The sequence below is a fragment of the Schistocerca cancellata genome, chromosome 3 (assembly GCF_023864275.1).
Source record: "Schistocerca cancellata isolate TAMUIC-IGC-003103 chromosome 3, iqSchCanc2.1, whole genome shotgun sequence".
NCBI classification, from domain to species: Eukaryota; Metazoa; Arthropoda; class Insecta; order Orthoptera; family Acrididae; genus Schistocerca; species Schistocerca cancellata.
The window spans coordinates 843,838,888-843,983,066 of NC_064628.1; the positions used below are offsets into that span (position 1 = coordinate 843,838,888).

Consider the following 144,179-nt stretch of genomic DNA (forward strand, 5'->3'; position numbering starts at 1 on the left):
AAAATGAGTACAACAAAGAAAAATGTCTGTTTTAAAATATGCCAATATACCACACACTGCCACATATACATTAACACGGAGCAGTTGTGTAGCACTGATCTTGTTTGGTTCTGAGCCACTTGTGACATGCTGAAGTATCTTTTGCGATGAAACTGTCGTTGGCAACATTGCTGAAGCTGATAATATGTCATAATTGGAGAGAAATAAATCAGTTTATTTCTCAGTGCAGTTTTGTTTTAAAATCGAATTATTTAATATAGGAAACCAACCTCCAAATTGAATCCTCTCCCCCCCCCCCACCCCCCCACCCCCACAAGACGATGGAAACGGCTACGAAATGAATATTGTATTTGATGTGCATTTAACTCACACTTGGAGCGATAGTATTTTAGAAATAGGTGTATCAGATTTATGAACTGCACAAGACGGAAGTAATATTAAGGTTTACAGTCCTGTGGAGGCTGAAGTCATGAAGATGGTTGAGTCAATCAGGGGGCGAGGAGATACAAGGTCAATGCTAAAAATGGAAAAAAAATGTCTTAGAAATCCTTCATGAAACCTGTCGATGTAATTATTAGACTACAGAAGAAAGAAGATTTACAAATATTTTGTTTTTGAAATGTGGAAAAACAGTCATCCAACTTTTAATACATAATTTTCTTTATTAAGAATTAAATATTTTACAAATCTCTTCGTAATAGTCGAGCACATTAAAAGCCTTTAAGGAAAAAGAGTATTAGCATCATCCACTTTGAGAACCTGGTAGCGAGTGTATTTCACATATTACATTATGCAATTTCAAGCACGCTAACGAAGTTTCACAGGGTTTAGCGAGATCAGTTCCCCAGTCTGTTTCTTTGAGGAAAAAGCGGTCAGTATCAAGGAAAAAAATGACACTATATGCGCAAGACTGTCCAGGAGTGCTACCGCCACGGCACTGGCAGCCAGGTGCGAGTTTGTCAAGCCTTAGGCAGGGGAGCACTTGGTGGCACAAACCGGTACCTGTGCCTCGTGATCCAGAGGAAGTTGTCCCCTGCGAAGTAGTCCTCCACCTCGTTGAGAGTGCGGCCTTTCGTCTCCGGCATTATCAGGTACACGAGGAGGGTGCCGAGGAGGCTGAAGATGCCGAAGATGATGAAGACCCCGGCCATGCCGATGGTGTCTGTTAAGTAGGGGAAGACTTTGGTGGCGATAAAGAGGGCCGTGTTGAAGACGAAGAAAGTGTATCCGCCGGCGACGCCGCGCACGCGCGCGGGCAGCATCTCGCCGATGGCGATGACGGGCAGCATGAAGAAGCCGGCCGTGTTGGTGGCCACGTAGAGCAGCAGTAGCGACGCGATCACCAGCGGCTCGGACGCCGGCACAGGCTGCGAGGCGGGCCGGTGTTCCTTCAGCAGGCAGACGACGCCCAGCGCCAGGGCCGAGAGAGCCGACAGCACGCCCGACACCATGGCCATCCGCCGGCGCGTCCACCATATGAGCAGGCAGCAGCCCACCACGCAGAAGAGCATGCGCACCACCGCCACCACCACCGAGAACATCTCGCCCTTGATGTGACTGCCGGCCGAGCTCGCCGACTTCACCACGATGTCGACGCCGTAGAAGATAACGATGAAAGTGCCCGACACGATCTGCATGGAGGTCAGCAGGTTGACGACTAGGAACGGCTTGTACACTTGAGGCATGGCGAACACACTGCAGCATCCGCCCTTAGCCTGCGCCGCCTCCTGCTCGTCGTCCGACCGCGCCCGATCGATCAGCTCCCTCAGCTCGTGGGTCACCTGGAGCGACAGTACGTGATACTTGACCTAACGAGTCTTGTAGCAAGACCAGTAAACACATTCACTAGTTTTTTAATAGAAAATTAACTGTCTGATTTCGAAAAAAAGCATGTACTGTGTGGGACAATTGCTAAATCTTCCAGTCATCCTTTAAATTCCCAAAACCATAGAAATAGTAACCAGATTTACTGTCTTCGGAAACGAATATGATTCAATAGACACACAGACACTGTTTAACGTGCTCGAGGAATTTCAAGTATATGAGAAACTAAACAAAGAAAGTGAGTGCACAGAACGAGACTGACATTGAAAGGTAGATTTTTGGGAGAACTTTTCGTATCATTCGAGATCAAGTTAATGTTCAGACAGGGCATGTCCTATCCCCACTACTGTTCAAGGAACAAATGATCAGAAATGGAAAAAAATGAACCTAATCTTCAAACAATATTCAGCTAATCTAAAAGTCCACAGGTGTACTGCCTGTTCATAGTGTCCAACGGGCACAATATTTCGGCGGTCAGACATGTCACCATCGTCAGGTGCGCTGATTTATCATTATTATTTTGCTCTTTTCATTCCCACGCTGAGGGGGTGGGCGGGCTGTTTGAGAGCATGCATTTTACTCTATTTAGCCATGGGGTTTAAGTTTGTTCTGTTGGGACTCTGTTTATTTTGCTTGCAAGGGGGGATGGGGGGGGTACTCTCCAAATTGGGAATTTATTTACAGGAGATTGTTGGGGACAGTTCCGGTATTCACTTTAGCGGCCAAGGAAAACCTGCAAAACCCGGCCACAACTGCTTGTATTTGTGCTTCTCTTTTATTTTCCGCCTGGCCAGTGTTGGCGGCGAGCTAGAGCGGCAGCGCGCCTTCTATTGCGGTCCTCTTCTTGTCTTCTTTCTTTCTCTTCTGAATTTTTCTTCACGGGCTTCTGCCCCTTTCTTCTTATGAGTTCCCGACTTTGTAGGAAATTCATCTGGTAATCGTTTCGCTCGGCCACGTTCGGAACTGTTTGGTCCAGGATCTCGCTGCTCACCAAGTCGCCCAGGTGGTTAGCGAACTCCCTGGTTTGGACCTCTGCGTCCTTGCGCGCCGTGGGAGCTGCACTGGCGGCCACTGCAACTTGCATGGCTCGGCTCGTCGTTATCTTCTTCGCCCGTACCGTTTGGGTGGCCTGATCTCAGCCTGGGCGGGCTTCCTTCCCGGCAGGCCCATCATCATTTTGCTACTCGTAGAGCTGTACTGCCAGCGTGTCTGTATGTGGGCTGAGCTCTTTATATCCCCTCCCCCCCATGGACCGTTCCCTCCGCGGTGCGCGGCTGCATGTCGGCGGTCGCGACGATGCAGGAGTCGGCGTCTGTGACAGCGTCGGTGTAGTTGCTACGTCCGCCCATTCGGTCTCACTGCTGAGTGTCTTCTTAGTTATACTCAGTGCTGGTTCCCATGCCTTGCTAAGATTACAACCGCAGTCTCGGCTGATGAGCTCGTCCCTGGTGCAAATTTCGATGGCCTCTCTGACAACGCTGTCCCAGTATTTAGAAGTCTGGGCCAAGAACCTGGTACGCTCGTAATCCATCTCGTGTTTCTCGGACAAACAGTGCTCTGCGACCGCCGACTTGTTAGGATACTTCAGTCGGGTGTGTCTTCGATGTTCTCCGCAACGATCTTCGATGGTGTGCACTGTCTGTCTAGTATAAGTCTTACTACACTAACAGGGAATCTGGTATACGCCGGTCTTCCGCAAGCCGAGCCCATCTTTCACACTTTCCAATAACGCTCGGGTTTTATTTGGCGGGAAAGAGAGAATTTTAACTCTGAGTTTCTTTAATATGCCTCCGATTTTCCCCGACAGTGCACCAGTGTACGGAATTAATACAGTGATTACTTCTTCTTCCGGGACTTCTTCCGTCTCTAGACGTTGTACTGTAGTGGTGGGGTGGAGAGCGCGTCTAATCTGCCATTCAGAGTGCCCGTTCTTTCGGAATAGGGTTCTGAGGTGTTCCAGCTCCTGGGGCAGACATTCTGCGTGTGAGATGCTACGCGCCCTGTGTACCAGTGTTTTTAGAACCCCTCTTCTCTAAGGAGGGTGGTTACAGTTGTCTACATGCAAATACAGACGAATGTGTGTTTTCTTCTTGTACACACCGTGACCCAACGTGCCGTCAGCTCTTCTCTTGACCGCGACGTCCAGAAAAGGTAATCTTCCTTCTGCTTCTGTCTCCATCGTGAATTGGATGCTGGGATGCATGGAGTTCAGATGTGTAACGAAGTCCAGGAGCTTGTCCCTACCAGGGGGCCAGATGACAAACGTGTCATCCACATAACGGAAAAAAAGGTAGATTCCCACATGGATGACGCTAAGGCTTCCTCCTCGTCGTACTCCATACACATATTCGTGACCACGGGTGAGAGTGAGCTGCCCATTGAGACTCATTCCGTTTGCCCGGAATATTCTCCATTAAACGGAAAACACGTGGAGGTCAGGACCTGCTTGGTAAGGTCGGTGGCCTTCTCGTCAAATTTCTGCCCAATAAGCTCGACTGACACTCCTAGAGGATCCCTAGTGAATAACTAAACAACGTCAAAGCTCACCAGGATATCTGAGTCTTGCAGCCTGATATTGTCGTGAAGTTCTACAAAATCCACAGAATTACGGATATGATGAGGACATTTACCTACATAAGGGTTTAGTATTTCCGCCAGGTATTTTGGCAGTAAGTATGTAGGTGCCCTAATATTGCTCACAATCAGGCGTAACGGCAGTCCCTCTTTAGAGAGTCCATAAAGTTTTGGCGGTACAGGTCCTTGAGGTGACAATTTCTTGGCGACTCCCTCGCAAATCCGCGTCCTTGAGAAGAGCCCTTGTCTTGTTCTCCACCTTCTTTGTGAGGTCAGTTTTGCTTATTCAAGTAGTTATTCGACTTTACTTTCATTGAAAAAATCGTTGGATGTCGCCGCGCTGAGTGGCCGCGCGGTTTGAGGCGCCATGTCACGGACTGCGCGGCTCCTCCCGCCGGAGGTTCGAGTCCTCCGTCAGGCATGGGTGTGTGTGGTGTTCTTAGCATAAGTTAGTTTAAGTAGTGTGTAAGTTTAGGGACTAAGCAGTTTGGTCCCTTAGGAATTCTCACACATTTGAACATTTTTGTTTCATGTCCTGACGAATATCGTGCCAAATTCTTGTACAATTGGTGCGCTTGTTCTTCAAAATCCCGAAGTCGTTGGAGGGCCCTGCCCATAACACTGCAAACTTTCTCAGCTGGGGATAGATTCGGCGATCTTGCTGGCCAAGGCAGGGTTCGATAAGCACGAAAACAAGCAGTAGAAACTCTCGCAAAGTGCGGGTGGGCGTTATGTTGCTGAAATGTGAGCCCAGCACATCTTGCCATGAAGGGCGAGAAATCGAGGCGTAGAATATCGTCGCCGTACCGCTGTGTTTTAAGGGTGCCTAGGAATATAACCTTACGGGTCCTGCTATGAAGTGAAATGGCACTCCAGACCATCAATCCTGGTTATCAGGCTGTATGGCGGACGACAGCCATGTTGGTATTCTACCGCTCTCCAGGACGTATCCAGAGAAGTCTTTGCTGGTCATCAGTGTTCAGTTCGAAGTGGAACTTATCTCTGAAGACATTCTACTTGAGTCAATGAGATTCCAGGCCGAAGACGTATCTTGAGCTGCCCTGGACAGCAGTGCGATACCAGCCCGACTGTCGCCCGTTGTGTGGCCATTTCTTTTCATAGCAGCACCCCTTTGGTTCTCATCCGTGGCACCCTTACAGCACAGCCGCATATTCTACACCCGTTTTGTTGCCTTTCATGGCAAGCTATTCTGGGTTTATATTTCACCAAGATAATGCCCACTTGCACACGGCGAGAGCGTCTTGCCAAACCCTACTTCGGCCAGCAAGGTCACCAGATCTCTCCCACAACTGAATGTTTGGACCATCATGGGCAAGGTCCTTCAACCAGTTCGAGATTTTGAAGATCCAACGCCCCAGCTGGAAAGAACTTGGCACAATATCCGTCAGAAAGACATCCAACTACTGTATGCCAAACTGCTTGAAAAAGGGGTAGAGGTGAACCAAACCATTACTGACTTGCTCAATTTGTGAAGCTCTTTCTCTAGAGTAAATCATCCGATTTTTCTGAAACTGGAAGCATTTGTCCGCCTTTGCATGTACAGCGCATCAATCGATTTACGTCCCATTCGGATAATTCGTTCGTGATGTGTCGATTTCTTTTCTTGCAGTGTTTTATAAAAAAAGTATCTCTCACAAAGGGCTAAACTGCTACATTTTTAAGGAACTGCATTACCTAAAAATATACACTACTGGCCATTAAAATTGCTACACCACGAAGATGACGTGCTACAGACGCGAAATTTAAGCGACAGGAAGAAGATGCTGTGATATGCAAACGATTAGCTTTTCAGACCATTCACACAAGGTTGGCGCCGGTGGCGACACCTACAACGTGCTGACATGAGGAAAGTTTCCAACCGATTTCACATACACAAACAGCAGTTGACCGGCGTTGCCTAGTGAAACGTTGTTGTGATGCCTCGTGCAACGAGGAGAAATGCGTACCATCACGTTTCCGACTTTGCTAAAGGTCGGATTGTAGCCTATCACGATTACGGTTTATCGTATCGCGACATTGCTCCTCGCGTTGGTCGAGATCCAATGACTGTTAGCAGAAAATGGAGTCGGTGGGTTCAGGAGGGTAATACGGAACGCCATGCTGGATCCCAACGGCCTCGTATCACTAGCAGTCGAGACGACAGGCATCTTATCCGCACGGCTGTAACGGATCGTGCAGCCACGTCTTGTTCCCTGAGTCAACAGATGGGGGCGTTTGCAAGACAACACCATCTGCACGAACAGTTCGACGACGTTTGCAGCAGCACGGACTATCAGCTCGGAGACCATGGCTGCGGTTACCCTTGACGCTGCATCACAGACAGGAGCGCCTGCGATGGTGTACTCAATGACGAACCCGGGTGCACGAATGGCAAAACGTCTTTTTTTTGGGATGAATCCAGGTTCTGTTTACAGCATCATGATGGTCGCATCCGTGTTTGGCGACATCACGGTGAACGCACATTGGAAGCATGTACACTCCTGGAAATTGAAATAAGAACACCGTGAATTCATTGTCCCAGGAAGGGGAAACTTTATTGACACATTCCTGGGTTCAGATACATCACATGATCACACTGACAGAACCACAGGCACATAGACACAGGCAACAGAGCATGCACAATGTCGGCACTAGTACAGTGTATATCCACCTTTCGCAGCAATGCAGGCTGCTATTCTCCCATGGAGACGATCGTAGAGATGCTGGATGTAGTCCTGTGGAACGGCTTGCCATGCCATTTCCACCTGGCGCCTCAGTTGGACCAGCGTTCGTGCTGGACGTGCAGACCGCGTGAGACGACGCTTCATCCAGTCCCAAACATGCTCAATGGGGGACAGATCCGGAGATCTTGCTGGCCAGGGTAGTTGACTTACACCTTCTAGAGCACGTTGGGTGGCACGGGATACATGCGGACGTGCATTGTCCTGTTGGAACAGCAAGTACCCTTGCCGGTCTAGGAATGGTAGAACGATGGGTTCGATGACGGTTTGGATGTACCGTGCACTATTCAGTGTCCCCTCGACGATCACCAGTGGTGTACGGCCAGTGTAGGAGATCGCTCCCCACACCATGCTGCCGAGTGTTGGCCCTGTGTGCCTCGGTCGTATGCAGTCCTGATTATGGCGCTCACCTGCACGGCGCCAAACACGCATACGACCATAATTGGCACCAAGGCAGAAGCGACTCTCATCGCTGAAGACGACACGTCTCCATTCGTCCCTCCATTCACGCCTGTCGCGACACCACTGGAGGCGGGCTGCACGATGTTGGGGCGTGAGCGGAAGACGGCCTTACGGTGTGCGGGACCGTAGCCCAGCTTCATGGAGACGGTTGCGAATGGTCCTCGCCGATACCCCAGGAGCAACAGTGTCCCTAATTTGCTGGGAAGTGGCGGTGCGGTCCCCTACGGCACTGCGTAGGATCCTACGGTCTTGGCGTGCATCCGTGCGTCGCTGCGGTCCGGTCCCAGGTCGACGGGCACGTGCACCTTCCGCCGACCACTGGCGACAACATCGATGTACTGTGGAGACCTCACGCCCCACGTGTTGAGCAATTCGGCGGTACGTCCACCCGGCCTCCCGCATGCCCACTATACGCCCTCGCTCAAAGTCCGTCAACTGCACATACGGTTCACGTCCACGCTGTCGCGGCATGCTACCAGTGTTAAAGACTGCGATGGAGCTCCGTATGCCACGGCAAACTGGCTGACACTGACGGCGGCGGTGCACAAATGCTGCGGAGCTAGCGCCATTCGACGGCCAACACCGCGGTTCCTGGTGTGTCCGCTGTGCCGTGCGTGTGATCATTGCTTGTACAGCCCTCTCGCAGTGTCCGGAGCAAGTATGGTGGGTCTGACACACCGGTGTCAATGTGTTCTTTTTTCCATTTCCAGGAGTGTATTTGTCATCGCCATACTGGCGTGTCACCCGGCGTGATGGTATGGGGTGCTATTGGTTACACGTCTCGGTCACCTCTTGTTCGCATTGACGGCACTTTGAACAGTGAACGTTACATTTCAGATATGTTACGACCCGTGGCGCTACCCTTCATTCAATCCTTGCGAAAACTACATTTCAGCAGGATAATACACAACCGCATGTTGCAGGTCCTGTACGGGCCTTTCTGGATACAGAAAATGTTCGACTTTTGCCCTGGCCAGCACATTCTCCAGATATCTCACCAATTGAAAACGTCTGATCAATGGTGGCCGAGCAACTGGCTCGCCACAATACGCCAGTCACTACTCTTGATGAACTGTGGTATCGTGTTGAAGCTGCATGGGCAGCTGTACTTTTACACGCCTTCCAAGCTCTGACATTCCCAGGCGTATCAAGGCCGTTATTACGGCCAGAGGTGGTTTGGGGTACTGATTTCTCAGGATCTGTGCACCCAAATTGCGTGAAAATGTAATCACATGTCAGTTCTAGTATGATATATTTGTCCAATGAATACCCGTTTATCATCTGCATTTCTTCTTGGTGTAGCAATTTTAATGGCCAGTAGTGTACAAAGTAATTGGTGGCAGATCTGATACAAACAGCATCGAGAAACAAGAAAGAAAAATTACAAAGAAAATCTTTCGACAAAAGTCGAAAATGAAGTTAAGAAAGAAGGAAATTACCAGGTTAAAGGAAAAACGATCTCTGATAGAATTACATTCTTGTGATTACAAATTTACGGTCGTTTACAAAAATGGTTCAAATGTCTCTGAGCACTATGGGACTTAACTTCTGAGGTCATCTGTCCCCTAAAACTTAGAACTGCTTAAACCTAACTCACCTAATGACTTCACACACATCCATGCCCGAGGCAGCATTCGAACCTGCGACCGTAGTGGTCGCGAGGTTCCAGACTGTAGCGCCTAGAACCGCTCGGCCACCCCGGCCGGCAAGCTCGTTCACTCATGAAAAAAATACGTGCGCGCACATGTGCGTGTAGACAGAGTGCGAGAAGTGCCACACTGAGTTCAAGCTGAGTGATTGCTGCGTTCTGTCGCCCTTAGTATATGTGATGATCCATGGAATAGTAAGACGGGGAAAAGCCAAAACGGGAATTTTGTTACACATTGCGAAAAAGCGGCGACAACAACGCATCTGATGTTAGTGCAAGGATAGGAAATACAAGCAGTGAGTAGATGATGTCCTTACAAATAATTCTCAACATTTTGGGACAAAAAGGAAACTTAATGTGCTACTTCTCAGTTGGCCATCTATAACCCAAATGACTGGACACTTGTGAAAGAGCATGAAATGCTAGTGCAAAAGCCTCTAATATGTCAAATTCATGTAAGAGCAATTGACAGTAAGTTAAATGATCAGCGCTAATTCTGTTCCTGTAAATTCCACGAAAATGAAATCCAGATACAGCGTATTAGGCGTATAAGTGCGGATACTGTGATGATTGCTACCTTAATATGTAGTCACTTCAGGGTATTAATTGATTTTTCTGTGCAACTAACACTCTTCCCACAAATATGTCGATAATTTATTATCGGATGTTTTCTGCATGGTCATAACTGCACCACTAGGTGGACTACGCCTGTCAGTATAGTCTAATCGTTTTGTGTTCATGCATCCACACTTCAACAGCTGAACTGCTGTCCAGGGGAAATTAAGCACTGATGGCTCTCTTGCCACATGCTCTTGGGGGGTTAATCAATCTAAGGACATAGTAATCCTAATAGCTACAATTATAAGTCTGCAAATGAAGTAAATACTGCTGTAATGTTTTTAAGTACACTGTCTTCTGTCACCAATAAAAACGTCTGCACTTATGCCGCTAAAATCCTGTATATTCTCGGACGATCTCCTCCAAACGATTTATTTTCGAATACAAATAATATAAACAGAGGTTCCTAGAGGTTTGGGACGTTCATGACTGACTAAATGCCAGATATTTTCGATGGAAGACATTCCAGGCGAATGAGCAGGCTAAAGAAATAGTGGTTCACGCCATCTTAGAAGGAGCCTTGCATATGCCCCACCATTTCTGGCTGTCATTCTGGTGAAGTAGAGCGTGTGGAATTTCCCGGTGGAACAACTCTTTGGATTAGAAAACCTCCCCCATTCTCTTACATTTCCATCTAGACGTAAGAATGTAGACTTAAAGGTTAGAAATTGCTACGTTGATGACTTAGGATTTTCGGGAATCTTTTACACCGTTAACCTGGGCCAAAACGTGTATCGCAGATGTATCCTCACTGATTGTTATTTACATAAGCTCTCGAACCATCATAGTTGGAAAGAGGCCTCATGATCAATACCCTTGTTACATGTATGAGAGGAATATCTGAGACGTGGTACCTCTTACACAAAAGATAACGATCTTCTCTGAGGAACGGTGGACTTTTCACGAACAGTACTGAAAACGTCCTAGATCGCAACATCCGATGAATGAGATCTCGAAAAAGTCCCAGAAACGATCTTCTTGTCATACATACCCAAGACGTCGAACAGACTCGGTTTTATACTCCAAAAAGACACAATGACAGTATATCGACCAAGTAAGAAAACCAGTGAGAGAGACAGGTTGATCAAAGACGAACAGGACCCACACTCAGTATCAAAAGCTTCCTGGATATTATGTACTAGCAGCAAAGTGTACATCGGAATGACAAAACGATACGCTAAAACCAAGATACGGAAGACAAACAAAATTACAGAATGGTTGGTTGGTTTGTGGGATTAAAGGGACCAGACTGCTACGGTCATCGGTCCCTTTTTCCAAAACTTCAAACACCAAAACAGAATAAAAACGAGCAATGGAAAAGGCAACAGACGACACAGGACAAGAAAGACTTAGACAGAGACCAGATAGAGACAGAAAAGGAAAAGCCAACCACCGAGAAACACAATAAAAACTCAGTCTAAAATCATAGGCGAAAGGCCAGACTCAACACAAAAAATGACAAACACTTAAAGTGATAAAAGCCCCCTGCCCGAATAAAACGCAAAACTAAGCCGGCCATGGCAGTGTCATCTGTTAAAAGGGCAGAGAGCGTATCAGGCAGCGCAAATGTCTGCCTGAGCACAGCTAAAAGGAGACAGGCCAACAAAATGTGGACCACCGTCAAAGCCGCCCCGCAGCGACATAGAGGCGGGTCCTCACAGCGCAGTAAATATCTGTGCGTCAGCCGGGTGTGGCCAATGCGGAGCCGACAAAGGACAACTGAGTCCCTGCGAGTGGCTCGCATGGATGACCGCCACACAGTCGTCGTCTCCTTGATAGCACGGAGTTTATTGGGTGTGATCAAATCGCGCCATTCAGCGTCCCAAAGCGCGAAAACCTTTGCGGCATGAGACTGCTCGCAAATCAGTCTCAGGGAGGCCAATGTCCAGAGTTGGTTTACTGGTGGCCTGTTTGGCCAGGCGGTCAACATGTTCATTGCCCGGGATGCCGACATGATCAGGGGTCCACACAAAGACCACAGAGCGGCCGCAAAGGGCAAGGGTATGGAGGGTCTCATGGATAGCCATCACTAGACGAGAGCGAGGGAAACACTGGTCGATAGCTCGTAAACCGCTCAGGGAGTCGCTACAGATAACGAAGGACTCACCTGAGCAGGAGCGGATATACTCTAGGATTACAGAATGGTACCAAGAAGAAATCGGCTGTGCTGAACAGTCATTCAGTAATGTGGAACATTGTATAAGATTCGCCAAACTCAAGTTCTACCTGTGGTTAGTGAGTATCTTAGCTTTTATTCCGACAACCCATGAAAATCTACAAGAAACTTGTGCAAGAAAATGAATTGCTTCAGGGTACACAAGTTTTGGATTTTTGCCTTTCAGAGATCTATAATTACAAGTGGTACATCTGAAGACAGATCCATAATGATCCCGGATGACCCTCAAGGCCGCGCGGGGTAGCCGAACGGCCTACCTCCCTCGGGCATTGTTGTTTGTGTTGTTTAAGTTAGATCAAGTAGAGCGTAAGCTTAGGGACCGATGACCCTAGCAGTTTGGTCCCATAAGGCCTTGCCACAAATTTCCAAAAATGACCCTCAGGCAAACCACCATCTGTGCGCTCGACCTCAGTCCACTATGAGCAACAGAGGATAATCCTTTGACTGTGGCATCCACTCGAGCCGGGGAAACGGAACATCAGATAGCCATCGGTTCGTGAACTCTAAACAGACGCCTCCAGACAAGTTATCAAGAAGGGATCACCAAAATGTCTCAATAATTGTGCAACTCTTTTGACCAGGCAGCCTAGTGGGTGCAGAAGCGTCGACTCACCTGATGGCTGGTCTCCAACGTGGAGCCGCGGAACCAAGCGAGTGCCTTCTTGGCGTCGTCGAAGCGGCCCTGGCGCACCAGCCAGACGGGGCTTCTGGGGATGAAGCAGAATGCGACGACAGCGAGCAGCGGCAGCACGGGCCCCGTGCCCGCCACCACGTGCCAGTCCAGGCAGGCGCCCAGAGCGTAAACCAGCAGGATGCCCAGCGAGTAGCTCAGCATCGGCACGCCCGCCAACAGCCCACGGATATCTACGTCGGCCAGCTCGCCCAAAAACACCTGCCGTACACAGTAGCACAAGGTTTCCGTCTCTGCTCTGTGTAGCATTGTTGAGATATTCGGCACCCAAAGGTGTTAAAAAAGAAAATTGCTTTACACACACACACACACACACACACACACACCACACACACACTACGTTAGAAAATAATCTTCAGCTACAACAAACCATTCGATAGGGAATATACAGAGTGAGTCAGAAAGGACTTACAGAAATTTATTGAGATAACATAGGTTCGGTAGACGTGTCGTTTTGTAGCAAACGGCCTCAAGTTTGAATCACATAGTGGATCGGTACCCCATTCCGCCACCAGGAGCACCAGTGTGGTGTACGGCTAAAATGGCTATTTTCACTGGTGCGGAGTGTGTATGCTGTGTGTTTTGGTTTCATGAAACGAATTCTGCAACAACTGTCGGGCGTAAATTTCGCGCCGAATATACGAAAGAACCTCCAAGCAGGCCTAAAATTTACTCTTGACACAAGAAGTTGAGACGGGTTGTTCACCGAGATATTATAATTCGTCAGGTCGCCCATGCGTTCATGATTATGGCGAACAGGTTAGCGAGAGCTTTCCCCGCAGTCTACAAAAATCAGCGCGACGTGCGTCTTGCGAGACAAATTACATAAAAGACTGTTTGGCGGGTACTACATACACGTTTACACCTCAAACCATACGGATCCACAAAGGCACAACACGGCAGTAATGCAGATAAGGTTGGTCATGGGTATTCTACGTGAAAATGTTGCATCACACAGAGGACGATGAAACATTCCTGAACACAATAATCTTCAGCGACGAGTCAACATTTCATTTCAGTAGCATGCTGGACACCCACAACTGTAGAATGTGGCCAGTGAAAATCCACATGCAAACCTGGAATATGTTCGTGACAGCCCCAAAGTTAATGTGCTTCGTAACCCTAGCAAATTGAAACTGTACAGTCCTTTCTTCTTCGTGGAGAAATTTGTCACTGGTAAATTGTATCTGGATGTGCTTTAAAACTTTAATTCTACAGACCGGTGAAGATGATGGAGATGGCACGGTTTATTACCAGCAAGTTCGGGGTTTCCTCGATAATCGCTGTGAAAGGCCAATCGCATGGTCACATAGTTCCCCAGACTTGACACCAATGGATTTCTTTCTCTGTGGATTCATCGAAGATCATGTGTATGTTCCTCAACTATCAAAATGTTTAAACAACCTGAAAAATCTATTCAAAATTGATGTTGCACAGTTTACGCCTGAGCTGCTGTAACACGTGTGGGAAGAAACTGATTACCTGTGGGATGCTTGCCGCATCACAAATGGTAATCACATCGAACCAAAATAATACTTGACACTTCCGTGAAGCTTGATGTTGTCTGCTCAATATGACACACATACCGATAATGTAAGTTACCTCTACGATTTCTGTATCATACAAAAGTTGTAAAGTCCCTTTTGACTCACCCTGTAGTAATGCCCAGCTGCTCCTGTGAAGTGACATAACTAGTTCTGTTGGCTGTCACTCCCATTCTGGCATAGTTGTGCTCTTCAGTTCGAAGACTGGTTTGATGCAGCTCTCCACGCTACTCTATTCTGTGCAAGCCCCTTCGTCTCCGATCAATTACTGCAACCTACATACTTTTGAGCTTACTTACTTACTATATTAATCTCTTCGTGTCTCTTTACAATTTTTACCCCACACTTCCCTCCAAAAATAAACTGGTGATCTCTTGATATCTCAGAATGTGTCCTATTAACCGATCCCTTCTATGAGTCAAGCTACGATAAGTTTCTTTTTTCCACAATTCTAATTAATACCCCCTCATTCGTTACATAACCTACACATCTAGTCTTTGGAAGTCTCCTGTAGCACCAGATTTCAAAAGCTTTCCTCCTCTTCTTGTCTGAACTATTTAAAGCCCATGTCTCACTTCCGTATAAGACCGCACTGCCAATAAATAGCTCTACAAAAGATTTCCTAACATTTAAATCTATATTCCATCCTAATAAAGTTTTCTTCTTCAGAAATGCTTCTCTTCTTATTGCCATTCTACATTTTATTTCATACCTACTTCGGCCATTATCAGTTAATTGAATGCTTTTTTATTCCAGTCTCTGACCACAAATGAATTCTTTAGACGATGACCAGTTTCAGTCTGTAATGACCATCCTCAGATCTGAGGAGATCTAAAGAATTCATTTGTGATCATTCCGTAAACTGCTCTTCCAGGTCCTTTGCTGCCTCTGACAGAATTACAATGTCACTGACAAACCTCAGTTTTTATTTCTTCTCCTACTCCAAATTTTTCTTTGGCTTCCTTTACTACTTGTTCACTGCACACATTGAATAACATCGAGCACAGGCTGAAACACTGTGCCACTCTTCTCAACCACTGCTTCCCTTCCACGCCCCTCGACTCGCTTGACTGCCGTCTGGTTTCTGTCCAAGTTGTAAACAGCCTTTCGCTGCCTGCATTTTACCCCTGCCACCGTTAGAATTTGAAAGAGTATTCCAGTCAACGCTGTCAAAAGCTTTCGCTAGGTCTATAAAGGCTATGAACGTAGGCTTGTCTTTCCTTAACCTATGTTCTATGACAAGTCGTAGAGTGAGTATTTGTCTCGCGTGTTCCTACATTTCTTTGGAATCCAAACTGATCTTCCCCGAGGTCAGCTTCTATCAGTTTTCCATTCTTCTGTAAAATATTTGTGTTAGTGTTTTGCAACTATGACTTATTAAACTGATAGTTCGGTAATATTCACACGCGTTAACACCTGCTTTCTTTTGAATTTAAATAATTACATTATTCTTGGAGTCTTATGGCATTTCGCCTGCCTCATACGTATTGCATACTAGGTGGAATAGTTTTGTCATGTCTGGCTCTCCCATGGATATCAATAATTCTGAAGGAATGTCGTCTACTCCAGGGCCCTTGTTTCGACATAGGTGTTTCAGTCCTCTGTCAAGTTTTTCTCGAAGAAGCACGTGTCCTGTCACATCATCTGTTTCTACTATCCTTTCCACGATATTGCCTTCAAGTACATTGCCCTTGTATAGACCCTCTGTACACTCCTTCCACTTTTCCCCTCTCCCGATTTGCTTAGTGCTGGTTTTCTATCTGAGCTCTTATGTTCATACAGCTGCTTTTTTCTTTCAGACGTGTTTTTAGTTTTCCTGTAAGCAGTATGGTTCAAATGGCTCTGAGCACTATGCGACTCAACTTCTGAGGTCATCAGTCGCCTAGAACTTAGAACTAATTAAACCTAACTAACCTAAGGACATCACACACATCCATGCCCGAGGCAGGTTTCGAACCTGCGACCGTAGCGGTCACGCGGTTCCAGACTGAAGCGCCTTTAACCGCACGGCTGTAAGCAGTATCTCTCCAAGTTATACGTATTTGGTTCTATAGCCTTACATTTGTCCTCTAGCCATTCCTATTTAGCCATTTTGCATTTCCTCTCAGCCTTATTTTTTAGATGTTTATATTACCTTTCGATTGCTCCAATTGCTATTACAGAGCTGTTCGGATATTTTGTAAATGACATTTACTGTCTCTGAAGTTCACGACTCTTTGGTAAATGTGGATGAAAATAAATTTTAAAGTTTATGTTCAAGCAGAATGTCGCAAATTGATGCTGGTGCGAACAACCAAGTTTTTAACAGATGATATAGTCTGTTCTGACTGTAACAAATTTCTGCACCAGACTTACTGCACTTCTTGTAGTTACTATCTGTTGTTTCATGGGGAAGGCGCCTATCTTCAGCCTAGAGTTAATGGATGAACCTAAATGGTTAGTATGACACGAATTTGCAATGCTTGTGTTACTCTGATTTACAATGCAATGTTCCTTCGGGCAAGCGTGCATGCCCGAAGGAACAGGCAATGGGGCAGCTACAGCCGTTATCAAATTTATTAGCAGTTGCGAATATAGACAACCATCAGTAGTATAGTGGAATGACAATGAAAATTTGTGCCGGACCGGGTCTCGAACACGGATTTCCCGCTTATCGCTAGCGGTACCTTACCACTTGGCTATCCGAGCACGACTCACGGCCTCACCCAACCTTCCGTACGTCGTCAACCACGTGCCAACAATCTGTACTCGTATATCCATTACGTACGTTCCCGTACAGGGCAGACCTTTTACTTTAAAGTCGCTTGCCCGGTGTCGTTGGATAAATACGATATTGCAATGCCTGTGCTATTCCGAATTACGATGCAATGTTACTTCGGACATGCACCCGCTCGTAATAAGTGGGAAATCTGGGTTAGAGTCCCTGTCTGGCACAAAATTGTATTGTCGTAATTGTATTATACAGCTGATGATGTCCATATTTGCAACTGCGAATACATTTCATGTGTAAATGGTTAGTGATCCTGGCTAAGAGAATGGAGGAGGATTGAGGGATTGCCCATGATGACCGGTGTTTTCCAGCATCTGTTGCTGAGAAACTTCTAGTAGTCCTGCCAGGAAGCAGCACTTTACAGAAGCGTTATACACAGAAGTGACAAAATCATTGGGTAGCGAGATGCACGTATAAAGACGTTGGTAGACAAGGTAAAACTTGGCAGTGTGTTGGCTGAGCTGTCATTTGAGCTCAGGTGATTCATGTGAAAACGTTTCCGACGTGGTTATGGATACATGACTGGGCTAACAGACTTTGAACGCTGAATGGTAGTTGGAGCTAGACGCATGAGACATTCTGTTTAGGGAATCGTTAGGGAATTCAGAATTTCGAGATCCACAGTGTCAAGGATGTGGCGAGAACACCAAACTTCAGGCATTACCTCTCACCACTGTCGATGCGGCCTTCACTTAACGACCGAGAGCAGCGGCGTTTGAGTACAGTTTGCAGTGATGACAGACAAGCAACACTACATGACATAACGGCACAAATCAATGTGGGACGTACGACGACCTTATCCGTTAGGACAGAGCGGCGAAATATGACGTTAATTGGCAATGGTAGCAGACGATCGACGCAAGTGGTTTTGCTAACAGCACGACATCGCCTGCAGCGCCTCTTCTGAGCTTGTGACCGTATCGCTTGGACCCTACACAACTGGAAAACCGTGACGTGGTCAGATGAGCCCCGATTTCAGTTGGTAAGAGCTGATGGTAGGGTTCGAGAGTGGCGCAGACCCCACGAAGCCATAGACCCACACTGTCAACGAGGCACTTTGCAAGCTGGTGGTGGGTCGACAGTGGGGTGGAATGTGTTTACATGGAATGGAATGAATTCTCTGTTCCAATCGAACCAATCATTGACTAGAAATGATTATGTTCGGCAACTTGCAGACATTTGTAGCCATTCGTGGACTTTATGTTTCCAAACAACGATGGAATTTTTATGGATGACAATGCATGGCGCATTCTGCGTTACCATAGAGCGAATGATTTGGTCACCCAGATCGCCCAATATGAATTCCATCAAACATTTATGAGACATAATGGAGAGGTCAGTTCGTGCACTAAATTCTGCACCGGCAACACTTTCGCAACTATGGCTGGGCATAGTGGCAATATGGCTCAATATTTCTGCAGGGGTCTTCCAACGACTTGTTGAGTCCATGACATGTCGAGTTTCTGCCCTATGCCGGGCAAAAGAAGGTCCGACACGATATTATAAGATATACCATGACTCGTCACGTCAGTGTAAACAGGAGCAGGAGACTCTTAATCAACATGCCTACATTCTGCTGCTCATTGGGTGGAAATCCTAAATGTTAATAGAGCGGCTTGAATCTCGGGAAGTCGTGAAGACGGCTGGCAGTTCTCTTGGGCTGCAGAAGTCGTGTGTCGTCTGGTGCGCAGGTGGTGTTACCGTATTCTCAGACGTCGGGATAAGGTAATCCTTCGTGATGAACGGTGTTAGTGCAAGAAGTAAGGAGAATTGAGAGTCGCAAAGTGCATTACCGTGAGGACGTGGATTTCGAGCGGACACTCTACCGGTTTTCTAGGCGAGCGTTGCCACTAAGTTTAGAGGTGCTCGACAGGCAGCGACTTCATCGTAGACTGTGGGGCCTATAGTCGAAATGTCATAAGAACGTCCCTGACAGCTCTTAGCGCCGCTGCGAGCTTGCAGCTGTGAAGCGCTAACGGCTGCAGGCGAAAACAGTATCCGTCTGCAAAGCTGTGATAACACTAATGCGTTACCATAGAGACGTTTACAAAATCGAGTTACGTTATTGGCTGAGGTAGGCCCCCGAAGCTGCCATGTCCAACTCACTTCAACTGTCAGGGATCAACTTACGACGACTGAACTATAGAAGCTAGTTGGACTCTGTGTTGTGTAGTGAAGGAATCAGACTTGGCAAGGTTTTCTTTGAAGGCGACGAATTATACACGTTTTCGTACAAATCTGAATGTGGTGAGTTTGTGAGAGTTTCTCTCTTATTGACGCTGAACTGTATTACCGCTTTGTGGTCGTGCAAATTATCGGCGGGAAGCTGCTAAGAGCCAGATGGTAGCCGTGTACTGAATTTGTTGGCGGCGAACATGTTCGAGTCCAGTTTCGGATCTGGGAATCTTACATGAAAGTAGTTAGGTAGCTATAATACTTTCTAATGATTGAGTGTGGATTCTAAGAAGTATAATCCTGGCTCGCTTCGAGGCAGGCGATCCTTAGACTGGGCGGATAGTGCGGCGGTGCTGAGAATGCCAGTAAACGTTCCTGATTACATCTGTGAAACAGTGCGACGCATAATTTGTCTCGTTCACCAGACATCGCTAACGGACTGTGGATTCTGTTTGTAGCCACGAGTGTAATTTTGCGTGACGCCACGGAAGCTCTGAGGCAGCGATAAAACAAAACATTTCGAGACGACAACCACTGTTATGAGTGTTACTCATGCAAGTGTTTTACTTCGTACTTTGTCGAAGTCCAAATGGAATCCCTCGACCATTTTCATTTCAATGAGTGTTGGCCTACGGACTGCTTCGTCTAGAAGCAGCCTGAGAAGAGCTAAAAACGTTATCTGCCTTGCCATTTGTATAGTGTGACCAGTAGCAGACTTATCTTGCGTACTTGAGATATGCAAGACGCTGCTTTTTATTCCGACTTCTCTTCATTAAGAGCGACTGAAGAGCTCTGTTTGCTTAGAGGTCTTTAATCGAACTGCATATCGGTTCTGATAGTCCGCAACAAGGTGTGTTGTTTAGTGGGTAACTGTAGAACAGCTCATTAGCGCTGCTATGTAAAGCACTATAAATGTCGTTAACATTCAGAAGAAACTGGGTTTCAGTAAAAGGGTGATAGCTGATACAAAGAAAGAGAAATAAAACGTTGGGAGAACAGTTATCTGCAGTGTAGTAAGTTGTCAGTGCGTAACGACAACGAAACAGTGATAAAGGTCTAGTTAGCAAAAGAAAAAGGAGTACTGGCAGGTACACTGAGGTGAAAAAAGTCATAGAATACTTCCTAATATCGTGCCCGGGTAATACAGCAACTCAACGTGGCATGGATTCAAGTCGTGGGAAGCTCTTGGCAGAAATACTGGACCATGTTGCCTCTATAGCCTACCATAACTGCGAAAGTGTTGTCAGTGCAGGATTTTATGCATGAACTGACCTCTCCGTTCTGTCCCATAAATGTTCGATGGGATTCATGTCAGGGGATTAAGGAGCTAACTCATTCGCTCAAATTGTCCAGAATGTTCCTCAAACCAACTGCGAACAGCACGAGCATTGTCGTTCATAAAAAGTCCATCGTTGTTTGTGAACATAAAGTCCATGAATAAGAGCAAATGATCCCAAGGAGGCGAACGTAACAGTTTAAAATCAATGATCGGTTCAGTTGGACGAGAAGTTCAAATGGCTCTGAGCACTGTGGGACTTAACATCTGAGGTCATCAGTCCCCTAGAACAGAACTACTTAAACCTAACTAACCTAAGGACATCACATTTATCCATGCACGAGGCAGGATTCGAACCTGCGCCCGTAGCGGTCGCGCCGTTCCAGACTGAAGCGCCTAGAACCGCTCGACCACAGCGGCCAGCTGGACGACAGGACCTAGTCCATTCCGCATAAAAGCTGACACCATTATGGAGCCACCACCAGCTCGCACAGTGCCTTGTTGACAACTTGGATCCATGGCTTCATAGGAGCAGCGCCACACTAACCTTAACAGGGACTCATCTGACCACACCATTGTTTTCCAGTCGTCTAAAGTCCATCCGATACGGTCACGAGCCCAGGAGACGCGCTGCAGGCGATGTCGTGCTGTTAGCGAAGGCACGGCCAAATTGCGCCGCATTCTGGTAACGGATGCAGTTGTTTCACGCAATTCTGCTTATCTGTTAGTACTGACAACTCTACGGAAACGCCGCTGTTCTCGGTCGTTATGTGAAAGCCATCGGTCACAGCGTTGTCCGTGGCGAAAGGTAATGCCTGAAATGTGGTATTCTCGACACATTCCAGATCCTCTATTGAATTTGCTAACGATCATCGAAACAGATGTCGTGTGCGTCTAGCTTCAACTACCATAGCGCGTTCAAAGTCTTAATTCCTGTCTTGCGGCCATAACCACGTCGAAAACCGTTTCACCTGAGTACGAATGGTAGTTCCGCCAATGCACTGCCCTCCTGTACCTTGTGTACGCGATAGAACCGCCGTCTGTGTATATTCGTGTCGGCATTTCATAACTTGTCAGCTCAGTGTACTAGGCAACTGTAACAATTTCTGAACAGTGGCAGGAAGGAACAGACGGGAAGTATTGTTACCTGACAGGGCGAGGCGGAGATGCCGACGGCGATGCCACAGAGGATCCTTCCGACGATGACGACGGTGTAGCTCTGGGCGAAGGCGAGCAGCAGCCAGCCGACGAGGAAGGGCAGCGCGGTGAGCTGCAGCGTGGTGCGGCGGCCAACCTGCTCCGACAGGTAGGAGCTGCACAGCGACCCCAGCGGAGTCGCCGCCGAATGCATGCTCGCTGCGGCAGGCACACGGCACACACTCTAATACACCGCTTCCCAAATAAGAAGATAATCTCAGGGGAAAAAAGCTAACAGGTCTGATTATGGATCGACGAAAAAAAATCATTTTACCTGTCACTATACAGATTCTAATATTAGATACGTAACCAATAACTTTTTTAAAAAGAGTATTTTCCTGCGCAGTTTTATTTTATTTGAAATTAACACTATTCTATTTCTTTATTTGCTATTAGCTAGTTTCGCCCCCTTTGGCAATATCAAACTGCCTGGACGTAAGTACAATAATAAAACTTATGAATAGTATGAAGTTAAACCAGAAATTATACACTGAAGCGACAGAAATTACAGGTTATCTCTTAATATCGTGTCGGACCTCCTTATGCCCGGCGTAGTTCAGCAGCTGGACGTGTCATGGACTCAAGTCCCCTACAAACGTCATTTGAAGTCCCCTACAGAAATATTGAGCCATGTTGTCTCTATAGCCGACCGAAGTGGCCGAGCGGTTAAAGGCGCTACAGTCTGGAACCGCACGACCGCTACGGTCGCAGGTTCGAATCCTGCCTCGGGCATGGATGTGTGTGATGTCCTTAGGTTAGTTAGGTTTAAGTAGTTCTAAGTTCTAGGGGACTTATGACCACAGCAGTTGAGTCCCATAGTGCTCAGAGCCATTTGAACCTGTCTCTATAAAACAAACATCGTCCGAAAAAGCTTTGAAGGCCCAACTGCGCCGACCGGCCGCCGTATCGTCCTCCGCCCTTACGCATCACCGGATGCTGATGAGGGGGGCATGTGGTCAGCACACTGCTCTCCCAGCAGTTGTCAGTTTTCGTGACTGGTGCCGCTTCTTCTCAGTCAAGTAGCATCTCAATTGGCCTCACAAGGGCTGAGTGCCCCCCCCCCCACCTCCCCCACTTGCCAACAACAGTCGGTAGACCCAGACGGTGACCCATCCAAGTGCTAGCCAAGTCCGACGGCACTTAACTTCGATACCCTGACGGGAACCGTTTTTACCACTGCAGCAAGGCCGCTGGCCATGCTGCTTCTAAAGCCACCCATAACCCTAAGTGTTGTCGATGCAGGATGTTGTGTACCAACTTACCTCTCGATTATCTCCCATAAATGTTCAATGAAATTCATATCTGGCGATTTGGGTGACCAAATCATTCGCTCGGATTGTCCAGATTGTTCTTCAAACCAATCGTGAACATCTGTCACCTATAAAAATTCCATCGTTGTTTGAGAACATGACGTCCATGTACGGCTGCCGATTGTCTCCAAGTAGCCGAACATCCAGAGGACCCAGTCCATTCCACATAATCACGGACCATGCCATTGTGGGGCTACCACAAGCTTGCACAGTGCCTTGTTGACAACTTGGGTCCACAGCCCAGTGGGGTCTGCGCCACACACTAACGCTACCATCAGCTCTTATTGACTGAAATTGGGACTTATCTGACCAGGTCACGGTTTTCCAGTCGTCTAGGGTCCAATCGAGATGGCCACGAGCTCAGGAAAGGCGCTGCAGGCGATGCATGTTAGCAAAGACACTCGCGTCGGTCGTTTCCTGCCGTCGTACATTAACGCCAAATTTAGACGCACTGTTGTAATAGATACGTTAGTCGTAGGTCCCACATTTATTTGTGCGGTTATTTCACGCAATGTTGCTTGTCTGACAGCACTGACAACTCGAGGCAAACGCCGCTGCTCTTGGTAGTTAAGTGACGGCCGGCGGCCACTGCGTTGTCCCCAGCGAGATGTAATGACTGGAATTTGTTATTCTCGGCACACTGTTCAAATTATGGATCTCGGAATACTGAATTACCTAACAATTTGTGGAATGGAAAGTCCCATGTCTCCATCGGCAACTACCGTTCTGCGTTCCAAGCATGTTATTTCTAGTCTTGCGCCTACAGTTCCGTCGGAAACCTTTTTACGCTAATCACTTGAGTACAAATGACAGTTCCGCTGCCCTTTTATACCTTGTGTACGCGATGCTACAGACATATGTACAGTCGTGGACAAAACGAGCGAGACCCCTCGCCTTTTCGTTATGCTGATCCGCACAGCTTTAAAGTCTGCTACACAGCATAACAGGCAAGGCGACGAAGTGCTACCAACATACTATGCACAGACGTGAAATTGAAAAACTATCCGAACTTTGTCAGACTGTTTTCAATCATGTTTAAGACTATATTAATACTGATTAGTGTTAAACACAACACGTAAATATAAGATATAAATGAAAGAAGGAACGCTAATTAGTATGAACTGCACTAATAAAAATGAATTTCAGCTTATCGAGATAACATAACTGTTTTATTAAGTCAAATTACCCCAGATCGTTACGAATTAGCAAAATATTATGCGCATTCGGCCGCGAAACGGTCTGTGTCAACATTCAGACCAATCATACTGGATTACCGTTGCGTAAATTTTCCATACATAAACAGCCATATCTTTAGATTCCGTTCTCATAGAATCCCACTTTTTTACACCACCAATGGAGCGTATACTGCAGTAAGTGCGATACATTTCCGCTTATTATATCTACCCGTACTCGAGGTAAACGGGTTCTGAGGGTTGGGTAGACAGACAGAAGGTCAAGAAAGTGAGACTAGTAGGGCTCCATTTTTACCTATTTAGGTGACTAAATCGTAGCAACGAGGGCCGCATAAATAATTCCCCCTACTCTTCATTCGAAATGATCTAGTTGTAGCCGATACATATTAATCGTAGCTACGCTGTCGATCTAAATCACGTTTACAGGAAAGCAAATAAAATCCATTTGTCTATACATGTGGTAATTCACATCCTAGTATTAATGCCATCGCGTTTTAGAAGTGTGACCATTCCCATAGCTTAAGAAACACTTCGGCTAATGAACGTTTCCTGGCTGTGGCGAGTCTAATGGAGAATTCGAAACATTGTAGAATACGTTTGGAAGCTGTGTCACCGTTTATTTCCTGGGGTGGTGCAGAATTATTCTACTAAATTTACTCGCTAATAACAGTATTTGGTATTTCGATAAACATCCCGAATGATTGTCACATAAGCGGTGACATAAAGGTACAAAATTAATTTTTTGAGTCCAGAAAGCTCTATGCAACAGAAACTGAAGATCATTTTGCCATTTTCATTGCGAAATTGCCAGATTATTCATGTCTGGGGTAGTAATAGAGGGCTGTTTGCCTGGGCTGTCTGCTAGCGTAGTGAAAGGTGTTTGCTACTGCAAGGGATGTCTGGTTTGTTTTCGGTTCTAATCTCGATGGAGGCAGATAGACTATCAATAAAGCAATTTTAAGAATTTCTCGCGCTCCCAATACGTCTTTTTGCTACCTTTATTCTGTATCGGCGCCCTGTGGATGTCAATATGAAACTTTTGTAGAATTTCATACTTGTTACTGCCTACTTTTTGCGTTTCTGTCAATAATTGAATTGATTTTTAAATGAATTTCGTTAAGAATATTCACGCATTGTTAAATTTGCACACTTTCATGGTAGATCAGCAACGGTAATCCAGTATGAATGGTCTGAACATTGACACAGACCGTTTCGCGGCCATATGTGCATAATATTTTGCTAATTCGTATCGATCTGGGGTACTTTGTCTTATTAAAACAGTTATCTCGATAAGCTGAATTTATTTTTATTATTTCAGTTCATACTAATTAGTGTTTCTTCTTTCATTTGTATCTTATAATTACGTGTTGTATTTAACACACTAATCAGCATTAATATAGTCTTAGACATGATTGAAAACAGTCTGACAAAGTTCGGATGGTTTTTCAATTTCACGCCTGTGCATAGCATGTTGGTAGCACTTCGTCTCCTTGCCTATTATGCTGTGTAGCAGACTTTAAAGCTATGCGGATCAGCATAACGAAAAGGCGAGGGGTCTCGCTCGTTTTGTCCACGACTGTACATATGCATATCGGTGTCCCATGGTTTCTGTAATCTCCGTGTAAACACGTGACTCTGTTACTTACATCAACTCAGAAATTATGCTATGTTTACAGCTTGCTATAATCCACACAGCGCTGTGAAAAATACTTTGTTGCATTTCAATCTCTATGTCAATCTGGTAATGGCCATAGGCGATCCCAATTTTGAAAATTTTCGAAGGGATTTCCTTTCACCATACAACCAAAGGAAACATTTTTAAAACCATGATTGGAACTGGGGACAGGAACTTTTTTAAATTTATTTTTGTGACACTTCCTCATTACGCAGGGGGTGGGCGGCGGGTGGGGAGTGCATAACCTCTATGTCGATCAACACATAACACAATTCCCCCCCTCCCCCAAATAATCGTGACATATAAATATCATGCTATATTTCCGTCGAATGACATAGTAAATAACGATTGCAGACGTGAAGTTCATGTGCTAAAATGAAAACAGTGAACCCGTAGGCAGAGTGTGGCACTATAGCAACATATACCTGTTGTCTCTCCTAAGAGTCGTCAGGCTCATTTTCTCTGGTGTTTCATTGTGTAGCTCGAGTTAGTCCAGACAATCAGTTGTCGTCACGTCTTATGTGCTACGCCCAGCTTCAAGAGAAAGCGTCAGTTTATTTCCCATTACAAGTAAAATTATTTACAAATAGGAATTTTACGTGCCAATTCGATAGAGTGCTCCCCAATCTGGTCCAGGGCACAGCTGTCGCTGCTTCAGTACTGGCTATTCTTCGAGTTTTACTGTCCTTGTTAGTGATGATGATGATGTCCCATACTCCGAGGAGCGTTGGGGACGATGCGGGAGACCCGCACCGCCGACTAGGCAAGGTCCTAGCGGAGGTGGTTTGCCATTGCGTTCCTCTGACCGTAATGGGGATGAATTATGATGATGATGACGACACAACAACACCCAGTCATCTCGAGGCAGGGAAAATCCCTGACCCCGCCGTGAATCGAACCCGGGACACGGTGCGTGGATAAAACAAATATTGGACAAGACTAATATGGGACAGCTCTATCGAATGGGCACGTAAAATTCCGCTTTAAACACAATTTGTTTGTAACGGCAAACAAGCTGATGCTTTCCGTCGACACTGGGCATCGCATGAAAGACGTGAGAAGTACTATTTGCTTGGGCTGAATCTATCTACTCAGTGGAGAAACGGAACTGCAAATATCTGCTGAACCACCAGAGAAAATGCGCCTTCCACTCTTAGGAGACACACGTAGTATAACATTAAAATAAGTCAACATACCCTTGAACAGAAGACATAACATGTGGTTATCATTAAAATCAAATAGTATTCACGTCACTGAACTTTGCTTAGGTACACAATCGTATCGACAAACGTGTGTTAAAAAAGACTATACGAAAAGCACAAACGTGGTCAAATAGCTCCACGACAGTTTATCAGAGCATGCTGTAAGCATAACTATTTTTGATGTGAAGTAAATAACACAGAGTCATAAAGCAGTATATTTTTATACATATCTTAATTTTTACTGTTTCTCGCTTTACTTGTTAGTTGAATAGACTGAAAAAATAAAATACTTGAGGCTAAAAATTAAATCAGAAAGTTTAGTAACTAAGGAGTGGCAAAATTTACATATCACTATTATGTATGACGCGAGGGTGGCTCAGAGATGATAAATAGAGAATGATGCTGCATAGGTATGGAGGGAATATCTCTGAATTTTTTGCGAATCATTACGTAGATAAATCAGAAAGTTGCTAGTTACCGGTAAGACGGCAGTTTCCGTTAAAAGCACAGCTGTGTACGAAACTGGCCATCAGAATGCACCCGCGTCTGGCATCTTCCGTCGCAAGCGGTCTTTCAGAACAGCTGCAAAGGACACTGATACGTGGACCATAAAAGGAGGTCTATCAGTTGTTTCCTTTGGAAGCCGATGTTGTAAATGGCACTCAAAGCGGTCAACGACTCAGTTTTTGGATTGCCCTGAAGAGGTCAACGTGCACTTTTACGATAGGTATAATCAGCCTGCGTTGCATGGACCAAAATTTTAGGCACCATGTTGTAGCAGCGTTTGTGAGCGCCGAAGCCTCAGAAGGCTACTGGTTTTCAAAATCAAACCGTTTAAGTATCTTGCTGCTTGCTATCGGAACAACTCTGCTAGTAAATGTTACAATGATAGCTCGGAAGTACAACCGCAACCAAACTTGCGAGTCATCCATGATGCCGCTCAGGTAAGTCTGAATGTTTGTTGCTGTCATAGCGTCTTTTGATAGAATTTCTTCCTCTCCCTCTTTCTCCTCCTCTCCCTCCCTCTCCCCTCCCTCCCCCTCTTTCACTCCCCCCTTTCATTCCCTCGTGTATCGCAATAATTATTGTGCGTGACTTTTTCCTCTCGGCCGAGCAGTTACCGCTGATCGAAAAACCTGTAAAAGTTCAACAGTTTTATCGCACTTTGCCATTCATTTGAGTGCTATCATATTAATTGGTTAAGTGAGCTTTTTATAACTGCAATTGATGGTTTATTTGAATATGTGTTTCCTTGGATCAGCCGACGACTCAAATGTGGATTTGTGATATCCCCAGACGTTCTTGAAATAAGAAAGTGTTGATTGCAAATTTTTTATCTATTTATTTATTAGGAATAAATAAAACCATTTGCAACCATGACTGTCTTTTTTCAAAGCACCAGCATGGAATGGTACCAATTTCCCCCAGATGTTTTTTACTTTTGTTACTTGCCTCATCATAACCACAGCGATTTACAGAGGAGGCAATATTAATTATGTCAGCAAGTTCGAGAGGGAGTTGCTGCCTGGGTCACAGTCAGAACAGCAAGCTGTGAGATAGGCGCCAATCGTAGCAAGAGCGACAGGGGGATGTCTTTTACAATTCTGGAAACTTAGATTGTCAGATCGCAGCAGTCAGCCTCAACTGATGGCACTGTTTGAACACACTGTCAAAAAATCGGAAGACGAAATCTACAAACATGTGTGTGTGTGTGTGTGTGTGTGTGTGTGTGTGTGTGTGTGTGTGAGAGAGAGAGAGAGAGAGAAGGTGGAGGGGGGCCGCTAGGGGGAGATATGGAGGACGGGGCATGGATAGGGGAGCGACGGAGGGGAACGGAGGTAGGCAGGGGAGAAGTAGAAAGAGATGGGGCAGGAGAGGGGAGGGAGAAAGATTGCTGGTAACGTGGAAAAATAAAACCGAGAATAATAGCAAGACCTAACTGAATTCCAGGCCCTTTCTCAACACTGAAAAGAATGGTAGAGGTTGGTGGTTACCCTAAGCCAGTGTCTTCAAACTGCGGCAACCGAGCAGCATGCGATCGTAATCAAGTATTTGTGCCCCCCGCAGTTCTCATCCGTATTTTATAACAAGATGCAGGTAGCAACCAACAACCGAATCCAAAGACGTGAACGTCAAGAATTTTTCAGGTGTATGGTTTCCCTGTGCAGTAAGAAACAAAAATACTTTCCGACTGACAGTAATTTTTTAAGACATGATTGATTTCGGCGAGCGTTGGTCACCTAAGTAAAGATGGCTGCTTACTGCAGGGACAGACAGCGAAGATGCGCGACCACTGCGGGTTTGGAGGATGTCTTTTACCGTTTGTGTGCATCGGTGCATTTGTGCGCGCGTGCGCGGTATTCCACATCTCCTGCTAACACTAGACCGATTTCAACGTAACTTTGTACACATGTCCCTTACTGTCAGGCAACAATCGCTGTTAGGGTAGTACCTATCATACTTGAGGAGATAGGACGCCATGAACACTGAGATACATGACAAATTGCCGTATCATAAGTGACTTTTACATTTAGTACTTCTTTGTTAGTAACTCAATTCGCATCATATTTCGCAGACATTGTCCACGTTTGCCGCTGAATGTACTTGCACAAATGTATCATTGTGCCATACATAGTTAAAGAGATATGACATCATCGACACTGATATGCGTGAAAAAACGCCACATCATGAATGAAGCTTTAATACATTTATTTTTTATTACTAAGACAGTCCTACAGTTGACTCAAACTTAAGAAAATCCCTGACACCTAGCAGCGCTTTTGACAGCTTTCAACTGCTAAGCACAAGCGACTGTAGGTGAAAACAGTAGCCGTCTATAGAGATATGAGAAGGCGTTGCCATAGAGACGTTGACAAAATCCGTAGCAGACACAGGAAGCAGCTACGTCCAGAGTACAGAAACTGTCGGCGATTCTGTATTTATACAATTTTACATTACGCATAGTTCTTTGTTCGACTGTTTCTAATTTCAAATGAGTTTTCACGAATACATGGAAATGAAATTTCATCGATATTACACTACAAATGTAGTTCATTTTTGATTTCATTTGTAACAGAAAACTGGCAAAATCAATATCCGGGCAGTGCCGGATTTGTCAGTTAATGTTAAATTAATTTAAGGCTATTGTAATACTATGCAATGAGTAGAGAAATATGACATTCAAAACATTTGTTAAGCCGGCCGAAGTGGCCAAGCGGTTCTAGGCGCTACAGTCTGGAACTGCGCGACCGCTACGGTCGCAGGTTCGAATCCTGCCTCGGGCATGGATGTGTGTGATGTCCTTAGGTTAGTTAGGTTTAAGTAGTTCTAAGTTCTAGGGGACTGATGACCTGAGAAGTTAAGTCCCATAGTGCTCAGAGCCATTTGAACCATTTGAAAACATTTGTTATCGTGTCTCACTTTGCATAATGCATGTAAATGCAAAGTGTTCGGTAATTCCCGTTCCAGACTTTCAGGACATGTAAAGGACGTGACTATATAATATTCTGAATAGGAACATACGTCCGGAAACGTACCTGCTCTCGTTCTATGACGGTTTCAGTTCAGATGTTTTACTAATCCACTTCTGCTTAAGTAACTGAATTAGGCGTGACGCAGTAGAATTATTAGATAGCAGTTGGAAAGGAAACATAACTAAACATCCCTTTATCACCGAAGAACATTTGTTTGAATTAATACTTGAACATTACGAATTTACCTTATTCCAAAACAAAACAAAAAAAACCCAGTATATCGTACGTACAGAACTTATTGTTTTCGTGTTAATACAAAGAGATGTGCTTAAGTGATAAATGGATGTTTCGTCATTTTTCAGTTCGAAGTTTTACCCAGTAATTGCGCTGCGTCACGTCTAATTCAATTCCTCAAGCAGAAGTGGATAGGAAACATCTGAACTAAAAACAATGGTTCAAATGGTTCTGAGCACTATGGGACTTAACATCTGAGGTCATCAGTCCCCTAGAACTTAGAACTACTTAAAACTAACTAACCTGAGAACATTACACACATCCATGCCCGAGGCAGGATTCGAACCTGCGCGGTTCGAGACTGAAGCGCCTAGAACCGCTCGGCCATACAGACCGGCTCTGAACTAAAACCGTCGAATGTAAACGGTACGTTTCCGGACATGAGTTCCTATTCAAAATATTACGTACTCACTTCCCAGAACAAGTTCTAGAAGTTTGTAACGAGAATTTCCAAACATCCTGTACAAGTACAGTTACCGTTATTAATCAGCAGCTCACACACACAATTCAACAACGTTTCATTAAGCAATGTCAATCATAACTTTGGTGTCGCTGAGGATGGCGGATGTGTGGAAGAGAACAATCGATATAAAATACATCACGATCAGTGATTGGGGGCCAGAGAGCTACTGGGAGCTCATCACATACTAATTTCTTTAAGTTACCAATTAATAACACACAGAAGCGCCAAAGAAACTGGTACGGGCATGCGTATTCAAATACACAGGTATGGAAAACAGTCAGAATACTGCGCTGCGGTCTGCTACGCCTCTAAGACAAGTGTCTGGCGCACTTGTTAGGTCGGTTACCGCTGCTACAATGGCATGTTATCGAGATTTCAGTGAGTTTCAACGAGGTGTCAATATTCGGCGCACGAGCGATGGGACACAGCATCTCCGAGGTAGCGATGAAGTGGGTATTTTTCCATACGACCATTTCACGAGTGTACCGTGAATATCAGGAATCCGGTGAAACATCAAATCTCAGACATCGCTGCGGCGAAAAAGATCCAGCAAGAACGGGACCAACGACAACTGAAGAGAATCGTTTAACGTGACAGAAGTGCAACTCTTCCGCAAATTGCTGCATTTTCAATGCTGGGCCATCAACAGGTGTCAGCTTAAGAAACAGTCAACGAAACATCATCGATATGAGTTTTCGGAGACTAAAGCTCACTCGTGTACCATTGACGACTGCAAGATACAAAGCTTTACGCCTCGCCTGGGCCCGTCAACACTGACAGACTGTTGATGACTAGAAACATATTGCCTGGTCGGATGAGTCCAAATTGTATCGAGCGGATGGACGTGTACGGGTATGGAGACAACCTCATGGATCCTGCGTGACAGCAGGGGACTGCTCAAGCTGGTGGAGGCTCTGTACTTGTGTGGGGCGTCTGAAGTTGGAGTGATATGTGACCCCTGATACGTCTAGATAAGCCTGACAGGTGACACGCACGTAAGTATCCTGTCTGATCACCTGCATTCATTCATGTCCATTGTGCATCCCAATGGACTTGGGCAAGCCCAGCAGGACAATGCGACACCCCACACGCCCAGAATTGCTACAGGGTGGCTCCAGGAACACTTTTCTGAGTTTAAACACTTCCGCTGGCCACCGAATTCCCCAGACGTGAACATTATTGAGCATATGTGGGATGCCTTGCAACGTGCTGTTCAGAAGAGATCTCCACTCCCTCGTACTGTTACGGATTTATGGACAGTCCTGCAGGATTAAAGGTGTCAGTTCCCTCCAGCACTGCTTCAGACATTAGTCCATGCCACGTCGTGTTGCAGCACTTCTGCGTGTTAGCCGTGGCCCTACACGATACTAAGCTGGTGTACCAGCTTCTTTGGCTCTTCAGTGCAAAATCTGTACATATGTGGCTCGATGTGCCATCGTAAAGTGTGTTTGTTGGCCCTCGCAAATTGAAGTTTGGCGACGACTGCCCAAGTTCTGTCAATGCTAGACCGTTATACTGACGATGACGGCGGTAGTGCTGATTTTACAAGGACTCGCCAGTGACTCGCAGTCGCAGGAGAGCGGCGGACACTGACCTATCCAGGATTCCATGTCCTCGTTGGTGTGGATGGCGGAGTCGTTTTGGCGCAGCTGTGGCAGCATGACGGCAGAGAAGCCTATGGGGAAGCCGCAGCCGGCAGTGAGCAGGAAGCAGGCGGAGGCGGCCAGCAGCTGGTTCTGCGTCGCGGGGCTGGTCCAGCTGCGGCCGCGCTTCGCGCCCCCCTCACCCTCTTCGTCCGTGTCCTCGTCAGGGTGCGGCGCTGTGGGCTGCAGCCTTAGCGCGGCGTCGTCGTGGCCGACGCCAAGCTTCTCCGACGCCAGCAGCTGAGCGTGCGCGGCGGCTCCATTCTGCAGCGGTGGCGCGTCCAGTCTGGCAGGCAAACGGAACAGGTCACGCGTTATTAGTGGGTGCTGACATACGTACTGAACTCTTGCACTAACAAGCCTACTCCCCGGTCTCACAAGGGGAGTCCACGACGTTGGAATCACGGATATACTTCAAACTTTGTATATCCGTTGTAGGTAATCAAAACAACGTAATTTGTAAGTAACAGTTTGCACTACTCTGGCAATTTCAAGAAAATGGCAAAAGAAGTTTAACGCGTCTGTTAGGTGCCTCATGTATCTGTACGAAGGTGTCGGGCCTAAGAAGTCATTGTGCTCTAGTGGTTAGTGTCAGCACTATGCACGTGTGTCGCAAGGGATGGTTGACGAGGCTACAGTTCGAATCCCGTAAACACTTTTTAATCTATTTTTTTTCTACACTAGGCACTGTGGTGTGCGTACTGTAAGACCTTCAGTACACACACCATCAGATTATTTGACTTGTCGCTCTAACGAAGTAGGCGAGTGTCAGCAATATGCCTCGTGGTCTTATCGTGGTGTGTTTATCTTCTGCCATTAGGTCAGACGATAGAAATGCCACTTGCACGCTTAGAGTAGCAGATTGACAGTGACCAACTTTAAACAGAACTTGATTAATTTTCACATACATTTATTAAAATAATAACAAGCATAAAAATTACTGAACTTGGTTCTGGGTGCTATTTACAATTGACAATCTCAAGTTCCTTTGGTATTGGTGCGTTAATCTTATTCTCACATATCTCTGATACTTGACAAAAGTGTCTGTGCATTTATCTTCATGGCTATGTACAGGAATATTGTAATCTTATTGGGCGCAGACTGAAACTTGACTATAGACTGGTACAGACTAATGCCGACTGGTACAGACTGATGCAGACTGAGTAATCGGAGGTCTGTACACTCGTTATAATACCTCGCGCGTTCATGTATCACTGCGCGAGTGTGATCCGCGAGGAGAAAAGGTTCTACGTTAGCAGCAATCTCATTGGCTGCGTTACATATTAATACGTGGATCGGCGGAAGCAGAATTTGGTCCGTCTCTATGGCAGCGCCATCTCGTAGTGCGGAGATGGACGAGCGCTGCGCCTGCGCTGTTGTGCTTAGCGGAGCGCGCTCTAGTGGGAAAGTTGTGTACGCGCTGACTACGCGAAACTATGTACACAAAAGTCACACTATTTAATTTATATCACGTTTGAGAGATAATATAACAAAAAAAGCTTACTTGCATTATCATGAAATTGTAGTGAATTTCATATATTATTTGACTACTTACTATTTGTAATTAAATTTTCAAGAACGAGGGACAGTCATGGGAGGCCCAAGTGGAATCTCAATAATGACACGAATGACGTTCTTCACAATCAGTGATATAGTAAGTTACAATGTGCCACACCACAGGGGTAATGTAGAATTACTCGTCGATTGTGCTCTCGACATCACACGCTGTAGGATGGTATTTGTCACACAGATATGGAAAATATAAATTAAAACTTCTTGCAAATACTCGTTTTTTCATTATATTACCTCTCAAATGTCGCAAATAATATGACAAGTTATGAAAAAATGGATTAATAGTAAAATTCGAGTGGGAGTCGAGCCGTTGTGTCATACACGCTCGTCTTACGAAGCTGGAACGCTAATCACTTGACGACCATGAACTCTAACCACCGTAACCTATGCACAGGCACAAAAGCCACATAACAGACGCGTGAAACGTCTATTGCGATTTTCTCGGAACTGCTAGAGTAGTGCACCTCACTACTTGCACACTGCGTTGCTTTAATGGCCTACTAAAGATGTACAAAGTTTGAAGTAAATCTGTGATCCCAACGTCGTGGACTCCCCTTGTTAGTCGAATAGTACTTATTATTATCATTATTTGTTATTATATAGGGATATGCAACAAGCCATACTACAAACTGGATATGAATAATCTATGTGGGCCGTTCAGTTAGCTTTTTTTTCTGAAATCATGTTGGTTTTATTCAGGGTTCCAATACATCATAATATACCCCACCCTTTTGGCTACAAAACAGTGTTTTCCAACTTAATCTCCGTTCAGTGCGACAGCCTTACACCACCTTACTGGCAGGACCTGTATGTCCCCATAGCATCACTCTACGTCGCAATCAACGTCTTCCTGTATCGATAACCTCCCTATCACCCACGTACTGCTTTGTGCGGAGTACATCCTCCTTTGGGCCAAACAGATGGAAGTCGGAAGGTACGAGAACCCGGCTATAGGGTGGCTGAGGAAGAACAGTCCATTGAAGTTTCTTGACCTCCTGTCGGTCCACAGACTTGTCTGAGGCCTTGCGTTGTCATGGAGACGGAGAAGTTCGTTTGCATTTTTGTGGCGACGAACACGCTGAAGTCGATTCTTCAATTTCCAGAGGGTAGCACAATACACTTCCAAGTTGATCGTTGTACAATGACGAAGGACACCAAACAATAGCCCTTTCAGAGGTCCAGAAAAAAAAATGGCTCTGAGCACTATGGGACTTAACATCTGAGGTCATCAGTCCCCTAGAACTTCGAACTAGTTAAACATAACTAACCTGAGGACATCACACACTACCACGCCCGGGACAGGATTCGAACCTGCGACCGTAGCGGTCGCGCGGTTCCAGACTGAAGCGCCTAGAACCACTCGGTCGCAACGGCCGGCCTGAGTAAGAAGTTCCTGAACATTTACATCTGGGATGGACTATAGGAAATCCGGATAAGAAGAGCCATGAAGTATTTGAACTGTGATATTATCGAAGAAAGCTAAAGTATGAAATGAAGTGCTAAAATGAAAAGGTGAAAACGGCGCTGTGAATGAGCTTTACCACAAGAAGACAAGGGTGAGTGGCACATCTGCTATGACATTCAGCAATAGTTAACGTGACGCTGGAAGGAGAAATAGAAGGGAAAATATTATGCTGCTCTTGCAGCGGGCGTGTATGCTGATAAAACTACTGTATATGAAGTCCGTCTGTTAGGTAAACAATTGTTTTTTCCCCATACTAAAATGTGACAATGTTTTTCTTTCAGACTAAGTGTGTAATTCTTTTCGAATAAATAGTTATATTTAATCAAAAAGAAAATAATACATTATAAATGTATGTATATCTCAGATTCTTGTAGTCTATTTAAAAGACTAATTTTTTCGTTTACATGACTAAAAAAGATCTGTCGGTCTGTTGCTTCTCTTATTTTTTCTTGCTTTTAACTTCTGAGACAGAAGGTCCATTTCAGTGCTCATCACTAATAAGGAATGTTTCAATAGTCAGATGTACTGCGTCTCTGTTTCAATACCATAAGATGCTCACCAAATATTGAATGCTCATTTTATGACAGCTCGTCTCATGGAATTGTGACAAGAATTAGCCGGCTTGATCTCGATTTGCACATCCGCCATTGTGGCCATCTCATTGAGATATTCATTATTTATAGGCATATTTATTACTCAGATCCTGCGTGTTTTATCCAAACGAATTCCCACCTATTAATATGTTGCCTACGGAACCTCTCCGTCTGAAGCAAATCAGACGGCCACGAATGTCTTTCTTCAGGACTCCAAAAATATGGAAATCGCATGGGCAGAGATCGGGACTGTACGGAGGATATGTGAGGACTTCCTAGCGAAACTTATGCAGCGTACTCGAAACGACCTTGGAAACATGTGGGCCCACCCACGCCGCAGAAGTTTCGCTAGTAAGCCCTTACACAACTTCCATACATTCGCCCCATCTCATTTTCATTTGACTTGTTCTTATACTTTCCCAAAAGCAAATTACTCTTTAATATTATTTACTCATATAAATTAAGTTGAAAATTAAAGGATAAATTATTTACAGCGCAGGCTCTCGCACATAAAATGATACAGCTGGGAAAAAAATACCGGTACAAGATGAGCCAAACACAATCAAAGTTCAATAAGTGGTTTGCTTTCCCTATAGCATATTCTATCTGATGGATCCTGTTTAAGTTGTTCCTAATTAAAATGCGTAGGTACTCAGTTAAATTGACAATAATTCAACTTGCGTGATTTATCATGCAGTCTAAATTTAACGAATTGTTTTTGCTCTTCAAGTAGAGATTCTAACACTTTTTATTGTTCATAGTCAACCGCCGCTTTCCACAACATGCAGACGCCTTGTTTAAATTATTTTATAATTCGCTTTAAACTTCTGGTGACTTTACTAGACAGTAAACAGCGTCGTCTGTCATTGTGGTGTAGAATCCACTTAATGTTTTCAGCCTTGCAGAGATAAAAAGTGAAGGACGTGGTATTCAATCGGAGTACATGTGTCCGGCAATAAGAAGACCTACATGTGTGTTTTTTATTAGTTAATCTCTTGGGAACTCATTCCAATGATGTCTACTTTTCGTTAAAGAAACAGGAAATAAACTATGACGATTCCGTGAATTATGGCTATAACAATGACTGTTGCGCTAATTTAACTCAAGAGTAAAAAATACAGTACTTTTCTAGCACAAAGAAAACATATAGAGCAATAGCTTTCAGAGGCTCAATGAAGAAGGAAGATAAGGCTTAAGCTTAAGCAGTGTGCAAATTCGGTTTAGTTTCGTAAAATCTGAACATGAAGTGTGTAAATGGAAGAAAGGCTTATACAGAATACAATATACACGTCAAAACGAAACTCACAAAAGTTTGAAAGAAAAACTATTCGAAAGATTTACAGCTGCTCTTGAGAGTCAGTGCACTATTACCGAGGGATATCCATGAGAATGGGCGCTCTGAACTGCAAGTAAGCTTAACATTGGTGATTTCCAGGCTTTGACCTGGTTGTAGAGGAGATTCATTAATAGGTAATACCGTAGAGAAAATCGTAGCTGATAAGGCAAAGCTTCATGTTATCCCATAAAACCTGCGTATAAAGACGTCCCCCTGTCTTGGCTACGTCTGCTTATTCGGCAATTGGAGCGCTGGGCGCGAAGGGCTGTACTAACTGCTGCAAAAATGCGGCAAAAATGAGTAAAATTAAAAAAAACACTTGCAGTGCACCTTAGTAGCTGAAATCTTTGTAGTCCATTTCTTCCAGTGTATTCTACTTGCGTGAAAAATTTCAGTGTAGGTTTCGACCCGGCGGACCTTACCATTCTCTTGTGATACGATACACCATAGACACGCAATTTGATTAGATGTGTTACGTGTTAATAGATCGTTTTCTTCGTGGTATTTATAGTTTTGGAACAGAGTATATGTTGCGAATTTCCACTACAAATCCATTCAGATTAATTCCATTTTTCTTGAGTATTGGTGTGACCCGAGCAACTTTCCAGCCTTTAGCTATGGATTGCAACAAGTTCACGTGTCAGAATGTGGGCTTCTGTAATGTTGATAAATAACAGCCACACGTAATAGATAAAGTATATGAATAGCTTAGCGACGACAGCAGGAGCGTGCTGTCTGCTTTTCCTTACGCGGCCATTGTTTCGGAACGTCAGTAACCCAGAGAGCTAATGAGGAATACGGCGAGGAGAGGGAGCGGAGCGTTCTGGCAGGCGTCCAGAGGTGAACGACCGCCCTAAGTGGGGAGAGTGGCTGACACAGATCGCTCCTCCAGTGCCACAGTGGCCCAGGGCGGGAGCCGGCATAGCTTTTTTCCCTAATTCTCCTCCTCCTGCGTTATCTTCCCCCACTATTTTCTTCTTCCTCCACAAGCGTCGCCCTGATTTTGTAACTTCTCACTGAAAGACTGACAATCAGGAAACTACCGGCCATAGGGCAAGCTGTGACCTTGCTTGTGTCTACGTCAGAGAAAAAGAGAGAGAGGTATGCTCTGGTATTATCACAGGTCAACCGCTGTTCAAATAAATTAATACTTAAATTATTTAAAAGTTGCTGGGAGAATATGCGCTTTTATTTACGATGTTACGCTGGCAGTGTATGTGAAACTGTTTTACGTGACGGTGTTACTGTGGTCCTCAGGTCGAAGACCTATTTTCTGCAGCCTTTCATGCTAGTCTATCCTATACAAGCTTCTTCATCTCTGTACAGTTACTGCAACCTTCATACATTTGAACCTCGTTACTACACACTGAGGTGACAACAGTAATGGGATGGCGACACACACACACACACACACACACACACACACACACACACACACACAAACACACACAGCGGTAGTATAGCGTACAAAAGGTATAAAAGGACAGTGCATCGGAGGAGCTATCATTTGCACTCAGATGATCCACGAGTAAAGGTTTCCTATGTGATTATGGCAGCACGACGGCAATCAACAGACTTTGAACGCTATATGGTAACTGGAGCTAGACACAAGGGACATTCAATTTCGGAAATCGTTGGGGAATTCAGTATTCTGAGATCCACAGCGTCAAGAGTTTTCCGAGAATACCACATTTCCTGCATTCCTGCCTTCACTTAACGACCGAGAGCAGCTGTGAGTTGTCAGTGCTAACGGGCAAGCAACACTGTGTGAAATAAGCCCGCAAATCAGTGCGGGATATACGACGAACGTATCTATTAGCACAGTGCATCTAAATTTAGCGTTAATGGGCTACGGCAGCAGACGACCGATCCGAGTGCCTTTGCTAACTGCATGAAATTGCCTACAGCACTTCTCCTGGACTTGTGACCATATGGGTTGGATCCTAGACGACTGGAAAGCCGTCGCCTGGTCAGATGAGCCCCGATTTCAGTTGGTAACAACTGAGGGTAGGCTTCGAGTGTGGCGCAGACACCACGAAGCCATGGACTCAAGTTGTCAACAAGGCACTGTGCAAGCTTGTGGTGGCTCCATACTGGGGTGGGCTGTGTTTACATGGAATATGCTTGGTCCTCCGGTCCAGCTGAACCGATCATTGACCATTTGCAGTCATTCATGGACTTCATGTTCCCATATAATGAAAGAACTGGTTGGTTCAAATGGCTCTGAGCACTATGCGACTTAACATCTGTGGTCATCAGTCCCCTAAAAGTTAGAACTACTTAAACCTAACTAACCTAAGGACGTCATACACATCCATGCCCGAGGCAGGATTCGAACCTGCGACAATTCAGTACATGCTCATTAGCTTTTTTCTTGTACTTACGTATCTTCAGCATTCTTAAAAAGTTTAGAACTTATTCTCTCGTCTTAAATGTTTATAGTCCATATTCAACTTTTGTATATGGCTACAGTCCAGATAAACACCTTAAAAATGTACTTCCTAAACTTAAATATTTATTCCACTTTAACAAATTCTTTTTCAGAAATGGTATTTTTGCTATTGCTACTCGGCATTTTACTTTTCCATCGTCAATTTTTTGATATCCAAACAGCAATATTGCAAACAAGGGAAACTCCAGCATTGATCACATAATTTGAAACCATTTATTTTATTATTGCATACTAATTTCAATCATAGAGTGATCATATTCAGTGTAAGACTAAGTCCAGTGGACTCGTATAATCATGCACAAAATATAGCTTCAAATATAGGTTTTTATCGCGAAGAACATGCCAACTAGCAGGCGTTGTGTACGACTTCATATACAATAGTTATGAGAGGTAGGTTACAGAGTGGTGCGGCAATTATTGTAGGAAAGCTGGGCAGGAGCAGAAATTCTTAGCTAACACGTCAACAAACAGAAGACTGACTTAACTTTTATTTCTCCAAGCGAACGAAGACCTATTACCAATAATGCAGCAAGAAACAGAATCCAGCTATCACAATGTCAACCAGATAGGGCTTGATACATGTCCTCAGCAACACCCTTCATGAGATGTGCAACCTTATCTTCCTCCTCCATTCTAGGCTCCACTATTTTACACAGCTCCAAGAGGTCTTGAATGTAGGAAGCTGTTGTTTCTGCTGTGTCCTGCACTTTAGTTTACCTTCAGCCTTGCACTTCTGTCGTCGTGTCTCGCCGAAGTACTTGCGCAGTTCCGCCTGGAATAATTCCCAGCTTGTGAACTTCTCCTCATTGTTCTCATACCATTGCTTGGCAGTGCCCTCCAAGTACAAAAATACGTTAGCCAAACACACGGTGTCATCCCATTTGTTAAATTTGGCTATACGCTCATATACCTTCAGCCACTCGTTTGGATCTTGGCCATCGTCACCAGAGAACCCGGAAGGATGTCTCATGTGGTGGCACACAGTTGCTGTTATCGTAAGGTTCCCTTCTTCTGTCTCCGATAGATTGCGATCTGTTGAATATGTCTCGAACTCTGGTTTCTCGCCACGTAAACGGCGGCTTTGTCGTGGTCTGATGGGAGCCACTGTGTCGTCGATAATGTGCGGTATCACATGTTCCAATACCCAGCGCCTCCACCAGAGTAATGTCACGTAGAGGAAGGTGTAAGTAGATGAATGACGAACACTAACTTCACTTAACGAAGGTTTATTCAGCACATGTACATACAAGAGCGCGGAGCTAACTGCCTCCTGCCAGAACACATACAGTATATACAGGGTGTTACAAAAAGGTACGGCCAAACTTTCAGGACACATTCCTCACACACAAAGAAAGAAAATATGATATGTGGACATGTGTCCGGAAACGCTTACTTTCCATGTTGGACCTCATTTTATTACCTCTCTTCAAATCACATTAATCATGGAATGGAAACACACAGCAACAGAATGTACCAGCGTGACTTTGTTACAGGAAATGTTCAAAATGTCCTCCGTTAGCGAGGATACATGCATTCACCCTCCGTCGCATGGAATCCCTGATGCGCTGATGCAGCCCTGGAGAATGGCGTATTGTATCACAGCCGTCCACAATACGAGCACGAAGAGTCTCTACATTTGGTACCGGGGTTGCATAGACAAGAGCTTTCAAATGCCCCCATAAATGAAAGTCAAGAGGGTTGAGGTCAGGAGACCGTGGAGGCCATGGAATTGGTCCGCTTCTACCAATCCATCGGTCACCGAATCTGTTGTTGAGAAGTGTACGAACACTTCGACTGAAATGTGCAGGAGCTCCATCGTGCATGAACCACATGTTGTATCGTACTTGTAAAGGCACATGTTCTAGCAGCACATGTACAGTATCCCGTATGAAATCATTATAACGTGCTCCATTGAGCGTAGGTGGAAAAACATGGGGCCCAATCAAGACATCACCAACAATGCCTGCCCAAACGTTCACAGAAAATCTGTGTTGATGACGTGATTGCACAATTGCGTGCGGATTCTCGTCAGCCCACACATGTTGATTGTGCAAATTTACAATTTGATCACGTTTGAATGAAGCCTCATCCATAAAGAGAACATTTGCACTGAAATGAGGATTGGCACATTGTTGGATGAACCATTCGCAGAAGTGTACCCGTGGAGGCCAATCAGCTGCTGATAGTGCCTGCACACGTTGTACATGGTACGGAAACATGTTCTCCCGTAGCACACTCCATACAGTGACGTGGTCAACGTTACCTTGTACAGCAGCAACTTCTCTGACGCTGACATTAGGGTTATCGTCAACTGCACGAAGAATTGCCTCGTCCATTGCAGGTGTCCTCGTCGTTCTAGGTCTCCCCCGGTCGCGAGTCATAGGCTGGAATGTTCCGTGCTCCCTAAGACGCCGATCAATTGCTTCGAACGTCTTCCTGTCGGGACACCTTCGTTCTGGAAATCTGTCTCGATACAAACGTACCGCGCCACGGCTATTGCCCCGTGGTAATCCATACATCAAATGGGCGTCTGCCAACTCCGCATTTGTAAACATTGCACTGACTGCAAAACCACGTTCGTGATGAACACTAACCTGTTGATGCTACGTACTGATGTGCTTGATGCTAGTACTGTAGAGCAATGAGTCGCATGTCAACACAAGCAACGAAGTCAACATTACTTTCGTTCAATTGGGCCAACTGGCGGTGAATCGAGGAAGTACAGTACATACTGACGAAACTAAAATGAGCTCTAACATGGAAATTAAGCGTTTCCGGACACATGTCCACATAACATCTTTTCTTTATTTGTGTGTTAGGAAATGTTTCCTGAAAGTTTGGCCGTACCTTTTTGTAACAACCTGTATACAGCTACAGAACATTCCACTACAATGAGTCTTGACATTTGTGGACACTTCTAGGATGTTCTCGAACCGAATATAGGAATTAAAATTGTACAGTCCAGGAGAGTTTTGAACTCACGACCCTCCATGCAACAATTTAGTATCACAACGACTACACCACGGTGCTACTCAGCTTCTTCTGCGACACTATTACTGGCTCACGGTCAGCAACTGTCGTATAGTCACTGTGGGTAACCGAATATAGGAATTAAAATTGTACAGTCCAGGAGAGTTTTGAACTCACGACCCTCCATGCAACAATTTAGTATCACAACGACTACACCACGGTGCTACTCAGCTTCTTCTGCGACACTGTTACTGGCTCACGGTCAGCAACTGTCGTACAGTCACTGTGGGTAACGTTTTACCATCAGGGGATCTTTGTACTACTTACCACTTTTATTTCAAATGGATGCTGCTCTAGCTACTTGCATTATCTTGTACTAAAAGTAACAGTATTATTGCCTATGATTTCCAATTAGTTTTTCGGCTGTTTTTCCAGTTTCATACAAGCTCCTTTGCTAGTGATTATCCTTTAATTGCTTTGAATAAGAAGAGAGCTTCCGGTGACAGTGACTTAAGTTCAACAATGCCAGGTCGATACAAATAACTTTGAAACATAAAGTCAACCTGCAGTACTGAAGTAACACTGTTTTTAATGCTTAATAACACCTGATTTCTTCTGACACGATATAGATTTACGCAGAGCGTTATGTATAGGAAAAATTCTTTGCTTTGTAAGAGTGGTCTACAGTTATCCTGAATGATGGATTAACTTTGTACCAGCATTAAAACTGAAACTTCACGCTAATGGGGCATCATTAGTACACATCTACACTTTTCCAAGCATTCAGAACTATACACCCATGAGATGCTCATGTCATCACGTCGTAAGAAGTATAAAAATAAAAGAATGTAATCACTAAACTTCCACGGAATGTATGCATTGTTTCCATTTCATCGAAATTCCACAACAGCTGCATGTTTAGAAAATATAAAAATGTTCTGTTTCAAGGCTGAAAGAAGAGCCAACGTGGCTGTAATTGCTATACAATTTGCTTCCTTTTCAGGGGGACAATACAGGCAATTGTTCTAACAACTGGACAGGCAGGTCTGTGTTCCACTTTGTCAATACGTTAAATCATAAGAAGAACAGAGTAATACCTGTGAAAACAAGAGTGTAACATTGTCTCTGTTTCTCACAAATTCATTACCTGAAGCTTGACTTGGCTAGTTTTTTATGCGTATACTACGAATTGTGAGAACGAAACGCGTATGGTGGCTACTTATTGGACAGCACTATCAGGCGACCCACTCGATATGGTGCCTCGCAGCGGTGCGGTCGGATCCAAAGTCCGTCCATGATGTCCTCCACAGTCCACATGAGCGTCAGTGTTTGGGCAGTAAATACCAGCTGATACACATTGCGTAATACTGGCGAGTGGGCGGTAGCTTCGGGACGCGGCTGTGTAAACCTAACGCTAGACTAGCGAGGTCCAGAACTTACGTGGAGACTTCTCCTCTTTAGATTATTATAGGTAGAAGTAACAAAACAAACAAAGACAACCTCGGTTCAGAAACTTCTTGGCAGATTAAAACTGTGTGCCGGACCGAGACTCGAACTCGGGACCTTTGCCTTTCGCGGGCAAGTGCTCTACCAACTGAGCTATCCAAGCACGACTCACGTCCCGTCCTCACAGCTTTACTTCCGCCAGTACCTCGTCTCCTACCTTCCTTGGTAGAGCACTTGCCCGCGAAAGGCAAAGGTCCCGAGTTCGAGTCTCGGTCCGGCACACAGTTTTAATCTGCCAGGAAGTTTCACATCAGCGCACACTCCGCTGCAGAGTGAAAATCTCGTTCTGGATACTCGGTTCAGTGAAAGAGCGATCAAAATAAGCGAACTCTTGTTTCGGCTTCTCCGTAGATACTCGACCGATTCTGAGAAAACTAAGGTCAAAGTATTCGACGTATTTTATATGCCTTTTAGCGCGTAATCGTTATAACTAGCGCGGTGGCACGGTGGGTAGCTTCGCGGCTTCACACTTTTTGAGCACCTTTGATTTTTTTTCATTTATCTACCCACCTTCATACAAGATTACTAGACGAATGTTTTCCAATATTTGTTGAAATAACGTTGTCCTTAGTTGTCTATTAATTGTCTGTCTGATGATGTATTCGGTGAAATTTCGATAGTGTATCTTAATTCATAATCAATTGCAAGAGGCAGTTTCCGGAAAAATGGTCTGTTATCCGTGGTTTGTCGCGGAATTATTGTCAACGAGTGAAATCTTCAGTAATGTTAACGACGTTTCTTTCCCGAGTGAGATTAATACGAAGAAATGTCTCTGTGGCAAACATGCATTCGCGCAGTGCTCATAGTGTTCGGAATTTCTATGTTTCCAACGTTTCTACGATCGGTGTCATCCAAGGGAATGCACCAGATCTTCCTGAAGAATAAACATAAGATTAAAGTGTAAGAATTAATGTAAGAATTTTTATAAGAATGGAATAAAAGAGCTGGAAAGAACCTTAAAACACCATACACACGTCTGTTGTATAGTAAGTGTATGACAATTATTGTGAAACCCACTGGTAATTTTTCAATTAATATAACGCCCTTATATCCCCTAATTTGATGAGAAATGTGACATGGGTAGATAAATGGAAAAAAAGGAAACAGTCGGATTTCAATTACGAGGCGCGAAAGTATGAAGCAGGGATGCTAACCACTGTGCCACCGCTTCGCTTTAACTGATCGTGTGCTAAACGGCATATAAATAACAGCGGGCACTGTATCCATTGTTTTCTCAGAAACGATGGAGTATCTCCGGATGGTACGAGACATGTGTTCGATTATTTTGGCTCCTCTTCCACTGAGCGAAGTTTCTGGGAAATCGGGTGATGGCACTTGTTTTCTCCTCGTTTGACATTTATCCCACTATTTTGTACGGTAGCATATTTCGACCCTCTCTGGGATAGAATTGTGAACACACGCTTTACTTCTGCCAGTACCGACTGGGTGTTGTGTCATGTCCTTAGGTTAGTTAGGTTTAAGTAGTTCTAAGTTCTAGGGGACTGATAACCATAGATGTTAAGTCCCATAGTGGTCAGAGCCATTTGAACCATTTTTCTGCCAGTACCTCGTCTCCTACCTTCGAAACTTTACAGAAGCTCTCCTTTCTTTCAGGAGGGCTAGTCCTGCAAGGTTCGCAGGAAAGCTTCTGTAAAGTTTGGAAGGTAGGAGACGAGATATTGGCAGAGTAAAGCTTTGAGGGCGGGGCGTGAGTCGTGCTTGGGTAGCTTAAACGGTAGAGCACTTGCCCGCGAAAGGCAAAGGTCACGAGTTCGAGTCTCGGTCCGGGATACAGCTTGAATCTGCCAGGAAGTTTCATATCAGCGCACACTCCGCTGCAGAGTGAAAATCTCATTCTGGGCATGATATAATTTTCTCCCAATTAGTTCTTTCTAACGCTTCGACCTCTCCTTCGACACAGTAAACGCTGCCCCACCCCCTTCCCCCCACCCTCACCTTACGAAAACGGTTACGCCTATTTGAGAACACGAAGTGATGGCTAAACGATTAACTCTTATACAGAACAGTAATGTTTGTTATAAGGATAAATTTCCTGCGGAAAAATGCTCATAAAATGCACATAAAATGCGAATATGTTCATGTTTATTTAAAAGACTAAGTGAAAAGTGGAGTACCAGCTGCCTCATTCTACCTTCCACAGCACCTTTAAAATTGGCCGGCCGGAGTGCCCGTGCGGTTCTGGGCGCTACAGTCTGGAGCCGAGCGACCGCTACGGTCGCAGGTTCGAATCCTGCCTCGGGCATGAATGTGCGTGATGTCCTTAGGTTATTTAGGTTTAATTAGTTCTAAGTTCTAGGCGACTGATGACCTCATAAGTTAAGGCGCATAGTGCTCAGAGCCATTTGAACCTTTAAAATTATTCCCAAAAATTTTGGTATGTGAACATCTTTTTTTTAATATGCAACTCAAGTCAAACTACCACAGCCTCCAACTAACTCATACGACCTTGTCCATCGCTGAAAGTCGCTCATACCCACCCAGTCCCAGTTCCCCCTTTTCACCCATTCATTCAGTCCAACTCATTGTCATCTCTTGCGTCACAGCCACCGTCACCTTCGTTCTGTCCTACTACTACTACTACTACTACTACTACTGTCTCCTCTCAATGCCACTGTCTTCCTCTTGCTCTCTCTTACGGCTTATATCTCATTGCTTCCTTCCTTTCTACTGCTGCTGTCTCTTCTCACTGTCTATCTTTCTCTTCCTCATTATCAAAAAAATGGTTCAAATGGCTCTGAGCACTATGGGACTTAACATCTATGGTCATCAGTCCCCTAGAACTTAGAACTACTTAAACCTAACTAACCTAAGGACATCACACAACACCCAGTCATCACGAGGCAGAGAAAATCCCTGACCCCGCCGGGAATCGAACCCGGAAATCCTCATTATCATTGTCCTCTACTCTGTCTCTCATTATCACCGGCTCTCACCTCTTCCCCAGCACTATTTTGTCACTGTCCATTTTCACTATCATCGTATCCCTCGCTCTCACACACTAACATTGACTCCTTCGCTGTTTCTGTAAAACAACCACTGTCTACTATTTTACAGTATTTATTACTTTTCCATCTCTTTGCCACTGCCATTGGCTTCTCTCTCATCATAAAGAAGCGCAAATATGTTCACATACCAACATGTTTGTGAAAAATTTTAAAGGCATTGAGGAAGGTAGACTGAGTAACTGGTACTCCATTTTTCGATCAGAGTCTTTTAAATAAACAGGAACATACATTTTAGGTGCCCCGACGGGAGTATTTTCCACTGGTTTCCTTCTTTTCCCTGCTGCAGCAGGGCGTGTAGCTCGTGTGAAAAAAAATGTATTGGTGAGTAAAATTTTGTTGGCTTACTTATGTGAAATTGAAGTAACGCAAAACTAATTTTACACTTTAGACCGGATTTTGCGTGCAAAAAATTTTGCATGTGCTGCAGTACTACAACAAGCGTTTCCCAGATGATAACGGAGACGTTAGTAACCATCTGCCCTATACATGAGAAAGGATCACGCATGCAATGTAAGAACTACCGAGGCGTATCTCTGCTGAGCATCGTCTACAGAATCCTCTCTACAGCTATAACAACGAGAGTGAGTAGAAGAGCAGAAAGGATTCTAGGCGAGTACCAGGCAGGTCTCAGATCTGGGAGGTCTACAGCTAAGCATATCTTTACAGTATGTAAGATGCTGGAGAAGACCTTCTAATATAATGTACGATTAGAACAACTCTTTATGGATTTTTAACAGGCCTATGACAGAGTTAAAATATCAGCACTGTGGAAAACAGTGCAGACATTCAAATTTTCTGAGAAGTTAATTTTATTAACTAAGATGACCCTAGAAAACAGAAGAAGCTAGGTTAAAGTTCAGGGATGTCTGTCGAGGTAGTTTCCAACAAGACAGGGAGACTCATTATCCCCATACTATTCAACCTGCTATTAGGGAATGCAGTAAGATCAATAACCACAAACCAAGGAGGCAATATTTACGATAGACTTCTTCAAATTTTAGCCTATGCAGATGATGTGGTAATAAGTGCTAGAAGTAGGGAGGCAGGTACAACAGCTTTCAAAGAGTTTGAAGCCGCTGCCAAGAACCTTGGTTTAGAAATTAGTGGGACAAAATCTATGTACATGGTGACAGAGAGTTACAAGAAACATAGATGATCTCCAGTTAGAAGGGTACAGTTCGAAAGGTACAGCTTCGAGAGAGTAGACAGTTTTATACATCTTGGCTCAGTAATAACATCAGAAAACAAAGTGGGGCAGATATAGCAAACCGAATGAAGGCTGTCAACAGATCATATAGAGCACTATACTCCATGCTCAAAATTAAGAACCTAAGTGAAAAATTAAAGCTGACACTTTACAAAACAATATCAAACCAGTTCTCATGTATGAGAGTGAGGCATGTGTACTGACGGAGGCTTTGGAGAAGAAGCTAAATATCTGGGAAAGGAAAGTGCTGAGGAAGATTTTTGGTCCTGTAAAAGAAGGAGAGGTATGAAGAATTAGGACTAAAGAAGAAATAAGGTCTCTGTACAAAGAACCTGATTTGGTAACCTCAGTCAAAATGGGAAGGCTAAGATGGTTAGGACATGTCCAGAGGATGACAGAAGAAAGGCTCCCGAAGAAGCTGATGGTAGGACGTCCTGGTGGTAGAAGAAGGAGAGGACGACCACATGTGAGATGGCTGGAAGATGTGGAAGCCGGCCTGAGAGCAGTGGGAGTGAGGTGGCGGCGCAGGCGTGCTGAAGACCGAGACGACTGGAAGTCCGTGACTGAGGCGGCCAAGGTCCTCAGAGGACCGTAGTGCCATGGAGATCGATCGAACGGAGACACTTCACAGCGTATTTCTCCGTGCTACGACACTTTATAAACTACATGTTCACCTCAAACCAGATATTACGTGCGTATTTTACGTGTACAAGTAGTGTAATTTTTAACCTCTACATCTCAGAAACGAGGCAACGGCCTTGCCGCAGTGGATACACAGGTTTCCGTGAGATCACCTAAGTTAAGCGCTGTCGGGCTTGGTCGGCACTTGGATGGGTGACCATCCAGGCCGCCATCCGCTGTTGCTATTTTTCGGGGTGCACTCAGCCTCGTGATGCCAATTGAGGAGCTACTCGACCGAATAGTAGCGATTCGGTCAAGAATACCATCATAACGACCGGGAGAGCGGTGTGCCGACCCCGCGCCCCTCCTATCTGCATCCTCCATTGAGGATGACACGGCGGTCGGATGGTCCCGGTAGGCCACTCGTGGCCTGTAGACGGACTGCTTTATCTCAGAAACGAATAAAGATATGAAGAAAATTTCCAATATTGTTCGAAATCGTAAAAATTACAGCCATTTGCTGGGCATAGAAGTCTCTGAATCCGCGGCTGGGTTTTGGTATCCAAAAAACAAGTTTCTCGATAACGGATGAAGATTTTTGGAAACGGGGAGATGGCTCTTCTAGATAAATGCCTAAAGAATATACTGTTAGAATATTAGCATTTTGCAGCGGTTATTTATTATTTAGATTTCGCGTCATACCGGATTTTACGCATAGACATAGGGTAGCTTTGAACCTCCGTATCGCGGAAACGGGGAAATACATAAAGGAAATTTTTGAGATTGTTTGAGATCGGGATCTTAGAAATATATCGTGATAATTTCAGCCATTTGCTGTGCGTAGCCGTCTTGGAACCCTTGACTGGTAGCGGCAAAAATGTAATTAAAAAAAACCTTTTTTGTGTTTTCCGAGGAACCGCCCACGAACTAATGGCTTGTCCATAAGCCCCATCAAGCCCACCGCAGACCGCATCATATGCTAAAAGAACCACCCGACTTACTCCATATCCCTAAGCTGGAGAAAATGTGTAATATTCATAATTTGACTCTGTACTGTAGGATAGTGACACTAAGACGATCTTTCCGTTGAATATGCAAATTTCCCCTAGCCCAAGGGCTGCCCGATACATTTGACACTACCTTCCTATCACCAGTAGAAACCGAAGCATGAGCACCAGACAATCCCGTTTTCATGCACAGCTTTTTTGGAACATACTAGGTACTCAACGTCGCATTCTTACCGGTTATGCAGCTACTGCAGTTTTGAGTAATTTTGTCGGTACGTCTATATGAAATTAGTCATAACCACAACTGAATTACTACTGCCTGATGTTGGCCGAGTGTAAAGTGGAGGAGAAAACTTCGCTCGCCGTTTATCGCAGCCTCCGAAGGTAGCGGCATGAGATACGAATGTGGAATTTTCCACTTTTCGGTGCAGTGCAGACTCTTGGAACGAGGCCGCTTGGCTTGCGGTGAGGACACAGGGCCTCCCGCATGCTGAGGCAGCGCTTCATTAGTAGGGGCGTGGTCGTGGCTGCATCAGACTCGCAAATGAGAGACCTCCCCTCGGATGCAAATTAAACTCGAGAATTCCTGCGTGCGCGCCGAAATAAAGATGACGCTCCCTACCTCACCGTAATGGAATATTCAGAAACTATCAAGCTGCAAAATATATAATTTCGGTGGTGGCAGAGGCGGCAAGAAGTTTCGAAAGAAGTTGCAGGTTTTCAGATTCAAAGCCTATCAGTTTGACTACAAAGGCCGAAAGTCATGGCGTGCGACACTGTCCACGGAAACTGCAACACCTACAAAAATGACCTTAATTAATACTAACCTACTAAATGTTTAGAAGAGTATACTATAATTGCAGTCACGAACGATGGCGGTCGAGTTAAAGCTTGTTCTGCGCACCTACAGTTGCGCGTTCTTTGACACTCAATGAGCGTTCAGTAATGTTCTGGGTGCTCTGCCGTGAATGTTTTATGCAATGTGAGCATTACATGCGATCGTAGCGAGTTATTTATTGAATTTTTATTCCATTTGTTGCTAGCGGTCATGGCTGATGGTGGTGGTAAGTGACAAATTGTACACAAGAATTTGCGGGATCCCCTTTCATCAAGCGCAAAGCACACGTATGTGCGTACTGCAACTTTTTGAAACCGGCAATAATACAGTCCCCGACCTCGTCTCGACCTGTGCGAGTCGCCATCGTTCGTGGGTCGGGCTACAGTAACGAGTAATTAATGTTGTAGAGGCATGGTACAGGATGGAGCAGAGGAAACGCATGTTTTTGACTGTTGAAAAACTGAAACCTGGTTTTATTTTTAAAAACATTACATTCAGTAATAATACTTTTATTGCATTTCTGAAACCTGCATACCTTAATTAGATCCGGAAAATGTGTCTGAGGTGACGTCGTTTCGCCGGGCAAATTTGGAGTCTCTGAAAGTCATGCACAGCTCTCTCCAACATTTCATTCGGCACAACTTCAATTTCCTGGCGAATGGAAATCTTGGTGTCATCTATTGTGCGAGTCTTGTTCACGTAGACCCTTGATTTTAAGTAGCCCCACAAAAAGAAACTACTTCCATGGATGCTCTCGCCAACTGTGCTGTTGCACCATCGTGTTGGAACTAAATTTCTCATGTTCACTCGACGCCTTTAAAGTTCTGTATGAAGAGAGTTGTTTAACATTTCGACGTAGCGCGCTGATGTCATAGTAACTGCGATTTTTCCCTCTCCGAAAAGGTAAGGTCCAACAACCCCTATCTTGGAGATTCCGCACAACACTGTTACTTTTGAGCTGTGGAGAGGTTTCTGGTGTAGATCATGTGGGTTCTCCAACGAGCAGTACCGACAGTTCTGTACGTTAACTTAACCATCCTGATGACAATCGGCTTCATCACACTTTAATATTGTATCTTCTGTCAGAATAGCGTCCATTATGTCGCAAAATTCTCTGTGCTGCCCAAAATCCATTTCATTTAGTTGCTGGACAATCATAATTTTATACCAGTGATATTTGAGATCCTCATGTAAGATGCGATGAAGCGAATGATATGACATACGGCCTGTCGCTTAGTGGATCGTTTCGGACTAGCAAGAACTGCCGTTCTCACTATGTTTTTCGCAGTTCGAACTGATCGGAGAAGACCAGGCGGTTCCTTTTTCATCAGAGATCCAGTACTTCTAAAAGCTGTAACACATCGGAGTACAGTGTTTCGATATGGGACTTCATCTCTAAGTCCGGCATTAAGCTTTCGACAGAGAAGACGTTGAACCGCATCATTTCTAAAGAACTGTTCGACCGCGAACACACGGTGTTTCACGCCCCAACCCTCCCAATAGTGACAAACTGCGTTGTTTGAGCTGTCTGCCAATGTCGCTGAGTATTAGCGGTTTAAAAAACATGCGTTTCCTCTGCTCCTTGCAGGAACAACTACCAGATTGAGAGCTTAATTGAGGCATTTTTTAAAATCTGGCTCGACGGACGCACACGGCTTCGGCACTTGAGTTTGGCAGTTAGCGGCTCAGGAAGGTCACTCTGGAAGGTCACTCGTTCCGTGTGCTAGATTTTTCACATTGTCTGCTGCCTGTATAAGATGGAGTGGTTTCCTCTACTCCACCTAAAGAGAGGTGTGGGGGAGGGGGGGGGGATCCACAATGGAAGCTGAAGGCTATGGTTCGATGACGAGAACCTAGTTTAAGGGTTAGGGAATTTCTCAGGCAGCTAGCTATTTAGCTATTTTCCCAGCACGATCAATCTGGAAATAATGTTATGAAATGTCTTGCAGGAGGCAGCACATTATAGAGAGATATTATTAGTGAGAGAAGCGTGTAGCCATTGAGAATGCACGAGTGTGAGTCAAGAGCCATCCCCGCTGCTTAAGATCTGTTTGGTCGAACAGTCTAAAAGTTTAATACAATTTCGGGAGTTGCTTAGAGCTCGTAAAATCTATTGACGGCCGGCAATCCTCTTGGATGTAGGCGTAAATCATGTGGTGAAAGTGTTATGATTTGTAAAGTCGAAACAGTAATTTGTAGTGAGGAACAAATTTATCCTTGCAAAACAGAACGTTTATAAGAAATGTGGACTAGATGGCGTTCTGAGAAGTTTTTCCGGTTTATGTAGAGAAGTGCGCGCCTTACGCAGAATATTACGTAGTCGGACGACGTATTTAATGACGAGGAGATTTAACATAAGCTAATAAACTAAATTTGTTTCGTGGAAACTTACGGTGTTTTGATTTTGATGCGACTCTCGAATTGTTATGAACTATTGCCCCGGTTTGCCTTTGTGGAACAGACGAAGATTAGGGTTTAATTTTTTAAAAGGAAACGTCCCGGGCTTTGGGAAACCTGGATGGCTGGACGAGTTTTTTAACCGCTACCCACCTGAATTCGAGTTCAGTGACTTACAAGTGCGTCGTTTGACTCTGTTTGCCTTTGTGGAGATTTTCTGGAATTTGTAAGGAACTGCTGCGACGGCGGAACTTACCTTCGCAGTGACGTCCTCCATCGCCGTTCTCACGGTTAACGATATCCTTCACCACCTCGCGCTATTAAATACGTCACATGTCTTAAACATGCTATCTGGAGGCTCATTTCCCCTAAAAAGTTCGTACAATGCGTCTAACAGCTACGAAACTGTGCTTTCTACACCTAGAAAACATCAGGCCGCAAAAATAATTTTAAGGAAAGATAACCCACTTTCGATGAAGGACGTACTACGACTTTGATACGCCAAATCATGTGACGAGGAAAGTATAAGTCTTCTCCAAAAATGCCTACTGCTGCTTCCTTGGCTTACACGTCGCCCATCATACCTGCGTATTATACTGCTGGTCGACAACTTGTTTTTCGTGGTGCTCTAGCAATCACTGTTTATTCTCTGTAGATGTTCTTATACACCGAACAGAAAATGATCTGGTACAAATCCATGTTACTTTTGATTTCTTGACAACGTTTATAGGCTCTAACTGAGTTAACTGGGGGTCCACACCATTCTCCATTCTCAATCCTCGTAATCACATATCATAATATCTGTAATCATTATTTATATTTCGGTGGTGCATAAGTCCGTAGCGTTTACCAGTAAGTTTAATAAACACAACAGATACTCATAACGGAGACGTTTGGTCATCAGTCTGCCAACTCTGGCTACAGAAATCACTTGGTTTTGAGGCGAAGAACTCGTCGATCGATTTTCGGAACGCATTTTCATCCGAAAGGGAAGTTCCTTCAAGATTGTTTGACAGACGGCGTAAAAGGTGAAAATCTGAGGGCGCAAGATCAGGTGGATAAGGTGGGCGCGGAATAGCTTGCCAGCCCAACTTCTGTATATTGTTTAATGTCAGTCTAGCAGAATGTGGGCTGGCTTTATCGTGGAGTGGCATCGTTTCACGCAGTCTTCCTGGTCGTCGATGTTGGATTGCGCCTGCAAGACATCTCAGGTATTGGCAATAAATGTCATCAGTGATGGTTACACCCCAGGGAAGCAGTTCGAAGTACACCACAGAGTCGCTATTTCACCAGCTGCACAACATTATCTTGTGTGGATGCGAGCAGGTCTTTGTACGAGGAGTTACTGCTTTGTTTGGGTTCAGCCATTCCTTTCTTTTCCTTATATTAGCATAAGGACTCCATTTCTTGTCACCAACAACGATACTGGTTAAGAACAGTCGGTGTTGTTCACGATCAATTGATGGCGAGCTAGCAGAGATGCACATATTGCCACCTGCTGATTTGTGAGATACTGGCTTACAGCTTGTGGTAACCATACACCCGATTGTTGAACCTTCTCCACTGCATGCAAATGTTGCACGAGGGTGGAATGATCACAGTTCATCACATTTACCAGTCCCAAGTACAATGACGTGGATCATTGTGGATTAATGGGTTTAAACGATCTTCATCGAACCCCGAAGGTCTTTCTGAAAGTGGAGCGTCACTAATGTCAAAACTATCCGTCTTAAAACTAGAAAACCATTTTCTTGCCGTTCTCTGTCCAATAGCATTATCTCCATACATGACAAGTATTTCTGACTGCCTCCGCTGCGGTCAGCCCTCTACTGAACACAAACGAATATGTCTGAAATGTTCCTATTTCTCCACTCACTATTTCCAAATGACGATATGTAAACTCAAACAGCAACTGTGAACTACAAATAGAAAATCACAATCGATAAATAAACCCATAACACCCGGAATTCCAACATGCAAAACAAAAGTGCTACTAACTTATGCTCAAACCTAATATATTGTCAGATACCAAATTTATGGTACGAAGTTTGTTTATTTCAGTCAGATAGATCCTTATTGATATCACAGTTTTCATAATCGTTTGTGTGTACTTTAGAATCCTTCTTAAACCTGGGTCAGTGAAATATAGCCTCCTCTTTTTTAAACTATCAGTTTCGAAACGCCAAACAGCAGACTAAGTGGTCACGAAAAGCGTGTAGACAATCTGGAGCTCTGACATGCTCCAGTGAATATTTAGAGATAGGGCAACTGTACTCCGTGAAGGCTACATAATGCGATATGAAGTCTAGTATGTAGGTCGATACTGTGGTCTGCCAAGTTGAGATGGCCGATGTTGTGGGGAGTTACATCAGTGAACCTCGATGCGGCAGTTAATGGCGCCATCCCCACAGACTAAACACTGAGTCGGCGCCTGCTTACAGCGCCACGTGTCTATCAAAATGCAGTCCACTCATTAAGGGTACCCTTCTTTTGCTTACTAACTGCATCTAGCGTTCCTCGATGCTTAATTGCTGTCTGTTATAGCTGGTAGTACATATCCGATACCTCACGGTCGCTTTAAATAGTTGAGCCATAATAATTAAAGGAATGTGCTACATTTTCTATGTGGTGAAATACGGTAGTGTGTTCCTTTGTAATACTGGTTATATCACCGCGGTTATTTCACAATGTTTTATCCAGCGGTTGCGTTGAACACAGCATTTACAAATAGTACACCAACTGTTTTGCATAACGTCTACCAATCTTTCAAAGAAATCTTACGAATCTCTGATACTTTAGAACCAAGAATATTGCTCATAGGACGCAACATCTAAGTGATTTCCACGACCATATGGAATAAGCATCTAATACTCCTGTCTGCATAAGACTAGCCTGAAGACCGTTGGATAGGGCACCTCGAGGTCCTGTAAGTGACTTTCTGTTTCCTCTCTCCGTTTCAAACAGATCCAAGTCATTCGCACATAAAACTTACAAAGGATAATCCAATAGCTCTTTTCATTAATCATTGAGAGAGTTAGCAGCTAATGGAATAACATGAATACAAAACAACCAGTGATTTTAGTGTTACTAACCCACAACAACAAATCTTTCGAAAATGTGGAGTGTTCAGAATTTAACAGCCTTGAGAGAACACTATGCCATATGGAGGTAATATGTCCAGTAGTATCATTATTGTCCAGCAGTTTAAATACGGACATGAAGTCACATAATTTACTGTAGAGAAGTGTTTCTTCCGTCATACAATAAACGCGGAAGAGAAACTATGTGGATGTTACAGAAATAATAAAAGTAAACATTCCTCTACGTGAGGGTGACGAATACAGAGCAAAGTGCAAATAATTTCTGTATTAAATAGAATACAAGGATAAACCAGAAATCGGACATATTTAACTTTAAAGGGTGGGGGGAGGAGGAGGAGGAGGAGGAGGAGGAGGAGGAGGAGGAGGGTGTACTACCGCTCAACGGCGATGTTATCGGTGCTTGAACTTTAACACTGTTGGACAAGGAAGAGAGGAAGAATTGAGCAAGTTTACTTCAGAGAACTGTTCTCGCATTCGTTTGAACATACGGAAGGAAATCAAAGAAAATTTAAGATAGGGTGACTGGTTCGACTTTGGAACCTACTTCTTGCCACTGAGCATTCCAATGTCTTTACCGGAACTCCAGTTCGTTGAGGGAGGGAAGGAGGAAGGAAGGTTAAGTTCTAACACCCCATCGACGACGTGGTCGTTACAGACGAAAAATAAAATTTTATCAGGAAAGGATGGGGAAGGATATTAGGATATCATCTGCATCCTTTTGAAAACAAACAGTCTGGTATTCGCCTTGATCGATTTCAGAGAAGCCGCGGAGAACCTAAATCTGGAAATTTGGGCAGGGATTTGAACCGCTGTCGTAGCGAATGCGCCTCCAGTGTTTTAACCTCTGCTCCACCTCAATCTGTTGATTGCAGGGAGAGAAGAGGAAAGCTTGTTAGTACTGTTTAAGGCTGAAGAGAAACTAACCTGGTGCGAAAATTTAATCCAAACTTTAAAGCGCACCAAGATATGTTCTATTATTGGACATGTATGCTGACATGTGTACTTTACATCCGATGAAAGTAATAAGACAACTGCACAAGCGTTGTATTGCAAGTGGACTAACAAACCCAGATTACGCTTTTTGGATCTTTCAATGCAGTCTTCAACTGATAATGATTATGGTGTTGAGAACGAAATCTGACTATTGTTTCCGGTAAGTGGGGACATAGTATTTAACATCTTCGCCGTGACATACAAGAGCATACCTAGCAAGATAAAGGGAAGGGCAGCTGGCTATAAGCGTCCCCATCTCCCGAGTAAACAGCGATCTTCGCAATCCCAGTCACACAGACCGAAGTAACAGTTCAGTATGAGTTCGAAAAAACCATAACAGTTAACAGATATTGATCAATAGCAAATTTACCTAGGCCCATTTATCGTGAAATCTCAAAACTATTTCGCTGCTATTCTCTTCGGAATTGAAAATACCGGATTGTTCTGGGTTGTAAAAGCTTCCGGAGTTGATGGAGCCTTTACAGAAAAAGAACACAGAAAATATTTTTTTATCACTTGCAATTTTGTCGATGGAGTTAAGAGTGCACTCTACTGTAGGTAGTATTCGCACGAATCTGAACCTGCCTGACAGCAAATTAATATGTACGAATCTCCTACCTACTACACTTCCACTGCAGTTAATTTTAGGAAGTAGTAAGAAGTGGTAGCATTGGTACACTTTTGTGATAAACGGTTCTGAGTTTTATTTTGTAAGAACTTGGGCGTCAGTTCATCTGCTCATCTCACTTCCACGAAACTACTATGAGGTATCCTGCCCCCTCCACAGTACGCACGTTACTTAAGGAACAATCTTACGATGCTGTAAATCGAAGAGGAAGGACGTGCTTTTAATATTATCTAGCGACCATTCTTAACAGCTTAAAATTTATGGTGTCACTCACTCACTCGATCGCTCGCTCACTCACTCACTCACTCAAAATGTATTCGCAGTTGCGAATATGGACAACCGTCAGCTGTAGATTGTAATGACGACAATGAAAATTTATATCTGACCGGGAGTCGAACCCAGATTTTCATCTTATTTCGAGCTGTCGCTTTACCATTTGGCTAGCCTTGTGTCCACTGATGGCCAAATGGTAAGGTAACCGCTCGCGGTAAGACCCAAATTTCCATTATGTCGTCAACCATGTGCAAACAGTCTGTGCTCTTGCATCCATTATGTATGTTCCTGTACATTCGAGACATTTTACTAGAAAGTCGCTAGCCCGTTATCGGCGGATAAATACGATATTATAGTGCCAATTTTATTCCGAATTACGATGCAATGTTACCTCGGACATGCATGCATGCAATGTTTTACGAAATATTTCATTATGAGAGCATTTTTAAAGCTAAATCTATGAAAATTTGAATTTGTCTTCTCGGCTGGAGAGAAAAAAATGCATGTTTCATTGTTTTTAGAAATTCAACCCCAAGAGGTGAAATAGAGGATTAAAATTTTTTAGAAAATATTTCGTTATAACTTAATTTTTTTTAAAGTTAAACCTATGAAAATTAGTATTTCATGTCTCGGTTAGCACTAAAAAGTATGTGTTAGGGGATGAAAGTTTCTGTGGAAATATCACCACAAGAACGTAAAAGGCATGTTTAACAAAAACCTTGGACTCCAGCTACCATAATCGCCATTTGGCCAGAAGTATACTCTGAAAAGACCATGCGTCTCTGGGCTTAATTAGCGTGAAAAATTTAGAAGGTGTTGAAATTTGTGAACATAAAAATAAAATTAAAGAAAAAATCCGTGCAGATCATACAGTCTACGCGGCCGAAGCAGCGGGTGCAAAGCTAGAATACAATAAATGGTCGTGCTTCGTAAGCACCCCCTCTCGTGGATAACCACACTTTCTTGGTATTCCTCCTATTGACGAGAGTTTGACATCTGCCTTAGTATTCTTACAATTTATGAGAGTCTGGCATCAGCCATCTCCCACGGGTGGACCTGTGGAGTCCTTTTTGTATACACATCTGTACTCCGCAAGCCATCTTACGGTGTGTAGGGAGGGTAGTTTGTGCACCACCGTCCCTCCCCCGTTTGTCATGTTCAAGTCGCGATTGGATCTCTGGGAGAACGGTTGCTGGTGTGCTTCCGTGTGAAACAGAATTCCTGTGATTTTACCTACGTGGTATTTTCGGGTGAATTACGTAAGAGAAAGTAATATGCTGGTCGACCCTTCTCGGAACGTACGCTCTCGGAACTAACAGTAAACCACACCATGGTGGAGAACGTCTCTTGCAGCGCCTTCCATTTGAGTAAAGAACCTATAGCTAAAAGCCCTTTGTGTATTTTGCTGGACGGCTGGTGTGGCCGAGCGGTTCTAGGCGATTCAGTCTGGAACCACGCGACCGCTACGGTCGCAGGTTCGAATCCTGCCTTGGGCATGGATGTGTATGATGTACTTAGGTTAGTTAGGCTTAAGTAGTTCTAAGTTCTAGGGGACTGATGACCTCAGATGTTAAGTCCCGTAGTGCTCAGAGCCATTTTTGTATTTTGCTTTTTCTCTATCAATCCTATCTGGTACGGATCCAGACTGACATGTAATATTCAAGTATTGGTCGAACGAGGGTTTTGTAAGCTACCTCCGTTGTAGATGGACCGCATTTCCTAAGGATTTTCCCGATGAATCTCAGTCTGACGTCCGCCTTACCTGCGGTTTGTGTTAAGTGGTCATTCTACTTCAAATCACTCCGTATTCTGCAAATTTTGGCTTCTGTTCGCCCTTTTGATCGGTTCGCGGTCTATTAGTTTTTGTTAGTACTTTTCCACGACCTGCCTTAGCGTTTGTAGGGAACTGAGGATTTTCATAATAAAAGGGTATATCTGAAACACAGACTACAATTTCTTCTAGGCTATACGTCATGAGTAATAGCGGCAACTAATCAGTAAACAAGAGTTTGAAACCATGATTCTGTCGAATTCTCGAGCTTTTGCACGTTCCTTAATATAGTGACACCTGATCATACTACCTCCAAGACGGGTGTTGCCGCTGTAATTTATTCTCGCGACAGAAACAGTAGTCAGTTTACCACGATAAATTTCGTTTGTTAGGCATTTAATTTTTCGATTAACTTTCTTCTTTGTTTCATCTAAATGTAGAAATTTGAAGTAAATCGGCCAAGTACTTATATATATATATACGATGTATCTTAGAAGATAGCTTAAAAAAAGGCAAACCTTCGTTTCTATCATATATAGGCCTAGAGAAAACTTTTGACAGTGTTGACTGGAGTTTCAAATTCTGAAGGTGGCAGGGAGGGAAAGGCTATTTACAATTTGTATACAGAAACCAGATGGCAGTTGTCTAAGGGCATGAAAGGGAAGAAGTGGTTGGGAAGGGAGTGAGACAGGGTTGTAGCCTATCCCTGATGTTATTCAATCTGTATATTCAACAAGCAGTAAATGAAACAACGGACAAATTGGGAGCAGGAATTAAAATCCATGGAGAAGAAATAAAAACTTTGAAATTTGTCGATGACATTGTAATTCTGTCAGAGACAGCAAAGGACCTGCAAGAGCAGCTGAACGGAATGCACGGTGTCTTGAAAGGAGGATAGAAGATGATCATCAACAAAAGCAAAACGAGGATAATGGAACGTAGCCTAATTAAATGAGGTGATGCTGAGGGAATTAAATTAGATGAGTTGTGCTATTACGGGAGGAAAATAACTGATGATGGTCGAAGTAGATAGGATGTAAAATGTAGACTGTCTATGGCAAGGAAAGCGTTTCTGAAGATAAATTTGTTGAGTATAGATTTAAGTGTCAGGAAGTCTTTTCTGAAAGTATTTGTATGGAGTGTAGCCATGTATGGAAGTGAAACATGGACGATAAATAGTTTGGACAAGAAGAAAGTAGAAGCTTTCAAAATGTGGTGCTACAAAAGAATGCTGAAGATTAGATGGGTAGATCACATAACTAATGAGGAGGTACTGAATAGGATTGGGGAGAAGAGGAGTTTGTGGCACAACTTGACTAAAAGAAGGGATCGGATGGTAGGACATGTTGTGAGGCATCAAGGGATCATCAATTTAGTACTGGAGGGAAGCGTGGAGGATAAAAACCGTAGAGGGAGACCAAGAGATGAATACACTAAGCAGATTCAGAAGGATGTAGGTTGGAGTAGTTACTCAGAGATGAAGAACCTTGTACAGGATAGAGTAGCATGGAGAGCTGCATCAAACCAATCTCTGGACTGAAGACCACAACAACATATCCTTTTCCTGCACCAGATGGTACGAGAATATTTGTCTTTCGGAACGTCGCCAACAATTGCGAACTGGCCCGACCAGAAATCCGAGAAGATTTTATTCCAGATGAAAATGATGTTTAATCGACTGGGAAGTGAGAATCTGTACTGCTGAGGATGGCTCACCCATTAGGTTGTCGGACGGAGGGCGCTGCAGATTCGATGTACTCGTACCTCGGCAACAAGGGCGCGCGCTCGCCCTTGGAGCCCGCGTGCGCCAGGAAGCTGCCGTTCTTCCACATGGCTGCCCGCTGCCCACCGCTCAGCGCCAGAAGACGACAGGGCTCGTCCAAGCCGCACGCGGAACTGCCGTCCCGACGAGCACCGCCGCCGTGTTTAGATGCGGTCATGCCTCTCTGGAGCCCAGCCGATAAGCTGGAGCCGCAGCCAATACGCTCGCGGGCCTTGTTTACACGCCTACTTTACTTCCTCCAGTGGTCTCGTGCGCAAAGCACACGCCTCCTCGTATCCTATATAGCAGACATATCTCCCCCCGTCCTCCCAGTGTCCCCAGTTTCAAGGTCAGCGCTCTCGACTTTGAGCTGTTTGGTACATCAATGGAAAGACACGATTACGTCCGGCTACCCGATAGCGGTTCTTGGCTTAGGTATAAGACTGTACCACAAATATCACATAGAAGCGTACACCGATTGGTATCTAACCACAAAATTATTTGTCTCCTTTCCTGCAGCAAATTTTGTATTGTGGGCACCCAAAGTTGTATAATTGTACCATGATGAAAAAGACCGCTTCAGCTATTCCTGCAAATCATTATTTATCATCCAACTAGTTTCGCAGGGAAAGAGCCACATATGACTGTAATGAAAGATTATGTTCTGCTTAAAACATCGTTGAACTGTACACAAAGATATATACGAAAAATTATGTATTCACATTTATTTCATCGTTTACTTCAAACGATAACCAGTAAATGACCCAACATTCAATGTAAAACAGTGATAAAAATCCAGAATGAAATTTTCACTCTGCAGAGGAGTGTGCGCTGATATGAAACTTTCTGTCAGATTAAAACTGTGTGCCATACCGAGACTCGAACTCGGGATCTTTGCCTTTCATGGGCAAGTGCTCTACCGACTGAGCTACCCACGCACGACCCACGTCCTCTCCTCACAGCTTCAGTTCTTGTCTCGTCTCCTACCAACCAAATTTCACAGAAGCTCTTCTGCGATCCTTGCAGAATAGCACTCTTGGCAGAAACGATATTGCGGAGACATGGCTTAACCACAGCCTGGGGCCCTCCACTGCAGAGGAAAAACTTCATTCTGGAAACATCCCCCAGGCTGTGGCTGAAGGATTGGAAGGTAGGAGACGAGGGAGTGCGACAACTGAAACTGTGAGGACGGGTCGTGAGTCGTGCTTTGGTAGCTCAGTCAGTGGAGCACTTATCCGCGGAAGGCAAAGGTCCCGAGTAGTTAGAGCCTCTGTCCAGCACACATTTTTAATCTGCCAGAAAGTTTCAGTGATAAAAATGTTCAACATTCAAGAGGTCGAATAGTGCATTTTAAAATATGATAGAACGCTTGGGATCGGGAAATCTAGAATAAGAATAAAATGGTAAACCATATATATATATATATATATATATATATATATATATATATATAGTGTGCTTGCTAGTGTGAACGTAGCTTTCTCCACCTACACACACACACACACACACACACACACATATATATATATATATATATATATATATATATATATATATATATATATATATATATATATATGTGTGTGTGTGTGTGTAGGTGGAGAAAGCTATATATATATATATATATATATGTGTGTGTGTGTGTGTGTGTGTGTGTGTGTGTAGGTGGAGAAAGCTACGTTCACACTAGCAAGGTAAAATAAATCTTATAAAGCAGAGCTTGTATGATTTTACGCTAGAGAATGAAGGTCAAGTTTAGATAAAATGCTGCTTAAAATACAGACCATCATCTAGATAAAAGGAGGAACGGAGAAAGAAAAACTTAAAATCTTATATGGGAATACCAAAGGCATAACATCGTTCGGACAACATGAAGTCCGCAGTGACCACCTAGACGAACCGAGCGGAGCCGTTGATCACTGAAGACTTCATCTTGTCACCAAGGTGTTATGGGTTTGGAATGTCCATATAAGATCTTAGGTTTTCCTTTCTCGAGTCCATCTTTTATCTAGATGATGGTCTGCTCCGTGAGCAACATTTTATCTAGACAAGTCCTTCATTCCCTGTCGTACAGTTACGTACGCTCCGCTTTGTGAGATTTCTTTTACATTAGTAGTTGAAGGTACGTTTTATCACCTACACATCATTTGTTTTGAAATTTTACAGTCCATCTCGTTTATCGCTTTATCCTTATTCTAGATTACCTGCATCTGGATGATCTTCCTTGCATTCTGCCTTTCCCCAGTCTTTCTGATAGTCTATGTTGTAAGCAGCATATGGTCTAAACTTGACCTTCGTCACTTGGCGTGCAATCATATAAGCTCAGCTTTAAGAGATTTTTTCTTACCTTGCCAACTTGAACATAGCTTTCTCCACCCACACACATCATTTGTTTTATCTTTTACATCCACGTGGTTTAACAATTTATTATCATTGACAAAGAATAACAGTTGTGGATGTCCCGTGGTGAGAAACGTGCATTTTATTCTTATTCTAGCTTTCCTGTAACAGGATGAAGTTCCATACATACTAGCATATTTTAAATTGGACTATCGACCTCTTGACGGCTCAACACTTTTATCACAACTGGACAAAGAATGTTGGGTCATCTACTGATTATGTTTGAAATAAATTATGAAATAAATGTGAATACTTCATTTTTCCTATATAGCGTTGTGTATTTTTCAACGATATTTTAACCGAAATAGGATCTTTATTTGTTTTATTTTTGTTTATATATGGATGTATCCCTGAAGATGTGGTTCTAAAGCCGCGATAATAGTTGGATCACAAATGAAGATATATCATACAGCCGAAGCGGTCTCTTTCGCCATGGTACGTCTCCTTTCTTGTTTCGATCCCTGGAACGGGAAGAACGATTGCATCTATAGGTATGTGCCACTTTCTCTAAATTTATCACTGAGTGCCTTAAACACAAAATTCGTATTAGACATGGCACGCTAAGTTTTTTAGTATCCACCGGAAAGATGTTTTGTTGAGTTATCTTTCTGTGTGGCCGATTATTTCGGTTGACAAAGATTTCAGTCAAGCGAGCTTTACTCAAAGACAATTCATAAGAAGGAACTGTAACCTACTTCTTACAGAAATAATTTACACGCTCCCGAATTTCTCGACCGAGCGAGGTGATACTGTGTATTAGACACAGGATGGTTTACGTAGTTCCCTATATCGCTTCTACATTTGCGCATCTGTACTCTGCAAGGCACCTTATAGGTAGCAAGGCGGGAGTGGGGTGAGGGTTGAGGGGGTGGGGGTGGTGGCGGAGGGTACTTTGTACAACGCTGCAGCTACCCCCTTTTACTGTTCCACTCGTGAATGGTCGTTGGGAAGAAGAGTGTTTGGGCATCCTCCCTGTGAGATCGAATCTCGCCTTCACGGTCTTTTAGCGTGATATACGCAGGAGGAACCAGTATATTGGTTGACTGTATCAGGAACGTACGTTCTCGGTATTTTTAACGGTAAACCACACCGTGATCAACAATGCCTCTCTTTTAGCGGATACGAATGAAGCTGGCCGAGGATCTCCGTTACTTCAATATTTTGTACATGGTTGCGATTCAGCAATGGTCAGAGATCAGTAAAACGATCCAAAGCAGCCAACCAGCTGCAATAAAAGGTGGTTTTATTCAATCTTTGACCATTTTTTTTGACGGACATAAACCCATCTTCTTCAGAAATACATGTGACCTGAAGACAAGTAAGAGCAATAACTACAAAACCTGGAAACATACAGGTCAAAATTATGTGTCATACAGAGACTAGAAACCCACTAAGTTCATTTCCCTCGTTTTATATTTTTTGAAGACATTGATTTTACCCACTCTCGTTACTGCATGTTTTTCACTATACTATGAACCAGGCATTCTGTTTCATCGTTACGTACCTTTATCACAGCGTGTTCACACATTAACTTTATTAGTGTTCGTACATTAATGAACTTGTTGTCTTGTAAGGGTTTTAATGTAAATTAGGATACTTTACTTTACAATACCGTCCTTTAACATTTTTTTATTTCTCAATGTTCTCTCACTTCGTCCCCCCCTCCCCCAACCCACGAATGCATATCCACTTATTGACCGTTTATGCCGCAAGTGTACTTTTATACCGGCGCACGTTTTTCCGGTGTTCACGCTCTCCGTTTCCTGTCAATCGGTGTTCAGCTCATAACATGACGTAACAGTTTATTTGATTAGTTTCATTTCTAGATTTTAAGTGTTCTTACCTGAAAATCCCTGTTCATAGGGGCCAGCATACGTAATAATGTATATAATGATATATGCTTACAGCACATTTTCATCAGACAAATGTCAGATCGTTTCATTATTTGGCGTTTGTCAAATGTGAAATTTTTGTAAGAACTAGTTTTATTCTTTTGGTTAAGTTTTATGATGTATGTGATATTCCCTTCTCTTTGTGGGGATTTAGTATCAGTACGATGCACGATTTTGACGTGTACGTTTCCGGGTTTCTAGTTATTTCTGTTGCATTGTCTTCAGATTCCATGTATCTCTGAAGAAGACGGGTCTACATCAGTCTGAACTGTTGTAAAAAATTGAATAAAAATACTTTTTGTTGCAACTGTTGGCTGCTTTGGATTAATTTAGTCATCTCCGTTTCGTTTTCGCACATACTAAATGAACCTGTAATGAAACGCGCTGCTCTTTGTGAATTTTGTATTTTCTCTATCAATCCTACCCGGAACGGATCCCAGACCGACGAGCAATATTCAAGTACTGACAGAAAAGGATTCTGTGCGCTACCTTTTTGCAGCTGTAATTTGTGATAAGTCTTCTAACGAATCTCAGAATGGCATCTGCCGCACCTGCGGTTAGTTTTATGTGTTCGTTCCATTTTAAATTGCATACTACCGGATGTTAATGTACGTGACTGCTTTCAATGATTGTTCTGCAATAGGTAATCATACAATAACGAGTATTTCTGTCTATTTATGCACAACACTTGACGTTTGATTTTGATGAGGTGCAACTGCCAGTCCCCGCTCCAAGTGTAGATCTCTGCATGTCTTTCTGCATGTCGCTAGAGTTATCCAGCGCTGCCATCTGCCTGTATATAACAGAACTGTGTGCGTAAACCTCTTTTGGAATTTCAGACGTTATCCGTAGTGCATTAAAATATGTCATGCCCGAAGCAACTTTTACGTCTGAAGATTACTCTCCTTTAAGATTAACAAGCTGTGTTCTGTTTGTTAAAAACTCTGCAATAAAGTCACACAACTGGTGTGAAATTCCGTGCGCGCATATTTTGATCATTGGAAGATAGTGTGAAGCTGTGTCGAACACGTTGTGGAAGTCAAGCAACACGTCATCAACCTGGGCAACGTTGTTTACAATCTTGAGGGTCTCGTAGGCGAGGAGGGCAAACTGAGTTTCTCACGATCCTTCTTTACGGAATTCCTGATGGAATTCCATTAGGAGATTTTCTGTCTCCAGAAATGTCATAGTACGCGAGCATAAAACATATTCCACAATACTACAACAGGCCGTGTCTGTTCGGTGACCCTTCTTGGAAACAGGAATGACCTGCACTTTTTCCCGATTGAAATGCTTTGCTGCTCCAGTGACCTACAGTACCCGGCCGTTAGAAGAGGAGAAAGTTCTTTCGCATACTCCATGTAGAATCCCGCGTGTATCCCATCAGGTGCAGTGGCCTTTCCTTAGTAGAGCGTTTTCAGTTTATGTTATTTCTATGGTCACTTAAACCGATATCTATAGCTCTGACTTTCGTGTGGCGTTTAAAACAGGAACCGCAGTACACTTTCACTAAGTGAAACTATTTTGGAAAAAGGCGTGTAGCATTTCGGTGTTCTTTCTGTCGTTTTCCGTTTCGATGCCACTACGTGCACAGTGTTTCTGGACAGATGGCTTTGATCGCCTAATTGATTTAGGGTAAAACCATAACTTCTTAGGATATCCTCTTAAATCGTAGTAGACTTTTACTTTCCAATTCACTGATCGTTTCACGTGTGACTCCTTCAATTTCTGTTTGTCTACGAGGCTTTTACTATCTTTAAAACTACTTAAGGTAAATGTCAGGATGACTCACTTGAAAAAGAAACAGCCGATTTCCTTCTGCATACTTTTCCAGTGCGAGTTTGTGGTTTGTATGTAATGACCTCTTCATCGATAGGACGTAAAGCCTTAGTGTCCCTTTCTTCCGAATTTCCTGCAGTCTCCTGACCCTTATTTAATTTGCTTGGTCCCTCTTTTTTATAATTAAACCTTACATACTATTACAACACCAACTTTCAACTAACGCATTATTACTTTTGTAATGCCGGCTGGAGTGGCCGAGCGGTTCTAGGCGCTTCAGCCTGGAACCGCGCGACCGCTACGGTCGCAGGTTCGAATCCTGCCTCGGGCACGGATGTGTGTGATGTCCTTAGGTTAGTTAGGTTTAAGTAGTTCTAAGTTCTAGGGGACTGATGACCACAGAAATTAAGTCCCATAGTGCTCAGAGCTTCTCCTTTTATAATATAAATCTAAAGTCTTAGTAATTTGCGTAGTTCTGTGTGGGGAGGAGGGATGGACTGAACGGCCAGAAGCGTTGGTGTCGTCAAAATAAACCTGCGGCCAATGACCTTGTTTCTCATCTACCGTCTTTTAAAAAGTAAGTGAGAGACATGGTTTTAAAATTGTTATGTGGGACTGATCGCTTTAGGATTTAAAGGGGTAATAAATTTTAAAGTATTTGGAAGATAATGCATTTTAACAGACAGTGAAAAACAATCGCAACTATATCATCAGTGCAGACACTTCCGTGTTCAGAAGAGACAGAATGATATTTGTTTCCGGTCCCAAGGTAAACTTGCGATAAGTCAGTAATTCCATAGATCGTTGTTGCAATACGGAATCTGTCACTCGTGTGTACGAAGTGAATTCTGTGTGGATTCTGATATGTCATAACGTTCTGTTGGGCACTTTATTTTCAGCACTGACGCACACGGAAAAAAGCGGGAATCTGATGGCTGACGATGCAAGAGTAAAAAAAAAAAGTTTTATCTTAAATATTTGTGCTGAGAGAAAAAGATACCAGAGTACATAGTCAATGTTGCTAGGTGAATAAATGTTTGTGAACGTGGACTCATCCATTGTTAGAAGCGAAACAGTTCTATTGTTATCACAAGGCATCGCGTGAAAAGCACGTACATGACATGCACAGAATGAAACCGCGAACGCATGTATGAGGTACTGCTATTCAGACATCATATCGTATCCCGGTGTCCATTGTACCAGCTGCGTCGTTGTCTTCAATTCGTTGCTGGTATATTAACGGTCTACGTGATGCTAAAAAAAACACGGAATCTCGCTTTGCAGGAAATTTAACATTATTCAAATTAGGGCTTTCGGTAAAGCAACAGACCAGGTTCTCTGAGTTTAATCTGATGTCAGTATAGCTGATAAAAGGTGGGGAGATGGCTGTACTAGAACGACTAGAAATCAGTAAGTAAACAGCAAAGGATACTGGATTAGTTTTTAGGAAACAAACAATATTAGCTTCTATTTTTGCCTCCGTAATCTGATTTGATATCATATAGACAGACTGACCCTTAAAAGAGCTGACTGTTTGAAGTTCGTTTGTGTCTCTTTTCAGTAATTACAACAGAAGTGATACAGAAATGAGCATCTATCAGATGCCTATAGAACACTTTATAGAAACAGAAAGCTTGCACCATTTTGAAGACAGTTACATCATTCTACCAAATACGAGTGTTACATATACGAATGTGATGCTTTAAGCTTTGGGAGGAAAAAAGAAAGACACTATTTAAAATGAGATGAAAGAATCAACAAAAAGTCTGGATGTGTAATTGATGAACCAGAAAAATGGATTAGGAAAAGATGTGGAACTGCAAGAGTCATACAAAAACCGTAACGTCATTACAGGGCCGAATAACAGAGGCTGAACTGAGCTGGACATGCAGTGAGAAAACCAGAGCATAGAGTACCTCTGTAGAAAAATTGATGGAACATGAGGACGGAGATCCAGCAACGGATTGCAAGTAAAGTCCCGAGATGAAAAAGCTGCCGAAAAATGCTCCTATCGGAGCACAAAAAGTAAGAATATGCTCCTGTTTAAAATACTCAGACATAAAACTATGATACTAGCGGTCTCATTCTACCTTTCTGAGCACCTTTAAAAGTTTTCCCAGAAATTTTGGTGTGCGAACATAATCGAGCACTTTTTATCATGCAAGTCACTTCTCACTCTCACGTGCTGCCCTAACAGTGACTCGCTTACACCCAATAGTATAGTGCTGTAAGTCGCTCATAGCCACCCACTTCCACTTGTCAATTCTTATTCACTAATTCACCCCAACTCATTGTCATTATCTCTTTGTGTCTCTCTGTCACTGTCTCCTGTCTCACAGTCACAATCTCCTTCGTTCAGTGCCACTACTACTGTCCTCTTTCACTGTCTGTGTGTCCATCTTAATTTCTCTTTCTGCTACTACCTCCTTCCCACTGCTGATGTCTCTTCTCAGTGCCACTATCTTTCTCTTGTTCATTGTATATACGCTGTATTCATTATCACTGGCTGTCACCTATTTCCACTTTCTCCTTTTCTTTGTTCCCCTCCCACTGGCATTGTCTCCTAGTTTCTTCTCCTTGCACAGTTCTGTCACTGTCGACTATATTCCACTGCCACTGTGTTCCTCTCATTCTCTCACTACCATTGTCTCCTTCGCTGTTTCTATACAACAACCAATGTCTACTATTCTCTAGTGTTTATTACTTTCCCATCTCTTTCCTACTGCCACTGTCTGCTTCTCCCTCAGTATAAAAAAGTGCGAATATATGCACATGCCAACATTTTTGGGAACAATTTTAAAGGTGCTGAAGAAGGTATCCAGCTTTTCTGTCAGAGTCTGTAAAACAGGAGCATGGACGCTTTTTTTGTGCTTGTTTGGAGCATCAGCAGGTCAAGTCAAAAAAATGGCTCTAAGCACTATGGGACTTAACATCTGAGGTCATCAGTCCCCTGGACTTACAACTACTTAAACCTAACTAACCAAAGGACATCACACACATCCATGCCTGAGGCAGGATTCGAACCTGCGACCGTAGCAGCCGCGTGGTTCCGGAGTGAAGCGCCTAGAACCGCTCGGCCACCACGGCCGGCTCAGGACAAGTCACTCATATGAAAAGAACTTTATAGCTCAGTAAAATTTTGATGGTTTACTTATGTGGTAATGAAATAATGCAAAACTAATTTTATCCCCCAACCGGATTTTACACGCACAAAAAACATGCATGTGCTTCAGTACTGTAACATGGGGTTCCAGAAACCTTTATATGATAACGAAGACACTGCACAGGATATTTCTACGTGGTACGTCGGTTAATTGAATTTGTTTTCGCCTCACACTTGATTTTACGTACTTATTCTACGTGCAAGTAGCGTAGCTTTGAACATATCTTATAAATTTCAGCTATTTGCTGTGCATAGGCGTCTTGGAATCCGCCGCTCTGTTTTGGTAACCAAAACCATGTTTTTGTGGTGTTTCTCGATAGCAGATAAAGATTTCTGAAAATGAGAAGATGGCACTTCTAGATGAATGTCAGAATATACTGTTAAAACTTCGAGCAATTTGCTGCTTTTAGTTATTTAAATATCCGCTGCTGATGGCGAAAACATGGTGAAAAACGCTTTTTCGGGTCTTCTCAGGAATCGAAGATGAACTAAATTGTGTTCCCATAATCGCCTTAAGGCGCAATGTAGATCACATCCACTGGAAAAGGAACCAACCGATTTGTTCCATTTGCCTAAGGTGGAGAAAGTGTTGTGTTCCCATAATCGCCTTAAGGCGCAATGTAGATCACATCCACTGGAAAAGGAACTAACCGATTTGTTCTATTTGCCTAAGGTGGAGAAAGTGTTTAATATTCAACCCTGTACTGTAGGATGGTTACAACAACACGAGTCAATCTCTTGGGAATAGAAATGGCCGCTAGCCCAAGGATTATCCATAGCACTTGACCCCACATTTCTGTATCAATAGAAACCGAGGAATGAGCCCCGGAAAAATCCCGTTTTTATGCGCGGCGTTTTGGAACATACTAGTTAGCGTACCGATAACGCCAAATGCTCATCCAGTGCATTAGACGGAAATCAATAGATGAGGCTTGTGGAGTGTGCATATATACAAGAAAGAAAGAAAGAAAGAAAAAAGGTCCGTGTTGGTTAAGTAATGACGCTATTGAAAACAAATAACGCCACTATTTAAAACACGTTGTGCGCTGCAACTATCAACAGTAAGCCAACCGTTTGGCAGATATATCAACGAATCCATGCAATTACATGAGAAATAAATACGCGCCACATAGTTTATGTTCAGAGCGCTCTGTCAGACAATTTGGACACAGATTCGGTTGAAAGAGGGGTTGGTGTTATGGTGTCATCACGTCCCCCCTCCCCCAAAGGACATTAAATTTCTTAGGTAACTTAAGGAGAATGAAGTAAGATAAAAACCAGAAGTCTCTAAATTACCAAGAAATTCTAGAAATTACAAACTGTGTATAACAAAAGAAGCTTTCCAGTAGCTCACCTGAAGGTCTGTATACGTACATGGGTTTGTTATTGGTCGTCTCTAAGCGAACATTCCAGCCTCCTACCGACACACCCCTACCGTGCAGTGATTTTCGTAGTAGGCTTGCCAATCAACTAAAAACCGATTGGACAATGTCAGTGGATATGGCCATAACGTCAAAGGCAAGTGCCGCTGGACGATTCAGCAACAGATTCCACGGCATCCTTGGTTTTTCGACTTGCCGTCCGTGAGAAGACAAATCGTTGCTTTTAACAGACTAAGACAAGGTCAAATGGATACTAATAAAACGAAACTTTTTTTAAAATTAATTCCTTTCACAAACTATGATTTCAGCTTCATTGATGAGAACATTGTACAAATACGAGTGGCGTTCGGTAAGTAATGTAACACGTTTTGCTCCTGAAAGCTGGGTAGTTTTATTCAGGGTACAAAACCCTATTTTTCAATATAATCTCCGTTCAATGCGACGGCCTTAAACCACCTTACTGGGACTGCCTGTATGTTCGCAATTAGTCGACGCCGGAGCCAACGTCTTGCTGCATCAGTAACCTCCTCATTATCCACGTCCCGCTCCCTGCACAGTAGGTTGGATAAGGAAGAACATTACATTGAGCTGTCAGCTCCTATCGGGTGCGTAGACTTGTGTGAGACCTTGCGTTGTCATAGAGAAGGAGAATTTCGTTTGCTTTCTTGTGGTGACGAACAGGCTGAAGGAGTTTCTTCCTGAAGGTAACACAATACATTTCAGAATTGAATGTTGCGCCAGCAGGGTGGATATCAAACGGTATAACCCCCTTCAAAGTCCCAGAAGACCGTCGCCATGCCTTTACCATCTTTATTCTTCGGAGGGGAGGCGGTGTGGGGTGAACCCATCGATTGTCGATTTGTTTCCGGTTCGAAGCGATGAACCCATATTTTATCACCTGTAACGATGTTCATTAAAAACTTGTCACTCTCGGCATCATGAAGCTCTAACAATTTCACACAGATGGTCCTTCGTTGCTCTTTGTGGTCTTCAGTTAGGCGACGAGGAAGCGAGCTGGCACACGCCTTTTAGAACCACAACTGGTGTAAGAGTGTGTCAGCACTACCAACAGAGACGTCCAGATGTGCAGCGAAGCGTTTGATTGTGATACGTCGATCGCCTCGAATGAGAGAGACCGCACGTTTCAACACTACAGGATTCACAACTTTGTGCCGGCACGCGATGAGATCGGACAGGTTTGCGTGACGTTATTGTGATTATGATAGATGCCTCGCCCAATGGCTCACCTTGCTTTTCTTCACAGCCAGGTCTCCGTAGACACTCTGCAAGCGCCTATGAATATCTGTCACGCTCCGGTTTTCCGCCAAAAGGAACTCAATGACAGCTCTCTGCTTGTAACGCACTTCTCTTACAGAAGGTTGTGTATAGTGCTACCACCTATCGGAACTTTATGAAACTATAGGGGTGAAGTGGGAACACTCCTAGATGCCCCACAACAAATTCCGCATTTTTTTCAACTGAAACTAACCAAGAAAAAAAGTGTCGCATTACTTATTGAACTCCCGTCATAGTATTAGAACGTAATGAATACAATCGTTCAGAAACAATAACACTCTGCAATATTTTAAAAATTCAGGACTGTGTTTTTCTTAGAGTAGCTCTTAATTCCATTAACAGGTCCGTTGCCACATACATTGCCATTTTATCCGTCTTTGTATAAGGGAGGTTTAAAATTTTATGTTATTTTCTTACATTGCATTATTCCTTATCCCTTTCAGTTGCACGTTTTTAAATCTAATCAGAACAATGTCCTTTGTATCATTACGTTATGTAATTGTCTCTTTTGCAGTGAGTTCTGCCTGAAAGGAAATAAAAAGCATGTAGCCAGGATAATGTGAAGCGGAAACGACTGAAAGAAACAGCACTCCCGTCGTTTACATACTCGTATAACCATAGTCTCTATCGTCCTGTCTACCCGACAGGAGGCCCTAGTCACACGACATTTTATTTACCATAGTCTTTAGACTTTTATTCCTAGTCGTAGTGGTAAGTGAAATACTGGTAATGGTCAGTCCAAACTTCGATTGCACATTGTGTAATTTATGACTCTGTGAAGGTTGAAAATTTGTTGCCTTTATAGGTCTTAAATAAATTGCCTGACTCATAAACGTTTTTCTTCTTTCCGCAGTTTGCGGAGGGTCGGCGTGGTTAGAATCGTATTTGGCATACCCTTCTTGCCAACACCCCCATACCCCCGGCCCCCCCCCCCCCCCCGTCCCCTGGGACGCAAAAAGTGTACCCCAGCTGTCTGCGTCTAGTGTAAATCAGGAAATAGTGTGAACGTGTTTAAAATGTCTATGAGTCGTGTAAATGAGGCGGGACACGGGGACCAGCCTGGTATTCACCTACTGGGATGTGGAAAACCACCTAAAAACCACATCCAGGCTGGCCGGCACACCGGCCCTTGTCGTTAATCCGCTGGGCAGATTCTATCCGGGGCCGGTGCGCCTTCCAGAGTCCAGGAAGCAGCGCATTAGTGCTCTCGGCTAGCCTGGCGGGTGTCTGACACATAAATACTACTGAAAATTTTCGAACTAATGCTTTTCGGTAGCCATATTTCTACGAGGGTCGCTCAATAAGCACTGCCCCACATTTTTTTTTAAAAAGCCATTAAAATATATAGACAAACATTCTTTTTCGAGCTTCATATTTGATGTTTGTTCTGTGCGCCGGTCAAGTTTATAACCGTCTGGCAGATGGCAGATCCGTAATACAGCGTCAAAAAACCGTCTACATACGATCCACGTTAAAAGCAACGTGCTGTCATTGAATTCTTGTGTGCAGAAAAAGAAACCGTGGTGAACATTCATAAACGTATGTGTGCAGTGTACGGCGATCCTGCAGCTTGATAGGAGCACAGTTGGGCGATGAGTAAAGATAGTTACAGCCTCAAGCTGAAACAGAGCAGCCACTGCTCCAGACATGCTTGAATCCTGCGGATGCCATTATTCCTGCTGACCTGCGCATCACAATTCGACATTGCCTCTACAGTTGTTGGTTAGCATTGGAAGTGCGTCTGCAATGATCTAGATCCTCGGATATTCAAAGAGGTGCTCAGATGGGTTCCACGAATGCTCACAGAAGACCACAAAATTCAAAGCAAGGCCATTTCATCTGAATTGCTGGAGCATTTTGAGATCTACGGAGAAGCCTTTCTGTCACGGATCACTACGGGGGACAAAAACTGGGTGCACCACTTTGCCCCAGTTACAAAAAGGCAGTCCATGGAGTGGCATCATCCATAAACGAAGAAATTCAAGACAAGTCCCTCTGCCGGAAAAGTCATGGTGACCGTCTTCTGGGATTTCGATGGCATCATTCTGGTGAATGTGATGCCAAGAGGGTCAACCATTAATTCAGAGGCATACGTGAAGACTCTGAATATACTCAAGAATCGTTTCTGACGCGTTCGATCGGACAAGAATCCAGCAAAAATCTTGCTTTAACACGGCAATGCACGCCCTCACACAAGTCTGAGAACCCAGGAACACATCGCCAAATTGGGTTTGACATCATTGCCTCATTCGCCCTACAGTCCAGACCTGGCACTCTCGGACTTCCATCTCTTTCGCCCGCTTAATGAGTCTCTACGGGGAACACACTTTGAAGATGACGTGAGTGTGAGACATGCAGTGAAAACATAGCTACACTTACAGGACTTTTAGCAGCAGGGAATACGTGGTCTTCCACAACGCTGCTGTACGGCCATAGAACGTGATGGAGACCACGTAGAAAAATAGAACATGGACAAGACATGTTGGTGTATATTGCCACCAAATTCTACACTTTACAATAAATATGTTCTGAGAAAAAAATGTGGGGCATTACTTACTGAACGACCCTCGTGTAAAGTGGAGTTTCTTGGAAGTTGTTCTTTACCGATGTACTATCCACTAGTGTAAATAAATTATTATTATTATTATTATTATTATTATTATTATTATTATTACATTAGAGTAATTTATATTGTTTATTGTTATTTTCAGCACGTTAAAAGGGGGAATGACCACAAATTCTAACAGTAACAAACTGTGACCTTTACCTCAGCACCGAAGCCTTAACTCGCGCCTGCTTGGACTTGACATTATACGTCCACAATACCTGGTTACGTTCATCATCTTGTTCAGTTAACTTGTATACGTTTCATACAGTTACTGATTTTTATAACTGCACTGATATGAAAGCAGTATTATGTGTTAAGATTTCAGACCTCATAGACTTTTGTATCTTAAAGAGTCAACCTATAATAGGCAGTCAAATGAAAATGAGAAATATGGAAAACAGTTCGCAAGCTGTTTGTTATTTCAAAAATAATCGGCATAATTGTTAATAAATTTATCTCACTGTAAAACAAGACGGTCAGTCCCTCCATGGGAAAATTTTTGCGGTTTCATTGTACCCAGGCGTACACCTCTTCGTCCGAAGCAAATCTAGGCCACGAACGACTTTCTATTGGCTCCAAAAATATTGAAATCGCTTGGGGAGAGATCGGCGCTGTGTAGGCGATGTATGAGAGCTTCATAGCGAAATTTTCGAAAGTAACCGAAACAACCTTGGCAACTTGCGGTCAAGTTTCGAGTACGCTGCAGAAGTCTTGCTGGAAAGCCCTTACATATGCTCGACACAGACCCGATCTCTCCCCATATGATTTCCATATTTTTGGAGCAATGAAGAATTAAATTCGAGGCCATTGATTTTCTTCGGGCGAAGAGGGGCACACCTGGTTACGATCACGGTTTTGTAGGCAACCGCAAACATTTTTCCATGGAGGCACTGACGGGCTTGTCTCGCAGTGGGATAAGTGTATTAACACGTGTGGTGATTCGATTACGTTTGAAATAATAACCTGTATACTCATTGTTTTCCTCTATGTTGTTTTCATTTGACTGTTCCTAGTAGCATAATATGTTATTTTTGAAGGAACTGCTTTGATATCTATTTACGACGTCTCTTTTTAGTATATTGGACGCTGTTCAGCTAAGTATACGAAAACGTTTGAACTATTGGTAGCTTTAGTGGTCTCGATTCCGCCAGGAAAAAATCAATGGAAAATCGTCCTATCCGACAAGGGATGGGTTTCTGAGGACTTGAATGGTCACTGTTAGGTGTTACAACTGCAACGGACCAATCACTAACTATCCAGCCATGTGTAGAGCGGAGATTCCCATGTCGGACAGCGTGGTATGAAACGGCAGCGCCGTCGTCGGGCGCTGTCATTAGTGTATGCAGCGCTTGTTCAGTTCTGCGCCAACTAGAGTGTGTGACCGCTCTTTACCGTTAACTCGGTACCGTTTGCTTGACGTCGCATCGATTAGAACTGCTCGTATCGTGGACCACCTCTGGCTGTGGATACGGACTTTGACCAGAGTGGACCGTTTTCACGCAACATTTCTATCACATAATGACGACACGAATGGACCGATGTCGCGTTATAGAGAGTTGTTGCTGTGTTTGTTTTTAGCTCATAAAGTCAGTTTGAATCTGAGTTTCAACACTATCTGATCAGTGATGATGGGACAATCAATTGGTTTTTTAACAATTGATTGGCCAGTCGATTATTTTTTGCCGGTCAGTCAGTTTTGTCAGTCGAATGAAACAACCGAATGACACTAGTATCTGCAGCTACGTCGGATATATGAATGTTTTTTCGCTCAATCTCCATTTATGAGTGATTTCACTTACATAATCTTTCAGCCTTTTTGTTGTGTATGAACCTTGAGTAGAGTTGCAAACTTTTTTAGAGACAAATGATGTACGGTATCTTATTTCAGAGAGAGATAAATGAAAAGTATATACAGGAAATTTGAATAAGAACGCCGTCAGTCACAATTTTTTTGTCTTATTAAATTACGCGATGAACTTCGCTCCCTGTCGGTCCATCTTTAGGTGGATATAGTCTAATACATTTTACATTCGCTCCTTATGAATCCAAAATGCTCGTGTAATTTAACAAAACAGGAAAACATCTTTCTGAAGGTGTTTTCATTCGTACTTTCTGTGTTGAATATAATAACGCTCACAGCTGCAAAATATGGATAAAATTAAACTAAAAAGTTTATTCCTAAAAATTAAGCATTTTCAAGATTTGTGTATTTATTTACTTAAATACCAACTTTTCATACTTCTGGCATTAAATACGGATTTTTGGTTGGTTGTGAAAGGTTAGTAACTGTTCCCATATTATAAATTTACGTTGAAATAAATGGACTATCACTTTTTTACTTAAATTTATTGAAGCTCTATTTCTCACTTCCCGCCAGTTTGCACACATCACCGATAGTTGTTCTTCGCTAAATACTGGGATGACGTGAACAGAAACGTGTAAGATATATTTTTTATTGTTTGGTTATTTAATCACTTGCTTTTTAAGCTTATAGCTTACTACCATTTGTGTCAAGGACTTCTTCACGAGGAATATTGATTATTCGTTAATTTTCTTTGAATTTCTTTAACTCACATAGTTTAACAATATGAATCATCCTTGCAGGTACTGTACGTCGCAGTGAATTTATCTTAAAAACGCCTATCCACAAACATGGACAAAAAGCTGCTACTTATTGGCATTAAGTGCTTGTAAAATGTAAAAATCGAAACGACAATAACAGTGTCGAGATGCGCTATCAAAATGCAGTAAACAATAATGATTTTAACAACGCCAAACAATCGAATGCTTCCGCTCAGAAGTGAATGCGCCGGGGATGAGGTGGCTTCAGTTGTCGCTCCCAGGGGGCCATAGGGGTGGGGGTGAGAATGGGGTTACAGACCGTTCACAGCGATGGCTGGAAATAAGACTTTAACTGTGAAACTGAAGTCGCAATGTATGAGTGTCCAAGACCGTGAAACAACACTATACCTGGTACTTTTTAAAGACTGCAAAATGTAAACATTTTTGTGTGCATTGGTATGATTTGCTCGTACGTAGCCGGCAATTCTCTGCACAATATATTTAGTTTTCACGTAAATAAATAGCTGAATGAGTGTTTATGTGCTCGATTCAAACGATTTTTAATTAATAGATGTCATCACGCCTTTTCAGTGAAACGGAAAGTAAACTGTCGCTAAAATTTGCCAATGTTTTTCAGAACTGGCAACTTTAGTGCTCAACTTTGAACCCAAAATGATACATAAGCCTAATAAGTTACATGTTAATTGCATCATCTGCAGCAGTATCTTAACCAGTTTTAAATGATGAAAAGAAAAATTGGTCTATCCAGTTATCACTAAATAAATATCTATAACGCTTATTTTAACTTTGGCGTACATCTCAGAGGTACCCGAGGGGGTGGGGTTATGTGTACCCCAGTTGTATGCCACTGCTTTAGTTCATCTAATGAAAGTGCTACCGATTAGTTTCACTCAGAAGATTGAATGAATAGCTCAGTTACCTAAAACACTAAAGAGTGGCTTCAGTTGTAAGAACGAATGTATCGTTCAGCCGATAGAAAGAAAAAGTCGTTTCACTTGAGAAAAAAAAGGATGAATAATTGAGGCAACACGCAAAATTACAACGGACTGTATCGACTGCTTTCATTCTGTTGCTCACACAGACTGGTTTCACTTGGAAAAAATAATAATCCAGTCGATACATGAAATTATAGCCAACTGAAACGATTGTTTTCATTCAGGGGCTCCCATACGATTGTTTCGCTTAAAATAACGAATGAATAATTCGACTGACAATTAAAACTATAACTATTTTCCGACAAGGGATTATTTTCATTCGGTCGTTCCCATCATTGCAGATCAGTGCTGTATCTAGGCAATATGCACTTCGAGCTGTATTTGTATCTCTTTCTTTCTAATTAGTTGGTCTAATTTATTCTTGAGGCGGACAGGGAAATGTGCTATAACTGCTTGTTTAATTGAAAATAATGTTATGCATTAGCCCGAAAACTGGTTCCATAAACTCTTTTCGCTAAGGTATTAATCATAAAATGTACGCTACAGAGTTGGCACAAACGATTCGCTGGCCGTCGTTTTCAAGCCATCCTATTCTAAAGAAAGAAGGGAGATAGTTTACGGTTTGACATTCCGTCGACAATGATGTCATTAGAGGCTAAGCACATGCACTTTTTGAGGAGAAAGAAAGAAGGAAATCCACCAAGCCCATTTCAAATGGACTACACTTAAGTTCGCCTTTATTGATTTTATAAAATCGTAGGAAGCCTAAATCTAGATGATCGTTCGCGAATTTGAAACACGCTTCTTTCGAATGAGAGTACGGTGTGGGAACCACAACGCCAGCTCGCTGAAAGATCACGTGGTGTTTCGCGGTCACTGTGATTCCAGTTATACGGCGACGGCGTCTTATGATTTTTTAAATATACTATGTCAGCTCGCGCTATTATTTATATGACGAGTTAGGAAGACGATTAATTATACCGGCACGTGTCCGAAATGCTACCAGCACAAACGTTTCTAAATATATATTGTTTAGTTGTTTGCTTTTTATATTTATCTCGTGATTCGGAAACGATTCAGAATAGAGCAAATTTCTACTTTAGTTTGCCTCCTGGAAATTATAATAGGATGACGTAATGCGTGGTTGGGAAGCTGCCACAAGGAACATCAGGACTTGACGTCCGGTAGGTGACGAAATGATTAAAGATAGAACCCAAACTCGGATTGGACAAGGAGTGGGACGAAAACCGGTCGCATCCTTTTCAGGGTAGGGAAGTTGAACCGTCATCTTCTCGAATACCAAACCAGTGAATTACAATTGTGACCCTCGCTTTCTGGGGAAGCTGCTGTGAGTATACTGAAAATATAGACTACATTTGTGGGCGAAACGTCAAAAGCGGTCAATTTCCAGGTCTCCGTGTCCACGGGGTAGAGGCTGCTTCGTAAAGCGGAGATGGCGGGTCCCATTTCTGACCCGTACTTAGGTAATATTGTGGGTTTTATGGATGAGAATACTGCACCCTCCGTAGGAATATAAAATGAAAGGCAGAAAAGTTTAACACTGAACAAAAGCATTCAGAGAGGCAGTCATAAACTGGGAAGATATCAAGAAAGCTTAGGAAAGACGCTCTTGTGCCTAGGAGATTACCGAAGTCAAATCTTCTTTTATGTATCAGGAACAAGAAGTTCGTTGATTTGAAGTTGGTCGATCGCCTTGAATGTGAGAGCACGCTCGTTCCAACACCGCAGGAGTCGCAGCTGTGTGCGGCTGGCTGGCAAGCGGGAGATCGACAGGGTTTGCGCGACCTTGTTGCGATAGTGACTGACGCCTCGCACAACTACTCATCGTGCTTTTGTCCACTGCCAGGTCTCCACACACAGTCTGCAACAGCCTATGAATACAAGCAATGCTCTGGTTCTCCGCCAAAAGAAACTCAGGCAGCTCTTTTCTTCGAACGCACCTCCGTTACAGACACCAGTTTGAAGCCTATGTATAGCGCCACCACCTATCAGAACTTCATTAAACTACGTGGGCTGAAGCGGGAGTATCCCACCATGTCCCACAACAGGTTCCGCATTTTTGAAACCGAAATTCGCCGAAATAAAAAGTGTTGCATTACTTACTGAACGTCCCTCGTAATTATAGCATACACAGAGACCATGAAGCAGTCACTCTATCAACACCCAATACTTGAATGGAGCGGGAAGAAACTGTAACACGCGATACAAGGAGAAGAACCATCTGCGATACATTTCACTTTGGCTTGAAAAGTATGCCTGTGGATGTAAACGTAAACACAATGCTAAAAAGGAAGCTTGCTCTCTACGAGTACACGTCATAATAGAGCCGAAACAGACTAGCCATGTCAATTTTTATCTATTATGTGATCAAAGTATAGTATACGGACTGACTGTTAGACAAATTCTTTAAGAAGTGGAGACACAAATGAAGACACCCAGGAACGCGACCTTTTGAAGTTGAAACTTAGAACACACCTGCTTTTCCAATAAAACCCAAAACTGGAACACTCACAGATAATGGGCTCAAGAAAGAAAGGAGATGCAGTGAATGCGAAAGCGTGATTACTGGCATAAGCTGTTGCCAGCAAACCAGTTGGTAAAGATGAAGCAGGAAGATCGATAAGTACGCGCCAGATCAAGTGCGCCTATCATGAGGGAGGCCAGAGACACATCGGCAAGCAACACGCAGCCAACGTCCTCTCGGCAGTACGTTTAGGTCACTGCAGCTGACTGGAGGACCTCACTGACTCACACTTCCAGTTTGGCATCTGTCAGTTTATTGCAGAGCGCACTCCGATCACGTCGCAGGTTACGACAGTACATAGCGACCAGATTAGTGAAGATAGTGGGATTGGCACTGAAACGTAAGTTTGAAACAGCAAGATACCGATATTGTCTGCAAGAGGACTATTACTGATGAGCTTGTACGACAGAACACGGACTCTTTTCTTGTTAAGTAAATGTTGATGTAAATAAAGAACTGTATTAATCCACATAGGCATTTGTGTTGTAGAAACAGGATACCAGCCGCCCACAACAACATCCTCACCCTTGCTTTCTTGCATTACAAGACTCTACAGTGGCGACGGGGATACTACAAATAAAATGTTAAGGAAAGATGCAATTGGTCCACAGCTAGTCGAAACGAAGGAAGGTACAGAAAAAAGTCTACTATGCGTGTATTCAAAGACAAGCAGGTTTTAGTTCTGATATGTCTAAAGAGGTTGCAGGGAAAAAAATGGTGGCTTGTTAAGGTTCCATACCTCAATCGGTAAAAACGGATCCCGTATAGGATCACTTTGTTGTCCGTCTGTCTGTCCATCTGACAGTTCAAAACCATTTTCCTCAGGAACGGGTAGACGTATTAAGTTGAAACTGATGATTAAGGTATTCGGTCGCTTGTCGATGTAATGCAGTGAAGCTTCTGTTAGTGTAATAAAAGGATACGGCTTTTCATGTTATACACTTTGACACTCGCAAACTCACTCATCAAAACCCACAGAGTCCTTCCAGCTGACATAGAATCATGAAATTCAACAAGAAACTAGGTATCAGAGTACAACTAAAGGAGAAAATCTGAAAATTTTAATTTGTCAATTATCAGACTGCCAGTCTTTCCGTCCGCCTGTTAAGAGCCCTGTTTCTCAGGAACAGGCAGAGATAGTTTGAAATTTATGTCACGTACCACAACCTACAGTCACTTGGTGGTGTCGTACATGTAAGCTTCTAAGTCCATGCAATCAAAAGATGCGGTCATCTATGTCATATAATTTGATACTCGCAAACTCACTCATCAGAACCTTTGGGGTGCTTCCCGTTGACATATAATTTATGAAACTGGGCAAGGAGCAATGTTTCACAGTAAAACCAATGCAAAAAATTCGAAAGTTGTTAATTTGTAATTATGTCACACGAAAAAAATTTTTTGCATTTGTTGTCAGACCGTCTGTCTGTCCGTCCGTTTTTCTCGGGAACGGTTAGACCCATTAAGTCGAAATTTGTATCACATACTAAGAGGATGTAGATGAAGATGAAATCGGATATATGGTATTGCGTGAAGAGTTTGACAGAGCACTGAAAGACCTAAGTCGAAACAAAGCCGCGGGAGTAGACAACATTCCATTAGAACTACTGACAGAATTGGGACAGTCAGTCCTGACAAAACTATACCACCTGGTGAGCAAAATGTATGAGACAGGCGAAATACCCTCAGACTTCAAGAAGAATATAATAATTCCAATCCCAAAGAAAGCAGGTGTTGACAGATGTGAAAATTACCGAAATATCAGTTTAATAAGACACAGCTGCAAAATACTAACGCGAATTATTTACAGACGAATGGAAAAACTGGTAGAAGCCGACCTCGGGGAAGATCAGTTTGGATTCTGTAGAAATGTTGGAACACGTGAGGCAATACTGTCCCTACGACTTATCTTAGAAGAAAGATTAAGGAAAGGCAAACCTACGATTTTAGCATATGTAGACTTAGAGAAAGCTTTTTCCAATGTTGACTGGAACACACTCTTTCAAATTCTATTTACAATTTGTACAGAAACCAGATGGCAGTTATAGTAGTCGATGGGCATGAAAGGGAAGAAGAGGTTGGGAAGGGAGTGAAACAGGGTTGTAGGCTATCCCTGATGTTATTCAATCTGTATATTCAGCAAGCAGTAAAGGAAACAAAAAGAAATATTTGGAGTAGGAATTAAAATCCATGGAGAAGAAATAAAAATTTTGAGGTTTGTCGATGACATTGTAATTCTGTCAGAGGCAGCAAAGGACCTGGAAGAGTAGCTGAACGGAATGGACAGTGTCTTGAAAAGAGGATATAAGATGAACATCATCAAAAGCAAAACGAGGATAATAGAATGTAGCCTAGTTAAATCAGATGATGCTGAGGGACTTGGGTTAGATCAGTTTTGCTGTGATGAAGGTCGAAGTAGATATGATATAAAATGTAGACTGTCTCTGGCAAGGAAAGCGTTTCTGAAGATAAATTTGTTAACATCGAGTATAGATTTAAGTGTAAGGAAGTCTTTTCTGAAAGTATTTGTCTGGAAGTGAAACATGGACGATAAATAGTTTGGACAAGAAGAGAATAGAAGCTTTCAAAATGTGGTGCTACAGAAGAATGCTGAAGATTAGGTGGGTAGATCATGTAATGAATGAGGAGGTACTGAATAGAAGTGAGGAGAAGAGGAATTTGTGGCACAACTTGACTATAAGAAGGAATCGGTTGCTAGGACACGTTCTGAGGCATCAAGGGATAAGCAATTTAGTACTGGAGGGAAGCGTGGAGGATAAAAATCGTAGAGGGAGACCAAGAGATGAATACACTAATCAGATTCAGAAGGATGTAGATTGAAGTAGTTACTCACAGATGAAGAAGCTTGTACAGGATAGAGTAGCATGGAGAGCTGCATCAAACCAATCTCTGGACTGAAGACCACAACAACATATCCATTTCCTGCACCAGATGGTACGAGAATATTTGTCTTTCGGAACGTCGCCAACAATTGCGAACTGACCCGACCAGAAATCCGAGAAGATTTTATTCCAGATGAAAGTGATATTTAATCGACGGGGAAGTGAGAATCTGTACAGCTGAAGATAAGTCACCCATTAGGTTGTCGGACGGAGGGCGCTGCAGATTCAATGTACTCGTACCTCGGCAACAAGGGCGCGCGCTCGCCCTTGGAGCCTGCGTGCGCCAGGAAGCTGCCGTTCTTCCACATGGCTGCCCACTGCCGCCGCTCAGCGCCAGAAGACGACAGGGCTCGTCCAAGCCGCACGCGGAACTGCCGTCCCGACGAGCACCGCCGCCGTGGTTTGATGCGGTCAAGCCTCTCTGGAGCCCAGCCAATAAGCTGGAGCCGCAGCCAATAGGCTCACGTGCCTTGTTTACACGCCTACTTCTTCCAGTGGTCTCGTGCACAAAGCACACGCCTCCTCGTATCCCTCCGTCCTCCCAGCAATCCAAGCCAAGGCACGCTCCCAGCTCCGTCTCCTCAAGCTCCTTTCTGGCCGTACGTGGTGTCTGGACCCCTCCACCATCCTCCACACCTATAAATCCCTCATCAGCCATATCCTCTGCTACGCCCATCCTGCCTGGATCTCCGCCCCTCCTACCTTTTACAAATTCCTTCAAATCCTTGAACGCCATGTTCTCCACCTCGCCTATCGTATCCGACTCCCCTCCCCCACGCGGATCCTGTACAATCTTATTCCATTCCCCCACCTCCTCCTCTTCCTCGAACGGATACGGATCCTATACACCTCTCGTAAACTAGATGCCCCTCACCCGCTTGTCTCTCACATCCTCTCCGACCCGTGTCAGCTGCCGCACCTGTATTTCCACGTCCCACCTGCTCTCCATCTCTCCACTCTCCATACCCTCACCCAAGGTGGCTTCCGCCAGCTCCCCCTCCCTTATGATGCCCTCCTCCCCTCCATCTACCCCTCCAATCAACTTTGATCCTCCCCTCCCACTTCCTGTGCCTCTTCCTTAGGGCACCCTCTCTCCCTTCTCTCTCCTTCCCTCCATCCTCCCTTCCTCCTCCACTCCTCCTCCCCTGGGCTTCCCCAACCCCCTCCTACCTTCATTCCTTCCCCCCCCCCCCCAACTTCCCTGCCATTGGCATCTCTGCTCTCCTCTCTCCCTCCTCCACCACCTTCCTCCCCTCTTGGCAGATCGCCGGACTCTCACACGCTAAGTGTACATTCGCGGGCTGGAGATCATCGCCATCAGTTTAGTGTCTGTGCAGTCGTGATTGTGATTTAGTGTTTTTCGCCGCCACGCTCCTCGTTCACTTGTACCGTATCATTCGTCAGTGTTTGTGTGCAGTGCCGACAGTATATCGTGTGTTTTCGTCGAGTATGAACGGCTTCATGTTTTTTATTTTATTGTATCTCCTGTTTTTTAACCTTCGATTTGTTACTTTTCTGTCTCCTTTTTCTCAATTATTATAGTTCTTGTGGCTGAAGAGCGGAGTAGATGTAATCCGCTTCCAGCCCGCCTTTGTATAAGGTGAACAAATAACAATAAAGGAAAAAAAAACTTCGTCCTCTCAGTGTCCCCAGTTTCAAGGTCACCGCTCTCGACTTTGAGCTGTTTGGTACATCAATGGAAAGACACGATTGCGTCCGGCTACCCGATAGCGGTTCTTGGCTTAGGTATACGACTGTACCACAAATATCACATAGAAGCGGACACCGATTGGTATCTAACCGCACAATTATTTGTCTCCTTTCCTGCAGCCAATTTTGTATTGTCGGCACCCAAAGTTTTATAACTGTACCATGATGAAAAAGACCGCTTCAGCTATTCCTATAAATCATTATTTATCATCGAACTAGTTCTGCAGGGCTAGAGCCAAATATGACTGTAAATAAATACTATGTTCTGGTTAAAACATCGTTGAACTGTACACGAAGCTATATAGGAAAAAATTATGTATTCACATTTATTTCATAGTTTACTTCAAACGATAACCAGTAAATGACCCAAAATTCTTTGTAAAATAGTGATAAAAATCCAGACTGAAATTTTCACTCTGCAGCGGAGTGTGCGCTAATATGAAACTTCCTCGCAGATTAAAACTGTGTGCCATACCGAGACTCGAACTCGGGACCTTTGCTTTTCACGGGCAACTGCTTTACCGACTAAGCTACCCAAGCACGAGACACGACCCCTCCTCCCCCTCACAGTTCTGCCAGTATCTCGTTTCCTTTACAGAAGCTCTTCTGCAATCCTTGCAGAACTAGCACTCTTTGCAGAAAGGACATTGCGGAGACATGGCTTAGCCACAGCCTCGGGTCCTCCGCTGCAGAGTAAAAATTTCATTCTGGAAACATCCCCCAGGCTGTGGCTGAAGGTTCAGAAGGTAGGAAGCGAGGTACTGCGAGAACTGAAGCTGTGAGGAGGGGTCGAGAATCGTGCTTTGGTAGCTCAGTCAGTAGAGCACTTGCCCAAGCAAGGCAAAGGTCCCGAGTTCGAACCTTTGTCCGGCACACAGTTTTAATCTTCCAGAAAGTTTCAGTGATAAAAATGTTCAATAGTCAAGAGGTCGAATAGTGCATTGTAAAATATGATAGAATGTATGGAATCGGGAAAACTAGAGTAAGAATAAAATGGTAAACCATGTGGATGTAACAAAAAAAATTATATGCGTAGGTGGAGAAAGCTAGAAGAAAGGAACTGTCACACTGGCAAGGTAAAATAAATCTTACAAAGCAGAGCTTGTATGATTTTATGCTAGAGAACGAAGGTCAAGTTTAGGTAAAATGCTGCTTAAAATGTAGACGATCATCTAGATAAAAGGAGGAATGGAGAAAGAAAAACTTAAGATCTTATATAGAAATACCAAAGGCAAAACACCGTTCACACAACATGAAGTCCGCAGTGACCACCAGATGAACTGAGCTGAACCGTTGATCACTGAAGACTTCATCTTGTCACCAAGGTGTTATGGCTTTGGAATGTCCATATAAGATCTTAAGTTTCCCTTTCTCTAGTCCATATTTTATCTAGATGATGGTCTGTCTGCCCCGTAAGCAACATTTTATCTAGACAAGTACTTCATTCCCTGTCGTATAGTTACGTACGCTATGCTTTATGAGATTTGTTTTACATTAGTAGATGAAGATTCGTGTTATCACCTACACATAATTTGTTTTGCACTTTTACAGAACATCTCGTATTCTGACTTTCCCCAGTCTTTCTTTTATTTAAATAGTCTATTTTGTAAGCAGCATATGGTCTCAATTTGACCTTCGTCACGTAGCGTGCAATCATATAAGCTCCACTTTAAGAGATTTTGCACTAAGAGTGTTGGGTCATCTACTGGTTATGTTTGAAATAAATTATGAAATAAATGTGAATACTTCATTTTTCCTATATAGCGTTGTGTATTTTTCAACAATATTTTAACCGAAATAGGATCTTTATTTGTTTTATTTTTGTTTGTATATGGATGTATCCCTGAAGATGTGGTTCTAAAGCCGCGAAAATAGTTGGATCACCAATGAAGATATATCATACAGCCGAAGCGGTCTCTTTCGCCATGGTACGTCTCCTTTCTTGTTTCGATCCCTGGAACGGGAAGAACGATTGCATCTATAGGTATGTGCCACTTTCTCTAAATTTATCACTGAGTCCCTTAAACACAAAATTCGTATTAGACATGGCACGCTAAGTTTTATAGTATCCACCGGAAACATGTTTTGTTATCTTTCTGTGTGGCCGATTATTTCGGTTGACAAAGATTTCAGTCAAGCAAGCTTTACTCAAAGACAGATCATAAGAAGGAACTGTAACCTACTTCTTATAGAAATAATTTACACGCTCCCGAATTTCTCGACCGATCGAGGTGATGCTATGGGTTAGATAGTTCCCTATATCGCTTCTACATCTGTACTCTGCAAGGTACCTTATGGGAAGGAGGAGGGGTGGTGGCGGAGGGTACTTTGCGAAACGCTGAAGCTACCCCCTTTTACTGTTCCACTCGTGAATGGTCGTTGGGAAGAAGGGTGTTTGGCCATCCTCCCTGTGAGATCGAATCTCACCTTCATGGTCTTTTCGCGCGATATACGCAGGAGGAACCAGTATATTGGTTGACTGTATCAGGAACGTACGTTCTCGGTATTTTTAACGGTAAACCACACCGTGATCCACAATGCCTCTCTTTTAGCGGATACGAATGAAGCTGGCCGAGGATCTCCGTTACTTCAATATTTTGTACATGGTTGCGATTCAGCAATGGTCAGAGATCAGTAAATAAATCCAAAGCAGTCAACAAGCTGCAATAAAAGGTGGTTTTATTCAATCTTTGACCATTTTTTTTGACGGATATAAACCCATCTTCTTCAGAAATACATGTGACCTGAAGACAAGTAAGAGCAATAACTACAAAACCCGGAAACATACAGGTCAAAATTATGTGTCATACGGAGACTAGAAACCCACTAAGTTAATTTCCCTCGTTTCATATTTTTTGAAGACATTGATTTTACCCACTCCAGTTACTTCATGTTTTTCACTATACTATGAACCAGGCATACTCTTTCATCGTTACGTACCTTTATCACAGCGTGTTCACACATAAACTTTATTAGTGTTCGTACATTAATGAACTTGTGGTCTTGTAAGGGTTTTAATGTAAATTAGGATACTTTACTTTACAATAGCGTCCTTTAACATTTGTTTATATCTCAATGTTCTCTCACTTAGTCCCCCCCTGCCCCCAACCCACGAATGCATATCCAGTTATTGACCGTTTATGCCGCAAGTGTACTTTTATACCGGCGCACGTTTTCCGGTGTTCACGCTCTCCGTTTCCTGTCAATCGGTGTTCAGCTCATAACATGACGTAACAGTTTATTTGATTAGTTTCATTTCTAGATTTTAAGTGTTCTTACCTGAAAATCCCTGTTCATAGGGGCCAGCATACGTAATAATGTATATAATGATGTATGCTTACAGCACATTTTCATCAGACAAATGTCAGATCGTTTCCTTATTTGGCGTTTGTCAAATGTGAAATTTTTGTAAGAACTAGTTTTATTCTTTTGGTTAAGTTTTATGATGTATGTGATATTTCCTTCTCTTTGTGGGGATTTAGCATCAGTACGATGCATGATTTTGACGTGTACGTTTCCGGGTTTCTAGTTATTGCTGTTGCATTGTCTTCAGATTCCATGTATCTCTGAAGAAGACGGGTCTACATCAGTCTGAACTATTGTCAAAAATTGAATAAAAATACTTTTTGTTGCCACTGTTGGCTGCTTTGGATTAATTTAGTCATCTCCGTTTCGTTTTCGCACATACTAAATGAACCTGTAATGAAACGCGCTGCCCTTTGTGAATTTTGTATTTTCTCTATCAATCCTACCTGGAACTGATCCCAGACCGACGAGCAATATTCAAGTACTGACAGAAAGTGATTCTGTGCGCTACCTTTTTGCAGCTGTAATTTGTGAGAAGTCTTCTAACGGATCTCAGAATGGCATCTGCCACACCTGCGGTTGGTTTTATGTGTTCGTTCCATTTTAAATTGCATACTACCGGATGTTAATGTACGTGACTGCTTTCAATGATTGTTCTGCAATCGGTAATCATACAATAACGAGTATTTCTGTCTATTTATGCACAACACTTTACGTTTGTTTTTGATGAGGTGCAACTGCCTTTCCCTGCTCCAAGTGTAGACCTCTGTATATAACATAACTGTGTGCGTAAATCCCTTTTGGAAGTTACGACGTTATCCGTAGTGCATCCGTAGTGTTGCGAAAAATGAAAGTCCTATAACACTTCCTCGGGGTACGCCCGAAGCTACTGTTATGTCAGAAGATTTCTCTCATTTGAGATTAACAAGCTGTGTTCTGTTTGCTAGAAACTCTGCAATCCGCTCACACAACTGGTGTGAAATTCCGTGCGCGCATATTTTGTTCGTAAGAATATAGTGCGAAGCTGTTGGGTTGGGAAGAGACCAAACTGCTAGGTAGCGGTCTCGTGGGATCAGGTAAGGACGGGGAAGGAAGTCGGCCGTGCCCTTTCAGAGGAACCATCCCGGCATTTGCCTGGAGCGATTTAGGGAAATCACGGATAACCTAAATCACGATGGCCGGACGCGGGATTGAACCGTCGTCCTCCCGAATGCGAGTCCAGTGTGCTAACCACTGCGCCACCTCGCTCGGTCTGCGAAGCTATGTCCAAAATCTTGTGGCTAGTCAAGGAACACGTCATTAACCGCGGCAATGTTGTTTCTCACGATCCTTCTTTACGGAATTCCTGATGATTCCATTAGGAGATTTTTTATCTCCAGAAATGTCATAGTACGCGAGCATAAAACATGTTCCACAATACAACAACAGGCCGTGTCTGCTCGGTGACCCTTCTTGGAAACAGGAGTGACCTGCACTTTCTTCCGATTGAAATGCTTCGCTGCTTCAGTGACCTACAGTACCTGGCTGTTAGAAGAGGAGCAAGTCCTTTCGCATACTCCATGTAGATTCCCGCGTGGATCCCATCAGTTGCAGTGGCCTTTCCTTAGTAGAGCGGTTTCAGCTGATTTTATTTCTGTGGTCACGTATACCGATATCTGTAACACTGACTTTCGTGTGGCGTTTAAAACAGGAACCGCAGTACACTTTCACTAAGTGAAACTGTTTTGGAAAAAGGCGTGTAGCATTTCAGTGTTCTTTCTGTCGTTTTCCGTTTCGATGCCACTACGTGCACAGTGTTTCTGGACAGATGGCTTTGATCGCCTAATTGATTTAGCGTAAAACCAAAACTTCTTAAGCTATCCTCTTAAATCATAGATAGACTTTTACTTTCGAATACATTGAACGTTTCACGTGCGACTCCTTCAAGTTCTGTTTGTCTACGAGGCTTTTACTATCTTTAAAACTACTTAAATGTCAGGATGATTCATTTGAAAAAGAAACAGCCGATTTCCTTCTGCATATTTTTCCAGTCTGAGATTGTGGTTCGTATGTAATGACCTCTTCATCGATAGGACATAAAACATTAATGTCCCTTTCTTCCGAATTTCCTGCAGTCTCCTGACCCTTAATTAATTTGCTCTTTTTTATGATTAAACCTTACATACTATTACAACACCAACTTCCAACTAACGCGTTATTACTTTTCTAATATAAATCTAAAGTCTTAGTTTGACAGTAATTTGAGTAGTTTTGTGTGGGGAGGAGGGATGGACTGAACGACCAGAAGCGTTCGTGTCGTCAAAATAAACCTGCGGCCAATGACCTTGTTTCTCCTCTACCGTCTTTTAAGAAGTAAGTGAGATAATTGTTCTTAAAATTGTTATGTGAGACTGATCGCTTTAGGATTTAAAGGGGTGATAAATTTTAAAGTATTTGGAAGATAATGCATTTTGACAGACAGTGAAAAACAATCGTAACTCTATCATCAGTGCAGACACTTCCGTGGTCAGAATAGACATAATGATATTTGTTTTCGGTCCCAAGGTAAACTCGCAATGAGTCAGTAACACCATAAACCGTTGTTGCAATACGGAATCGGTCAGTGGAATTAGGTCTCGCGTGCGTGAAATGAATTCTGTGTGGATTCTGGTAAGTGATAACGTTCTGTTGAGCACTTTACCTTCAGCACTGACGCACACGGAAAAAGGCGGGAATGTGGTGGTTGACAATGCAAGAGTAAAAATAAAAAAAAATGTTTTATTTTAAATATTTGTGCTGAGAGAAACGGATACCAGAGTACATAATGAATGTTGCTATGTGAATAACTGCTTGTGGACGTGGACTGATCCATTGTTAGGAGCGAAACAGTTATATTGTTATCGCAAGGTGTGGCGTGAAAACCATGTACATTGCATGCACAGAATGAAATTACTGTTATTTAGACGTCATATCGTATCCTGGTGTCCAATGTACCAGCTGCATCGTTCTCTTCAATTCATGCTGGTATATTAACGGTCTACGTGATACTAAAAAAACACAGTATCTCGCTTTGCAGGAAATTTCTTAACATTATTGAAATCAGGGCTTTCGGTAAGGCAACAGACCAAGTTTTCTGAGTACAATCTGATGTCACTGTACCTGATAACAGGTGGAGAGACGGGTCTACTAGAACCACCAGAAATTAGTAAGTAAACAGCAAAGGATACTGGATTAGTTTTGAAGAAACTAACAATATTCGTTTCTATTTTTACCTCTATTAAATTTGTAGCAGTAATCTGATTTGATATCAGATAGACAGACTGACCCGCAAAAGAGCTGACTGTTTGAAGTTCGTTAGTGTCTCTTTTCAGTAATTACAATAGAAGTGATACGGAGACGAGGATCTATCGGTTGCCTATAGAACACTTTACAGAAATAGAAAGCTTGCACCATTTTGAAGTCAGTTACTTCATTTCACCAAATGCGAGTGTTGCATATACGAATATTACGCTTTAAGCTTTGAGAGGAATGAAGAAAGACACTATTTAAAATGAGAGGAAAGACGCAACAAGAAGTCTGGACGTGTAATTGATGAGCCAGAAAAATTGATTAGGAAAAGATGTGTAACTCCAAGAGTTATAAAAACACCGTAACGTCGTTACAGAGCCGGATAACATAGGTTTAACTGAGCTGGACACGCAGTGAGAAAACCAGAGCATAGAGTACCTAATAAAGTACTCTGTAGAAAAATAGATGGAACATGAGGACGGAGATCCAGCACGGATTTCTGCCCTAACAGTAACTCACTTACACTCATTAGTACAGTGCTGTAAGTCGCTCAAATCCACCCACTTCCACTTGTCAATTCTTACTCATTCATTCACCCCAACTCATTAACATTATCTACTCGTGTCTCTCTGTCACTGTCTCCTGTCTCACAGTCACAATCTCCTTCGTTCAGTGCCACTACTACTGTCCTCTTTCACTGTCTGTGTGTCCATCTTAATTTCTCTTTCTGCTACTACTTCCTTCCCACTGCTGATGTCTCTTCTCAGTGCCACTATCTTTTTCTTGCTCACTGTCATGGTATACATGCTGTATCTCATTATCACCGGCTCTCTGTTATTTCCACGTTTTCCTTCTCTTTGTTCCTCTCCCACTGGCACCGTCTCCTTCGTTCTTCTCCTTGCACAGTTCTGTCACTGTCGACTATATTGCACTGCCACTGTGTTCCTCTCTTTCTCTCACTACCATTGTCTCATTCGCTCTTTCTATACGACAAAAAATGGTTCAAATGGCTCTGAGCACTATGGGACTTAACATCTGAGGTCATCAGTCCCCTAGAACTTAGAACTACTTAAACCTAACTAACCTAAGGACATCACACGCATCCATGCCCGAGGCAGGATTCGAACCTGCGGCCGTAGCGGTCGCGCGGTTCCAGACTGAAGCGCCTAGAACCGCTCGGCCACACAGGCCGGCTCTGTACAACAACCATTGTCTACTATCCTCTAGTGTTTATTACTTTTCCGTCTCTTTCCTACTGCCACTGTCTGCTTCTCCCTCAGTATAAAAAAGTGCGAATATATGCACATGTCAACATTTTTGCAACATTTTCAAAGGTGCTGAAGGAAGAAGAATGAGGCAGCTGGTACCCAGCTTTTCAGTCAGAGTCTGTAAAACAGGGCCTTGCACGCCTTTTTTGTGTTCGATTAGAGCATTTTTTTCTGCTTGTTCCTTTCTTTCCCCTGTAACAGCAGGCCGTGCGGTTCTAGGCGCTTCAGTCTGGAACCGCGTGACCGCTACGGTCGTAGGTTCGAATCCTGCCTCGGGCATGGATGTGTGTGATGTCCTTAGGTTAGTTAGGTTTAAGAAGTTCTAAGTTCTAGGGGACTGATGACCTCAGATGTTAAGTCCCATAGTGCTCAGAGCCATTTGAACCATTTTTGTAATGAATACAATCATTGGAAAACAATTACACTCTGCAATATTTTCTGCAATATTTTAAAAATTCAGGACTGTGTTTTTCTTAGAGTAGCTCTTAATTCCATGAACAGGTCCGTTGCCAGATACATTTGCCATTTCATCCGTCTTTGTATAAGAGATGTTTAAAATTTTATGATATATTCATATGTTGCATTATTCCTTATCCATTTTTGTTATGTTTCACGTTTTTAAATGTAATCAGACCAATGTCCATTGTATCATTATGTTAAGTAATTGTGTCTTTTGCAGTGAGTTCTACCTGAAAGCAAATAAAAAGCGTATAGCCCGGAAAAAAGGATAATGTGAAGCGGAAACGACTGAAAGAAACAGCACTCCCGTCATTTACATACTCCTATAACCATAGTCTTTAGACTTTTATTCATAGTAAAAGTGGTAAGTGAAATACTGATAATGGTGAGTGCAAACTTCTGTTGTACATTGTGTAAATTATGACTCTGTGAAAGTTGAAAATTTGTTGCTGTTATAGGTCTTAAATAAATTGTCTGACACATAAATTTTTTCTTATTTCTTGTTTCGCCTTAATCCCGCAGTTTGCGCAGGGTCGGCGTGGTTAGAATCGGATCTGACATGTTTAATTTAAAGGGGTGGCCCTTGTTAATCCGCCGGGCGGATTCTATCCGGGGCCGGTGCGCCTACCAGAGTCCAGGAAGCAGCGCATTAGTGCTCTCGGCTAGCCTGGCGGGTGTCTGACACACAAATACTACTGAAAATTTTCGAACTAATGCTTTTCGGTAGCCATATTTCTACGAAGATGTAAGAAAGATATAGTGAAGGTTAAATAATGAACTGCGAAGAGAAACAGAGCAGGCTAGGAAAAAAATGGCTAAAAGAGAAATGTGATGAAATTGAAGAACTGGACAGGAAGGGAAGATACGACTTACTATACAACAGAGTAAAGACTATGACATGGAAACAAAACAGACCAGGAAGTGCTACTATGGAAATTTTGAGTAAAGACGAAGAGGTAGTGTAGAAAGATCGTGACGATGTCCTCCAGATATGGGAAGAATATATAAAAGAGCTATATGACACAAATAGCAAACCAGAAACTCTGGAACTTGAATCACACAACAGTGTAAGTGATGACGAGACAGGACCGACCATCATAATGGAAGAAGTAAAGTCTGCCATAGCTGCAATGAAAAATGGCAAAGCGGTAGGAACAGATACAATACCGGGAGAAATACTAAAATGCTTGAACCACGATGGAATACGAGAAATATTGAGGTTATGTAATAAAATATATGACAGTGGTGAATGGCCTGAGGACTTTCTGACAACAGTAATGATTCCATTACCGAAAAAACAAGGAACCAAGAAATGCAGCGAGCACAGGACAATCAGCCTCATTTCTCATGCAGCCAAAGTGATGTTAAGAATGATTAATAAAAGACTTGAAAAAGGAATGGAGGAGAATCTTGACGAGGAGCAGTTTGGCTTTAGACGGAATACGGGCACCAGAGATGCAATAGGGCTCCTACGAATCTTTGGAGAAAGGTTTATTGAAAAAGGAATAGACCTATATATGTGCTTCATAGATCTAGAAAAGGCATTTGATAATGTGGTTTGGGACAAGCTGGCGACTATAATGAGGGAAAAGAGAGTGGACTGGAAAACCAGAAGACTTATAAATTCATTATATCTTAATCAAAAAGTTTCAGTTAAAGTAAGAGGGGAAAGTATAAATTGGATCAGACTAGGAAAAGGAGTAAGACAAGGATGCTGTTTATCACCTACTCTTTTCAACCTCTACTTGGAAAATATGATTGACCAATGCTCATTGGATGACAAAGGAGTAGAAATTGGAGGAAGAAGAGTAGGGTGTTAGAGGTTTGCTGATGACATGGTCCTTCTAGCCACGGGGGGAAAAGAATTACAGGATTTGGTGGACACCATTCCAACTAACGGAAAAAAATATGGAATGAAAATTAACACAAATAAAACAAAAGTATTGGCACTAGGAGGAAATAAGGAAATAAAAATTATGCTGAATGGAGAAACACTAGAGCAGGTGCAAAATTTTAAATATCTTGGAAGCAGGATAGACACCGACTGGAAGCGCACCACAGAAATTAAAACAAGGATAGCAATGGCAAAAAAAAGGGTCAAATGGCTCTGAGCACTATGGGACTCAACATCTTAGGTCATAAGTCCCCTAGAACTTAGAACTACTTAAACCTAACTAACCTAAGGACATCACACACACCCATGCCCGAGGCAGGATTCGAACCTGCGACCGTAGCAGCCTCGCGGGCAATGGCTAAAGAGGCGTTTTATAAGAAAAGGAGAATCTTCTGCAGCTGTCTGGACAGAGAACTCGGAGAGAGACTCATAAAATGTCTTGTATGGAGTGTTTTTCTATATGGCGCTGAAACATGGACTATGAGGAAAAAAGACAGAGAAAGGCTGGAGGCTTTTGAGATCTGGACATGGCGGAAGATGGAGAGAATAAGTTGGATGGACAAAGCAAAAAATGAAGAGGTACTGAGAAGAGTGGGAGAGAAAAGACAGTTACTAGATGTAATAAAGAGAAGAAAAAGAAAGTGGATTGGGCATATATTAAGAAAGAACGACGGACTGATAAAAACAGTTTTAGAAGGTTATGTAGAAGGGAAAAGGAAGCGAGGAAGGAAGTGATTCCAGATACTGGATGACATGATGGACGGTACAACATACAGTAGCCTTAAGAAGGAAGCAAAGATCGCAGAAAATGGAGAGGCAATGGATCTGCTAATATAGCAGATAAATGATGATGATGATGATTTCTACGAGGGTCGCTCAATAAGCAATGGCCCACTTTTTTTTTAAAGACATTAAAATATGTAGACAAACATTCTATTTGGTGCTTCACATTTTATGTTTGTTCTGTGCGCCGGTAAGTTTGGAATCGTCTAGCAGATGGCAGAGCCGTAGTACAGCGTCAAAATGGCGTCTACATACGATCCACGTTACAAGCAACGTGCTGTCATTGAATTTCTGTGTGCAGAAAAAGAAACCGTGGTGAACATTCATAAACGTTTGTGTGCAGTGTATGGCGATGCTGTAGTTGATAGGAGAACAGTTGCGCGATGGGTAAAGAAAGTTACAGCCTCATGCAGAAACAGAGCTCCGTGATCAGCCACGCTCGGGGCGTCCTGTCAGAGCCACTGCTCCAGACATGCTGAATCGTGCGGATGCCATTATTCGTGACGACAGGCGCATAACAACTCGACAGTTGGCTCTACAGTTGTCGGTCAGCATTGGAAGTGCGTCTGTAATGATCGAGATCCTCGCATATTCGAAGAGGTGCTCAGATTGGTTCCACAAATGCTCACAAAGGACCACAAGATTCGAAGAAAGGCCATTTAATCCGAATTGCTGGTGGATTTTGAGACCTATGAAGAAGCCTTTCTGTCACGGATCGTTACGGGGGACAAAAGCTGGGTGCACCAATTTGCCCCAGTTACAAAAAGGCAGTCCATGGAGTGGCATCATCCATAAACGAAGAAATTCAAGACAAGTCCCTCTGCCGGAAAAGTCATGGTGACCGTCTTCTGGGATTTTGATGGCATCATTCTGGTGAATGTGATGCCAAGAGGGTCAACCATTAATTCAGAGGCTTACGTGAAGACTCTGAATATACTCAAGAATCGTTTCTGACGCGTTCGATCGGACAAGAATCCAGCAAAAATCTTGCTTTAACACGGTAATGCGCGCCCACACACAAGTCTGAGAACCCGGGAACACATCGCCAAATTGGGTTTGACATCATTGCCTCATTCGCCCTACAGTCGAGACCTGGCACCCTCGGACTTCCATCTCTTTGGGCCGCTTAATGAGTCTCTACGGGGAACACACTTTGAAGATGACGTGAGTGTGAGACATGCAGTGAAAACATAGCTACACTTACAGGACAAGAGTTTTTACCAGCAGGGAATACGCTCTCTTCTACAACGTTGCTGTCCTGCCATAGAATGTGATGGAGACTACGTAGAAAAATAGAACATCGAGAAGACTTGTTGATGCATATTGCCATCAAATTCTACACTTTACAATAAATATGTTCTGAGAAAAAAATGTGGGGCATTACTTACTGAACGACCCTCGTGTAAAGTGCAGTTTCTTGGAAGTTGTTCTTTACCGATGTAGCACTCACTAGAGTAAACAAATAATAATAATAATTATTATTATTACATTAGAGTAATTTATATTGTTTATTGTTATCTTCAGCACGTTAAAAGGGGGAATGACCACAAATTCTAACAGTAACAAACTGTGACCTTTACCTCAGCACCGAAGCCTTAACTCGCGCCTACTTGGACTTGACATTATACGTCCACAATACCTGGTTACGTTCATCATCTTGTTCAGGTAACTTGTATACGTTTCATACAGTTACTGATTTTTATAACTGCACTGATATGAAAGCAGTATTATGTGTTAAGATTTCAGACCTCATAGACTTTTGTATCTTAAAGAGTCAAACTATAACAGGCAGTCAAATGAAAATGAGAAGTATGGAAAAAATTTAGTAAACTGTTTGTTATTTAAAAAATAATCGGCATAACTGTTAATAAATTTATCGCACTGTAAAACAAGACGCTCAGTGCCTTCATGGCAAAATGTTTGCAGTTTCATTGTACCCAGGCGTACCCCTCCTTGTCCGAAGCAAATCGAGGCCACGAACGACTTTCCAAAAATATGGAAATCGCTTCGGGAGAGATCGGCGTTGTATGGGCGACATGTGAGGGTTGGTTCAAATGGCTCTCAGCACTATGGGACTTAACAGTTGAGGTCCCCTAGAACTTAGAACTACTTAAACCTAACTAAACTAAGGACATCACACACATCAATGCCCGAAGCAGGATTCTAACCTGCGGCCGTAGCGGTCGCGCGGTTCCAGAATGAATCGCCCTAAACGGCTCGGCCACTCCGGCCGGCGACGTGTGAGGGTTTCATAGCGAAATTTCCGAAAGTATCGAAACAATCTTGGCAACATGTGGTCACGTTGGGAGTACGCTGCAGAAGCCTTGCTGGGGAGCCCTTACATACGCCCGACACAGACCCGATCTCTCCCCATATGATTTCCATATTTTTGGAGCACTGAAGAATGACATTCGTGGCCATTGATTTTCTTCGGGCGAAGAGGGGCACACCTGGTTACAATCACGGTTCCGTAGGTAACCGCAAACATTTTCCCATTAAGGCATTGACCATCTTGTCTCACAGTGGGATAAGTGTATTAACACGTATGGTGATTCGATTACGTTTGAAATAATAAACAGTATATTTACTTTTTTCCTCTATCTTATTTTCATTTGACTGTTCCTTAGACCTGTAGTATAATATGTTATTTTTGAAGGAACTGCTTTGGTATTTAATTATGACGTCTCTTTTTAGCATATTGGACGCTGTTCAGTTAAGTCTACGAAAACGTTTGAACTATTGATAGCTTTTGTGTTCTTGATTCCGCCAGGAAAAAATCAATGGGAAATCGTCCTATATGACAAAGGATGGGTTTCTGTGGACTTGAACGACCACAGTTAGGAGTTACTGACTAGCCAGTCATGAGTAGAATCGTCGCCATGCAATTCCTGGTGCATAGACATATGGTACGGATGCAATCAATGTTGATGTAGCATTCTCAACACCGACGTTTTTGAGATTCCCGATTCTCGCGTAATTTGTCCGCTACAGATGTGCGGATTAGCCGCAATAGCAGCTAAAACACCTACTTGGGCATCATCATTTGCTGCAGATCGTGGTTGATGTTTCACATGTGGCTGAACGCTTCCTGTTTCTTTAAATAACGTAACTATCCGGCGAACGATCCGGACACTTGGATGATGTCGTCCAGGATACAGAGCAGCATGCATAGCACACGCCCTTTGGGCATTTTGATCACAATAGCCATACATCAACACGATATAGACCTTTTCCGCAACTGGTAAACGGTCCATTTTAACACGGGTAATGTATCACGAAGCAAATACCGTTCGCACTGGCGGAATGTTACGTGATACCACGTACTTATACGTTTGTGACTATTACAGCGTCATCTATCACAAAACGAAACAAGTGGTCCAAAATAACCATTCATATTTCTTTACGTACTACACGAATATGTAATAAAAATGGGGGTTCATGTTTTAAAAAACGCAGTTGATATCCGTTTGACCTATGGCAGCGCCATCTAGAGGGTCAACCATAGCGCCATCTGGTTTCCCCCTTCAAGCTCGACGAGTTTCGTTCTTTGTAGTTTTTTCGTTTGATGCTTATTTCGTGAGATATTTGGCCCGGTCACTATCAATGGACCACCCTGTATATTTTGACACTCGCAAACTCAATCATCAAAACCCACAGAGTACTTCCAGCTGACATAGAGTTATGAAATTTGGCGAGAAACGAGGTATAACAGTACAACTAAAGGAGAGATTCTGAAAATTTTAATTTGTCAATTATCAGACTGCCTGTCTTTCCGTCCGCCTGTTAAGAGCCCTGTTTCTATCGAACAGATAGAGATAGTTGAAATTTATGTCACGTACTACAGCCTACAGTCACTTGGTGGTGTCGCACATGTAAGCTTCTAAGTCAATGCAATCAAAAGATGCGGTCATGTATGTCATATATTTTGATACCCGCAAACTCACGCATCAGAACCTTTGGGGTGCTTCCCGTTGACCTTGAATTGTGAAACTGGGCAAGGAGCAATGTTTCACAGTAAAGCCAAAGGAAAAATTCCAAAAGTTGTTAATTTGTAATTATGTCAAACGATAAAGAATTTGTCACTTGTTATCAGACCGGTTGTTAGTCCGTCGGTCTGTTAAGAACCGCTTTTCTCAGGAACGGATAGACGTAGTAAATCGAATTTGGTCATTCTAAGATCTATGGTTCTCTCGCGGTATGATAAGCGTTAGCTTCTAATACAGTGCAATCAAAAGATCTCATTTATGTCAGTCGCAAACTCGCCCATTAAAACTTACAGGGTAATTACGGTTGACCTTGAATCATGAAATTTGGTAAGAAGCAACGTATCACAGTACAGCCAAAGAAAATGTATCACAAAATTGTTAATTTGTAATTTTACCTCACGGAAAGAATATTTCTTTTGTCGTTTGGTACCCGACTTTAAACTTGAAATAAAAACATTCTCGAAAGTCTTGGAATCCATGGGACCGATATTTTGCCAGTATCAATGTCGATTACAGGAAAAAGTCGTCGACGTCTTCGATTCACGGAATGGATGAACTATTTGTACACATAATTAAGTTTGTCCTATTCTGGACTATTGCCGTGCGGTGTCGGATCCGCGTCGGGTGGGACTTGTGGTGTCACCGCCAGACACCACACTTGCTAGGTGGTAGCCTTTAAATCGGCCGCGGTCCGTTAGTATACGCCGGACCCGCGTGTCGCCACTATCAGTGATTGCAGACCGAGCGCCGCCACACGGCAGGTCTAGAGAGTCTTCCTAGCACTCGCCCCAGTTGCACAGCCGACTTTGCTAGCGATGGTTCACTGACAAATTACGCTCTCATTTGCCGAGACGATAGTTAGCATAGCCTTCAGCTACGTCATTTGCTACGACCTAGCAAGGCGCCATAACCAGTTACTATTGATGCTGTAAAACATGTACCGTCAAGAGCGATGTTCACCATTTATGGATTAAAGTTAAGTATTCCAGAAGCTACGTACCTTTTTTACTAGTCTCATTTCCGTGTCCTGTTCCAGACCTCACGCCAGCCTGCGTGAGCTTAAACGCGTGCCTTTCGGCTTCCTCTTAGTGGGTTGGCTGTCTTGCCAATCCACAACAGGACTGACGGATGACATCGAGAAAGTTCAAAGAAGGACAGCTCGTTTTGCATTATCGCGAAATAGGGGAGATAGTGCCACAGACATGATACGTGAATCGCAATGGCAATCATTAAAACGAAGGCGTTTTTCGTTGCGACGGGATCTTCCCATTAAATTGCAATCACCAGTTTTCTCCTCCGATTCCGAAAAAATTCTGTTGGCACCCACCTACATAGGGAGAAATGATCATCACGATCACATAAGAGAATTTAAGTGCTCGTTTTTCTCGCGCGCCGTTCGAGAGTGGACGGTAGAGAGACGGCTTGAAGGTGGTTCATTGAACCCCCTACTAGGCACTTAATTGTGAGTAGCAGTGTAATCACGTAGATGTAGTTGTAGATGAAACCTCAGTGAGCGAGTCCTACTCGCACCTGTCTAGCTTTCTTTGCTTACATTCACTAATCCAGAAACATAACTAATTTTGTACATAATACTACGAAGTAAATGACGATGTAGAACATGTTAGGGGAGCTACGTGTAGCAGGGGGCGTGGCCCAAGCTCGACATTGACCCAGTAGCAGACAAGCGGAACTGCCGGCGACCGTGACTAGCACAGCGCGCGAAACCTAACATGTGTGTGTGCTAATCGCCCTCCGTGCGGCTCCAGCGACACGTATCGCCAGTTACGCACGCTGCGCCGCGGTGTCATCGCGGGTCGCCGCCTTCACAGCTCCTGACAACAATCGCTTCTACACGCGGACGTCCTATGCATCATCAGTTCCAGTGGCGTGACGGAACGAAGATATGAGGACCAGATTCACGCATCTATTGGCAATACTGTTCTCGCTCTACTGACGATCGTTATCTAGAAGCATATGTGTCTATAACACTACCGCCCACTACTGTCATACTATAAGCTCAAAGATGGAGGCAGTTCGCATAGTGAAATTATTTTTATTAAAGCAGTTACAGTATAAAGAAGCAGAGCACTGTTACCCTCTGAAAGGAATTATGTTGTTTTGACCTTGATGTAACTAACGGAAGTGGATTATAAAAAGTGAAAGTCAGAATTACGTAAATATTTAAACAGTAACAAACAATATTTTGCCTGTCCACACTGTTCAAAGAAGAAAGAAAACGGTCGCCAGGCTAATTAGACATGAGAATGATTGACATTCTTGTTCAAGGATAAGATATACGCAACTTTATTGGAAACACACAGCCTACACGTTTTCTAGTACGGAAGTGCAATGAAGCCAGTCACAAGCCTACAAAGATGGTAAAGTGAGTACCAACAGTCTTAGTAAAAAACAAACCTATTTTCATCAACACAAAAAACACTGATGCAAAAAAAAAAATGTTCAAATGGCTCTGAGCACTATGGGACTTAACATCTGAGGTCATCAGTCGCCTAGAACTTAGAACTACTTAAACCTAACTAACCTAGGAACATCACACACATCCATGCCAGAGGTAGGATTCGAACCTGCGACCGTAGCGGTCGCGCGGTTCCAAACTGAAGCGCCTAGAACCGCTCGGCCACTTCGGCCGGCACACTGATGCGCATTTCTGTATTAAATACTTTGCCAAACTGAGTAACTTCATTAATACTATTACTGAAAGTCGATACTGAATTAGGAATTGGGCTGAACTGTTTCAAATTAACAAAAACCTTTCTACATAACATGAATTTAAGTATAGTTCACTTGCAAACATATTCTCACTGTACTTTAAACAAAAGAAGTAACTGTTCTCATGGATAATTACATTTCTAGCTATTTTAACTTCAGTGAGGATAAAACAGTAAGTGGGTACTCATAAACTGATATTACACTTACTAGAACACAATAAGCACAGAGCTCAACATAAATATGAAGAGTAATTAGAACTTTTTATAATCAAGTAACTTTGTGCATTTCGGCAGCTTTCAATGAGGGGGGCCTTAATCTTGACCACTGTAGTAAAACAAACTGAACACACTTTCATAAACAATTTAAAGAATGCCAACTTAAGAAAACTGTTTCATTGTTCTTTACCTTTTTAAACCAGAAGTGAAAAGTTTTGAAAGATCACAAAACAAAAATCACAAAAAAATTCAGATACCAGGACGCTCTCACGAAAGCTACTGCTGCTACTATTACTACTACTACTACTGTTTACTTCCTCCCTCGATTTCACCAAAATCCACAATAATATTAGACAATTTACCTCACTCAATTTTGAAGAAATTTAATTAGGTGATAGTCTTTCCTTCTGAATATCATTTTTCAAAATTGGGACACTCGGAAATTATAGTTCAGACGGTTTGCATCCTGAAAGGTGGTGTGATAAGGAAAAAATCAAGGTAGGAACATAAATTCAGTTATAAGTTACTTTATATTTGAGCACACTAAAACATCCAATGAGCTGATCCTTCACTTTACATATCTACAATTGCTCCATCCGTTACAGTGATTGTGCAACGTGGTGGCGAGTGCATGTTGGTGGGTGGATTTGCAGGCGGAATCGCTGGACTCTGTCATTTCGTGGTGCCGATGATAGTTACCAATTCCTGAATAGTACCAGCTATTTATCCATCCATCCGAGGCTTTGGCAAGTTGGAAAACGGCACGAAAAGCCTCTCTCGGCACCAGCACAATACATACATCAGCAGTTGGCGGGTAGGTAGCTCATCTCAGACTGACTCTTGGTTCCACCTTTCTATCCGTACCAATCACATTTTGCGCGCGTGCAAGGGAACCACGACACCTTTTATACATATAAAGAACTAATAACTCTAAGTGAGGATCGGCAATTACGTAACAGCGACCAAACATATTAAATAAATTTGAACATTTGCACATATTGGCATTTCTACAAAAAAATTATTCACTCAAATTCTAATTATATATGATAATTTTTGTTTCCCTCCAATGAGAAAAAGTGTTTAATTAATAAAGACAATACATTGCATATGTTTTTACCAGGACATCAAAGTTTTTACAAAGAAAAAAGTAAACATTCTGGTATCGATACAGTCACATAATATGTACAACAGCTTAACTACAGAATGTTAAATAAAACAAAATGGCAAAATAAATTAATAGATCCTTAGAGCTCTGGTGTTACATGTCTTCATCCGTATTCGACGCTCTACCAGTGCCAAACTCTGCAAGGGATATTCCAGTCAGTTGTCTAAGACAGCATGTGGGAGCTCGTCATCGTCTTCTCGTTGCATGTTCTGCTATTCTCAGCGCACGATATGCTCAATTAATTGCAAATTCTCTGCGTGCATACTACTGACAACGCGAAGATGATGTTCAGCTCCTAGGCGATCGTGTCAGTCATTTAAGTGGGTACCCAAGAAACGCGAAGGAAGCCTTTGACAGGCAGTGCAAGATTTAAGCAACTGACTATCAAATTTTGACAGATTTACATAATCGTGCCGCATATTGAATTAATGAATGTCGTTTTTATTTCTATGGTACATGACTTCGTGTGTGGCTTCCATATTAAAATAAGGGACCTGCCGTAGTTAAGGATTTAACATACACTCCTGGAAATGGAAAAAAGAACACATTGACACCGGTGTGTCAGACCCACCATACTTGCTCCGGACACTGCGAGAGGGCTGTACAAGCAATGATCACACGCACGGCACAGCGGACACACCAGGAACCGCGGTGTTGGCCGTCGAATGGCGCTAGCTGCGCAGCATTTGTGCACCGCCGCCGTCAGTGTCAGCCAGTTTCCCTTGGCATACGGAGCTCCATCGCAGTCTTTAACACTGGTAGCATGCCGCGACAGCGTGGACGTGAACCGTATGTGCAGTTGACGGACTTTGAGCGAGGGCGTATAGTGGGCATGCGGGAGGCCGGGTGGACGTACCGCCGAATTGCTCAACACGTGGGGCGTGAGGTCTCCACAGTACATCGATGTTGTCGCCAGTGGTCGGCGGAAGGTGCACGTGCCCGTCGACCTGGGACCGGACCGCAGCGACGCACGGATGCACGCCAAGACCGTAGGATCCTACGCAGTGCCGTAGGGGACCGCACCGCCACTTCCCAGCAAATTAGGGACACTGTTGCTCCTGGGGTATCGGCGAGGACCATTCGCAACCGTCTCCATGAAGCTGGGCTACGGTCCCGCACACCGTTAGGCCGTCTTCCGCTCACGCCCCAACATCGTGCAACCCGCCTCCAGTGGTGTCGCGACAGGCGTGAATGGAGGGACGAATGGAGACGTGTCGTCTTCAGCGATGAGAGTCGCTTCTGCCTTGGTGCCAATGATGGTCGTATGCGTGTTTGGCGCCGTGCAGGTGAGCGCCACAATCAGGACTGCATACGACCGAGGCACACAGGGCCAACACCCGGCATCATGGTGTGGGGAGCGATCTCCTACACTGGCCGTACACCACTGGTGATCATCGAGGGGACACTGAATAGTGCACGGTACATCCAAACCGTCATCGAACCCATCGTTCTACCATTCCTAGACCGGCAAGGGAACTTGCTGTTCCAACAGGACAATGCACGTCCGCATGTATCCCGTGCCACCCAACGTGCTCTAGAAGGTGTAAGTCAACTACCCTGGCCAGCAAGATCTCCGGATCTGTCCCCCATTGAGCATGTTTGGGACTGGATGAAGCGTCGTCTCACACGGTCTGCACGTCCAGCACGAACGCTGGTCTAACTGAGGCGCCAGGTGGAAATGGCATGGCAAGCCGTTCCACAGGACTACATCCAGCATCTCTACGATCGTCTCCATGGGAGAATAGCAGCCTGCATTGCTGCGAAAGGTGGATATACACTGTACTAGTGCCGACATTGTGCATGCTCTGTTGCCTGTGTCTATGTGCCTGTGGTTCTGTCAGTGTGATCATGTGATGTATCTGACCCCAGGAATGTGTCAATAAAGTTTCCCCTTCCTGGGACAATGAATTCACGGTGTTCTTATTTCAATTTCCAGGAGTGTATGTATAACTGAGAAAGAAGTATTAACATGAAAATAAAAACACTTAATCCAGAATGTGAACAACAGACAGCCAAAGTTTGATGAAGGAAGCTGTTTGCATTTACCAGTATAAAAAGGAACCGGAAATGTTACAGACATCGACATTGAATTACCCACAGGTCAATACTTAGAGGTTTCCTGCTTTCGCCACCACAACACGTGCCAAGCATAGTGAAATACTGTTAGAAATTTTTAAATCACACATACATGACTAAATTGTCTTTATCGTTAGAAGATGTAGGGGTAAATAAATGTAAATAAAGAGAGCGAGTCCTTAAAGCTGGGACTGGCAGTTTACAAAGGAGATTGCTTGTAAATCACTCTTAAACCTCTAACCTACGATTTAACCTCCAATGACCTGGACCCAAGATATAAACAAGGCCGCCAGCCTTCGAGCCATTACACGGGTCAGCAAATCGGTCAGATGTTGTACCAATCGCTCACGTCTTACGGGATGTAAGTGCATGTGTAAGATCCAGCTTATTTAGTTTTATAAAATTTTTAATAAGTAATTATAGCCTGATGTAATGATTGTGTTCGAAATACCACAGAAGATTTATTATCAGTCAATACAAAATAATATACACCGATGAGCCAAAACATTATCACGACCTCCTTAATAACTTGATGGATCGTTTTTGGAACGAAATAAACGAAATGTATAACTGATTCTGCGTATCAGGATCCGACAACTTGTTGGGACGTTAGTGGAAGTATGTGGCATTAGATGTTTACGCACCGGTCATGTAATCACACATACATGACTAAATTGTCTTTATCGTTAGAAGATGTAGGGGTAAATAAATGTAAATAAAGAGACGATGACCGGTTTCAGTCCGTAATGACCATCCTCAGATCTTTTTACACCATGTCCTAAAGTGATAAGGCCAGGGTGTACAAAAGATCCGAGGATGAACATTACGGACCGAAACCAGTCATCGTCTAAATAATTCATATTGTGATCAAAGACTGAAATAAAAAACATTTGACAGTATTGGATCACTATTTGTATACGCGACCATGTCGCAGTTGCTGTAATTCACAATGTCGTTGGGTCAACAGGTGAACACGTAGGTTCTGTCTGCTGCGGAGGTCCACTTTAAACGCTGTGACGATGAACTTGACGCCACGGGTCACAATCCATCCTACTTTACAGAGCAGAGAAGCCTCCGAGCCCCACGTTCTGTGAAGAGTCGTGGACGTCCAACCATTAAGCGCCTTGTTCTTCTACCTTTTTCCGTAGGTGTTCACTACACTGGCTCTTGATCATTCGACCACCTTCGCCGTCTTCGAGATATTCGTTCACATACCCTGCGTAATAATAATCCACTTTGTCTAAGCCCCTTGTCTCAAAGGACTTCCCCATTTGCAGCCCATATCTTCGCTAGGGTGATACCCCATCTGCATCTGCTCCGCTTACATACTTTTGTTACAACGTCTGGTGCCTGCAATGCCACCAGGCGGCATCCAACGTGGAGGTCGGCAGTGGTCATAATGTTTTGGCTGATCAGTGAAAATCAATAGCATTTATCTCTACCTCTTGAATACCATCACAATTCACATAATTAACACTTTCACAAAAAGCAACAACACAAATCACTAATCCTGAAGGCTGTGACATCGTTAGAAACATACAGGTAGATGTAATGGAACTTTGAATCTGTTGCACTCTCACGTTATTTCACTACTTTTTTTTATTTTTCCTGCAAACGTTATAGTGTTGATGGCCCAGACTTTGACGCTTTTGGGTTAACATGCTTAGGAAAATGGTGTCAATGTTCCGCGTGCGGTCTCTCTAGTTAACCTTCGTACGTTACTCGTCCTCGTCCTTTACAATCTGGTTTTCGTATATTTTCTAGTAATGATTCGGCTACTTCAGTCCTGCAATCGACATAACTCTTTTCTTCCCCTGAATTATTCGACCCCACTAAAATTACCAATTCAAAACACCAAAATTTACAGATAAAAGAATATTTTTCGATATTCTTTTATGTATTTTCTCATGTCATCCCATCTCATGATTGGGAAACATGCTAATATTTGGTCTTGTCGATCGATTTCAATCATTCCCTTGTTGTAGTCAATAACACAACTCTGTTTCAAGTACAATTGGATCCTTTTGGATTATTTTACAGTTTCGTGTTCTGTCGTCATGCTATGAATGTCTCGCTTATCTTTTCATTTTACATCGACTACAGCCGTCCGGAGTGGCCCAGCGGTTCTAGGCCCTTCAGTCTGGAACCGCGAGACCGCTACGGTCGCAGGTTCGAATCCTGTCCCGGGCATGGATGTGTGTGATGTCCTTAGGTTAGTTAGGTTTAAGTAGTTATAAGTTCTATGGGACTGATGACCTCAGAAGTCACGTCCCATAGTGCTCAGAGTCATTTGAACCATTTTGAACAGCGACTACTCGATTGCAGCTCCTCATTCTGTATTCCTCCCTCTTTAATTTTATTTTACAGAAATCTTTTGGCACATTTTTGCTATTCACGCGTACTGTGCCAATGACATTTGTTTTATAATTGTAAGATAGTGTCATACACAATTTTGGTGCAGAATATCAATTACCTAGGTATAAGATGTGTCTTCTGTGTGATGTAGACTGTGATAGCTTTTTGACGACATTTCCTGAGACATAGCCATCACAATTTATCTTATCAAGGTCAAAGCAAATAGCCTAAATCCGAATTTCGTAATTTCTAAAATTTAATACTGAATAGTGCCCTTTTTGATGGACTGAATCGTTTGTAATACGTGCGTCATTTAACTTTCATGAGCGATTCGTTCATAGTGATGTCCTGTTTCATTGTATACACTTATTTAAATTTTTGAGTCAAAAACTTAGTCTCTGGTCTTATTTTACTGAATTCTTTGTATTGGCAACCAGATCACTATTTGCAACGTGCAAACAACTTGTAATTTGGAGATATCCTTTTAGCTTCATTATTTTTCTAAATATGGATGTTTCTAAAACAGCCCTCTTCGATCAATTCTGTTGAATTCTTGCGTTTACACCTACGCCAATATTGTGGACAATGCAAAATGGCCCGCATCTCGTGGTCGTGCGGTAGCGTTCTCGCTTCCCACGCCCGGGTTCCCGGGTTCGATTCCCGTCGGGGTCAGGGATTTTCTCTGCCTCGTGATGGCTGGGTGTTGTGTGCTGTCCTTAGGTTAGTTAGGTTTAAGTAGTTCTAAGTTCTAGGGGACTTATGACCACAGCAGTTGAGTCCCATAGTGCTCAGAGCCATTTTTGAACCAGCCAATGCAAAATGTCTTTTAATTACATTACAATCCACAGGAAACCAACTGCTGTCTATTCTTCGCATTATGTTTGGATTGCTTCGTATTTATTCTATCTACTATTTAGTCTCGATTACAATATTCTACCAGAACACATTATCAAATATTATGCTATTAGATGTATCTAGTTCCTACCTGAAATGAGGCTACTTCAGGTAGGTGTCATTGAACAGTTGGAGAGTTTTGGACTATTTCATATTTCTTTCCAAATCCATGACTCTGGTAGTTGATATCCGTCAGCGGTATCATCATCGATAACTAACTGCCTGCATTTTTGGCCGTACAGGACAACAGGAAAGGGAAGGGTAAACTGACTGGGCTAATAGCAGGAAATGTAAGGGGGGGGGGGGGGGGAGGCACTGCCATGAGTGGTAATATACTAGTGGTCATAGGTGTTGGAGCAGCACCTTCTTTAGTATAGGTAGGGCAGAACGAAGTCAAGTCCTGAGAGAAGTAAAGATTGAAACAAACCTTCAGTTTGAGAAAGAAATCAAACAGCATAATCCTGGCACATTGGATCAGCGAACACAGCTGTTGATTAAAAATTTACAGCAATCAGCAGAGGTTTTATTTCCACCCGATTTCATCTCAGTAAATGTGAAATGCCAACTATCTTTAGTGCATCAAAATATTCGAGGGCCTAGAAGTGAAATTAATGAACTACTTATGTGCATTGATGAATTAGAGTCATCGAACCCAGTTGATATAATCTGCCTCTCTGAACTTCATGTGACCACTGGTATAGATACACTCCTGGAAATGGAAAAAAGAACACATTGACACCGGTGTGTCAGACCCACCATACTTGCTCCGGACACTGCGAGAGGGCTGTACAAGCAATGATCACACGCACGGCACAGCGGACACACCAGAAACCACGGTGTTGGCCGTCGAATGGCGCTAGCTGCGCAGCATTTGTGCACCGCCGCCGTCAGTGTCAGCCAGTTTGCCGTGGCATACGGAGCTCCATCGCAGTCTTTAACACTGGTAGCATGCCGCGACAGCGTGGACGTGAACCGTATGTGCAGTTGACGGACTTTGAGCGAGGGCGTATAGTGGGCATGCGGGAGGCCGGGTGGACGTACCGCCGAATTGCTCAACACGTGGGGCGTGAGGTCTCCACAGTACATCGATGTTGTCGCCAGTGGTCGGCGGAAGGTGCACGTGCCCGTCGACCTGGGACCGGACCGCAGCGACGCACGGATGCACGCCAAGACCGTAGGATCCTACGCAGTGCCGTAGGGGACCGCACCGCCACTTCCCAGCAAATTAGGGACACTGTTGCTCCTGGGGTATCGGCGAGGACCATTCGCAACCGTCTCCATGAAGCTGGGCTACGGTCCCGCACACCGTTAGGCCGTCTTTCGCTCACGCCCCAACATCGTGCAGCCCGCCTCCAGTGGTGTCGCGACAGGCGTGAATGCAGGGACGAATGGAGATTTGTCGTCTTCAGCGATGAGAGTCGCTTCTGCCTTGGTGCCAATGATGGTCGTATGCGTGTTTGGCGCCGTGCAGGTGAGCGCCACAATCAGGACTGCATACGACCGAGGCACACAGGGCCAACACCCGGCATCATGGTGTGGGGAGCGATCTCCTACACTGGCCGTACACCACTGGTAATCGTCGAGGGGACACTGAATAGTGCACGGTACATCCAAACCGTCATCGAACCCATCGTTCTACCATTCCTAGACCGGCAAGGGAACTTGCTGTTCCAACAGGACAATGCACGTCCGCATGTATCCCGTGCCACCCAACGTGCTCTAGAAGGTGTAAGTCAACTACCCTGGTCAGCAAGATCTCCGGATCTGTCCCCCATTGAGCATGTTTGGGACTGGATGAAGCGTCGTCTCACGCGGTCTGCACGTCCAGCACGAACGCTGGTCCAACTGAGGCGCCAGGTGGAAATGGCATGGCAAGCCGTTCCACAGGACTACATCCAGCATCTCTACGATCGTCTCCATGGGAGAATAGCAGCCTGCATTGCTGCGAAAGGTGGATATACACTGTACTAGTGCCGACATTGTGCATGCTCTGTTGCCTGTGTCTATGTGCCTGTGGTTCTGTCAGTGTGATCATGTGATGTATCTGACCCCAGGAATGTGTCAATAAAGTTTCCCCTTCCTGGGACAATGAATTCACGGTGTTCTTATTTCAATTTCCAGGAGTGTATGTTAAACCTTACAGGCTTTAAGTTAACCTCTTACTTCTGTAGACAAAATATAGAGAAAGGAGGAGTTGCCACATTTGTTAAAAACAGTTTTAAACTTAAGTATATTGACATTAATAAATTTTGCTTAGAACAGCACGTAGAAGCATGTGCAACAGAGGTAGAATTTCATAGTAGGTCCTTTATAATAGTCGGCTGTCAGGTTCAATAAATAATGCAATGGAATATCTGAGACTAGTGCACACAAGCAATCTCAGTAAAATGGAATTGACACTTACTTCACCCAAATAAATAGAATCCATCATAAAGTCCTTGTAATCAAAGCGTTCTGTTGGTTATGATAACATATCAACTAAGTTAATAAAATAGTGTTCATCTGAGCTTAGTCATATCTTAAGTAATTTGTGTAATCAATCACTTATCACAGGAACATTCCCGGACTGCGGTAACTCCACAAATCGAGAAAAATTTTTTTGCGTACCAAAGTGTATAATAAGAGTAAAGTGTAGTGTAAATCCAATAACATCCTGTCGAAACCTATTAAAAGAGTTGGGTATACTAACCACAGCTCCTCAGTATATTCATTTCTTAATGAAGTTTGTTGTAAATAATACATCTCTTTTTCCAACTAACTGCTTAGTACACAGTATCAATCTTGCCCATAAAGGAGTCCAGTATTCAGCAACGCATATTTTCAATAAGTTACCAGCAACCATTAAGAGTTTAGTTTCAGACAAGGCACAATTTAAACATAATTTAAAAGAATTCTATTGCATCCATGAATTTCTCAACAAGTGCAGTAGACCATTTTAATGAAAATTTATTATACTTCAGTTTTTGACAATACTTGGTTGTAACAGCTAAGTAACTATCTACTGTGTAATGATGTACGTATGGAAAGCAGATGTAAGTCTTAAGTCTGTAAATATTAGAAGGTTAATTTTCATACATGTACATAATTTTACTGTTTATTGACGGATAATCATTAAAATTAATGAAACTCAAGTTTTTCTAATTACATTTTTGTAATGTGTTTATCTGACATGTTCCACACCCAGGGGGATCCCATCCCCTCTCTTATGGGTCTATGGAATGAATAATTAATCTAGTCTAATCTAAAATCTACGATGTCACTACTGTCACTGTCGGTAGCATAAGTATCAACATGACGCTCACTGTTCTCATCACAACGTTACCGTTTTGAAAATATTTTGTGGAGATACCTCCCTAATATTTAAGATCATATATTTCGAAGCGCGAACTCGACCAAGAATAACAAAGTAACCGAGAGTGATACAAAGAGATAATAAGGCTCTATCACAAGCTTGGCCAGTGCTGTCTGTGGTGCGGTGCATCACAAGTCGCGACCGTTGTACCATGGGTCAGGACCGTGCAGTTTACATTTTGCCCGACCGCCGTACCGCCGGCTAGACTCGTGAAGTTTACATTTCGCCTGACAGGCGTACCGCGTACCAGGCTCGAGATAGTCACATCTGGCTCGAATACCGGATCACGAGTCTTAAGCATAGTTGTAAGTCTAAGTCCAACCTTAGAATATTTTTTAGGTGTATGGCACCGATATCAAATACGGTTAACAGGGGATACTGAATCATACAATCGATGGTAGCACAGTTTGAAACTTCCTGGCAGATTAAAACTGTGTGCCGGACCGAGACTCGAACTCGGGTCCTTTGCCTTTCGCGGGCAAGTGCTCTACCAACTGAGCTACCCAAGCACGACTCACGTCCAGTCCTCACAGCTTTACTTCTGCCAGTACCTCGTCTCCTACCTTCCAAACTTTACAGAAGCTCTCCTGCAAACCTTGCAGAACTAGCACTCCTGAAAGAAAGGATACTGCGGAGACCAGGAAGTTTCTTATCAGCGCACACTCCGCTGCAGAGTAAAAATCTCATTCTGGAAACATCCCTCAGGCTGTGGCTAAGCCATGTCTGCGCAATATCCTTTCTTTCAGGAGTGCTAGTTCCACAAGTTCTGTAGGAGACGAGGTACTGGCAGAAGTAAAGCTGTGAGGACAGGACCTGAGTCGTGCTTCTGTAGCTCAGTTGGTAGAGCACTTGCCAGCGAAAGGCAAAGGTTCCGAGTTCGAGTCTCGGTCCGGCACACAGTTTTAATCTGCCAGGAAGTTTCGTATCAGCGCACACTCCGCTGCAGAATGAAAATCTCATTCTGGTGTCTAAGGTTTGTTTGATCTGGGAGACCATCACGCAGGTGCTAAGGATCCGGAACTGGCAGACACTTGACGATAAACACCAAACAAGCCCACCAAAGCTAACTTACACAGAGCTAACTTACACAGAGCCAATGTTAAATAGGGGAGCTAAAATATGCAACAGTTCCCTAAATACACCGAAGTGGCAAAATTCATGGGATACCTCCTAATATCGTGTCAGACCTCCTTTTCGCCTGGCGTCGTGCAGCTCCATGATGGTCTTGCCTTGTTTACATTGAATGGATAGAGTCCTCTTGTCCAATTGAATCGATCGCTACCTGGAAAAGGTTAGGTTCAGCTACTTCTATGTACAACGATAGAATTTTTACGGGTGATAATACGCAATGTCGCCGAGGCACAACTGTGTGCGATTGGTTTGAAGAACATTCTGGAAAATTCCATCGAATGATTTGGTCATCCAGATCGCCGACATGAATCCCATCGAACATTTACGGAACGTACCCAAAATCCTGTACTGGCAACACTTTTGCAATTTTGGACAGCTATAGGGGCAGCATATTTCATTATTTATGCAGGGGGCTTCTAGTGCTTGTCGAGTACATGGAGTTGCCCTGCGACCCAGCCGGTACGGTCACGAGCTCAGGACAGGCGCTGCCGGCGACGCCGTGCTGTTAGCAAAGGCACGCACGTGAATCGTCTGCAGCCACAGCCCATTGTAAGTAGGCTGTTTAGGTTTTTATGTTGGTAACGCCACGTAGCGCTATATATATATATATATATATATATATATATATATATATATATATATATATATATATATATATATATATATATATAACACTATTAAGGTAAATACATTGTTTGTTCTCTATCAAAATCTTTCATTTGCTAATTATGCCTATCATTAGTTAGTGCCTTCAGTAGTTAGAATCTTTTATTTAGCTGGCAGTATTGGCGCTCGCTGTATTGCAGTAACGAAGATTTTTGTGAGGTAAGCGATTCATGAAAGGTATAGGTTAATGTTAGTCAGGACCATTCTTTAGTAGGGATTATTGAAAGTCAGATTGCGTTGCGCTAAAAATATTGTGCGTCAGTTTAGTGTTGATCAGAATAAGTAAAGAGAGAAATGTCTGAGTACGTTCAATTCTGCTCAACTGTTTGAAAATCAAATAACGTAAGAGGTTTATCAGCACAGTAATTCATTAATTTTTCTAAGGGGACGTTTCATATGGCGACCCTGCGACTCTCAGCCGAGGATACCTCACTGGAATCTTCTGATTTTTTTCTTGTAGTTTGAGTAATTAGTGTAGTTATTGTTTATTGCTTGCGCGTAATTGTAGAGAGAAATTTCTTTGTAGTTGTAGTTTTTCATTGATGTAGTGTAAAACAGTTGTGGCATGCATGTAGATTTACACCAAGTATTTCGCAGCCACGCTCCCAATTAATTGGATATTATTTTCAGTGCTATTTTAATGTGTTTTATCTTTTTGCTCTTCAAATTGCGCTTTTCTGTGTTATCGTGTGAAATATTGTGACAGTTATGGCGTGTGAAAAACGTAACACTAGGCTGCAAAATAAGTTGAGAAATGACAGTGAAGACGAGAGTAGTGTGTTAGCGCCACCATGTAATGAATTAACAAATATTCAGAACAGTAATTTGGTAACTCTGCAGAGGGAAATGGACCAGGCAATAAATAATGGTGTAGACAGTGAAACCATTAGTGAACAGGGAAGCATTATCGATCGATCGGTCGGCAACAGCTCGCCTCAGGAATCCGAAATGACAGAACACAATCTTGCAAATACTGTAGATTCAGGTTCTGGGTCGTCACCGTTTTCTCAAATAATTCAAGACACATTTTCTGCTTGTCAAAATGTGAATGTTGCCGGTGCAAATGCACTGCCGAAAAGCATAGAGGAACAGATTCCAGACACTAATACATTATTATTGCAATTAATGCAACAAATGAAACAAAATCAGAGACAAACACAGCAACAGCTTCAAAAGTTAGACTCAGTGGAACAAACGCTTGAACAAACACGTGAAGGTTTAACTGCTAAGTTACTTAAAATAGAATCTAAATTTCAAAAAGACTGTAATGACGTAAAAACACAAATTTGTGAGCATTTTCAACCTGTTTTTTCGCGTCATGAAAATGCATTAGAGAATCACGAAGCAGCCATAAAAGAACTGCAAACAATTGTTCATGAAAATCACGACACCTTGCAAGCTAAAATTGACTCAGTTGCATCTACCGATTCGGTTACGCAACTTGCAAAAACTCAGGAAAACTTAAAGGACACAGTAGATACGATTTCAACACAAATGGACACTCTGAAACTTGGTTCAGAAAAACACACTGAGGAAATCAGTTTACTATCGGAGAAAGAAGCCGAACTTTCGGATCAGTTCACTAACTTATCTACAAAGGTAGATGATGATCTGAATGACACAAGACCCGTAGCCTTCACTGACACAGAAGAGTATGAACAAATTAGAAAATTCAAACAAAATAAAAATCAAATCAATACACAGTACAAAAGAGAAATCCGGGAAGTTCAAGATCAGTTTAGACAGTTAATACAAGAATTACATATTTCAGAGGACACTCGCGCTCCAATACGGGAAGAGGGAGATAGAAATACGGAACAACCACAAAATAGTAACACAGGGCACTTCGGAAATTATGAAAGAAATTGGCAAGGTACACCGAATTTTGAGATGGAACCGCCGAAACGAAGTAACAATGACCGATATGCGACTCGCCGACCTGATGATTTTGGCTATAAGCTGTTCATTACTACACGTAAATTCAAAACATTTAAGATTTCTGGCAACGACATTCATCCACAAGCGTGGCTCCATCAATTCTCTCATTGTTTTCCTCCCAACTGGTCATTGGGGCACAGATTAGAATTTATGTGTGGCTACTTAGAGGATGAACCAGCTGTAAGAATGCGATCGGTCATTAACGATTGTCACAGTCAAGGAGAATTTTATCATGCCTTCCTCTCAGCATATTGGTCTCAAGCTACTCAAGATCGCGTAACACATAGCATCATGATGATGAAACACTTTGAACAATCGAATCTTCCAGTCTTGTGAAATATTTTGAAGACATTTTGCATAAGAATCAGTACCTGTCAAACCCATACAGCCCCTCAGAACTCATCCGCATTTGCTTAATCAAATTGCCTGAACATTTACGACATATTATTTTGGCAGGACGTTTTAAAGACGACACTGAAGCTTTTCAGGGACTGTTACAAGAATTGGAAATAGACACTGACAATCGCGGAACGCGAAAACAGGAACAATCAAGGGATTTCTATACCAATTTCGTGTTCGTGAGCATACTAAATTTTGTGTTAGACCATACGTAATTCCGGCACATTATAGGGACCGTGTTAGAACAGAAATACAATCTATGCTTGACGAGGGAATTATTGAGCCTTCAGTAAACTCATACAACAATCCATTACATGTTGTTGAGAAGAAAATTGGATCGATCAGGCTTGTCTTAGATTCGAGGCAAATCAATACTATCATCGTTCCTGAAACAGATAGGCCGCAAACGTTGGAAGAACTTCTTCAAAATTTTAATGGTGTAAAAGTGTTGTCTTCCATTGATCTGAGATCCAGCTTTTATCAGATCGAACTTCATTCAGAATGTAGGAAACGCACAGCTTTTCTTTGTTTCGGCGTTTGCTATCAATTTCGGAAACTTCCTTTTGGTTTGAACATTTCTTCGGCAGCATTCATTCGTGGGCTAAATTCCAAATTATCTGAGTTCTTAAAACGTCACATCACCGTATATGTGGACGATATTCTGATAGCAGAAGCCTCATGGGAACAACTAATCGCATCCTCAACAGTGTGTTACGTATTTTTGCAGAATCTGGAATTACAGTTAACTTGGAAAAGTTTGAATTCGGTAGGACAAAGGTGAAGTTTTTGGGACACATTATTTCTTCTGAAGGCATTCAGCCGGATCCTGAAAAGTTAGAAGCAACCAGAGCCATTCCAGTTCCATCCACAAAAAGCAAGTCCGCAGTTTTCTAGGTTTCGTAAATTTTTACCGTCGTTTTCTGATATGCAAATTCTAGTTACACCAAAACTTTGTTATCTCACTGGAAAAAATACTGTTTGGAACTGGGACGAACAGGCACACTGGGAATTCAGTTCTTTGAAAGAAGGCGCTACTTAACGTGCCAATACTAGCTCATCCAGATCTGTCACAAGATTTCTGCCTTAGCACGGATTCTTCTAAAGTCAGTCTTGGTGCCCATTTGTTTCAAGAAGCCATAGAAAATGACACTACTGTTCAGAAAACCATTGCTTTTGCTAGCCGAGTGCTAACAAAATCTGAAAAAAATTATTCCGTTACTGAATTAGAAGCTTTAGCTATCGATTGGGCATTTAACAAATTCCGTTTCTTTCTTTCTGGTAAGCACGTAAAAGTATACAGTGATCATCGTGCATTACAATTTCTTATGTCTTCAAAATTAAATCATGACAGGTTAAAACGTTGGGCATTGTTTCTGCAAGAATTCCACTTCACAATAGTCTACATTCCCGGCAAGGATAACATTGTTGCGGACGCACTGTCACGCGCACCGGCTGGGCTTGAGAAAAGTAACACAGAAGGCAACCTCGAGAAAAATTTCAGTATCCTTACATTCAGAAAGTCGCCTTTGAAAACTTCATCACCACATCTTTAAAGGACATTGCTCATGAACAAGATAAAGATCCGATTTGGAAAGACATCAAAAGTAAATGGCATGAAAAGACACACACACTGATACCTGGTTAGAAACAACATACTCTTCAAACGCTGCACTGTTGATGACAAGCTATGGGTACTTTCCATTCCAGACGATTTTGTTAATAAGCTCATTTGGTACATTCATTTCAGCTATGCACATTTTGGTCCACGAAAATGTTATCATATTCTTCGGACGACTTGTTATTGTAAAAATATGGAAAAGAGAATTCGAAGAGTCTTGTCTATTTGTAAGCTTTGTCAAAAAGCTAATCCATCTACCATCTCATATCGTGCTCCGTTGTTTCCTATCATTCCTTCTAAATTAAAAAAATTTGCTGCTGTTGATCTCTTGGGACCCCTTGTCAGAACATCGAATGGATTTTCGTACGTTCTAGTCGCTGTTGAACTTACTTCAAAATTTGTTTCTTTCACACCGTTACGTAAAGCCACTGGACGGTCTGTATCCAAAGCCTTTGTTAAAAATTTCTTACGTGAAGTTGGACACGTTAGTAAAGTCATTACAGATAACGGACCGCAATTCTGGTCTGATGTTTGGTCACGCATGCTTCGGAATCATAAAATCAAACCTGTTTTTATTTCATTGTACGCACCACATTGTAACCCGTCTGAACGGATTATGAAAGAAATCAATAAGCTTTGCAGACTTTATTGTCACAGAAAGCATCGGTATTGGGACGGATATTTACACTTATTTCAAAACGTGTTGAATGAAATGCCTCATGACTCCACTGCTTTACCACCTATTCTTGTACTGAAGAATGAAGAACCACCGAGCAGAATCAGAGAGCTTGTACCTTTTCCGAATGCACGTAAACTTCGACACAAACACATAATTGATTTGGCTATTAAAAATATAAATTCTGCACCAGACAAAAGGAGAAAACTATACGGTAAAGCAAATGCAAAGAAATTATATATTGGTCAGAAAGTTCTCATTAAAGCTCATTCATTGTCACATAAGAAGAAACAGTTGAGTCACAAATTCTTTCTGATTTACAATGGACCTTACAGAATTAGACGTATACCACATGATAATTGCGTTGAAGTTGAAACTGCGTACTGCGAAGAGTAAAGGATCGCACCACATTTCACATGTAGAACCTTTTATTGAGAGATAATCTGCTTTTTAACTTTGTCACACTTATAATTTGTTAACATGCAACAATGTTTTGATGTTAACTATCAGTGTAGAACCTAGGGAACATATTAAGAGAGTAATTACGAATGCATTGTTATAGTGAACAGACGACACAGTGTTGTTGTGTGTGTACATTCTTGCTTGTTAGTTGCACAATTAAATAACGACTATAAGGCTCACATACTTATAACATATACCGGTACTGCTAATGAGATTTTAATGCAACATTTTAATTTACTTGAAAATCCATTCTGGATTTGAAGTACTTTCTGTGAGATTAAAGATGACTTAGCATTTGATTTCTTTGACAGCTACACAATTATATCACGACGCTACTAATGAGTGACACAATTTATATTATTGCTTTTGCGCTGTATCTGTTTTATATCTGCACAGTTTTTCTGAATTCTTCTGGAAAGTAAAACATGTTTTAGTAGTAACTTTTGTGGTATAGCTACAACGAGACAGCCTTTTCCGTAGCAAAACAATACGTTACAGTGCAGTACTTACTTCATCACGGCAATAAGCGTAATAACTACGATATCTATACGCATAGCATTTCACTTTATTTATTACGAGGTAAGTACATTGACTTCTACAGAACTTTGCTTGCGGGCGACGATAATTACGACACTTGGCACATTTTTTACCCTTAAGTAATGACAGAAATTATCTTACAACAAGACGCATAGTTTAGCGCTACAGTACACATATTTGAGTGATTAATTTTGTACTTACAACATTTATTTTTAAAGATTTTTGAAATACTAAGATACAAAGATTTTCCGTGATACATTTCATTCCATTGCTGTAATCGGTAACACCTGAGGGTTTAATTACATTAATCATACTTTGTGTACTAAGTGTGTGGCGAGCGCTAGAAGCCCTAGCTAGTATGGTATTTGCTTATACAACTTTACACATTGGTACCATATTTCTCTAACACATAAATTACACAGTTATCTGATCGTTTAACTGAGAGAGACAAACATTTTTTTTTTTTACTACGTCAGTGACAAATGTTTACGTAGTTACACAGTTGGATAACTTCACACTTATGAAATTGTATTTTGTCTGTACTTTGTGAACTGTTCATATTTTTCGGAACCATTGTGATACTATGAGAGCTTTGAATTATGTATTTGGTATGGGAGCAGGATTTTTAAAATACGTTTGAGGTAGATGACACTATTGAAATGAGCAGAGAATTTTTTTTAGGTTTTGAAATTATTGTAGAAAGCTACGACGTTTTTGAGATTTGACTGAGGTATTATGATGTTATTATTATGATGACGATGTGTATTATGCTGTTGAGGTATGTTTATGGTCAATAAGCTGATGCTATATGGGGAATTTGATTATGCTACATTTTTATTATGATGAAATATAAAAGAAGCGTCGACGAATATGTATATGTGTAATAAGGTAAGGAATAATGAGCAGTGGTTAGGGACTCTGATTTGAGAAAAAGGATGCTGGAAAGCAAGAATCGTACTTTAAGAGTTATGAAATGTGTGTACTTGTGTGATTGTATAACAATGCCGGCGAAAATTTTTTGGAAACTGTTATATTTATAGGATTTAGTTTCTACACATTTGTAACGCAAATTCTCGACCTGTGAAATTTTTTTGTATGAGACTGTCACTGTAGTGCAAACTTCTGTCGTAAATATTTCGGTAAGAAAGCTAAGTGAGCTTGACGTAATGCGTTATGGGCGAGCAGTTGTGCCAGTTGCCTGGAGAAAAAGCCATTTTGTGAAAAAAAAGAGGCCATTAACCTCGCTATTGACATTTCTTTGTAGAAAGCATTTCAAATAAGACACGCTCATACTTGAAACATATGATTACAGTTTTGAGCTCATACTGTCTGATACTTACTGAAATTCTTATGAATTGATGGGAAATATTCTTACATCTGCACACCTGATTATGACAAGTGTCTTTCTACGAGAGTTGAGAGAATTTCAACTGAATTATGAAATGCCACATGGCTATTGAATGATGTTTTTATGCTTTGCTTTGTATATAGTTGCTTATTTCATTTGATATCTGGTTTCCAGCTGTGTTGCAGCATTGGTTTTATAAAATAAAACTGAATGCATTTGCTAATGTGAACACGTTCTGTCAACAGATCTATTAAATAATAATTTTATGATCCACATTCTTCGAAAAAGGAGCACTTGGAAAGGAAAGAACAAAAAGAAGGGACTAATAACAGTAACTGCATACATAATTTTCTTTTCAAGTACTTGGTAATTTTTTTGTAGAATAAGTTATTGTGGTGCACCACTTTAATTACATAGACACTAAGACGTGAATAGACGTTTCCCTTATATGCATTGTTGTCTTTAGTGTACTATTTTTTCTGCTTGTGGGTTTGTCATGTTTAGATATAAGTTATTGCATTTGTTGCTGCTGTTTGCCAGGCATAGTTCTACTGAATTTTACATTGTATTAAGCCAGTTTTACTACTGATTTATTTTTCTTGTTGCTGCACATTGGCTCATATTAGTTGTAATGTTGCATTTGCTTTGCTAATTTAGATATACTGCTGCTTGCCTTGCCAATTTGCATTTTTGTCACTGCTGTTTGTGTTAATTGTTTTGTACTGCTGCATTGCCTCGTCCCTTAGTTTATGTATCTGAGCTCAGTAGATTTAAGTTAGCTTAAGAGGAGGGGGATACTATATAAGAAAGTAACTATGGAGAATAGGGAAAGAATGCATTGAGAAGTTATATGAAAAAGATTAGGGCCAAAATGAGTAGTGTACAATGAAGGATAATTATTTTGAAAGAGGATATGAACAAAACAGTAGAGCTTAGGGACAGCAGGTATAGATAGGACTTTTTAGGAATAATGAAGAACTAAGGGAGATCTCCAAGAAGTAAAGAAAGTTTTGTTTGTAAAATACTGCAATAAAACAAACCTTGTCCTTTCCTTTTGTCTTATTCCGCTAAGTGTTTGTGTACCCTTGTGTATTTGTGTTCTTCCTGTCTTTATGTGTTTATCTGATAAGCTTGTCCTTTCCTTTTGTCTTATTCCGCTAAGTGTTTGTGTACCCTTGTGTATTTGTGTTCTTCCTGTCTTTATGTGTTTATCTGACAAGAGATATGTTGTAGAAGTTTCCTAATACTATGTTATTTACCCCCCACCCCCCACCCCCAATGAACCATAGACCTTGCCGTTGGTGGAGAGGCTTGCGTGCCTCAGCGACACAGATAGCTGTACGGTAGGTGCAACCACAACAGAGGGGTATCTGTTGAGAGGCCAGACAAACGTATGGTTCCTGAAGAGGGGCAGCAGCCTTTTCAGTAGTTGCAGGGGCAACAGTCTGGATGATTGACTGATCTGGCCTTGTAACATTAACCAAACCGGCCTTGCTGTGCTGGTACTGCGAACGGTTGAAAGCAAGGGGAAACTACGGCCGTAATTTTTCCCGAGGGCATTCAGCTTTACTGTATGGTTAATTATGATGGCGTTCTCTTGGGTAAAATATTTCGGAGGTAAAATAGTCCCCCATTCGGATCTCCGGGCGGGGACTACTCAAGAGGACGTCGTTATCAGGAGAAAGAAAACTGGCGTTCTACGGATCGGAGCGTGGAATGTCAGATCCCTTAATCAGGCAGGTAGGTTAGAAAATTTAAAAAGGGAAATGGATAGGTTAAAGTTAGATATAGTGGGAATTAGTGAAGTTCGGTGGCAGGAGGAACAAGACTTTTGGTCAGGTGAATACAGGGTTATAAATACAAAATCAAATAGGAGTAATGCAGGAGTAGGTTTAATAATGAATAAAAAAATAGGAGTTCGCGTAAGCTACTACAAACAACATAGTGAACGCATTATTGTGGCCAAGATAGACACGAAGCCCATCCCTACAACAGTAGTACAAGTTTATATGCCAACTAGCTCTGCAGATGACGAAGTAATTGATGAAATGTATGATGAGATAAAAGAAATTATTCAGATAGTGAAGGGAGGCGAAAATTTAATAGTCATGGGTGATTGGAATTCGAGAGTAGGAAAAGGGAGAGAAGGAAACATAGTAGGTGAATATGGATTGGGGCTAAGAAATGAAAGAGGAAGCCGCCTGGTAGAATTTTGCGCAGAGCACAACTTAATCATAGCTAACACTTGGTTCAAGAATCATGAAAGAAGGTTGTATACATGGAAGAACCCTGGAGATACTAGAAGATATCAGATAGATTATATAATGGTAAGACAGAGATTTAGGAACCAGGTTTTAAATTGTAAGTCATTTCCAGGGGCAGATGTGGACTCTGACCACAATTTATTGGTTATGAACAGTAGATTAAAACTGAAGAAACTGCAAAAAGGTGGGAATTTGAGGAGATGGGACCTGGATAAACTGAAAGAACGAGAGGTTGTAGAGAGTTTCAGGAAGAGCATAAAGGAACAATTGACAAGAATGGGGGAAAGAAATACAGTAGAAGAAGAATGGATAGCTTTGAGGGATGAAGTGGTGAAGGCAGCAGAGGATCAAGTAGGTAAAAAGACGAGGGCTAGTAGAAATCCATGGGTGACAGAAGAAATACTGAATTTAATTGATGAAAGGAGAAAATATAAAAATGCAGTAAATGAAGCAGGCAAAAAGGAATACAAACGTCTCAAAAATGAGATTGACAGGAAGTGCAAAATGGCTAAGCAAGCATGGCTAGAGGGTAAATGTAAGGATGTAGAGGCTTACCTCACTAGGGGTAAGATAGATACTGCCTACAGGAAAATTAAAGAGACCTTTGGAGAAAAGAGAACCACTTGTATGAATATCAAGGGCTCAGATGGAAACCCAGTTCTAAGCAAAGAAGGGAAAGCAGAAAGGTGGAAGGAGCATATAGAGGGACTATACAAGGGCGATGTTCTTGAGGACAATATTATGGAAATGGAAGAGGATGTAGATGAAGATGAAATGGGAGATATGATACTGCGTGAAGAATTTGATAGAGCACTGAAAGACCTAAGTCGAAACAAGGCCCCGGGAGTAGACAACATTCCATTAGAATTACTGACAGTCTTGGGAGAGCCAGTCCTGGCAAAACTCTACCATCTGATGAGCAAAATGTATGAAACAGGCGAAATACCCTCAGACTTCAAGAAGAATATAATAATTCCAATCCCAAAGAAAGCAGGTGTTGACAGATGTGAAAATTACCGAACTGTCAGTTTAATAAGTCACGGCTGCAAAATACTAACGCGAATTCTGTACAGACGAATGGAAAACTGGTAGAAGCCGACATCGGCGAAGATCAGTTTGGATTCCGTAGAAATATGGGAACACGTGAGGCAATACTGACCCTACGACGTATCTTAGAAGCTAGATTAAGAAAAGGCAAACCTACGTTTCTAGCATTTGTAGACTTGGAGAAAGCTTTTGACAATGTTGACTGGAATAATCTCTTTCAAATTCTGAAGCTGGCAGGGGTAAAATACAGGGAGCGAAAGGCTATTTACAATTTGTACAGAAACCAGATGGCAGTTATAAGAGTCGAGGGACATGAAAGGGAAGCAGTGGTTGGGAAAGGAGTGAGACAGGGTTGTAGTCTCCCCCCGATGTTATTCAATCTGTATATTGAGCAAGCAGTAAAGGAAACAAAAGAAAAATTCGGAGTAGGTATTAATGTCCATGCAGAAGAAATAAAAACGTTGAGGTTCGCCGATGACATTTTAATTCTGTCAAGAGACAGCAAAGTACTTGGAAGAGCAGTTGAACGGAATGGACAGTGTCTTGATGGGAGGATATAAGATGAACAAAAGCAAAACGAGGATAATGGAATGTAGTCGAATTAAGTCGGGTGATGCTGAGGGAATTAGATTAGAAAATGAGACACTTAAAGTAGTAAATGAGTTTTGCTATTTGGGGAGCAAAGTAACTGTTGATGGTCGAAGTAGAGAGGATATAAAATGTAGACTGGCAATGGCAAGGAAATCGTTTCTGAAGAAGAGAAATTTGGTAACATCAAGTATAGATTTAAATGTCAGGAAGTCGTTTCTGAAAGTATTTACACTCCTGGAAATGGAAAAAAGAACACATTGACACCGGTGTGTCAGACCCACCATACTTGCTCCAGACACTGCGAGAGGGCTGTACAAGCAATGATCACATGCACGGCACAGCAGACACACCAGGAACCGCGGTGTTGGCCGTCGAATGGCGCTAGCTGCGCAGCATTTGTGCACCGCCGCCGTCAGTGTCAGCCAGTTTGCCGTGGCATACGGAGCTCCATCGCAGTCTTTAACACTGGTAGCATGCCGCGACAGCGTGGACGTGAACCGTATGTGCAGTTGACGGACTTTGAGCGAGGGCGTATAGTGGGCATACGGGAGGCCGGGTGGACGTACTGCCGAATTGCTCAACACGTGGGGTGTGAGGTCTCCACAGTACATCGATGTTGTCGCCAGTGGTCGGCGGAAGGTGCACGTGCCCGTCGACCTGGGACCGGACCGCAGCGACGCACGGATGCACGACAAGACCACAGGATCCTACGCAGTGCCGTAGGGGACCGCACCGCCACTTCCCAGCAAATTAGGGACACTGTTGCTCCTGGGGTATCGGCGAGGACCATTCGCAACCGTCTCCATGAAGCTGGGCTACGGTCCCGCACACGGTTAGGCCGTCTTCCGCTCACGCCCCAACATCGTGCAGCCCGCCTCCAGTGGTGTCGCGACAGGCGTGAATGGAGGGACGAATGGAGACGTGTCGTCTTCAGCGATGAGAGTCGCTTCTGCCTTGGTGCCAATGATGGTCGTATGCGTGTTTGGCGCCGTGCAGGTGAGCGCCACAATCAGGACTGCATACGATCGAGGCACACAGGGCCAAAACCCGGCATCATGGTGTGGGGAGCGATCTCCTACACTGGCCGTACACCACTGGTAATCGTCGAGGGGACACTGAATAGTGCACGGTACATCCAAACCGTCATCGAACCCATCGTTCTACCATTCCTAGACCGGCAAGGGAACTTGCTGTTCCAACAGGACAATGCAGGTCCGCATGTATCCCGTGCCACCCAACGTGGTCTAGAAGGTGTAAGTCAACTACCCTGGCCAGCAAGATCTCCGGATCTGTCCCCCATTGAGCATGTTTGGGACTGGATGAAGCGTCGTCTCACGCGGTCTGCACGTCCAGCACGAACGCTGGTCCAACTGAGGCGCCAGATGGAAATGGCATGGCAAGCCGTTCCACAGGACTACATCCAGCATCTCTACGATCGTCTCCATGGGAGAACAGCAGCCTGCATTGCTGCGAAAGGTGGATATACACTGTACTAGTGCCGACATTGTGCATGCTCTGTTGCCTGTGTCTATGTGCCTGTGGTTCTGTCAGTGTGATCATGTGATGTATCTGACCCCAGGAATGCGTCAATAAAGTTTCCTCTTCCTGGGACAATGAATTCACGGTGTTCTTATTTCAATTTCCAGGAGTGTATATGGAGTGTACCCATGTATGGAAGTGAAACATGGACGATAAATAGTTTGGACAAGAAGAGAATAGAAGCCTTTGAAATGTGGTGCTACAGAAGAATGCTGAAGATTAGATGGGTAGATCACATAACTAATTAAGAAGTATTGAATAGGATTGGGGAGAAGTTGAGTTTGTGGCACAACTTGACAAGAATAAGGGATCGGTTGGTAGGACATGTTCTGAGGCATCAAGGTATCACCAATTTAGTATTGGAGGGCAGCGTGGAGGGTAAAAATCGTAGAGTGAGGCCAAGAGATGAATACACTAAGCAGATTCAGAAGGATGTAGGCTGCAGTACGTATTGGGAGATGAAGAAGCTTGCACAGGATAGAGTAGCATGGAGAGCTGCATCAAACCAGTCTCAGGACTCAAGACCACAACAACAACAACATGTTATTTACTTTGTAAAGATGTTTAGACATTAATACTGTTCTGTTTCAATGCTCATGTGTGAAATTAATGTTTCGAAAACTATTCTCATTATTTTATTTTTTACTTATGTCATAATTCCTGTAACACTGATGTACATGTTTATTGCTATTATTTTGTAAAGCCTGTATTACTACCAATATTATCTGTATTATTATGTTTTAATGATGTTTTCTGTACCTTTGTGATTGTATTGTCATGTTATAAAATTGTAATTGATACCGGTTCATCAAATGAAGTAACTTGTAAGCATTCATTTCGGTGCACAAATTTCTGTTGGTCATAATATATGCACAATATGTGAGAATTTGGGACTGTTAGTGTTTGCACGTGTGTTAAGAATTCAGCAAGGGACTGGTTAACAGCATTGCTGGTTATAAGGACATACCAAAAAGTTTGTGAGTGCACAAGTGGTGGTTTATGGACTTGCTATATTGTCTTCAAGACTCTTTAATGGTGACTGTGCACCCGCACAGTCGCAACAGATGGCTGCTGGCCATCTCTACAAGGACTACAGTGCGTCTACATCCTGTGATGACTCACCAATACCACTATTTCTACAAGGACTGCAGTTGGTCCGGACCTCTGGTGGCCCACCAATACCATAATCTCTACCAGGACTGCAGTGGGTCTATCTACTCTGTGATGACCTACCTATCAATATTCTTCAAAACTTCCACTGACTGTGCTGTGGATTTGCTCTGTTGTGGCCGATTACCTGTCTGCATGTCAAGAGTCAGCACTGTTTTCCCATTGGAAGGACAATACTACTTCTTCAAGACTGCATGGGAATCCACTACTTCCGTGTGCATTTTCTTTTACTGCTCAGACCTTGAGAAAAACACTGCAATTTTACTGTGATGAACGATCAGGACTGTCTTTATGGACTGTGAGAAAATCTTTGCTTTTGACCAACAGTATATCAATAAGTGTGTGCATTTGATTTCTTTGTTATTGTAATTATGAAAATTTTTTTCAAATCTGTATTGGCCACTGCCCAAAACAATTCGTAAATTTTTTTGTGGGGAGCATGGGGGTTATGTAAGTAGACTGTTAAGGTTTTTATGTTGGTAACGCCACGTACCGCTCTATATGGAAATCACTGACTGTGCTGTGTGAAGTCTGTGGCTAGTTGTCACTGTTTGAATAGTCGCTATTGTAGTGTTGGGCAGTTGGCTGTTAACAGCGCGTAGCGTTGCGCAGTTGGAGGTGAGCCGCCAGCAGTGGTGGATGTGGGAAGTGAGATGGCGGAGTTTTGAGAGCGGATTATCTGGACGTGTGTCCATCAGAGAGAGTAAATTTGTAAGACTGGATGTCATGAACTGATATATAATGACTTTTGAACACTATTAAGGTAAATACATTGTTTGTTCTCTATCAAAATCTTTCATTTGCTAACTATGCCTATCATTAGTTGGTGCCTTCAATAGTTAGAATCTTTTATTTAGCTGGCAGTATTGGCGCTCCCTGTATTGCAGTAGTTCGAGTAACGAAGATTTTTGTGAGGTAAGTGATTCATGAAAGGTATAGGTTATTGTCAGTCAGAGCCATTATTTTGTAGGGATTACTGAAAGTCAGACTGCGTTGCGCTAAAAATATTGTGTGTCAGTTTAGTGTTGATCAGAATAAGTAAAGAGAGAAATGTCTGAGTACGTTGAGTTCTGCTCAGCTGTTTGAAAATCAAATAACGTAAGAGGTTTATCAGCACAGTAATTCATTAATTTTTCTAAGGGGGCGTTTTTCCGTTAACTCCAAATTTCACCACGCTGTCCTAAGGAATACGCTCGCCGTACGTCCCACGTTGATTTCTGCCGTTATTTTACGCAATGTTTCTACCACGCTGAGAGGTAATGCCTCAAATTTGGTATTCTCAGATCTCGGAATACTGATTTCCTTAACGATTTTCAAAATGGAATATCTCATGCGTCTACCTCCAACTAACATACCGAGAGGGGAAGCGTAGTGGTTAGCACGGAAGGACGGTTCAAACCCGCGTCCGGGTACCCTGATTTATTTTTTCCGACATTTCCCTAAATTGCTTACTAAGGCAAATACCGGAATGGTTCATTCTGAAGGGCATGGCCGTTTTCCTTCTTCATCCTTCCCTAGTCCGAGTTTATCCTCTGTCTCTAATGACCTCGTTGTCGACAGGACGGTAAGCACTAAACTCCTCCTGCTCCAATTACCATCCAGCATTCAAAGTCTGTTAATTCCCGTCGTGCGGGCTTAGTGCGGGCTTAGTCACGTCGGAAACCTTTTCACACTAATCACCTGAGTACAAATGACATATGATAGCTCCGCCAATGCTCTGCCCTTTTATACTTTGTGTTCGCGATACTACCGCTATTTCATGAGTTTTATCACCTCAGTGTGTTGCTTCAGTAAGGTCTGCGAAGATCAGGCGGGACTAATTACAGCGAACACAGAGGCATTAAATCAGCTATTCTGCTAGCGGATTATGCATATTAGAATGAAACAAAAGGGAACTCTATTACGTCGTACAGTGGGAAGTACCCTCCGAAATGCACTTACAGTGATTTGTGAAGTATAGATGTAGACTCTCAGCAACAAACACTGCCTCGGAATATTTTTAAGTTGCTGTTTTCTCGCAGTTTGATGCTACTTAAGGTAACGCTTGACATTATACCACTGCATGTTGAAGATTTATTTGCCACCAAGTATGGAATTCGCCGGAGATGTTAGTCAGTAAAGGGATACACAGTGAACCAATATCAGCCGACCGTTGCGGCGAGCGTTTCTAGGCGCCTCAGTCTGAAACCGCGCCACCACTACGATCGCAGGTTCGAATCCTGCCTCGGGCATGGATGTGTGTGATGTACTTAGGTTAGTTAGGTTTAAATAGTTCTAAGTTCTAGGGGACTGATGACCTCAGATGTTAAGTCACATAGTGATGAGAGACATTTGAACCATTTTCTTGAATGAATATCTCACAGCATCATCCACACATTCACGAGTCCATTCTGTGATTATATTTACAAGCCCTTATTGAAGCTTGTAGTGAAGACGAAAACAGTTTTTTTTATCGAAAATATGATTCTGTTGATCTAGTTTCTCAGTTACTACTCCAAAGGTAATTTTAAACCAGGTTATTTCACTATGTTAAGCTTGTCAATAAACTCACCAAAAAATCACACATTTTCAGCATTTAAACGGTGACATTCCGCTCAGTTATATTACGATATTAATTTGAGTTAAACTTAATTCTATGTTAACATTTATTTAAAGAACCCTCACCGATATAAATCTACATTTAACATCGTTTCAAAACTATCTTTACTGAGCAGATGAACTGTCTTGCAAAAATGGTTCAAATTTCTTTTAAAAATTATTTTGTTGTGCATTGTCTATGTTTCACCGAGAAGGCTATCAACCAGATCAGAGAGCGAGCACATAACACGCAGGCGTTAAAATTAAAAACAGAATGTTTACTGAGTGCAGTAACAGTAATCTTCGAAACAAATGCCACGTTACAAGTCACTGTATGTGCTCGCTCTCGTTCTTGAACACCAACTGCCACTTTTGTGGAAAACAGATACAGCAATTTAAATCATTGTGTCCATAGATCTATAATGTGTCAGAGGAGCAACATACTATATCTACGTTATTAGAGGCATGTATTAGTATAGTCGAAATTGTAACAGTCGAGGCCAGTAAGAACAGCCTGTTGCAGCATCAAATCCGTCTGCAGAATGAGGTGAAGTCTTGGTGAGGAAGTCCTTTTTTGGACGTAAAATTATTCGGAATATATCTCTGCCAGACGGTAGATCATACGATAAGGAAAGCAAATAGCTACTTTAATAAATATATATGACAAATACAATTCATGCTAGGTAGGAAGCGACATTTTACGAGTGAAGATGCCTGCATTTAGAGTCTAAATAGTTATTGTAATACATGTCTATACGAGGTGGTACATAAACGTAAAATGTCACGTAACAAATGACAAATATGAAGATATACCTAGAAAAATTAACAAAGGTTGTTTGCGTGACAATCAGTTCATAAACTAGTATCATGGAGCTAAAGTCATCTTACGTTAACGATGCTACTAGCGGCTAAAAAATGACAAATGACTCATCGAGTAAAAATTATGTAACAACATAGAACATGAAGTTGTCAATATTTAAGAAGTGAACAGAAATTATTTCTTACAGCAAATATACGAGACTGGGTAAAACACAAGACTGTAAAACATACAGGGTGAAACATACTGAAATGTGCAGGAGCTCCATCGTGCATGAACCATATGTTGTGTCGTACTTGTAAAGGCACATGTTCTAGCAGCACAGGTAGAGTATCCCGTATGAAATCATGATAACGTGCTCCATTGAGCGTAGGTGGAAGAACATGGGGTCCAATCAAGACATCACCAACAATGCCTGCCCAAACGTTCACAGAAAATCTGTGTTGATGACGTGACTGCACAATTGCGTGCGGATTCTCGTCAGCCCACACATGTTGATTGTGAAAATTTACAATTTGATCCCGTTGGAATGAAGCCTCATCCGTAAAGAGAACATTTGAACTGAAAGGAGGATTGACACATTGTTGGAATGAACAATTCGCAGAAGTGTACCCATGGAGGCCAATCAGCTGCTGATAGTGCCTGCATACGCTGTACATGGTACGGAAACAACTGGTTCTTCCGTAGCACTCTCCATACAGTGACGTGGTCAACGTTACCTTGTACAGCAGCAACTTCTTTGACGCTGACATTAGGGTTATCGTCAACTGCACGAAGAATTGCCTCGTCCATTGCAGGTGTCCTCGTCGTTCTAGGTCTTCCCCAGTCGCGAGTCATAGGCTGGAATGTTCCGTGCTCCCTAAGACGCCGATCAATTGCTTCGAACGTCTTCCTGTCGGGACACCTTCGTTCTGGAAATCTGTCTCGATACAAACGTACCGCGCCACGGCTATTGCCCCGTGCTAATCCGTACATCAAATGAGCTTCTGCCAACTCCGCATTTGTAAACATTGCACTGACTGCAAAACCACGTTCGTGATGAACACTAACCTGTTGATGCTACGTACTGATGTGCTTGATGCTAGTACTGTAGAGCAATGAGTCGCATGTCAACACAGGAACCGAAGTCAACATTACCTTCCTTCAAATGGGCCAACTGGCGGTGAATCGAAGAAATACAGTACATGCTGACGAAATTAAAATGAGCTCTAACATGGAAATTAATCGTTTCCGGACACATCTCAACATAACATCTTTTCTTTATTTGTGTGTGAGGAATGTTTCCTGAAAGTTTGGCCGTACCTTTTTGTAACTCCCTGTATAACAAAGCGATACTACGCTCAATCACGTATCATGGTCTGAGAACGTTTTACATAAGAGTGATAGTAACGCCCAAAATGTGGAAGACGAAACGTCGAGTAAAGATACATCAGACGCCGAAACGTAAGCGTTTCAGTATATATATATATATAAAGGTAAGAGAAGTCGTTTGCTAAATCAAAACTAAGTGGTAGAGCGTAATGGTGATAAAACATACATAAAACGACGTTCAGTTAACAATCTCGTATCATGTTATGAGGTCGTGTAATACAAAATGTTGCGACAGCGGCGGCACTCGGTCATCATATAGTGTTTCTGCAATAGGTACCACACAAGTGAAGTTGTTAGATATTAAAAATATAATGGAAGATTATTCAGATGACTAACACAGTGCTATTTACAAAAGAAGCCATTCGTCTTCCAAAGAATTAAAAATTACTTCATACCCACGATTTACCTCTTCCCCCCCCCCCAACTCAAACAAATTATTGTATGGGTGCCCTTGAAGCACCAAGTGTCAACACCCTTTAAAAACGGGAAGTTGCGAAAGTAAAAACCAAACTAGGTTTATAATGGTTCTAATCAAACAAATAGGCACCTAAAATAACCGAAGGTGGTAGAAAGGGGGGGGGTGCGGGGGAGGGGAGCGTGCAAGGAAACAGTTCCGTGTGTGGTAAGAATTTCACTGGCTGGCTGGAGTACAATGACTGCGGCATGCATACCGACTTATGGCTTATGAAAAGAACACTGCACTAAAATAACAGTTAGCTTAGCCATTCGAGGAAGACACTTTCAAATTATGTTTCCATTTCACTCTAATGCTTGGACATTATGGCTGAAGCTGTCCAAAAATGTTTTGTTGTGCAGGTCAGGCTGTTAGTTAATAAAGTGGTTTGCCTGTCTTTTGAACTAATTAAGTATCTCAATCTCTTCCAATATATTTATCCTCCTACCTTTCTTTTCATGGTGTAAAATTTTTACAGATTTTATTTCTGAAGTGTGATGCGAAAGCGAATGCTTTATTTTCATCAGGATTTGAGCGTTCATTGAATCGGGTCCGAAAGTTCCTATCCGTCTGCCTTTCGTGCAAATCTTCGCAAATGTCAAAATTTATCTTATTTCAAATGGTTCAAATGGCTCTGAGCACCACGGGACTTAACTTCTGAGGTCATCAGTCCCCTAGAACTTATAACTACTTAAAGCTAACTAACCTAAGGACACCACACACATCCATGCCTGAGGCAGGATTCGAACATGCGACAGTAGCGGTCGCGCGGTTCCAGACTGTAGCTCCTAGAACCGCTAGGCCACTCTGGCCGGCGTATCTTATTTGTTTCAGATTTTGTTAGTACATCTGTCTTGTTAGTTGTGATTCTAATGGTATTCATAATAGCGTTTCATGCCCGAAATCCAGTCCTGACTTTGGTATTTTTGAAAAGGCACCCTATTTTGTTTGAAATGTTCCCAAAATATGAGAGCTTTGCATATCCATACTTGTCTTCCATTAATGTTCCTTTTTCTAACATAACTTCAATTTTGGCAATTTCTTTTTGGTCTTTCAGCTTCTGATTACATACCTGGGTTATGTTGTTGGACTGATAATCATTTACTGTGGCTAAATGCCATCAAGTTGCGAGCTCTATCGATTTCATTTTTAATTAACCAGGTTACAATCGAATGAAAATGTGACTAATTATGGCTAATAGTGTGGCAAGATTCTTTGTGTATTACTGAGCCCTTAGAGCTCAGTTTCCAGAAAATCTCAATTTGTGTTTGCAGTTATTTTCAATTGGAGTTCGGCCGCTGGACACTGTTAAGAACACCATTAGGCTCACAACAGGACAGATCACTGACGGTGCAGATTCCAGTCGTCGAATCTTTAACGCTGGATGAAATCTGCAGACAGTATTAACTACTGCCAATGATTGCACTGCTAATTATTTCTTCTTCTTTAAGGCAGACTTTTTATTTCAGCGACCTTTGGAACTTCCTTTTGCTGTATCGTGACAGGGAAGTTAACTTAGAAGGGGTGGAGTATCGTAAAAGTGTTTGGTGGTAAAAGCCATCCCTGCACAGTTAAAGAACACGGAAATCGTAGTCTCCCGTATCCGTACATCAAGAACTTAGGAGATGGCAGATTGCGCTCCATAAACACTGCATTCTGAGAGGTGCGAAAAGGAATTCTTTTGGCTAAATAAAATCTGAAGGTCAGGTGAAAACACAGAGCTTACAGTTGTGGGACCAGCCATTGGTTGCTGCCATGCCATGTAGAAATGTGTGTTTAAATCCAAGTAAGGTGTTCTGAAATTAGCTCACAGTATTTAGTCTCGTAGAAGGTGCGTTTTCCCATTCATGCCTATGTGCAAGGCTTTTGGTTGCCTGTGGCTGGATATCTGTCATGTAGTGGGAGAGATTCTGCTTCATCTCTTGGGCCACACCGTTGTTGCTTAACCACAATAAAATCTGTAAGAGTAGGAAATTGTTGAACTAGTTAATAAAATTATTATTAGTTGGAACTCGCAAGGTCTACTGCAATTGGCCAACGAGATCTTGATGCTGACAGAGCAAGTTTTGTAAAGCGAAGTGAGAAAACACTCGTGGCAGAGAGATTGAAGAACACACTTGCTGCAGGGACATCAGATAGTGGGCTGGCTCCAGGTGGTGGCACAGAACTTACAGTGAGTCCAGTGGGAATACCTGTCATGAACTTTTGCTCCGGAATGCTGTACAACACAGACGAACCCTTTAGCTGCAATATGTAACGTTAAACACAACGGTAAATTTATATGCAAATGGCTCATTCTGGGCCCCTAGCAGTGAAGCTGAAGTTGAGACGACGTGTTACACTCCAATATACTTCTATTGTCTCCCATATTAATGAAAAAGTTTAATAAACTACCAAAGAATGGTGTCTTCTCGAGTAAGAAATGATATTCATTAAAACCATAGATTTATTACAAAAAAACAAGAATGAAATTGGACAAACACAATTAAACGGCAAAAATGGTTCAAATGGCTCTGAGCACTATCTGAGGTCATCAGTCCCATAGAACTTAGAACTACTTAAACCTAACTAACCTAAGGACATCACACACATCCATTCCCGAGGCGCGGTTCCAGACTGAACAGCCTAGAACCGCTCTGCCACTCCGGCCGGCCCAATTAAACGACATTTATTACATCCAAGCACCTGTCTAATGAAATAAAGTATGTACTGATGTACAGTTGACAAAGTAGGGAATTGGGTGGGAAATTAACTACGCCTGAAACATTAAATATGGATAACATGATCTAATTGATTATACTTTGATTGACAGTGTTTGTGAACTGCAAACCTACTATATTTAGGTACCGACAGGCATAAATTAAAGTGTCTGCTGCTGCATGAACGAGCACTCCAAAAAGAGTGAAAATTCATCTGAAAGGTTCGAAATGCGCTGGAGATGCAGCTCGCTTATCATAGACCTGCTGGAGTCTGCAATGCAATGCAATGCGTCGACTCTAACGATGGACTTCCGTCTTCTCTCATATCTAATCAAAGGATTCATGACCGCATTTTGTAGATCGAAACCTATAACCACGACCCAACATGACTCATGATCGAAGGCTGAAAATCGATCTAACTCGCCTCCCAGCCAAAGCTCGATGAAAAATTTTCTGCCTCTTCTCTACCATTACCAAAAACACTCCACATGCACAACACTTGAAAAAACTCAAAGTACCAATCGAAATACGGCACCGTTTCTTTATGCTCTCAGTACAGCCTCCTTCCAGAAGATGGGCATATTTCTTTCGGGCAATCCTATCGCTTCCCATGACAGAGAACAGACACTCCTCTGGAACATCTCCTGATGTCACTATCAGATTTGCAAACAAGGCACCATTTTTCTGCTCCCTTGGCAAACAACTTGGCGTGGATGCCTATGTGATACCTAAAAAACGCAACGGGTATCTGGGTGACAGTGTATTGGGCGTCCTTTCATGCTGTCCCATTTCATCCACGGAGGCAAAATCTTTTCACGAACCTGACTCACACGGACATTGCAGGAATGTCCTTGGAAAACATTGGGTGAATACCTGCAGAATTTGAAGAAAGCACTCCCCTCGACAGGGATAAAGTATCAGTGTGCCGGTCCCTCGCAGCTTGACTAAAGAAGTTGTAGAAGACTCTGCATCAAGCCTCAAGGACGACGTACTGTGGCCCTCTGAAAACCCTTCTCTGCACGTGGCTGGGGGGCTCCGCTGTTCAGGCCATGTCCGCCAGCGTGTCTCCCTATGCGTGAAAGTTGCGACAAAGTCTCCAAGGTCGGGCCATAATACCAGAGCATTTGCCCTTTCCTTTATCTCTGGACTGACTTCAATAAAGCGGCCATTTCACCATCTACACCCGGCTAGCTTCCCTTCGCCCAGCTGCAGCTGTAATTCTCCAACAAATCGTTCCACCAAACATAAACTGCGTCCTGTCACCTCAAATTACTCTATGCCATTAGGTGCCAATGAACTCAGTACTCAACCACATCCAGCCCTCTTTCTTAAGCACCATATGATCACAGTGCCTTCCTGATTAGATATGGGTGCTCTAATTGCATACATCTGCATGATCTGAATAATTAAAGTGAAAGAAAAGCGAACCCAAATACCTTGCCGCCTTTCACAATCCTTCACATGCAGCATAATTTTTTTTTTTGTGGGGCGGGGGAATGTTGCACTTAAATCATGCTAGTGGGGAATGGATAAGGAAACAGTTGAATTTCTTATTTACAATCATGTTATCTGAATAAAGAAACGAAAAAAGGGAATCGACTTTTTCATCTTCAACACAAAAATGAAACATAGTTAATCACCATCGAACACACAAAGATCCTCAGGGATCCCAACAGAAATTCACGTCTATACATATTACTGATGAAAACAGGGCTTAAGACTGAGCTGGATGTTGATGACTTTTCTTCGTATATATAGGACTGGATGGTCTCTGCAAGCGGACCAGACGCACATGTAAACACTTAAACACAAATGCAACATAACCAGCGTGGCAACACACTCACTCCTTTACTCAGGCTAGAGTAGAAATTTTCTAATACAATCAAGAGCGTGCTAAGGAACGTCTGTAGCTCCAAAAAATTTGATCTCCCTCATTTACAACAGAAGACTTTCAAAAGAATTTGAATTGAGTGACGGTCCAAACATTCGACAGTCAGACTCTCACCAACACTCATAAACACAAAGCAAATGCAATAAAACATGTGTGTGACCACTGAAATGTGACGTGCGTATACAATAAAAGAAGTGGACAAGCGTGCAAGTACAAGTCGTAAATCGAGGTGTATACGGGCCGAAAATGAACATACAAAGTAATAAATGTCAACATACAATCGTATGAGTTATGTGTACAATATGAAAAGTGTAAACAATAATCTCCATTGGACAGGTATACATGCACAAGATATAAATCACAGTGTTTCGACAAAAGCAAATGAACATACAGATAAGTGGAAACAAACGATTGAACGCGAAACATGTGACCGTAAATTGCGTCAACAGAATACAACGTTTGAACTGTGTGATGACCATCACTAGTACTGAAATTAGAGTTAAGGAAACTATATCCAAAAATTGTTAAATGAAAATGAGAACAACAACACAAAAGTGTCATGTTGTGGACAAAAAAGAAAGAATTAGCTAAGATATCATGTGTAAAATGTGTTTATCATCAATATACATTCCTGGAAATTGAAATAAGAACACCGTGAATTCATTGTCCCAGGAAGAGGAAACTTTATTGACACATTCCTGGGGTCAGATACATCACATGATCACACTGACAGAACCACAGGCACATAGACACAGGCAACAGAGCATGCACAATGTCGGCACTAGTACAGTGTATATCCACCTTTCGCAGCAATGCAGGCTGCTATTCTCCCATGGAGACGATCGTAGAGATGCTGGATGTAGTCCTGTGGAACGGCTTGCCATGCCATTTCCACCTGGCGCCTCAGTTGGACCAGCGTTCGTGCTGGACGTGCAGACCGCGTGAGACGACGCTTCATCCAGTCCCAAACATGCTCAATGGGGGACAGATCCGGAGATCTTGCTGGCCAGGGTAGTTGACTTACACCTTCTAGAGCACGTTGGGTGGCACGGGATACATGCGGACGTGCACTGTCCTGTTGGAACAGCAAGTTCCCTTGCCGGTCTAGGAATGGTAGAACGATGGGTTCGATGACGGTTTGGATGTACCGTGCACTATTCAGTGTCCGCTCGACGATCACCAGTGGTGTACGGCCAGTGTAGGAGATCGCTCCCCACACGATGATGCCGGGTGTTGGCCCTGTGTGCCTCGGTCGTATGCAGTCCTGATTGTGGCGCTCACCTGCACGGCGCCAAACACGCATACGACCATCATTGGCACCAAGGCAGAAGCGACTCTCATCGCTGAAGACGACACGTCTCCATTCGTCCCTCCATTCACGCCTGTCGCGACACCCCTGGAGGCGGGCTGCACGATGTTGGGGCGTGAGCGGAAGACGGTCTAACGGTGTGCGGGACCGTAGCCCAGCTTCATGGAGACGGTTGCGAATGGTCCTCGCCGATACCCCAGGAGCAACAGTGTCCCTAATTTGCTGGGAAGTGGCGGTGCGGTCCCCTACGGCACTGCGTAGGATCCTACGGGTTTGGCGTGCATCCGTGCGTCGCTGCGGTCCGGTCCTAGGTCGACGGGCACGTGCACCTTCCGCCGACCACTGGCGACAACATCGATGTACTGTGGAGACCTCACGCCCCACGTGTTGAGCAATTCGGCGGTACGTCCACACGGCCTCCCGCATGCCCACTATTCGCCCTCGCTCAAAGTCCGTCAACTGCGCATACGGTTCACGTCCACGCTGTCGCGGCATGCTACCAGTGTTAAAGACTGCGATGGAGCTCCGTATGCCACGGCAAACTGGCTGACACTGACGGCGGCGGTGCACAAATGCTGCGCAGCTAGCGCCATTCGACGGCCAACACCGCGGTTCCTGGTGTGTCCGCTGTGCCGTGCGTGTGATCATTGCTTGTACAGCCCTCTCGCAGTGTCCGGAGCAAGTATGGTGGGTCTGACACACCGGTGTCAACGTGTTCTTTTTTCCATTTCCAGGAGTGTAGTCTTAAATAGTGTGATTATAACAAATATAGAAACATAAGAACAGCATGATACAGTAAATACAAAACTGGTACAAATAAATTGTTAACAAATTCAATCTGTAAAATTTGTACTCATGACATGCAAGAGATAGCAAGACACACTGAAAAACTCAAGACCTGGCGACCATAGCAGTAACAAGGAAACCTCGCAAATAGCCAACGATGTTTACGGCATTAGATGCCTCACATATTGTCTACCATGCATCCTCAATATTGACTGCTAATGGTAACAGGGGGCTAGACTGGAGGTATCCAATGGTGATCACAGCATGAGGCTACGGAGCGTAGCTGCACTGCTTAGTCGACGAGTAACTCCAGTGCTAGCGGTGTTCATACAAAGCAGAGCAGTGGCAACGATAAACGAAACAAACATTGCATTATATCTACAACAATAGTTGCCAAAGTAGAAAAAATAATCAGGAAGGAGCTCAAGGAACTTCATAGAGTGAAAAGAAGTGTCAGATGAAATATCAGCGTTTTTGCAAGATGGGTCAGTAGTTCAAAAATGGCTCTGAGCACTATGGGACTTAACTTCTGAGGTCATCAGTCCCCTAGAACTTAGAACTACTTAACCTAACTAACCTAAGGACATCACACACATCCATGCCCGAGGCAGGATTCGAATGGTACCATAACTTCAAACAGTGCTACAGAATTTGAAGACGTAAGATAACGGCATTTCAAACAAAGCGTCAATTTGATGATGGACAGTAAATTGCGAAATCGGTCCGAAAATTTGTAACTGAGATGAACAACCTTACGCCATTTTTGAGAAAGGAATTTGTTTTCAATCCGACCAGTCGTGATTTGAAGAGGAAATGCAGACGAAAAGAAGCCTGGAAATTAGAGGTACCAAGATAGTTGTATCAAGGTCAACTAACATCAATGCTTTAACGCATTCATATCCTGTTAATCTGGATGGTAAGTTGGGTGGAAAGTTATTTATTATGCTGTGAGAAATTGGAGGTGCTCTGCTCCTCCGATTCTTTCTCGCCTGCGTGATCTTGCAAGAGCAGTAGGGAATATTGTCGTCACACCAAGCAAGTGTGTAAAAATGGGCGTGAGAAAACTACAGCTATGGTATGAGCACTGCTTTTGGTCAATACCTGGTCAAAATAACTTGATTTGGTTTGATTCCCGATGTGCGTATAAAAATCATACGTCTCTAGAGCGAACTATCCCTTCCGAAAAGTGTGCGATGTTGCAGTACGATGTAAACCAATGGACAAATTCAGCCTCTGGATGTTTGGTTTTTCCGTGCCCATAAAACATATTATCGCACTGCCTGTAGCTACGCCTCAACGGATAGGCAGTTTCACGACAAGCTCCACGGCAGACTGTTCCGCATTCGGTTGCATGCAATCACATTCCATCAGTTCTCATCACCCCATTACACATGATTCTATATGCATTCTTTAAGAGTGGATACCTAGCTGAACGTCCTCCACAATTTGTAACTCCCAAAGACTTCGCCTTCGATC

General features: G+C 43.0%; 1 protein-coding gene and 1 non-coding gene across 3 annotated transcripts; both read right to left on the minus strand.

Moving 5' to 3' along the window:
- Positions 1-694: 694 nt before the first annotated feature.
- On the minus strand, positions 695-62,583 carry LOC126175904 (facilitated trehalose transporter Tret1-like). 2 transcript variants are annotated; one of them, XM_049922968.1, is made up of 5 exons: positions 62,470-62,583; positions 32,901-33,235; positions 21,647-21,855; positions 12,657-12,935; positions 695-1,781 (listed from the first exon to the last, which is right to left on the minus strand). In XM_049922968.1, exons 1-5 carry the CDS (start codon positions 62,535-62,537, stop codon positions 960-962), a joined length of 1,713 nt encoding a protein of 570 aa, XP_049778925.1. In that variant the 5' UTR covers positions 62,538-62,583; the 3' UTR covers positions 695-959. The 2 variants fall into 2 exon arrangements, with proteins under 2 accessions (XP_049778925.1, XP_049778924.1); XM_049922967.1 differs by having other exon boundaries at positions 62,422-62,583.
- Positions 44,873-44,947, minus strand: Trnas-cga (transfer RNA serine (anticodon CGA)). The gene has a single exon. It is a non-coding gene; the product is annotated as a tRNA-Ser (tRNA).
- Positions 62,584-144,179: the final 81,596 nt, after the last annotated feature.

Coding starts and splice junctions, on each gene's coding strand:
- LOC126175904 (XM_049922967.1), bottom strand. CDS start 62,537: ATGTGGAAGAACGGCAGCTTCCTGGCGCACGCGGGCTCCAAGGGCGAG. Junction 33,236..62,421: donor TCCGTCCGACAACCTAATGG/GTGAGCCATCCT, acceptor TTTGCCTGCCAG/ACTGGACGCGCCACCGCTGC. Junction 21,856..32,900: donor GGACATGGAATCCTGGATAG/GTCAGTGTCCGC, acceptor TGCCTGCCGCAG/CGAGCATGCATTCGGCGGCG.